We start from the raw sequence: 124,133 nt of genomic DNA, 5'->3' as shown, positions 1-124,133 counted from the left end.
TTGCTTATTGAATGAAATTCAGTCTCAGCCCACAACATTCAAATGTTTTCCACAAGTTAACTTCAACCCACTTTGCCAGGATTATTTCACCTTCTTCCCTATTCACACCCACACTTCAGCCAAACTGGACTGATTATCCCCTGAACATGCTCCCATACACTCCCACCCCTGCGTCTTTGCTTTTTATTTTTATTTATGACTTCTTCCCTGTCTCCCATCACTACCTACTGAAATTCAAGTCCCTCTGAAAAAATGGACTCTCCCACGAATCCTTTCCTGATCCCTCAGCAACCCTCCAACAGGATGTGCAGCTCTCTCTTCCCTGGGAACCATGACGGAGTTTATTTTCTGTCTCGCTTCTGGCGTGAATTCTAGCTAGAACCTCGGTGGCAGCCCTTGCTGGGGTTCAGGCATACTCGCAGTCTGGTAAATTGAGGGAACGGTGGTAGGGCTAAGGGCCTCTGAGGAGATAAATCCTCCGGAGGGGAGGAAATAACAAAGCATGATACAGCTGACTCAAGCACAAAGCCCAAGTCCGCAGTAGGAAGGTGTAAACTGGAGTCCAAGACAATGGCTGTTATCTGAATCGGCCCAGCCCCGCCTCCCTGGATGTCTGCCTGTGTCCTATCCAGGTACCTGTTTGCATCCAAGAAGGATTTTCATGGCAGCAGGAGGAATGAGATCCTGACCGGCTCTCCCTCACACAGCCCGCTGAGGCTCAAAGGCATAAACAATGTCTAAAGGCCTGAGGTGGTCCCAAACGAGGTCAGATTGCTGTGAAGGAACAAGGAGGGTGCTCCCAGAGTAGGCTTTCCGTGAAAGGAGAATATGGATGGGTGATCAGAGTCTAGGTCACTGGAAGGGGTCTGGTTCAGGACATGCAGGCATCCTGGATATCTTGTACATGAGCCTCCAAAGGAAGGAGCTACATGTAAGCCACTAGAGAGTTAGACTCCTCCAGGGCCCAGGCAGTTTTCCTTTAGGACACTTCAGACCTGAGTCTGACGGAGTAGAGATGGCTCCCTGAGGAACCATCTTGATGAGGATGGATCAAGTCAGCACTCTGTGCTGGAACCAGTCCAATCTGGTGGTCAGGTTGGGGCCATCTCTGTTTGATGAGGGTAGTGGTTAGGACCAAGGACTCTGGAACCAGCTACCTGGGTTCAGCAGCTTCCTCATACATAAATGAGGAGAACTTAATCAGTCAATTGAGAGCAGCAAGTGGGACTACCTTGATGTTAACAGCTGTGAAGTCCATTTCAGGAGGCAAGATTAGGTCGCCAATAACCCAGTGGACTAGATCAAACAAATAAAGTGGAGGACCGATTCATGCATATGTGGAAGCAACCCTAGAGATTCTTGGGTCTATTGAAGGATGAGAACCATTAGAATTCTTGTCAGAAAAAAATGGGTATGTATGGGGGGATCTGAATTGCCACTGTAATCTGGATATTGAAAGATGAAACTTTTTTTAAATTAAGGTATCATTGACTTACAACATTATGTTAGTTTCAGGTATACATCATCATGATTCGCTATTTGTATATATCATGAAATGATCACCACAATAAATCTAGTTAATATCCATCATTATGCAGAGTTTAAATTTTTTTTCTTATGATGAGAACTTTTAAGATTTAAGGGGATCTTATTTTTAATTTGCAGGCTTATCATACCCTGTCGTGCTGGCAGCACCTCGCAGATCAGTGGTGATCACTGGAGAGGGACTGCAGTGTTCGGTGGAGCAGTGGAGAAGACTAGGAAGCCTGGTAGAGTGATGCAGAGACTGCAGGGCAGAAGTTGGGGCATCCAGTGGGGCAGCCACCGTGCCTGTGTTCATGAGCACAAGGAAGATGCTATGAAAGACTATGAAGGGTTAAACCATTGCCACCACTCTTAGCACAGCCTAAGTCCCAAACTACAGGTAAGACCCCCACCCCCATCCTCAGGGGCTGCCAGAAATGCTTGGGGTGGAGAACTTTGCAAGAAGCTACAACCGAGAAATTCAGGCTTCTTGGTTGTATCCTTACCTGCTCTCTCTCATTAAGTTATTTGAGGACAAGTGCTGAGTTCTACTCATCTCTGTATCTCCCGAAAGCCTGAGCCCTAGTCCTGGCAAAACGCTGCAGGGCAGAGTCTGGTGTCTGGTGGAGCAGCGCAGTGCCAGCAAGAGCACACGGGTTCCCAGCACAGGCGAGTCTCCTCCGCCTCACCCTCCCCAGTGCTGGAAATGTCTTGCTCATCTCCACCCGCCAACAGCATCGAGCCTGGGACTTACTCCTTTTTTCCCTCATTTTTCAGCTTTCTTAAGGTATCATTTACATACCATGAATTCACCCATTTTCAGTGTCCAGTTTGGTTTGAATACATTTCTACAATCCCGCAAACATCATCACATCACATCATTATGCAACACTCCCATTATCCCCACATTTTTCTTTGTGCTCCTTAGCAGTCATCCTTGCCCCAACCTCCAGACCCAGGCGACCACTGATATGTCTTCCATCATTATAGTTTTGCCTTTTCTAGAAATTTCATATTAAGGAATCATACAGATTATCCGGCGTCTTTCATTGCCTGTGCTTGAGATTCACCCATGTTGTAGCACATATCAGTAGTTTGTTCTTATCTGGGATCAGTGGCCAATTTGAACTCATGAAAGTTTAGTGCTAATATGGAGGAAAACCAACTCTCCCAAGTTATTTCAATCCTACAGTGAAGGTGAAAGGGGAACAATGAAAATGCATTTAGTATGCAATTTCCAGTTTGCAACAGTCACCATTTTTACCTGGGACAAATCCCACTACAGATAATAGATCATGAGTTTTACGTTGCTAACTAAATAGCCACAAAATGGTAATATTCATGTCTCATAAAAAAGTAAAATTGATAACTGGGTTTAAAAAATAAGATTGTTCTTTTTCAGTGGTGACTAGTGTTCCACTGTATGGAGAAGCCACATTTTGTTTACCCAGTTGCTAACTGATGGACATCTAGGTTGTTCCTAGTTTGTTTGTATGAATAATGCTTTCAGGTACATTTGCACACAAGTCTTTGTGGGGACATATGCTTTCATTTACCTTGGATAGAGACCTAGGAGTGGAATTGTGGGGCCCTATGGTAACTGTATGGCCTTTATCGATTTGAAGCACCTTAGCAGGGATTAAGCTTGTAGGAAGCTGAAAGTAAGCCCTGTGGAAATGGGACACATGATTAGGAGTTTGTGAGAGAATTCTAGCAAAAGGGAGATTACTGAGTAGAGGGGCAGAAATGCACTAAGAGATAAAATAATCTACTTCATAATTTGTACTGCAATATTCATCAAGCCTAAACATTTTATCAAATGCAAAACTGCCTCAATTTATTCTAATTGTAGAACTTCACATTGACTGCAGCATACAATATTAGGCACGTGTGGGTGGACAAGTACAATGATCAGGCATAGAAAGGCACCTAAAAATCTGAACAGCTGACATGGATGTCCACTTTTAGGGAGCCATTGACAAGAATTTGCTTTAACAAGAAATTCCACTTCAAAATTCAGTTGCAATTTCTACTCTTTGGAGAGGCTACCATTGCATTATTTGTATTGTTTTTCTACCTGGTCTCTGCAGAGGCCATTCTGAATAGTAGTCTCCTCTTGAAATATGAAACTCTACCAATAAAGTTTTGGAGCAAGAAATTATGAGGGAGAACAGGGAAGTCTGTGATGACAGGAATCACTATTACATAGATCCAAATACACCCACAAGTCAAATTTGTCCTCTGAAAATTGATCTAACCCAGTTAATTAATAACAAAGAAATCCATCCTTACCCAACACAAGAGCATAAAAAAAAAGAACCTCCGTTGTTGAAGACTTATAGATGGAGAATTCTGGTTATTCATTTTTCAGTTCTCAAATATGCAGACAGAATTTGTGCTTGAGTCATAGGCAAAAAGTTTAACCATTTCATCTCCCTCTCATTGGAAAGATCACCCCCAAGCACCCTGAGTGATTTGAGCATAGGTACCCGATGGTTCAGTAGACGTGGTTTACCAGAGACTGAGACACATAGGGAGGATTTTAGAAATGTCCATCGCATTACAGAACTCCTTTTTCTTTAATGAATATTCACAGGAATATTTCTTTGACCTCAACATCAGGAAAGCCATGCATCTCCTGAACAACTGGATTATTTTTATTTTTATCCTATGTACGTGGTTCTCAGAGTGTGGTCCCCGGTCAGCAGCATCAGTATCACCTGGGAACCTGTTAGAAATGCAAATACTCAGGCCCTTCCCCAGACCTATCAAATTAGAAACTCTGGAAGTGAGACCCAGCAATCTGTGTTTTGATAAACCTTCCTGGCAATTCTGATGCAAGCCAAAATTTGAGAACCACTGTCCTGTTCAACTGTTGGCTGAGAACCTTGGAGCCAAATTTGCAGCCTCTCTCTAGCAACCGTTTTCTAATCCCTCTCCCACCACCTTAGGGGCAGAGAAGAGTTCTTCAGCACCCTTAGCGTCCCAGTTTCACAAAGATTTTAAAAAGATTTTGCCAACACTAACTGAATTGGACTGAAACCAGGAAACCCAACTTCAGAAAATTGGTAATTTATTTGTTCAATGTCTAACCCAAAAGGCTACATTAAGGTTGTATTACAATTGCTTAATCTGTAACCAAGTAGTTGGTTTTAAAACCCTGGATGATAATATTGGCCAATTATGCACCAAAACCAAACAAGAAGTGATTTTATCATTTTGTATAGGCTAAATGCCCTGCAACTTTAACTACAAATGATTAACTAGACATGGGTGTATTTTGTGGGTGAATTATAGGGTAAAAGAAGTAGATATAACAGCAGATACATTTAAATTACCTATCATGATTTGCTTGTTAGCCTGGAAATCTCTTGTTTTTTAGTTAATAAGACATACACAAAACCTTAGTCCACGATGCCAAATGAGCAAATACGGCTCATTGTCAGGAACGGAGTGTTTTTCAGCTCTTGACGCTAATTTTTAACCTTTCAGAGTCCAGGAAGAACCTGTTTCTTAGCTCTGCTACGGAAAGCTTGTGTGACCTTGCATGAGATAAGGTTCCCCACTCTGAACCTCATTTCTGTCTCTGAAGAAAATAGAGGATTTGATTTCCTCATCTCTAAGGTCACTTTCAACTCTGATCCACTGGGATTCTAGAATCCTAGAGGTCCCAAAACACCAGAAGCACCCTGGACATGACTGCTCTCTCCTGACTTCTGACCAGAAGGCAGAGGAAGCGGGAAAGGCACACTGGTAGCCGCAGCCTGAGGCAAGCATACCTGAGATCTTCGGAATTCGAATAATTTTAGAAATCACGTGCTTACCAAACAGTGCTGTGTGGCCATCAGCTGAGGTGTGAATTGGGAGGTACTGTTTGGTCTTCACTAAATGCTATGCTGGAATCCCAAAGAGATTTTATCATTAGCTCTGTGAGAACAAGATATGAACGGTATAGAGCCATTTTCCATAGAGCCGGTCTTAAAAGAGCCAGCCCAGTGCATAAAATTACTTAACGGTATATACTTAAAAGCTAAGGGATTTGGGTTTCTCCAAACATTCCCCCTCCTCATTCCCATCAAAAACAATTATTTAACTGGGTAATTCAACCTCTGGAGATCATTTCATAAAGGGTGGTGGATAGGTGTGGTTTGGGTTGCTCCAATTAACCAGGTAATTGATTGAATTCATCCAATTCACTTTCCCTGGAGAATTTATTGCGCCTGTTATTTCTGTCGGTGTGAAGAGCCGTCTTTGTTTGCACCTCCCGTTTATTGGCCAGATACTTTGCTGCTTCTCATTCCACTTCCCAGACTAATTCTAACATGGATATGCTTACATGCACCTTACTACAAAAAGTTTCTCCTCACTGAGACGTTATCCTTCAAATGCGACCATTTCAGAGACTATTTCTTAGCAGGTTATGTTATCAAATGCTTTTCAACTGCTGGCCTCCCACTCCCAAACAACCCCCTACCCGACACATAGACATCAAAATCACATACTTACATGTTCTGTAATCAGGGGCATTTCTTGCTGGTACTAAGGTAATTGCCTTAATTTTCTGCTTCCTTCAGTTGATGTAAACATTATCTACCTGCGCATCACCTTTGGAGTAACCTGTGGGATTTTCTCATTTGAAAAGAATGATTTTCATTCTTCCAAGTCCTTTGGGGTCAGGATCTTGAGCTGTGTTCTGCATGATTTTGTTTTGGAACAAGGCAGGTTCGCCTTAACCATTTCTAAAGAGAGAAACCCTCAACAGCATTTTTTAAAATATATGGCATTAAAACAGACACTTAAACAATAAAAAAGTGTTTTATTAGGACATTCAGAGACAAAGCAACTGGTGGTTTGCCTGGGTTTTTCACCTTGTAAAGATTGCTTTGATATTGTGAAGCACAGCCCTGGTAATATGCAAGGTTGAGAATTACCATGTATCAGGGCTAGGTGATGAGCCCAGGTCACCTAAATTATTCCTCCTTAGAACTAACGTCAGTCCTGTCAAAATGTGAATGATTTCTTACTTCGGCAGCCATCTGATATTAAACCTTGAGGACCGGATTCAAGTTTGTGTTTCAGGGGACACACATACTTATTTGCCATGTAAAAGAGAATGCATTAGACCATCTTCTGATTGCAGAGAAATGGGCGCATTCTGGGAGAAAATTGACAAAAATCTATAGGAATCTTCGTGCTTGGATATGGAAACAGAGTGATTCTAATAAACAATAAGCATGATTTAATGACACCTAGGTAGTCATAGGATTCCCCAACAAAGAAGAACAAGCAACTGCAGAGCATTTCCCAAACCCCCCTCCTTCTGTCATGGAAACACCAATAAAACTCCTCCACCTCCCACTCTTCAAGTGCCAGATCAGTAAGCATTTAGCCAAGCATGCTGGGAGACACAGCACAACTGAAGGAAAGGAGTATCCGGATGTCTTGAATTTGCTTGCCATTCTGCTCTGTTCTCCTGCCATCTCATTACTAGACGTAGGCATTAGACGTGACAATCAACCACATTTGAACTGAACAGAAGAAATATTAAAGGCATAGGCTTCAGAAGAAATGTCTCAAAGGCAGTCACCTAATCAGACTTCAATTTCAACCACAAATGACACAGAATCATCAAGCTCTCTCGTTCCTAATCATACCACAAATAAAGGAAGGACCGGAGACAACTCTCCAGGAATAGAAGCATTGTGTGCCATCTATATCACTTATGCTGTGATCATTTCAGTGGGCATCCTTGGAAATGCTATTCTCATCAAAGTCTTTTTCAAGACCAAATCCATGCAGACAGTTCCAAATATTTTCATCACCAGCCTGGCTTTTGGAGATCTTTTACTTCTGCTAACATGTGTGCCAGTGGATGCAACACACTACCTTGCAGAAGGGTGGCTGTTCGGAAGAATTGGCTGTAAGGTGCTCTCTTTCATCCGGCTCACTTCTGTTGGTGTATCAGTGTTCACGTTAACAATTCTCAGCGCTGACAGGTGGGTTTCTTTTCTCACTTATATTTGCCAGGATGTGAAATTAGACAAAAAGAAAGGAAAGCTTGTACTTAGCATTAACGGGCTACTGTGCTGCTTTTCTCACACTCTGTAACCTGTATGTAAGATTGGAAAATGGGGGGGTGGGCATTTTAAATAAAAGTTGGTGTAAAAATCCTGTGTTAGCATCGGAGGACAGATTGTAATTGCGTGCTTTAGGGATCATTTATTCTCTTTGAAGTGTAATTGTTTGAAAGAATACTGAACGGTGTCTCCCCCCCCCCCCAGTTTACTAAGTAAGAGAAATTGTTCCAGGTGTAAAAGAAAAACAATCCATGCTTTATACATCAGTGCAGCCTAGTGGTGCAATATTGTCAACATTAAAACATCCGCATAGGTGTGAAATTGACCACATATGCATTACTGTCTACCGGAAGAATGGTAAAAAGATACGTGCATCTAATGTATTTGAAATGCATCAAATTAATTAACGGCAGCAAAACAGGGAGGCTTTCGGCTTCCCGGTAACTCAGCATACCGTCATCACTTAACTGTATTTGTTTTCTCTATAGACATTCAATGACATTCTCGTTTCCAGAGACATACATTAATCCCGGTTGACTTTTAGAGCTCTATGGATGGAGCGTGTGAGAACTGCTGGCAGTCAGGGTGTTCAGGCTCTGTTAGGATATTTTCAGTCTAAGTAGTGTGTTTTTCTGTGTTCCTATTGTAGAATGATAACCGTGAAAGCATGGGAAAAAAAAATTGAGGCTGCAAATGTTAAAAGTGATGCTTTAAAAAGCCTGCAAGAAGCCTGTAAATAATCAATGCCTGGCAGTACCAGGAGGAATAGCTTCTTCAGATTCTAGAATCTGAGAGGAGGAAAAGCTTTCTCTGAGTCTTTTATGGGATTTTGCTTTGACCGGTTTTATATTCTCTTTGAGGGCAGATTTGCTTAAAGGCTATAGATTCTGAGGTGGATTTGTCAGAATAAGGAGACATCTTTGCACAGGTACAGGGTTTCCAATTTCACCCTTGCCTTGCCCTGAATCTACCTGCAGATCAGCTTGGGCAAGAAATTAGCACTTATGAACAGGGAAGAAATTAACCCTCTCCTCTTTCCTGCATAAACTTAGGGAATTCTTTTCTCAAAAAATTGATGACTGCTCACTCCCGAAGAAAGGAGAATTAGGTTTAATATGTCACTTATACTAAAAGGAAGTCTTTTAGAACACTTAAGGTAATACACAGGTAATGAATTACTCTCAGTCACACACAAAATCATGCTGGAAAATATTTATTTGCCCTACATAGAGGATCTAGAAGAAAAATTATTTTAAAAATGCAAATCTGGACAATCTCGTTATAGTGAATAAAAGACGAGGTGATTAGCATCAATAGAGGATACCAGGAGCTATTATGTGTATTTGAAATCATAATCCTTTCCAGTTGGTTAGTGTTGACTTGGTTATATACACATATGGATAGGAGGTAGAACTGGATGACCACTAAGGTCACCTCTAACCCTACGAGTCTGTAATTTTGATATTGATTTCGACCTTCACTATGATTCTGTGTTTCTAGATACAAGGCAGTAGTGAAGCCCCTGGAGCGTCAGCCCTCCAATGCCATCCTGAAGACCTGTGCCAAAGCCGGCTGCATCTGGATCATGTCTATGATAATTGCTCTACCAGAGGCTATATTTTCAAACGTTTATACCTTTCATGATCCCAACAAAAATGTGACAATTGAAGCATGTACCTCTTATCCTGTTTCTGAGAGGCTCCTGCAAGAGATACATTCTCTGCTGTGCTTCTTAGTGTTCTACATTATTCCACTCTCGATTATCTCTGTCTATTATTCCTTGATTGCTAGGACTCTCTACAAAAGTACCTTGAACATACCTACTGAGCAACAAAGCCAAGCCCGCAAGCAGGTATGTATTAATCAGGACTCATACATGAATTTAGAAGTGAAATGCCTGCTTTTGCACCTGTGAGCAATAGAGGCAATAGCACTATGGTATTTTTGTTATGGTCATGGGCTCTGGAGTCTGTCAGACCCAGGATTTAATTCCATACTAGCTGAGCAATCCTGTGCAAGATACTTAACCTCTCTGAGCCTCAATTTCCTCATGTGGAAAACGACGATGAGGACTGGATGAAATATATGAAATGCTTAGCATAGTTCCAGCTGCACTGTAAACATTCAGTAAATGGTAGGACGACTATCATTAGAAAGGGGGCAGCTGAAGTTTAGGATCAGTCAAAATCACCCCCTGGAATAGTGAGGAACATTGCACAAGGTGAGACTCTAAAGTGAAGCATCTTTTGTTTTAGACGGTTACAGCGTGAGAGAAAAACACAGGATGGTAGGACTGGCAAGAAGCCAGAACATTATTCAATGCAAACCACTTGCACACAGATGAGCAAGCTGGGGTCTGGAGGGGCAAAGTGCCAGTGGTGAGAGAATGCAGTGACTCCCAGAAGCTTAAGACCACTGCAAGACCCAGATGTGCTCTCTTCTCGTAAATATGAACAGAATAAAAAGAATATTAGCAAAACATTGTTCCACTTGATTAAAAAAAAACCCAACACGATTTCTATCTTTCTTGGTTGGGAGGAGATAATTCCATTTACCTCTTGACCAGTACATGGAGAATTCAGTGCCTTTTCTGTTATGTTTTAATTTTTATTTTTTATTGAAGTGTAGTCAATTTACAATGTTAGTTTCAGGTGTACAGCAAAGCGACTCAGATATATTTATCTGAGTATACATATATATATATATATATACATATATATATGTATTTCAGATTCTTTTCCATTACAGCTCATTACAAAAAAGTGAATATAGTTCCCTGTGCTACACAGTAGGTCCTTCTTGTTCAGTGCCGTTTTTTTTTTTTTTTGAGCTAGTCCATTCGTTTGGTTCAACAGGGGTGCTCAGGAGGCTAAAATTGCATGTTAATGCCCACATGAAGTTATCTTTGCTCTATCTGTGACCACAGGCAGTATCTTCACTTAATCTGGTTCATTTCTCTTATTAAGAGGTGTAAGTTGGATATTTTCACACATAAAGGATGGCACATTGTTTTTTTTTTTCTTTTACTACATACTTAGAATTCTTATACATTAAAAACAATCTTGGGTACCAATTTGGCAACTTTCAGGAACTCCAGAAGACAATTCTAACCTAGTCAGCCTCTGCTGATGCAGTGAAAGCAATTTTGTATAGCATCTATTTCTTAATTAAAATAAATTTTCAATAATTCCACAACACTCCCTGAGAAAACTGGAGACAGCCTAGAGTATCTTAAAACCGGGAATGGGAGTCTGAATTAGAGCTAACGAGACCAAGATCATGGGTTACCATGTCAATTAACTTGCTGTATTCTATAACCACAGGCTGCCTTCCTGGACGTGCCAGCCAGTAATCTCACAGACATGTTCATAGGCACACCAGTGTGTTAACTGTAAATTTCTATGTAAATCTAGAGAATGGCTTTTAAAAATCAATGCCAGCTAAATATTTTTGTTTGTGTTTGTGTTTGTTTGTTTTGTTTGCTTGTTTGTTTTGGGGGGGGTTGTTGTTTTTGCCATTTTTCTTCCCCCTACAGATTGAATCCCGGAGGCGAATTGCCAGAACGGTGTTGGTGCTGGTGGCTCTGTTTGCTCTCTGCTGGTTGCCAAATCACCTCCTGTATCTCTACCGCTCATTCACTTCTCAAACCTACGTGGACCCCTCTGCCATTCATCTTATTGTCACCATTCTCTCTCGGGTTCTGGCTTTCAGCAATTCTTGTGTAAACCCCTTTGCTCTTTACTGGCTGAGCAAAACCTTCCAGCAGCATTTTAAAGCTCAGTTATTCTGTTGCAAGGCAGGGCTGCCTGACCCTCCTGCTGCTGACACCCCTCTTGACAACCTGGCTGTGACGGGAAGGGTCCCGGGTGCCGCGAGCACTCAGGTGTCTGAAATTAGTGTGACCTTGTTCGCTGGGTGTCGTGTGAAGAAGGAAGAGAACAGAGTCTAGCTTTTCAATTAAAAATGGTATTTTTCCTCCCAGCGTGTGTATTCGACTCTGAGCTATGTGTGGGTATATGGTGTTGAGAGTTTTGCTGTTTATGAACTGTGCTGAAATCTGAGGAGGGGAGGATCCTTACAAGTAAAAGACAAACCATGATTTTCTTCGGTGTACAAACATGAATGTTATTGGGCTTTCTAAATAAAATGAAGCCCCACTAGGTATAGAAAGACACATCTGTATACATCAGTGGGTCCTAAGGGAGGTGGAAGAGGAAGGAAGGTGAAATAAACAAGATGACACTTAAAAATCTAATTTGTTTCCATCACATCTATGACGCTTCTAATTTCTCATATACTCCTGTGATTTGCATAAAACTGTGTGTTTATTATGTGGTGTAAATCTAGAGATTATACTTTGCATATGAAAGGGGATCAAAGAGAAGTAGAACACCTCTTTTCTGTTAATCTCTATTCCATTCATTAGAACTAAAGCTGTCCAGTTGCAAAGAAAATGTTTTGGGGTTAGCGAGTATAAAGTACTGAGTAAGGATCTGGGGCAGGGTGCTTGCCTTACTAGGTCAGCGCTTACTGACTTAATATAGTTCTACTTGTAACTACTGCTGATTGATAACTGGGCAAAGTTATCTTTCACAAATATTGGGAAGAACTTGCCTTCTTCACAGGCAGAGTAAGTGGCCACGATGGTGTCATTTGAGGGTTCCAAAGAAGGACCCCTTTCAAAAAATCTGCAGGAGCCTGCCATTGTCTGAAATGCTTCCTTTAAAGAAATGCCTTTCTTTCTGGTGAGCAGTGCCCTCTTTCTAAAAGATGTAGAAGTACCACGTGAAATCCCTAACACCTAGGTGTGCAGTTGTTATCTGATCTTCTTCCTGCTTGACTTCCTTAAGCCCGATGTGTGCCTAAGTCCTGTAAGAGTATGACCTAATTAATTTCTGCCCTTACGAATCAGGTAGAAGGTTCTGATTTTCTATCCTCTGCTCCTACTTGCTAACACTATAAACTTGTTAACAATTGTTCTTGCAAACAACTGTTGTCAATAGACGTGTCAGATTTAGATCTGTGGTTTCAGACAATGTTTTCTTGGGGCAAATTAAAGCATATGTTTGGCACTATTGATAGTTAAATCTGTACTTTCTAAAACTTCATTTGGGGGTGTGCTTTTGGTAGCTTTGAGCTCTCTTTAAATGCCTTGTGTAATTGTGAACTTTTGCTTAAAATGTGGCTTGAAAAGGGAATATATATTAACACTAGACTTTACATTTCTGTAAAATTGGTTTACTTAAAGTGGGGGGGTGTTAGTATTGTATTAGTATTGTTTTGATTGGACATTGTAATAAGTGGGGAAAAACAAATAAATATGAAATAAAATTTTAAGTGACTGTGTAACTTTATATTCTAAAAATAATACTTCTGACAGAATATCACTGAGAATCCATTTTTAACTCCAAGTTTATTTTCAAGTCCCAAAGCTCCAAAATATTTTACTATTTTCCTCACTCTGGGTAAAAATTACTTCTTTACTCTGCTAAGCATAACATTTTAGAAATAACTTGATAAAAGGACCAGATTACAAAAACTAAGAGAGCTTAGCAGTTGATAAAACTAGAACTCAAAGAACTTTGATTTTCATTCTCAGTAATCCCTAGGTGACTTAGGGATCGGATATAAAATCATTCCCTAAATGGCTTCATAGGGCATCAGCCTCCCATCCAGAGCTGAGGAATGGGTATTAAAATTCATGGCTCTGCTTTGTTTTATTTTGGGAAGGGGATGGTCTCCTTTTTTAACAGATTATCCACGTGAGAGCTAACCTTACAAACAGGCCCAAATACCCACAATTTCTCCAACACTGCCTATTGCAGTGTCAGAAATGGTACTATGGAATATTTCATTTCTTTGGAAAGGGACCTAAATGGGGAGGGGGTTGGTGAGGGAGCGCTGGGACACATGAAAAACAAATTTCACATACTTCTCAATTTTGCTCAGGGTCTGCCCTGACCCAAGACTTAGAATAATGGAGCATAATAATATAATATGCTACAAAGCAGGAAAACAAAGTCACCAACTGAGGTAAGTCTTTGTCATTGACGTTGAAAGTATTACAAAACATTCAACACCGGCATACCTCTGGAAAATAGCAAATTTGGGTTTAAAGAATTTCTGCAGTTATAACCATCCTAAGTCAGGGATCCATCAGTCATTTTTCAAAATAAGTTATTTTTATTTCTACTAAGTCTTGAGATTGCAGGAAGTGGGGACAGGAAAGTTCCCAGAGTGAGCTTGAATGGCCACTGAAAAAAAAAATCTAGTTTTGTATAGTTCAGTAATTTTCCAAATGGTTCCTAGGCCAGGTAGATGACTTCTCTGGCCAGGCAGTCTCTGCTTTTGTAGGTTAATGTATTTTTATCCACCAAGAAGGCCATGGCCTATTAGGCCAGGAGTACAGCACAGATCACCCTTCACAGAGGTCAAAGAGAGAAGAATGTACTTGATACTCAGGGAGAAGCTGGCTGTCTGGATTCTGTCTTCCTGGGTCCAGCAGACCCTCACACAGCCCATTTACATTCCAGTCCTGGAGTTTCAGGAACTACTCCCTATCTTTATAACAAAGGACACCTCCTCCCCCATTTTTGCTTGTTACCTTGAGTGTTTCTGTGACTTGCAAAAAAGCTTGAAAAGATACAGCTTATTAAGACAGAAATACTTCCAGATTACCTCAGTTACTAGGAATTTAATTCTAGGAATCAACAAGAAAATAAGAACAGGAACCAGGCCTCAGAAAGACAGCATTGTTTTAAAAAAGCAAACAACTGTCAGGTCCAAGGCCAAATAGGATGCCACTGCAGGTACAAGCATGCTTAGCTCCCAATTCCACTACTCCACTATTACGGTGACTCCATGACCCCGCCGCACTGCCTGGGCTTCTCCTCTCACCCCTGGAGGACTTCACCACAGAAGGCCTCTGTTCTGCTTCCTACCTTCCCTACGTGGGCCTCCCGGCTCCTGTGCTGCTCTGACCATGTCCCTGTCTGTTCCACACTCATCCCTCTTTCTGGGAGAGGCTTATTGGTTCAGTGAGTCAAATTCAGTCCAGAATGCGAAGCTACACTGCCAGGTCACCTCACAGGCCTCTGGGTAGCCTTTGGCTGAGTCACGTGGGACCTAAGTATAAGGAAAGTTTTTGGCCACCTGCTCAGAGGAGCCTGTGGATACAGCAGGCGCTCAGTATCACGTGCAGCTGCGTAGCATATTATCACCTATGCTTTGAACTCACTCAGGAATGAAATGGGAGCCCAATAACACACTGCTGAAAACAGCTGTATACTATTTTTAGATCCAGGAAGAACTACTTAGCAATGCTTAACTGACCTTAATAAAATTCTTGTTATCTATATTATAAAAACGCACTCAAGTTCTAAATGTATGCATGTTTTTCCTAACAGACAGACCAAAAAACGGCGGTAGTCGGGCAGTAAAAGTGGTGTGTGTACCGAATGTTAAAAGTTTCAGGTTTGGAGCTTGAGCACGTCCGCATTACAGAGAACAAGGGGCAGGCAACTGCTGCCCTTCCTTCCCAGAGTCATCTCCAGCCTGAGGAAGGTATCGGAGAGACAAAGGAGGGAGCACAGGCTTGGGAAAGAAGGTTGGTCCTTCCACCCATCATTCGTTCATTCATTCATTCACTCACCACATACGCACTAACACCAGACCCCGTATTAGGAGCTCAGGTTACCAAGATGAACTAGAGCCATCGCCGCTCCCAGGGACTTGTAACGAAACCAGAAAAAGACTCGTTTCCCACGCGGAGGAGGGACCTCGGGGCGGAGGAGGTGCGCCTTCCTCTCTCCGCAGGCCCGTCCCGCCCGCCCCGTCCACTCCCCCAAGATGGCGGCCGCCTCGGTGCCCGGCCCGGCGCCGGCCGAGTGGGAACCTTCCCGCGCCTGCGGGCGCCCGGGCCCGGCGGGGACGCCGCGGAGCCCAGCGTCCCCGAGGTGCCGCGCGCTCCTCGCCCCGCGCCCGGGCGGCCCGGGCGGGCATCACCGCGCGGCAGCAAGGCGGCCCCCGGAGCCCCGCCCCCGGGGCCCCACGCCGCCGGCTCGCGTCGGCGCCTGTTGACGCCACTGGGGGCGGGTCGGCGCGACCCGCGACGTCGCGACGCGCCGACAATGGCGGCTGCGTCAGCCTGAGCGGGCCTCCGTTTTCAAGTGATTTCCTGACGTTCCCGCCGGAGCCGTAGTCGCCGCAGACCCGGTCGGTGGCGTGGGCCGCGGCGGCGCGCGTGCGCGCTCTCGCCGCGCCCTGGATCGAGCATCCGCGGCGAGGCCCGGCGGGGCGAGCCAGGTGGGCGGCGGCGCACGCGCGTGCGCGCAGCAGCAGGGAGGGCGGGAGGAGCGGGGAGCGGCGCGGCCGGCGAGCGGCCCCGACTTCCCGGGGGCTGCTGGGGCGCCGCGGGGAGGCGGGCCGGGGGGCGGCGGGGCGCGGGCTGAGCGTGGCCGACCTCCTTTTCTCTGTTCCCCTCCAGAGTCACATCGGCCTGTTCGCTCGCCCGGACCCTGTCCCTGGGCTAAGTCGGCAAGATGAGCGGCAACAACTTGGATGCGAACGACGAGTTTGATGAGCAGTTGCGAATGCAAGAATTGTACGGAGACACCAAGGACGGCGACACCCAGAAAGATCCCGGCGGAGAAACTGATTCTTTCGGGCAGCAGTCGGCTGACACCCCGTACGAGTGGGACCTGGACAAGAAGGCTTGGTTCCCCAAGGTAAGAGTCGTACGGGCGGCACTGCAGAGCGGGCCCGCCCGGCCAGCCTCGCGGGGCGCTTTCATGTTTTCTTTGCTGAGGTCCTGGGTTAGAGCCCCTCTGGATAGTGACGCTTCTTTTTGTTGTCTCTGTGGCAGAACCGACGTGTAAAGGAACGTAAAACTTTAGGGGTATGTCTTAAATGTAATTTAATTCTTAAGTCTTTTCTATGCCTTATTAATTTTATCTGTGAAGGTCATAGTTGGTTATTGCATTGGTGACTGCTTTTTATTACAAAGAGGAAAAACACCGAGAGCAAATTTAGTAGCTGTTGATCTCAGGTAGCCAACCTCACTTATCCCAGGAATTCAGATGTTTTATGTGCAAAACGCAACTTCTTGATTTGAAAAAAAGTCGCTGTTGCTAAATCTTTACTTACTGAACTTTGTATTTCTTTTTACCTTCCTATTAAATTTTGTTCCTAGACATGTAGGTTTGAACCATATCACCACAAGAATACAAGTAGAGGTGCACTGAATATTGGATGAAAAAGATCTGTGCATATTTGCTTAGAGTACTTCGTAATTGTTGAGTATTTTATTTCAGCTTGGAAGTAAAAAGACTAATGTTAAACTTAGTTCTGTAAACTTTTTGGTAAAAGTACCCTGTTAATCAAAGTCTTCTATGGGTGGAAAAAAGGATACTAATCGCAGGCTAATCAACTTGCAAGCCAGGAATACAAACCATGTCTCTTGTGTAATTTGAGTGTTATTTTAAAAAATTACTTATTTTAACTTTCTTCTTTCCCGTTTCGTATTTGTGTATATGTTCCAATCACTCCGAATTGTTGAACTTACTACTTCTCTTCAGTACTGGTAGTGCCAGGTGGAGTGCAGGCTTGGTTTCTTCAGCCTTCTGAGCGCTTTGACAGTGATCTGATAATGGATTAATTTGTGACTCTATCTTTTTATGTTGTGGAAGCCCGTACCTCTTCAAACTTTGAGTTTTAAATTTTCCTCATTCCCGTGTGTACCTGACATTGATTGGTATGAAGATATAACTACATTTCTTTCATTGTGCAATTGTGCTTTTTTTCCCTAAGAGCCAGGAGGATAGATGTGGGTTGGATTTGTTCTGACATTAAATGACAATGTGATTTAATCAGCGATGGAGTTAAAATACCATTTAATTTTACAGTTGTTAGTAGCCCCATTCTTTATACACCAAATTAGAGTTCCACCCTGTGTATTCTGCTTACAGATATTAAATATTTAGCCTACATATACTCTTGCTCATCTATATAGTAACAGAAAATTTGATTCTGTTAGATTATTAGTTGACTATTGGTTTTTATTCTGTTTCATGGTTATCTAGTACTTCCTTGTTAAATTTACTTGTAGCTTTAGTTAAGTAGACTGCAGATACAGTAACTTATAAATGAAACAACTAGAAAAGGTGCCAACATCACTCAAAATGCCTTTAACAGTATCTCAGACTTTTGTGTTGATAATCCAAGTACCCGTGTCTTAATTTTTTGTCATTTTATGCGCAGTTTCCTGCATAAGGTGACCGTTCTTTCGTTTACACTTTAATTACTATTATCCACAGAAACACTTGTATGTTAGGTTGTATAACTGAATATGCTGTTATTTAACACAGTGTAAACTTTTTACGGGAGGAAATCATTTTTGAATTTCTGTATGTGTGTGTACTAAATTTCTTGTTTAGATCACTGAAGATTTCATTGCTACATATCAGGCCAATTACGGCTTTTCTAACGATGGTGCATCTAGCTCTACTGCAAGTGTCCAAGATGTCAGTGCTAGGACTGCGGAGGAACCTCCACAAAGAAAAACCCCCGAACCCAGTGATCCCAAAAAGAGGGGAGAAAAGAGAAAGGCTGAATCAGGCAAGTGGATTCAGCTTGGAAAACATGAGTGTAAAAATTGAAAATGTGTGTGTGTGTGTGTATAGTTACTTTTTGGAGAATTTTAAAATAGATTTGACAGAATCATAAGCTGGGTTTTTAAAATTATTATTATTATTTGGGTTCATATGTTGGCTCTCGCCCTGACCTGTGGGTATCGGGTGGGCTGTTTCAATTCAATGCTCAGTTTCTTCCTTCGCATAATAGAGCTACTATTAATAGATAATCTAAAGTTCTTTCTGTAGGTTTTTTCTTTTTTACTTTTTGAGTTTAATTAAATTGAACTCAAGTTAATTTTGCTTCAGCTTGGCCAGGTCTAACACAGTAGATTGGAGTCAGAAGCCACTTATGCCAAGGCCTAAAGTCAGTGCAAAGATGAGGGTTTTTAGGGTAGTATCAGATTCATAAAGAACCAAGATAAACTACCCATCTTTTTTCAGATAGGGCCCTGAAATGAATTATCTGTCCAAAGATCCAAATACTTTGAAAGCTGCACAGCGATTGGAGTTAGTTTATCTTGTTTTGAGGTTAAGAAAAAGTTTCCGGATGTTTTGAGAAACTGCCACATTGTCAGGATTTCCTAAGGGGACTCTTACCTTTTCTTGCATGTGTTTTATTATTTTATTTTGATTTTTAGGGTGGTTTCATGTTGAAGAAGATAGAAATACAAATGTTTATGTGTCTGGTATGTATACCTTTTTAACCAAATTTAGAGTAGAAAATATTTGATACTGAGATTTTTCACAAAGTGATTTTTAGTTTTCAGTTTCTCTAAATTCTATTTTTTGTCATTGTGTCATTATTTGTTCAGCCATTTACATGAATGAAGAATATGTTTTTTACAAAACTAGGAAAACTTAAGTGTGTGTAACTGCATGCCATCATTTCTGTCTGCTTTAGGTAACTCATAGCAGTTTGCCCCTTCAGATTCATTGATACAAGGCCTAAGCAAAGCATGATTTTAATGTATATTTGAATACATTAAAACATGAAATTTCCTCAGGTCTATAAATGTGAGATTTTTACATACTTTTAGAAAATCAAAATTGCACTCATCTAAGTTACAGAATTCTAATTGGTTGAATTCTTAAGTAGCCCTCACCATTATTGTAGATGTGTTTATAACTTTTTGAAATTTTTCTTAATGTCACAGGTTTGCCTCCAGACATTACAGTGGATGAATTTATACAGCTCATGTCCAAGTTTGGCATTATAATGAGAGATCCTCAAACAGAAGAATTTAAGGTCAAACTTTACAAAGATAATCAAGGAAATCTTAAAGGAGATGGGCTTTGCTGTTATTTGAAGGTCAGTTATGTGGTCAAATAAGTTTCTCCTATCTCCATTTTTAACTCAGGAACCAGGGCTATAATTTTGTATAGGTGGTAACCGGGAGTGAGAGCTATTCAAAGCAGGATGTGAAGAAAACGGAAATTTCAGATCGTACCTGTGTGTATCACATTCACTTGCTCTTCTAAGAAAATATGTTATGAGGTCAAGGTGTTTTGTAAGTCTTAGGTCCAAAGTGCTTCTTTTGTCTTAAAAGAATCCTTGCCGCAAAGATCTCTTTAGGAGTATATGCATATAGTCAGTGCAAAACACGTTTTAAAAATCCACAAAGAAGAGAAAGCCGGTAACATTCTATTTGCCTGTTGGAATGATTTAGACCAGGGTTTGGCAAACTCAGCCCACTGGCTGCCTTTATGAATAAAGTTTTATTGTAACACGGCCACATTCATTCATTTACGCATTTGTCTATACCTCCTTTCATGTTTTAACAGCAGAGTTGAGTGGTTGCAACACAGACCACGTGGCCGACACAGCCTAAAATGTTTATTCACTGGCCCTTTACAAAAGAAGTTTTCTGACCTCTGAATTAGACCATAAAGGAGGTGATAGCTTATGCTTACTGCTTTGAAATATATTTTGAATAGGAGAGAAGAGAGAGTAGTGTTAACAGAAATTTGCAGAACTGTATGTGTTCATGGTGCCATAAATTACATGGGGAATAAATTGCATGGGGAAAGTTCATTGTCAAAGGCAGCCATCCTTTTTGGAACACTTGTCTCCTTAGGAGCATGTGTTATGCATTATTGCAGGGTACAAGAGAAATGGACCTAATGATGGCATGTACATGTGTCATGGACCCTGAAAATAATTACAAAGTTAAGTCAAAGTGATAAAACAACAGTACCAGCATCGTGAGTGTGTTGCGAGCATACAACACTTCAGTGAAATCAGAAGAGAGTAGGACTAAGCTGGCAGCTTTGAGGGAGAGAGGTTTTTGACCTGTTCTTGAACACGATGGGGTCATACATAAGTATGCCCATTATAGGAAGGTATTTATGTAATTTTCAAATGCAGGGAGATTGAGAGTTTTATAAGTTCTTCAAGGATTACTAACAATCTGTGAACAGATTCTTGGGGGATTTGATTGGATTTTAAAATTTTTAAAGAAGAAAATGGGGTTTTGACAAACTTGATATGTAAAATTTATGACCCATAAAAATGCAAGATTGGCAACCCAGTAAATGGAGTTCCAGAAGAATATAGTTAATTGGTCCAGGATCCATATTTGATTGCATGGCTGAGTTCAGTTCTTTTGAGTTCTCCTCAGATTTTCAGATCTTTGAATCTGTAGAGCTGACAGTTGTCCCCTCTGTTCAGGACCCAGAATCTGCAAAAGTGTTTAGTGTTCAAGCTGTCAGATAATCATCTTCTTCTCAGTATATCACAGACCTACATTTTAATTGGTGAACAAAAAAATTAAAGACTAGCTATGCTATTCCCAGTTCCTTGAGTCATCTAGTTTTTTAAGTAGGAATCTTAGAATTTTAAAACTGGAATGCACCTTAAAAATCATGCAAGTCCATTTGCCTCATTGTATAGATGAGAACTTAGAGACCCCAAGAAGAAAACTACTATTCCAATGATGGTATAACTTTGAACACCTACTGTATGCCAGTCACTACCCTTTATGTGTCTTATTTAATTTTGTCAAGAACTCTGCAAAGATGACATTTCCATTCCCATTTTACAGATTAAGAAATTGGGGCTCAATGATCTTGAATAACTTGCCTAAGTTCACGTAACTGGTTGCGGACAGCTGTGTCTTAAATGCAGGTCTCCTGATACGCATTCTAGAGTTCTTTATCCTAGTGTAGGTGGTTATATTTAAATCTTTATTTTCTGTATAGTCATCATTCATCTAAAGAACTTACGAGTTTTAATTTGGTGTGTAACTTACTGACTGACTGTCTTGTTTTCCCTTTATAAAGAGGGAATCTGTGGATCTCGCATTAAAACTTTTGGATGAAGATGAAATTAGAGGCTACAAATTACATGTAGAGGTGGCCAAGTTTCAACTGAAGGGGGAATATGACGCCTCGAAAAAGAAGAAGAAGTGCAAAGACTACAAGAAAAAGCTGTCTATGCAACAAAAGTGTGTGTTGTTTTCTTTTTGAAAGATTTCACGTAAAAATCCTAGAGTATATTTTTGGTAATAACCACCTAGTTTTGTTCCAAATATGCCTACAAAATATTTTTAAATGATTTCGTTAGATGGTCAGAAACCTTCAGTAACCTGTATAATAGGCAATAGTCTGTATAATTTGGCAGTGGCAATGTTTTCATTTTCTGGGATGTTTATTTTTAATATAATGGGGGCTTAAATGAAATAAGAAAGCCATCTCTGTGGAAAATGTTGAGCATGAGACTAAGTAAGATGGTTTAGGTTTATATACCAGAGCTGTTAGTTCATTCTTGATGTGGATTTGAATAAGCTACACCAGGAACTAAATTTTTTCCTACAGGTTTGTTAGTAGGAGTTAGAAATGAGAAACAACAGGTTTTATCACTTTATCATGTACTTGTGGTTGTGTATAGTATATACATGATATCACCATGTTTCTGTTAATCCATTTACTTAATATATTTTTTGGAATATGTTGCTTTTAAGGAAGTAGCCAAAGTGATAAGTACCTTTATCAGAGAGAATTCTAATAGCACTCCTAACAGTATGCTTGAACTAACGATAAAATGATCATGAAAGCATTTAGTTGTGATGCCTATAGTTTTTAGAAAAACAGTTAAAATAGATACCTGAAAATTTTATAAACGAAATCAGTAAAATTTAAGATTGTGACAGAGTGAGTAGTTTTACAAATTTCGATGCAGTTTGTTTTTTATAATCATAAAACACCCAAAAACCAGTACAATTTGAACATTTTCTTGGCCTCAAAGTATATTTTCCTAGATAGTCATAGGTACTAAATAATTAGCAATTTTTCTGGAGTCTCATTGGAATGTTTATAACCAGATAGCAGTTCTGAAAAAATATATATTCTGGGGATTTCAGATCCATCTTTCACCTACACACTATTTTTATTTCAGAAAGTTCTAATGGAACTGTGACTAAAATACACATTATTGTTCCGGAATCAGATTCTCAAAAAATACTCAATAAGGGGCATGGGGGTATAGCTCAGTGGTAGAGTGTGTGCTTAGCATGCATGAGGCCCTGAGTTCAATCCCCAGTACCTCCACTAAAAAATAAATAAATAAATCTAATTACCTCCCCCCAACAGCAAATAAATAAATAAAAAAGACAAAATTTTTAAAAATACTCGATAAAGGATCGTATTAACAGCTCATTTTTCTCTCTCTCCAACAAGTCGGAAACAAAATTCACAGCTTCTTATTCCTGCTTTGTGACATTAGGCAGTTGGATTGGAGACCTGAGAGGAGAGCTGGCCCGTCCCGAATGCGCCACGAGCGAGTTGTCATCATCAAAAATATGTTTCATCCTATGGATTTTGAGGTAGGAGGCAGTGTTCTTACTGAGAGAAGGATGGATATGCTGTCTTTCAAGAGAGCCCAAAGCTTGCCTCACCCCATCTTCCTCGTGTCACATCCTGCACGTTCATGTCGTTGTCAGGGTAGGAAAATGGAGCCAAGAATCAATCGAAAGTTTCAGGTTTTCCCGTGTTTAGCCCAGTGTTCTTTTAATTGTCTCCTAGGGAAGCCTGTTTAATACCCATACTCTGTACCCAAATGGCAGCTACTTGGTATGGGAAGTGATTAAAAATATAATCTTTATTTTTTTAAACATTTTTTTATTGAGTTATAGTCAGTTTACAATGTTGTGTCAATTTCCAGTGTCAATTTTTCAGTTATACATGAACATACATATATTCATTGTCACATTCTTTTTTGCTGTGAGCTACCACAAGATCTTGTATATATTTCCCTGTGCTATACAGTATCATCTTGTTTATCTATTCTACATATGCCTGTGAGTATCTACAAATTATGAACTCCCAGTCTGTCCCTTCCCACCCCCCTCCCCCTTGGCAACCACAAGTTTGTATTCTATGTCTATGAGTCTGTTTCTGTTTTCTATTTATGTTCTTTTTTTTTTTTTTAAAGATTCTTTAAAAGATTTATGGGAGTTGCTTACAGATTTTGAGTGCGGTGCAACAGTACAGGCTGATTTTGGTGAGGAGGACCAAATTCACACTTGGAAATGAAAGCTTCACTTCAGTAACTAAAAGTTTGATCCTGAAAAATTCTTAGGTTAATCAAGTACAGCCCCTGACATTTAGGTGGTGGAGGTGGTTTTTCAGGACCTAATTTTTACAAAACTCTTTAGTGGCTATCAAGAGGACTTTATAATACTCGGCGTCCATGTAAGATTCCAGGAACAGCAAGTAAAAAAGTGTATAAAGGAGGAAGAGCTACTAGAGAGGTTTAAGGAATATTAATTGCCCTCCGGGTACCTTGTGTTGCGTCCTGCTTCTTGTCCTCATCTTCGTGTTTTGGTGTAGACGGATGGGCTCGTTCATGGAAGAACAACTCTTTATTCTCTACCTGGGTTCTGAAATTAATGAGAACAAGTTACGCATAAGAAAAAAACATTCATAATGAAAAATTTAGCCCACTCTTGTTCCTTTTGTGCATGTAAACAGTCAGAATGGCAATATCATTTTAGCCCTGTAGAGAGAGCCCCAAAATGGTCTGTTGAGCTCCATCCCTGCAAATAGTGATGTGATAAGGTTTACCAGACACCTTTGGAGTCTGTATCTTGAGATCATTGGGAAGATACAGTGGTCTGTTTATAATGTTTGATGTCTGTTCTGACTAGAATCCTGAAGAATCTTGAAATAGAATAGAGCTGCTGTATTTAGGCTTACGGCGTTAATGAAGTATGTTTAAAAAACACACATGTACAGATGCACACTAGCTACTTTTTGAAATGCTGTCCCTGCCGGCTGGGGCTGTGAAAGGCATGCATAGATGGATCATGGTATCTAGTCTAGTAGGTACAGCTCCAGAATTTCCTACAATTTATCCACAGTTTATTTCCCTGGTAAAGAATTAGGTTTTTTTTTTTAATTAGTTGACCCATTAATTTCTGTCACTTGAGGTCCTTGATTCACAGCATTCCATACTCCTAACACTTGAATGTGAATATAAATGCAAACTTAATTCAAAGTATCTGGGACCTCTGCAATTTGAAGTCTATTGTGTAATAATTTTTTACATGTTTCTGCCTCCTACCTTGCTCATTGAGATACATAATTTAAGTCTAATTATCACCCTGGGCAGACTTAAGTTTTCCTAGCTTAACAAATACTCTTTCCTACAAAAAGCCACATTTATTCTTCCTTGACTCCTACAAATTCCTTCCAGTGGATATTTGCAAGGATAGATTTTCACACTTGTAAATTCTTAACTTTTTTTTTTTTTAGAAAAACCCTTACTGGTTGAATATAAACTTTAGAGTTATAGAGCCTTTATATTACCCAGTTTTATGTTATTGATAGCATTTATTATTATCTGCTGTGACATTCCCAGGGCTTAGAATTGTACTTGGCACACATGGCACACAGTGGGCCCTCAATATATATTAATAGGCCCTCAACATTCTCATTAATATGAAGAAAAAGTGAAAAAATGATTGAATGAAACCCTTTTTGCTCACAAGGCAGAGTCTTTTCATTCACTCAGGGAATAAAACATTTTCTCTTAACGTCTTTGCAAATGAAGGAACGTTTTCAGATGGTTATGGCACAAAGGCCGGGAGGGCAGTGATGGGCCTCAGAGTTCACAGGCAGAGAAGCCCTTGGCGCTGTCCTTGTTTGCCCATCTGCCTGGTCTCGTGTGGTCTGACCAGCTTGAGGGGAACCTGTCAGCCACCTTGGGTTTTTGTTAGCGTCTCTGTGGGTCTGGACCTGAGAAGTGTATCAGTATAGACCTGTCTACACAGTATAGACAGTCTACCAGTAGTAGACTGTCCAGTGTGCTAGACTTTAGCCACATGTGGTTATTTAAATTAATTAAAATGAAATAAAATAAAAATTCAGTTCCTCAGTTGTACTAGCCACATGTGGCTACTAGCTACTATGCTGGATAATGGAGTTGTTCATTTCTGTCCCCACAGGAGGTTCTATTGGACAACACTGGTATTACATATATATTATATTATATAATTTTTGTTAGAGGTGTTCAACTGGAAAACTGCTTTCATTAGACTTTTTGGGGGAGTGTTTGATTTGACTTAAGATTCCATATGAATCTAAAGAGCAGACATCAACAAAAACAATTGTCAGGTCACCAAGGGTGTCAGAAATCAGAATTCAGGGCGTGGAATACAGGCATACCTTGTTTTACTGCACTTTGCAGACACTGCATTTTTTTTTTCTAACGAATTGAAGGTTTGTGGCAACCCTGCATGGAGTAAGTCTGTTGGTGCCATTTTTCCAACAGCATTTGCTCACTTCGTTTCTGTGTGTCGTATTTTGGTCATTCTCTCAGTTCAAACTTTTTCATTATTATTCTATGTGTTCTGGTGATCTGTGATCAGTGATCTTTGATGTTAGTACTATGACTTACTAAAGGCTCAGATGATGGTTAGTATTTTTTAGCAATAAAGTATTTTTTAATTAAGACATGTACATTGTTTTTTAGACATAATGCTAGTGCACACTTAGTAGACTACAGTATAGTATAAATATAACTTTTATATGCACTTGAAACCCCCCAAAAATTGTGAGACGTGCTTTATTGTGGTATTTCCTTTATTGCCCTGCAGTTAAAAAGAACCTGCAGTATCTCCAAAGTATGCCTGTATATTTTCATCTCAAACAGTTCACCAATGTTAGAATCAAAATTCCTAAAAATACTCTTTGGTATTAGGGTGAATGAAGACTGATACTTTAAATGTAACTTTAGGGGGTATTCAGTATTTAATTCAAAGCCTTACTTAAAAATTCATGCCTGGAAAATTTGAACCCTAAGAGATGAAGAACCAAAACTCGGATGCAAAGGGAGCTTTCTCGTTGTGTATACCAGCGCTGTCCAGTAGGAGTATCATGTGAGCCACAGGTGTAATTTAAATTTTTCTAGTAGTAACAATACAAATACAACATGAAACTGGGGAAATTAATTTTAATCATGATTTTTATTTAACCCAGTATATCTGAAATATTATAATTTCAATATTAGTATAAAAATGTTAAAAAGCTATGCTACATTTTTTTTTCCTTTTGGTACTAAATTTTCAAAATCTGGTATTCATTTCACACCTGCAGCACACCTCAGTGTGGAGTAGCCGCATTTCAAGTGCTTGGCAGCCACTTGTGGTTCGTATCCACTCTCTTGGATGGTGTAGGTTTAGCTTGGAAAGGAATGAGGAATATGGCTTATTCCTAGGAAAGGAAAACACCACCCTGGAAAAAAATTGACTGCGGAAGGTTTCAGCGTATCAGTCTGAGTTCAGTCTAAGGCTGTTGCTTGCAAAGTGTTGTTCTTAAAAAAATTTTCATGCTTTAGGTTAAAAATATTTCTAAGAGGAGGGGATTATTATCTTTAAACCTCATGATACTATATAGCAGTGAAGATATATTAGTTTTTCAAGCTGGTAAAAATGAAAACAGGGGTCTGGGAAGACTCCGCTGAAGTTTGACACCCTGGTAGGAAGGGTACATAGATTTTGATAAAGAAGGTAGTGCTCCCCGCCCCCTATGATGGAATCATGCTTAAATTTTTCAAATATTTTGAAACAGTTTTTGTTTTTAATATAATCCTGATTTCTCTTGGTAAACAAAATGGAGGTATTAGGAACAGTTTATCAGACTCTGAAAAAGCTTTTATTGACTGTTCATCGTGTGTAAAAGACTGTGCCGTATCCTGTGAGGTATTCAAAATTCAGTCAAACAAGATTCCTCCCTGCGCAAAGCACACCATCTGATAGGAGTTAACCACAGACACATCCCTAAAGCCGTCGCGTGACTTTGCCAGATGACTTTTGTGCTCCATTCCCCATTCCTCTCAGGTCTGAGAATTCTCTATAAAACAAATTGGCATATTCTCCAAAGTTAGATTTTTAAGTGGGAGAAATCCAGCGTCCTGCCACTATAGCTGTAGAAGCCTCAGGTTTATATGATTTTATATTTGTGACTTTAAATGTGATTTCAGTAACTGTCTGCCAGTTGATTATTTTTGCTTTTTGTTAGAACTTTAGAAAGGATAAGCCACTTGTCATTTTTTGCTGTTCCTCTTTAGTTGGCAAGGAAAATAAAAACCTATGAGATAGATGAATTGAAATGTTTCCTAAAAAGTGTAAAAAGTATAAGTCTGCTTCAGCAGAAATTCATAGATCGAATATCCTTGTTTATATTTGTATGTAGTTGAAATTCAAGTTGATAATGTGACTTTTTATGAGCCTTTTTCATGCACTGGGACTTGGAGAAAGGTTTGTTAGTTCCCACAGGGAACCTTAAATCCTTTTGTTGCTGGGGCGGGGGTGGGTGGGTGAGAGCCCACCGGAACTCGAGACCACGAGAAGCAGCAGTGCTTGAGTATTGTTCATAGACTCATAGTTGCGAGAAGGCAGTAGCTAAGAACGTGTTTTACTGTGTGCTTAACAACAGCTTATTTGTGTGGTCCTGTTGCAGTGTGGTAGGAGACAAGATGAACAGGAACCCTTATAAGGGGGGTTACCCTGAGAATTAAAGTCGAGTCTTGGAAGCACAAAGAATAACCTTAGAACACTTAGTCAATGAAAGGGATATATCTCTCCCCATTGCAACGTTTCTGTAAATAGGAATCTATACAAAACACAAAGCAAAGGTTTCTTATCGAGACAGTCATGGTGATGCCCGTGCAGAACATAGGAATCAGCGATCTCTGAGTTAATACTGTCACAGGACTTCTCTTGTCCCTACAGCTGCTGTTACTTGGGATTTCCACTGCCATTTGCCTTCCCTCTCTTTTGCCCCAGCACACTCCTCCTCCCGCCTACGGCACTTGTCCATCCCCCTGTCCTACAGCAGGGCAGACCCGTGGTGATGGCAGCAGCCATGGTAGTCTAACTCCATTTGATTTTGATTTTTTTCATTTTGCAGACTGCAGACAAACATAACTAACCTTAAGCAAAACCTTTTCTTATCTGTTGGTTTGTCAAAGAAATTTGATTCTCAGGATTTGGACTTAAAGAAGGGGGCAAACCCGTTATAATCATGTGTGTGTTTGCAGGATGATCCACTGGTGCTGAATGAGATCAGAGAAGACCTTCGAGTAGAGTGTTCAAAGTTTGGACAAATTAGGAAGCTCCTTCTCTTTGATGTAAGTTTATGACTCAGACAATGTTTCCTAAAGCAATTTGCTTCCATTTTAGTAAGTTATTGCCAGATGTCAGTATGCCCCCAGATTTCGGGTTAATGTTTTTATATAGTAGGCCTGCTATCTAGTGGTAGTTATCTGTTAGCAGTATTAGATAGGATATTTAGATGAACATGGATTACAGGTCAAGGTTTTGATAGACTTGGTGTGCCTTGGTTATTTTCTTTTATCATCACTCTGGAGTATATGATCAGGTGAAAGAAAGCACAGAAAACATATATGAGACCTTACAGTTCCGTATTTGCCCACGTTTCCCCCTCTTTGTGAGTTACTTCTCCCTCCATATTTGGAGAAGAACAATCAAGAAAAATATTCTCCCGCATGTTCCCCTCCTCACCTTCTGCTTACATCCAAAACTGACACACAATAATTGAGTCACCATTTATTGATCATAGACTACAATCAACACTTTACCTGTTATCCCATTTAATCCTCATAATCCTTGGACATTGGAAGGTGCTGTTTGACCCATTTTCTTTATTTACCCATTTTACAGATGGGGAAGTTTAGAGATTGAGCGCCTTGCCCAAGGTCATTCAGCTAGTCAGTGGCAGAGCCAGACTTCAGTCCCAGGGCTCTTCAGCTTCAGAGTCCACATTCGTAGCAACCATACAGTTTTGCTTCTCATTAGACAGTGTTATCTGCAAAAACATTTCAAAGTATATCATGCTTGGTTTTTGCTAGACAAGGTTCAGCTAAAGAAGCAGCTAGGTGTGTGTCACTGGCTGGCGTAAAAGGGAAGAAAGACTTCATACGTAAAGTCTTTAGCTCAAATGATCAGGAAGAACACTACTTACCTACTTCGTCAAATGTATATGTTTTATCCTAAACCTTCTCATTCATCTTTTCTTTATCTTTCTAGAGACACCCTGATGGTGTGGCATCTGTGTCCTTTAGGGATCCGGAGGAAGCTGATTACTGTATTCAAACCCTCGATGGAAGGTGGTTTGGTGGCCGTCAAATCACTGCCGAAGCCTGGGATGGGACTACAGATTATCAGGTGAGTTCTGCAGCTGTCAAGGGTGCATGAATTGTTCCATTACCGAGAAATACTGATCTAGCAGGTTTTCACGTAAGTGTTGGGTTCCGTTTAATCTGTTTACTGTAAACCAGTACTTCTTTTAAGTACTACATTACATTCAGAGCACAGAAAGAGAAGTGTTTCATTCTTTCGGTTTATAGCCCTGAAATCTTGAAGTTTGCTCAGAATAAGCAATAAGAACACGTTAAACCAAAGCGTTTCTCTTCTTTCCTGCGTCGTAAAATACAGGCAGTTCAAAGATTAACTTTTTAATTGATGAGGCTTTCCTGCAGTACTGTGGTGTTGGGCATTTATTTAAATGATCCTAAGGTCAGCTCTAGTAAATCAGGATGGAAAGTTTTGAAAACTGAAGATAGAGAATTGCTTCAATTTCCTAAAAGAGATGCCTTAGAAAATCAGAGTACTTTTGATGTTACAAATGCTCAGAGCCACTGTTACTCTTTTTGCCCAAAACATATTGTAATGGCAGTTTTCTTATGCACACAGGTGGAGGAGACCACGAGAGAAAGGGAGGAAAGGCTGAGAGGATGGGAGGCTTTCCTCAATGCTCCCGAGGCCAACAGAGGCCTTCAGCGTTCAAATTCCGTCTGCGCTCCAGAAAAGGCAGGACCTTCTAGAGTCAGGCATTTTTCAGAGCACCCTGGCACATCATCTAAAACGAATGTTCAAGAAGGCGCAACCGAAATGGCATTTGAAGAACCTATAGATGAAAAGAAATTTGAAAAAACGGAAGATGGGGGAGAATTTGAAGAAGCTGCTTCTGAAAAAGATGCAAAAGAAAGTGGCCCTGAAAAAGAGGCTGAAGAAGGCTGCCCCCAAAAAGAATCTGAAGAGAGCTGCCTCGCAAGAGAGTCTGAGGAAGGCTGTCTCAAAAGAGAGCATGAAGAAGACACCCCTGAGCAAGAGTCTGGAGAAGGCAGCCCCGAGGAAGGGTGCGAAGGGGATAGTCCTGAAAAGGAGTCAAAGGAAAATGGCCCTGAAAGAGAGGCCAGAAAGAAGAGACTCAAAACGGATCGTGAGGAGAATGGCCTGGAAGAAGAAGGCCCCAGCAAGGGGTCTGATGGGGAGGCCAGCCCCCAAAAGGCAGCCGAAGACGACGACTCAGAACAGGAGTCTGAAGACCACTCGGAAAAGCAGTTTGAAGATGGCTCTGAAAAAGAGTTAGAAGAAAACGGCCTGGAGAAGGGCTGTGCCGAGGAGGGCTCTGACAAGGAGTCTAATGAAAACGTTCTTGAAAAAGAGTCAGAAGAAAATGACTCTGAAAAATCAGAATTCGAAGATGACAGCTCGGGAAAAGTGTTTGATGAAGAAGGCTCTGAGAAAGAGTTTGACGGCGAGTCAGATGAGAAGGAAGAAGAGGAAGAGGCATATGAGAAAGTATTTGATGATGAGTCGGAGGAAAAAGAGGACGAAGAAGATGCAGATGAGAAGGGGCTCGAAGATGCTGATGAAAAGGATGAAGAAGATGATGCAGATGAAAAGGTGTTTGAAGATTCCGACGGAAAAGAGGACGAGGAAGAAGTAAATGTGAAGGAAGATGAAGACATAGATGAAAAGGTGTTCGAAGATGAAGATTCCAACGAGAAGTTGTTTGACGAAGAAGATTCCAGTGACAAATTATTTGAGGATTCTGATGAGAGAGGGACCACGGGTGGTTTAGGGAAAGTTAAGGAAGAAGGGCCCCCGTCCACAGGCAGCAGCTTTGTCCTCAGTAGTGATGATGATGATGACGATATTTAATCCCTTAAACTTGCTTTGTTAGGGAGATTCCTCCATCTACATTTTGCCTCTGCTGCAGGGTAATTACTAGTAGTGTTACATGAACGTGTGCGGTGCATAGTGATAGGATGCCATCAGATTAATGCAGTGAATTTTTTCATTGTTACTGTACTTAATGATTTTAAGTGTATGTTCATTGGCTGTTCAGTTAAAACTTCATAGCGTAATACAAGCAAACTGGATACTTGTCCTTTGTCAGATTTATTAAATGCATGCAGAATAATATTTTTTAAAGTATTCTAATTGAAGTTTGTGATATTCAAAAATAAAAAATAAGTTGTTAATATGCAGAAGCTGAATATTGGACTTGAGTTAAATTGCATTTTTAAATTCTTGCTATTGCTCTATTCATACTAAAGTTTGATTTTTCCAGGGACTTGAAAAATCCGTTAGGAGTCTCCTTGCTTCCAGCTTTTGTTACCACAGATGTCCCCATTTCCCTCTCTAACCAGAACATGCTACTAAAACTTAGAAAGCAAAGAATACTTTGGAGTTTTCCCTGCCCAGTCCTTGCCAGTTACTTTTCTCTTTTCTACCCTATTCCCACAAAAATTGGCTCTTAAATGTGCACAAGTGAACTTCCCGAGGTCCACAGCTTCCATTAAGGAAAATCTAGAGGAAGTCAGAATTCTACTGTGTACTGTTTGGGCTCCTCTGACGTTGATTACAGTTACAGGATTTTTCCCCAGGAAAGTGTGTGCACACACTACACAACCTTTTGTGTCTGCAGTTTGGGGGAGGTTCGTGGATTCCCTGTAGTTTAAGAACTTTTGTCACTCATATTTTAGGTTTTTTTGTTTTTGATTTTGTTCTAGGATCATGGTACCTAGTACTATGCTAAGTTGTGTAGTCCTGATAAGAATTTGGATCTTTCTTGATTGCGCTTTCCAAATTAAGTATTGATGACTTGACTTCTGATGTAGCATTAAGAAGTTCTTCTCATAAATTTAGAAGAATTAAAATAAACTGCATTGGTGCTTTTTCATTATACCGTCTGTCAGTGTAATCATTACCCTCTTTAGACAGAAAAGAGTTCTTGCACTTGAAGCCAGCTAAGAATTTTTTAGTTGATGTCTGGGATCTATGAAAAACCTTCAGGATTTTCACCAAGGAGAAATCTGTAAATGAGGTGAAGAAAGTTAAATATAGAAAAATTGCAAACCAAAATAGTGTTTGTTCCCTTTAAGGGTAAGCCAGAAGCATTTAAACACTATATTTATTGTGTGTGTGTGTTTGTGTGTGTTTTTAACAATTTATTGTAATTCGTTGGAGAATTGGTTTTCTAAAACGAAAGGAAAAGGATGCTTTATATTCCACTCACGATGATTGGAACAGATAACTACAACATAAATTAACTCTAAGACTGTTGTTAGAAGGAGGCTGTTTTCCTTCTAACTTCTTTTCCCCTGCTCATTAATTTGGTTGATACCAAATACTCATGCTCCTTTCGTATAAACACCCTGGAAACAAAAGTCACAAACAGCTGGAAGATGCTACGTGATTTATAAGGTGGTACTGATGAACAGACATGAAGAGTCATGAAGCACAGACACCTGTTTTCTAACCAGGTTTTATTGGTCCTGAAAATGGAATTTATTGTGAAACAACAATGCATCCTGTTATCAAAAGAAAATGAAGAGGTAGGGGTGGATGGTAAGCATAGCAGTGCTCAACAATTACCTGATAATTTCTAAAAGTAATGCTCCTTAAGACTGTATACTTTATATAAATATCAAGTAATGTATTCAGCCCTCAGTGCATGAACCAGAAGTTGCTTCAGGGATGCCATTGAAAGGCTTGAATGTCTGAGTATACAACTAACGTTGTATAGGAACGAACTTGAAACTCCACGTGAGAAGGTAAGGATACCACTGGTCTGGCCGATACTAATGAAATCTTTGAAATCATTACTGCTTTCTACAAAAGAAGCCTGACCGCAAAATTGCAGTAATTTGTTCCAAGGATCTGTTTTCCTTCTCAAGTAATAATAATAACTCTGGGCTCTTTCTGAAGCCCTGGGTTGCCAAATCTGGCCCATTGGGAAGCCACTACCGCTTCCTTTTTAGAGCAGAATGTATTTTCCTGATGTAAACTATTTGGTAATTCCCGGGCTTGAAGAAAAGGTGGGAGTTAGCTGAATTTTCTGAATACGTCTCCCTCAAATAATGCCAAGAAGCGCTGTTAGTTTGAACAATGCCATGGCTTGGACAACAGTAGAAGGCTTATAAATTTGCCCTCTGAATATGTGTCAATATTCTTATACATTGTTTTTTTCTAGACAGTCACTTCCATTCATTTAAAATCCATTTGCATTTGCTCAAATTATTTTTATCTCTTGCCGCACCCCATTTACCCGACTGGCTTCGTATCTCTCTAAGTGAAACACCGCCTGATGTGAGACCAAAAGATGTTAAAATTATTCCTTTCTGAAATCACAAATTAATATTGCAAATAGCCTAAATCCTTGGGCACCAATTATCAGTGGGATCGATGGCTTGAGAAAACTATTTAATAGTTTAAAGTTTATTTTTAGGTGTTCGGATCTGCCCAACAGATTGTTTTATTTTTCATTTAGAAAGAAGAGGATACTGATCTTACGGTATGTTAGGTACATTACGCTCAAACAGCATCAGCAGGTGGGCTTGTTTATATTTCTCTGTAGCGCTTCCAGGCTGGGAGATACAGATGCACCGGTCGTCCCAGGCTAGGTCAAGAAAGCTAGGACAGCAGTCACAGCAGCACGAAGGTGGCTTTTCTGCTGCCAGTATTCTACTTTTTGCACCCTCTTTGTAATGTTTCTGCTAAAATAGCAATGATAATGTTAGAAGATTAAAGCTCTGAGAATAAAGCAGTTTTTGATTTGCCATGCCCAGCTTTTTCAGAGATTGGCCTTGAATAATAATGATGATAAACCTGCAACATCTTAATGTAAACGTTTCCAGACTCAACTAGATGTCTAAAGTTTGAAATCGTGGTATCATTAGCTCTTTTTTTTTCTTTAACTATTTTTAAACTGTCTTTTAAATAACCAGATAAGGTTTGGTTTTCAGGCGATTCTTAAGAAATTGTAGATTAGGGTAATAAAAATGTGTATATCACTTCAGTGCTTTTTGCTAGGAATATATTGATTACCATATTAAGATGCTAGTAGCGTTAGGCTATTGGTTTGGTGTATTTACACTCAACTATACATCTATTTAATTTGGTTCAGTCCATTAGCAAGTATAGAATGGGCTGGTGTGTATCCAATAGATATATGCTAGATGTGATGGGGCATAAGGGACAGTGAGGATAAAGTCAGTATTAGGTCTGGACGCTGAAATGGCAGCCATAATCTATGTTGAGATAAGACAGCCAAAAAAAAATGAGGCACTGATCCAGCAGTACCATTTCTACAGCCTTAGCACAGTGCTGGCACATAATAGGGGCTCAAATAAATATTTGTTGAATGAATTTATTCTATGGATACACTCGCACACTCCCATTCATTCATTTGAAGAGGTTTTTTGGCTTTACCACTACCTCATCAACATTCTTTGTGATTTCAGTACCGAAGTAATGATTCTGTTCTCCAGTCCTCCCACCTCAGCAGCCCAATTGTCCAAACCTCAAAGCAAAGAATCATCTTTGATTTCTCTCTCCTTCACCTCACCTTCCAAGCCATGTTGGCTCTAATTCCAAATACACACAACTTTTGAATATTTCTCCCCATGTCCACTTCTACCACATTTACTGCCCACCGTGCCCTGATAGCTTTCTATTAAAATGCTCCGGTAGCACTTGGAATAAAGTTCAAACTCGTTCCTGTGGCCTGCCCAGAAAGCGCTGGTCGACCTTGCCCTGCCTGCCCCTCCAGACTGCTCACAGAACGCTCCCAAGCGGCCCACTCTTCCGCCACGCTGCCTTCATCTTGGTTTCTCATTATGATCCCAGGAGGGACCCTGCACTTGCCTCAGCCTGGGATGCTCTTTCCCTGGCTAATCTAGGTCTCTTCTCATCCTTCACGCTGCTTAAGGATCACTTGCTTAGAAATCCTGAGCATCCGTAACCCAGCCCTCCTCTCTCCGTTGATGCTATTACTGCTGGACCCTTTTCACAGCAACATATTATGTTTCTTTGTTTAGTTGCCTTCCCCACCCCCTCCTCCTGCCGCAACCCTGGCCGCAGGCAAGCTCTGTAATCGCTGCGCTTTCTCCTGCTCTCTGCTGTCTCTCCAGTGCCTGGAAGAGGATTTTTTCAGGTATGGGGATCATCATCATGAATGTGTTGTGTTCTGTGAGAACCTCCATGTTTTCAGAAGGAAGTGAAGTCGGCCAAGGGAAGGGGAGTAGTAACAGTTGTCTGTGATGTAAAACCAAGGAGATAAGATTTTGAAAACACTAGGTTCGTGGATACACTTAGTCTCAATTTGGGAACATACTAATTTTTATTATTACACTTTTATTCTTTTTCTTTATCTTCATGAAGAGCTGGATTTGAATGATAGCAAAGGGCATTGGTAAAATATGTTAAGCCTTCTGACAGTTAATCCCTAGGACCTCGGGGTTGGGGGGAGCTTATGGAACCCTCATTTCTGAAAATCTCACTGGATAGAAAATGTCTTTCCTAAATGAATAACGGGAAATTTCCACTCTTTGGCTTCCCTATACGCTTCTTCCCTGTCATTTTATTCTCTCCACCTGCTCTGCAGACAATCAAACTTTACCAAAATGCCATGTCTTTACAAAAACTAATGTAGGGCTCTCCAGTCTGACTACACACATTATCATTAACCAATAGAAATATCTCCGTCTTTGATGACAATGAAGAAATGAAAGCCAGATTCAAATGCAGAGGTCAGCATCACTGCAGGAAAGTAGGGATTTGGGCCAGTTGACAAGAAGACTATATTTTATTTGTATATTTACCAATATCTCTGTTACAAACTCACTGTCTTGTCTTCATTTCCAGTCCCACTGAAACTGAAATAACCCAGAATGATGACAGGGATAATGATGAAGTCAACGAGCCTCTTCAAATAAATGAGTGGGAGAGTTCAAGTACATCCATGGAATACGAGGACAGGCTTTCACATCTTAGAACTATTTACATCTAAGTCCCAGGGAATTAGGAATTTGCTTATAAAACTTTCAGAAGTCCTAGTTAGTCTGTTCACTCACTCAGTGAATACAGACGATGACCGAAACATTGTTTTAGGTCTGGGAATACAGGAATGAACAAGGGGGAATTGGAGGGAAGACAGCACACATAGTTTTAAGTTTTAAATTCAGATAGTAGATGCTGGGAACAAATCAAATCAAGATGACGTGCTAGAGCCAATTTGGTGGGGGGAGAAAATTCTTTAGGGTGGGGAGGAGGGAAGGTCCCTGAGGAGATGACATTAAAGCCAGTACCTGAATGATGAGAAAGAACCTGCTAGACGAGGTGCTGGGGGCAGATGGTTCCAGACAGAGGGAGCAGCAAATGAAAAGGCTCTGAGGCATGGTTTGAGAGCCATGGAAAGGGCCTGGGTTTTTTTTGGAATGTAACAGGAAGCCATTAGAGAGTCAATTTTTAAACAGAGTGTTGAGGCAATCTGATTTCTATAGAGAACAAACCAGAAAGACGGGAGTGGAAAGGAGCCTATTTCGGTAGGCCAGGCCAGCAGAGATGGTGGTTTGGACTAGGGTAGCTGTGGAAGTGGTGAGGGGTGATCAAATTCAGGGCATATTTTGGAGGGACATCTATCATGAGGGGTGAGGATGTTAAGACGTTTGGATTTGATAAGTACAGATATTTCTGTTATAATGATGCCTCTGAAAAACTTCACCTTCTGCAAAAGTATGTGCTAAAAATTCTAAGGTTTATGGGAAATGCAGAGTTAGGGCAAACCACTCAAAACCCAAGGAACATTGCATCCGGTGCGTTAAGAAAGCAATACCAATTCCAAAGACAGTAAGAGCTGAGTCACGTCTCCATGGCATTTGTGCCCAGTATCCCAGCCAGTTAATCCTTTACAGTCTTAAACCTTGAGTCAGCTTCCTCCCCCAAGATGGGAGCCCTTGAGGGCATTCACTTCTAATAAAGACCACCCTCACTGATATTAAATAAATGATTCAGGACATAGCTTTTTTTAAATTTTCATCATTTTAACAGGGGTGAAATGCCTTTGCAGCCTCTTCATCTGTACGCACGGCCTGGACAGATAGCTTACGTTAGAAAAGACCATAGCCATTACTGAAAGCACTACACTAGCCACACTAGTACTAAAGGAAGGTCTGTCTGAAGATTTCCTCTTTGCTTAGGGTCTCCGTCTATCGCTAAGGCCTTTTTAATGGTGAGGAAGTTTGCCACAGATCACTTCAAAATGTTCACATGCTAGAAAAACGGCACGTTAACCAGCACAATTTCTGTGTTATCCCAACCACAGTCCCCTATTACTTATTAAGTAATTTCCAACAAAGAAAGACACACTGTCGCAGAGATTCTACAAAAGAAAGCCTTTGGAGCTTTTTAAGCAGGAGTGACATGATCCGATTTCTGCTTCAGAAACATCACACTGACTGCTGAGAGGAGGACCAACAATAGAGGAAAAGGGCAACCCTAAGAGGCTGTGTCAGTATTTGGGGGGGTGGGGGGAGGCGATGGTGGATCCCATTAGGCAAATAGCAGAGATGGTGAGAAATGATTGCATTCATTCTGGATAGAGTTTGCAGGGAGAGGTGATAGCATCTGCTGATAGAGTGGATGTGGGGTTTGAGAGCAAGAGAAGAATCAAGAATGACTTTCTAGAATTTTGTCCCAAGCAACTGAGTGACTGGTGGTGCTGTTAAGGTATAGAAAGGAAGACTGGAGAAGGAACAGGTTTTGAGGAGGGGCAGAACTGAAGGCTTCTGTCTCGGCCATGTTAAGTTTGCGACGTCTGTATGACATCCATGGGGAGATGGCAAACAGGCAATTTAATGGATGATTCTACAGCTGAGGGATGAAGTCAGAGCTGGAGATTGCAATTTAATGACATCAGCATAGAGGCGGTATTCAAACTAGGGGACTGGACAAGGAGCCTTCAGGAGAGACGGTGAAGAGATAAAAGTAGAGGACCAGACACATCCTCGAGGCACAAGAGCATTTGGAGGTGAGACAGAGGAGGAGGGATCAGAAAAAGATTGAGTTGTCAGTGATACAGGAGGAAAAAGAGGAGAGTCTGGGTTTCTGGATGCCACGGGGTGAAAGTATTTCAGGAAGGGAGGAGTGATCAGCTGTGCCGCATGCCATTAGGAGGTGAAAAAGAGGGCAGAGATCATTGCATTTGGTAAATTGGAAGTGGTCGGTGATCTTTGTTTAGAGCCATTTCAGCAGAGTGCTGGAGATGAAACGCAAATGCAAGGGCTTTAGAAGAGAATGGGAGGTGAGAATATGGAGACAGAAACCACAGGTAACTATTTTGAGACTTTCGTTATGAAGGAGAGCAGAGAATGGGGCAGACTCTGGAGGAGAACGTGAGGTTTAGGTGAAGGGTTTTTTTCTTTTAAATTTTCACTTATTCCCTCTCCAGTGTTCTTCTTTTCTTTATGTAGATCTGAGTTTCTGACCTATACCATCTTCCTTCTCTCAATAGAACTTCTTTTAGCATTTCTGATAAGGCAGATCTTCTGGCAGCAATTCCTTCAAATTTTTGTTTGTCTAAAAGTGTCTATTTCTCTTTCACTTTTGAAGAATAATTTCACTGGCTACCGAATTCTAGGTTGGTAGACTTTTTCTCTCACGACTAAATATTTCACTCTACTCTCTTCTTGTTTGCATGGTTTCTAAGAAATCAGATATCATTCTTATCTTTGCTCCTCTTGTAGGTAAGGTGTTTTTTTCCCTCTGGCTTCTTTCAGAATTTTTTCTTTATCTCAGATTTTCTGTAGTTTGAAACTGATTTAGCTAGGTATAGTTTTGTTGGCATTTATTCTGCTTGGTGTTGTCTGAGCTTTCTGGATCTGTGGGTTGCTGTCTGACATTATTTGAGGAAATTCTCAAGTCATTATTGTTTCAAATGTTTCTTTTGTTCCTTTCTTTCTTCTTCTGATATTCCCATTTCATGTATGTTACACCTTTTGTGGTTGTCCCACAGTCCTCGGATGTCCTGTTGGGGTTTTGTTTTTTTTTTTTTTTCTCTTCAGTCTTTGTTCTATTTGCTTTTCAGCTTTGGAGGTTTCTACTGAGATATCCTCAAGCTCAGAGATTCTTTCCTCAGCTGTGTCCAAGGTACTAATAAACTTATCAAAGGCATTTTTCATTTCTGTTACAGTGCTTTTGATCTAGCATTTCTTTTTGGTTCTTTCGTAGAATTTCCATCTCCTTCCTTACCTAGGCCATCTGTTCTTGCACGCTGTTTACTTTATCCATTAGAGCCCTTAGCATCTTTGTCAAAGCTGTTTTAAGTTCCTGGTCTGTTAATTCCAACATCCCTGCCATAGCTGGTGCTGATGCTTGCTCTGTCTCTTCAAATTGTGTATTTTACCTTTTAGTATGCTGGTAATATTTTTTCTTGAAATCTGGTACCAGGTGAAAAGAACGCTGATAAATAGGACTTTAGTGGTATGGTGGTAAGGTGTAGGAGGAGGGGAGGCATTCTACAGTCCTAGGATTAGGTTTCGGTCTTTTGCTGGGCCTATACCTCTGGACTGTGAACCTCACAAGTGTTTCTCAGTATTTTTCTCCCGCTTAAGTGGGACAGGATGGCTAGAGGGGGCTGGAGCTGAGTATTTCCCTTCCCTCAGGTCAGTTAGGCTCCCATAAAAGCCCCAGTAGGTTAGGCTCTGGTTAACTAGTTTCTCTTGAGGGCAGACCTTGTTAAGAAAAACAGGGTGCTCTGGTGTGTTTCAAAACGGTTCCTTTTCCCTTCCCCCTTTTGGAAGCAGGAGGAGATTTTTCTTGGATATTTACTGTGAGAACCTGCTTGCACTCCTAGAGGTAAAACTCACAAAATGTGGAGACTCACTAATGATGGGTCCCCCTGGAGGATTTTATCTCTCAGACTTGTCCAGACTGAGCCTCCAGCAAATCGGCGATGATAGTTCAGATTTTCCTGTCCCAGCACTTTCCTCAGTGGTTTCTGTTCCATCCAGGAAATTGTGATTCTTTGCATTCCCCTGTCAGTCTCTTTCATTTGGGTGCAGTGGTTGGCCCTGTGACCTCACTTCTCTTATGAATCTAAGAAGAGTTGTTGCTTTTCACTTATTGTTAGGATGAAGTGGTGACTTCCAAGCTTCTTAAATGCCAGACCAAAACCAAAAGTCTTTTTAAAGAAGTGTGTGTGTGTGTGTATCTATCTCACATTTTTGCTGATAGGATGCTGCAGAGAAATGCATGTACAAGGGAGGAGAGGGTAATTGCATGTTGAAACTCTTGAGTAGGCTGTTTCAATGGGAGAAATGCAAACAAGTTGCCTTTGGCTGGGCTACTTAATTGCTCAATGCAAGTTGTAGGGCAGCGAACATCATGTTTAGCCTTGCACTATGACCAGCAGTTAACCACGTCTCACTCCACCAGGCTAAAGCCCAGTTTGTACTTTTACTCACTTGAAGGACTGGACTAGCTTTTAAGTAGAATATGTAGAACTATCAGCTTAAAAGTTGCCTATTGAGCGGCAGTGGAGACCAGGTACAGCAGAGGTGAGCAGCAGCACTGGAGCATGGGTGAACACACACTAGGAACTCCCAGAAATAGTTAGAGGGGAATGGAGCACACCTGGGAAGGGTTTGGGGGTCCTACAAATGGAGGTGATCAAGGGAGCTAATATCATTTGGGCAGTGATGGAAATGTGACTTCATTTGTACCGGGAGACTGATGAGGCTCTGGTCAAGTGCCCTTAAGTCAGTGCTTCTTAAACGTTAGCATGCAAAACCTGAAAAACTAGTTAAAACACTGGGCCTCACCCCCAGAGATTGTGATTCAGTAGGTCTGGGGTAGAGCCTGAGACTCTGCATTTCTAACAAGCTCCCAGGTGCTGCTGGTGCTGCCGGTCCTGATAGAAGTTTGGCCTGAAAGAGTGGGGCCCCAAAGAAGCACAGAGCCTGTCTCCTTGGTGGTGGGGTGGAGGTGGGGATCTGGAAAAGCTTCATAGGAAAAATATGTGGGCTGCAAAGATGCATTTGTCGGGCATGCCAAGAATAGGAGAAGAGGGAGGGCATTTCTTGTGGTGGTGACAGTGGAAATGAAATTGATCATGCAGTGATTGACATTGATTGTTAACACAACTGTAATGAACAAACACATCTGCTGTGCTGCCAACCGTTGCAAGGAAACACTGCTTTTAGGTAATGCAGTCTTAGTGGATGTGTTAGTTTGACTAAATGAATATGATAGGAAAAGATTTGAATGACAATTGGCTATTTCTTTACAGTGAATTGAGATTATGGGAATCCTAATTCATTTATAAAGGAGGAAAGGAGGCAGGACACGAGTGAGTTTCATTTCCTACCATAATCTATAATAAATTCTTAATAAATACTTTAGATGAATAGCCACTATTCTCCTTCCTCCCAGAAAACCTTTGCTTATTAAATAGCTGTAGGCTTACCCCTCCGATAAAGAGAGAATATCACTGTACCTCTCTATAGATTGACATTCTTTACATGGGTTTAGTTTTGCTTTGCTTTTAAATTGAGCAGAGACCAACAGTGTTATCAGTCTCTCTGGAGGTTTGCACAGATGAACGGTGTCCATGGTGAAACATGATAGTTGACTTGTGGTTATCTTGTTATAAATCAGAACTTGGGTTTTGTTTAATGCAGTTGATTTTTAAGGATCTTTTCATTTTTTTTAAAATAGATGAATAGATGTCATAAAGTAGGATTGCTGCATCATTAATCATGTATATATTTTAAATTCTGATCGGTTCTGCCAAATTGCACTCCAGCAATGTTGAACTCACACCACCGCTCCCTACAACAGTGTGAAAGTGTTCTGTTTCTCCACAGTAATAACTGTTATTGATTTTGTTAATGTTTGTCAATCTGATAGTTGAAAATGATCTCATTTTAACTTGTATTTCCCTAAAAACTAGGGAAGTGAAGCATCTGTTTAAATCTCTCTTCACTCGACATTTCTTCTTCTTGGATTTGCTTGTTTATATTGCTTGTCAAATTTTCAATTGACTCGTTTGACTTTCTGAAAGACTTGTGGAAGTTCTTTTCCTATTCTAGATAGTAGCCATTTGTGATAAGTACTGCAAGAAGTTTCTCTCAGTCTGCCCTTGGTCTTGTAGTTTAATAGTTTAATTTTTATGTTTATATCTTTAACTCTCATTGTATTTACTTCTGCATAAAACATGAGAAACAGATTGGAGTGGGGAGAATTAAGAGCTCGATTGCAGGCATATGAAGTTGGAGGTGCCTTTTAGAGGAGAGGTCTGGGCTGGAGATGTAAAATTGTGAGTCATTGTTACAAAGAAGATATTGATGATTTGGGGTTGTGATCATCAAACGAGAGATTATAGAATCAGAGGAGAGAGCCCAGAGATAATCCCTGAGGATGCTGGAAGAATAGAAGAAAGTGATCAACCCTGCTAAATGCCTCTAAGAGGTCAAGTAGGACAAGGACAGAGAGATATCATTGAATTTAGTAACGCTGAAGTGATTGGTGACCTTGACAAGAGCAGAAATGTTGGAGTAGTGACACCCACCGTGGACTGGATTTAAGAGGGAAAGGAAAGATGAGAAGTAGAGACAGTGACCAACCAAGGACCTCAAGTTCAAGAAGTGTTGCTGCGAAGGGGAACAAAGGGATGGAAATGGAGGTGGGTGGGGTGTTAAAAACAGGAGACACGTGGGCATATCTGAGTAAAGATGGAAATGATCCAGTAGAGATGAAGAAATTGCAATGGGAGAGAAAGGGGATAACTGAGGTTTAAGATATGCCTCAAAGTTATCAAGATGTTGAATGTCGCCATGATCCAAAAAGGTTCCTCATCCCTTTTGAGATCAGTATCATCTCCGTCTCTGTCTCCAAGCAACCATTAGTCTGCTTTGGGCCATTCTAGCTTGGATTTATCTTTTCTTTACTGTACCAATAGGATCCTACAAGATGTATTCTTTTGTGCCTATTTATCTGTTCATGAGATTTCATTTCATTGAACAAATAACCTACCATTGGTATATCTATTCACCCGCAAATAGACATTTGAGTCTTTCTCCTTTTTGACTATTATGAAAGATACTATGAACATATGCGTATAAAAGTTTGTGTGGAAATATGTTTTTATTTCTCTTGAGTAAATCCTTAGAAGTGAAATAGTTGAGTTGTGTGGTAAGTGTATATTTAACTTAATGAGAAACTGCCAAACTGTTTTCCAGAGAGGTTGCACAATTTTACAAGAAATGCAGAGGAGTTCCACTTGTTTCACGTCCTCACCAAAATTTGGTGTTGCCGGTCTTTTTAATTGTAGCCATTCTATTGGATAAGCAACTGTGGTATCTCATTATTATTTTAATTTGGCTGATGACATTGAACATCTTTTCCTGTTTCTCGGTACCCCGTATATATTTTGTTTTGTGAAATGTCTGATCAGATCGTTTGCCCATTTAAAAAATTGAGTTACTTACATCTTTACTATTATATGTAGAATTTCTTCATAAATTCTGGTCACAAGTCCTTTGTCATTTATCTGTTTTGCAGATATTTTTCCCAGTCTGTGGCTTGCCTTTTTATTTTCTTCATGCTGTTTTCTGAAGTTTTTATTTTTGATGTAGCTCAATTATAAATTCTTTCTTTTATGATTTTTGTGTTCTGTGTCTTATGTAAGAAATCCTTGCCTACCCCCATGTCATGAAGATTTTCTCCTGTGTTTCTTTGCAGATATTTGTATAGGTTAGCTGAGAATGAAGTATTGAAATCTTCAACTCTAATTGTGAATTTCTCTACTTCTCCTTTTACATCAGATTTTGCTTCATTTATGTTAAATCTCTTTAATTGGGTGTACACACTGCTAGGATTGTTATGTCTGCTTGACAAACTGATTCTGTTGTCATTATGAAACCATTTTTATTCCTAATAATATTCTTTATTCTATAACCTTCTTTGCTCACTATTGATACTGTCACTCTAGCTTTCATTAGTCTTTTCATTATATATATATATATATATATATATTCACCCTTTTACTTTTACTTATCTATGTAATTATAGTTTAAGTGAATTTCTGGACAGTGTATATTTAGGTCTTGCTTTTTCAGCCATTATGACAATCTACCACTTAATTGTAGAGATTCAATCATTTATATTCACTGTAATGATCAATAAAATTGTACTGATATTTTAAAAAAAGATGCACCTCAATGTTAATTCGTATCCAAATGAATAGCCAATCGTCCTGACCCCATCGATCAATTTGTCCATCTGTTCCCTATTGATTTGAAACCTTTCAAAATATGAAATGCTCCTTTGTACTCCATAGTCTGCCCCACTGATCTTCCATGACTTGGGCTTCCAAGCTACTAGGACCATTTTCAAGTTATGCCCATTGCAATGGACCTGTTTCATGTCAGCAGTGGTTTTCCATTTGTAACTGTTTTTTTCTCTGACGACTAAATTAGGAGGCTAATTTTGTTCTACGGATGCAATCTCTTGGGCATTGCTCAAGATGCGAGTTAGAATTTGTAAAATATTTTCCAAATTAACTTTTCCCTCAGGAGTCAGTTGTTTTCTGGTTCATCCTAGTGTTTCTTTCTCATGCTGTTGGTTTTCCTTAAGCATCGGGGGATGGGCCATTCATGTGAATGAAGGACTCGATGGCTACGGCTACGTTTTGTTTTCTTTCCTTTTTTTTAATTGACGTATAGTCAGTTGCAATGTGTCAATTTCTGGTGTACAACATAATGTCCCAGTCATACATATGCATATGTATATTCATTTTCATATTCTTTTTCATTAAAGATTATTACAAGATATTGAATATAGTTCCCTGTGCTATACAGAAAAAAAAATTGTTTTTTTCTTTTAAATCTCAATGGCTACATTTTGGAACACTGGTTTGGAGGCCCCAGCAATTGCAAAGGTCACTCTTCACTTGACAGGTGGGTGAATGGTTAGGATTGGCCAACAGGAGGATTCCCATTTATGAAGCATGGAGAGGGCACAGGTGGCAATCAGAGGTTGGGAAAGTGTCTTATTGGATGAGTCGTGCTTTGGAGGATCCAACTGCTGTGCCAAGATGCCATTTGTCTCCATAGCCTTATGGTGGCCCTCAAATTACCTGGACAATCTCCACCTCTCTTTCCAACCACAAAGTCAACGCTGGGCTCCCTCTCTGTACACACGAAGGACTTTATTTAGAAAGCTGCTCTCACTGGCTGGCTCTGGCCAGGGACAGCAGTACAGCGAGACACGCGCACAGAGCTGGAGAATGGTCCCACTGCTTTGGCAGACCTATAACTAACTTCTCCACTTTCTGTTCTGTGACTCAGGCTAGCCCCCAGCCCCTGCGAGTTCTGAGCTTTTCTGTGGCTCTGTTGGGAAGGTTCATAATCATTTCTCCAATATCCTTCTCCTAGTCCTGTGTTAGTGGGGTGTGGATTCCACACTATAATCTCCAGAAATTTCATACTATTTCTGAAAGGTCACATACAGTGGAGTCAGACTGCCCGGCTTGGACAAGTGCTTCACCTCTCTGTGGCTCTGGTTACTCGTTTAAAATTGGATAATAATAGTGCCTACCTTGTAGAATTAAGTGGTTTAATGCATGTAAATTGTTCAGTGCAGTAGCTGGTTCACTGAAAGCCCTGAATAACCATTAGCTGTTCTATTTCTCTGGTCTGAAAGTGCTTTTTCTGGCTTTCTAGTACTGCTCTGGATTTTCTTCTTATTCATACATGTCTCTGGGCATTTTAGTGGGATTTGAGGGGGAAGATGAGATTAAATACATTGGCTACGTCCATCAGCTTGAACTGGAAGTGAGCACTGCATTTGAAAACAATAAAAATAGACATTCCAGGTTGTTAATTTTCTAACATTTTGAATTTCACATTCTCTTGATTTACTTAGAAGAAGCAGAGCTGTAGGAAACCTTAGAGATCATCTAAAAGACAACTCCCCCTTTAAAACTGGGCAAAGAAATGAGAAATAACTTGCCCAAGGCTGTGAATCTATTTAGGGGAAGATCCTATACAAAAGTCAAGATCTCTTGCCTCTGAGTCCAGTTCTCCTACCACTGAAAATAAGTAAATGAGCATCTACCGCTGGTGCCGAGGTCACACACTATGTATGTCTGTGACCATTCTGGACCTCTTTCCTCCCCTTACAACAGAACAGTCCCTCCTTGTATTTAAAGCCCATTCTGCTACTAGACTTTAATCCCATCCTCTCCTGTTTTCTCTGATATTTTAGATTGTTAACAATACCTTCTTTCTGTAGTGTATTCATTCTCTTGCTCTGAACTGGATCCTTTCCATTGGCCTTTAATCATATGGAAATCTATCCCTTCAAGAAAAAGGAACAACAAAGTCATTCAACCCCTCATCCTCCCACTCCCAGCTTCGGCTGCGTCTTTCCACTCTCTTTCACCTCCAAACTCCTGCAAAGTTTTCTTCACATTGTCTGAACTTTCCTCTTCTCCCATCCCACTGGAGTCTGCCTCTGGCCTCATCACTCCAGCAAACAGCTCTCACTAAAGCCACTTATGACTTCCAGGCTACTAAATCCAACAGAAACTTTTTGGGCATCAGATCCTCCCACATCCCAGTAGCATTTGACCCAGGTGATGGATTTGACCGCCTTGAAACATGCCCTTCTTTGGGCTGTAGGATCCTGAGCCTCTCCTGATGTTTACTGATCCTGCCTACTTGGCCGTTCCCTCTCAGTAATGTTTGCTGGCTCATGGCTTCCACCAGGCCAGTAAGTGTTGTGGTTACACAAGCAGGTCTTGGTTGTTCTATTCCTTATTTTTAAAGTGGCTCAGTTCTTCTTTGTGTCTCACTCTCTGCTCTTCCTGGGTGAGTTACAGCCCAAGGCTCCAGTGGGCATCTATATAAGATCAGCCTCCCAATTTATACCTCCGACTCAAACCTCTCTCCCTCCTGGTTACTGTCATTCCTCCTTAGCTCAAAGATGCCTCGGAATCAACGCGTTCAAACAGAAACCTTTATTTTCTCTCCTAAAAAAGACACGCTTACAATGTTCCATAGTGACAGGCACACTAATCAGTCAAGTTATGCAACCCCCAAACCTAGGAGTTATCCTGGGTACCCCGCATTCCCTAGAGCCAATTCAGTATCAAATTTGTCGATATATTTTCTAAATACATCTTGAATCCACCCACTTCTCTCTCTTCTCCCCTCAACCTCCAGATGCAGCTCCCATCCTCTCCCCTAGACTATGGGAACCGCCCTCTAACTGCTCAATTCACGTCCACGTGCTCCCTCCATCCTGTGTCTACACTGCAGTCAGACCGATGTTTTCCAAACGCCTATCTGATTAGGTCACTTCCCACCCGCTCCTCTTCCCCACTCTCCTCAGCACGTATCTCCGGAAAACCATTTAACAGCTCATTATTATTCTTAGGAAGAAGACAAAAATTCCTCAGTATGGCCCGCAAAGCCCTACTTGCTCTGGCCACGCTAACCTTTCCAGCTCACCGTGTACACTTTCTCCCTCTGTCTACATTTCTTTTTTCCTGTTGCTCGTATTTGCCAGGCCCCTCCCGCCATAAGGCTTCTGCACGTGCTGTTTGCTCTGCTTGGAACAGTCATCCCTCCCCTCTTTGTGTGGTTAACTCCTTCTCAGCCGCTCAGATCTCAGCTGGTGCGTTATTTCCACAGGGAAGGCTCCCTTGCCTTCCCTGATGAAGTCAAGGCCCCTTATCAGAGGCTCTCTTGGGACCCGATATTTATTGATGACCATTGTGGTTGTATATTTATTTGTGTGAATACTTGAATTAATTTCTCTCTTCCCCACTACTCATTCATTCATTCAGCAAATATTTGCTGAGCCTCTACTATATACCAGGCATTATTTTAGATGGGGTGACCAACTATAAATGAATAAATATGCAAAATGATGTCAAGAAGTGAAAAGTGCCTGGAAGAAATAGGAAGCAGGGTAATAGGATGGAGAGTGTGAGAGGCTGCTGATCTGAATAGGATGGTTAAGGAGGGCTTCTTGGAGGAAAGAACTGAACAGAGGTTTAAATGATGGGGAGAGCAAGTCTGGAGGGTATCTGGGGAATGAATATCACAGGGAGAGAAAATGTCAAGGATGAAGATGAGAGGGTGTTTAACCTGTTTGAGGACCAGGCAGGAAGTCAGTGGGGCTGGAGTGGAGCTACAGGGACAGTGGTGACAGAGCAGGACAGGGAGCAAGGCCGGGGCCGCAAGACAGATAGAAATGCCACTAGAAGCTCTTAAACAATGTCGACTGAAATAAATGCACAGCCTAAAAGTTGAGAGTTAAGTTTTATTTGGCGGACATTTCTGAAGACTTGAACTCCTTCGAGCCCAGGATGACAGCCTCCCAGATCACTCTGACGGACTGCTCTGAAGAGGCAGGGGAGGAGCTAGGATATATAGGAGGAGCTTTACAACAAAGACCAGGTAGTTGGAACATTAAAAGATTACTTGTTAACTGAAGAAAACCAGGCATCTCAAGTTAAAGAATTTAGTGCTTTTCTATGTATGGGAGGAAGCAAACATTTGGGCTCATTGAATTCATTCTTTTGACAAGCACCTAGCTATCTAGGGCCATATCTTGTCCTTTCTTATTCTGAGTCCCCTCAGAGTGCACCATTAAGAGTGGCTGCAGAGGCTGGGCTGCAGGCTTGTCTTCACTCGGGGGGGTGGCGGCAGCCGCTGATGACTTGATGGCTTCAGCATTCTTTACTGATACAGTTTGCAGTATTTTTTGTTCACAACAAGGACTGACAGGATTCTGTGCATGTTCTCAAATGCTCGCTGTGGCTGTCCTGGGGTGAAGGATTAGAAAGGGGGAAGAGTGGAAGCACTGAGTCAGTTAGAAGGCTCTGACAGTGGTTCTGGGGAGAAATGATGGGGATTTGGATGTGGGTGAGCAAGGGGGCAGTGAGTGTCAAGAAAAGTAGGATTGGAATGCGTTTGGAAGTTATTTGCGTCTCAAGATTTGTTGATGGTTTCCTCCCACCTCTCCAACGGATTTCCTTCTCACTTAGAGGAAAAGCCCCCAGTCTAAGCATGGCCCCGGCTCTCCTCACTCCCGGCTCCCCGGCCATGCCCGCCCCCTCGTCCTTCTGTGAATGGCCAGCCCAGCATGATGCCACCTTTTGTATTAGATGTTCCCCCAGAGAGCTGGAGAGCAGGTTTTCCCTTCAGGGTTCTGCTCAAATGTCACCTTATCAGAAAATTGTTTCGTGACCGCCCTGTATAAATGAGACACTTCCTATTCCCTTTCCCTGCTTCATTTTCCTAATGAATTTCTCTGTGGTACTTATTGCCATGTGACAAGTACATGTAATGTACACATGTCATATGTCATGTATGTATTTATTCTATGACAGCAAGGATTTGATCTGTTTTGTTCACTATGGAGCAGAACTCCCAGAAGAGCGCCTGGTACCTAGTCATTGGTGTTTAAATATCTGTTAAATTGGTATGGTTGAAATAGAGAATGGAAGGAGCAAACGGCTCCAGGGCTTGGGGTCTGAATGATGGTGCCACTTACTGAAGACATATTTAAGATTTTTCTTGTTTCTTTTCTTCCTTTCTTTTTTTTTTTTAAATGGAGGTGCTGGGGATTGAACACAGGACCTTGTGCATGCGTGCATGCACTCTACCACTGAGTTATTCCACCCCACCTCTTACCCCCTTGAAGATTTTTCAAAATGAGGATTGGGACTCCTTGGCGCCAAACCACCAGCTGGAGTCCCTGAACTGCTTCATCTATTGCAGGTTCAAAGAAGTCCTCAATCCCTCTGGGGCCCATGGAAGTTGCAAAAAGTCCAGAATCCTAGGGGGCTGGGCTCCCCTTCTCTTCCCACAGGGAGAGAGGAAGACATGAGTGACAAGCCAAACTGATTTTCTCAGTTCCCGGGACTGAAATTCACATCCGTTTGATCCCAGCCCCACGACTGACGACTGACGCTTTGGATGTTACTACTCTGTGTGTGGTTTCCGGGCAAACAATCGGCCGCCCACTTTGAGACAATATCTCTAAGTGCTTTTTTTTAATGCAAAAAGAAAGAAATAAAAAAGAACTACCTACTTTCCTCATTCCTGCAGGTGCCCAACCCGATTGACTTGTTGGAGTACATTTTCTGCATTCTTAATAGATAGCTAGCAGGAAATGCCTTGTATATGCTCAGCTAGAGGGGTAGAAAGTTGCGAGGGGAGGGCACAAAATCGCCAGGCCCTGCTTGGGCCCGCACTGCTCTAAAGTGGGCCAGGCAGCTCCAGCCATCAAAACGCAACTTTGCCCAGCCATAGCATCTTGTTCTGTCTCAGCCGATGGTCGAGAATTAAGGTAAGAGAGTTGGGGACTCTGGGGGAGGCAGAAGGGATGGAAATTCAACTGGGAAGGAATTGGGGCGGTGGAGGGGGTTAGTAGGGGGCATCACATGCTTTGCTCAATGAGATACAATATTGTCCCTTTGGGGTTTTTGTTCCAAGTGATCATTGTGACAACCTCTCTGACTCCCCACGCTACCCTCAGGGTGCTGGGTACCATTTCGCAGAAGGATGGTAAACGTGTCCAGGTGGGCAGACTGGTAGAGTTGAGGCCGAACCACTGGTATTGGATTCCGTGTTAAGATATTTGTGCAGAAGACTGGGCAGCATTTTGAGGTCTGCTTGATGTCTTTACATTTTATGCGTTGGAGAAATTACAAGCTAGAATGTCCTTTTGTCATTATGCTGTTCGAACCTCACAGCTGGGCAAAGCTTGGCCCTGAGGTTTTATCTGCAAGTGGCTTTTCCTACAGAGCCGGGCGCCGGTACAGAAACACCTTCTCTAGGAAAACCCCCCGCCTTCCTTCCGCCTCGTTGATCTCCCCCCAGTTCCAGCTTTGCAGCACCCCGTTCTAAGCTGGACCCAACCCGCCAATTCACCCCTGAATAAAGAGCCCCCTCACAGAGGGCTCAGGTGGGGAAGAAACTGCTCCGGTTTCTGTAGTGGTGCAGTGGGATGCATTTCTGCAAAGGATGAAACCGGCTAACAGTTCTTAGACTTGGAATCACCCCGTAACACAGATCCTCTTTCTTCACTGAGGTCTGAGGACAGCAGGGAGAGCTGCTTGTGAGCTGAGTCCGGAGACGTAACCCATGGCTTTCTGTTGAGTCTGTGTCTGTGTGTTTGGCGAGCAGTAGAGGAAGGACTTGGGGTTTATTCTGGATCCGCAGTTGTGTAATGTCTGAGGCCCCTGACGTGAGGGGCTGAGACATGGCTCTGACTTTATCTCTGTGCTTTCCTGGCTGCGGCCGGTGGGCCTATGGGCTCCGTGATCTCTGCCTTATGGGGTGAGGAACGTGCTTCATGTGTCCCAAGGGTCTGGCCGGCCACTTCTCATGGCTCCAGGGAGACAGCAAGGATAGACTGCAGGCTGTGTTAAGCCTGAGCCTAGAGCAGTGGCCACCGGGAAGAGAGTAAGAGGGCAAAGCCCACAGAGGTGCTAAGCAGCGCTTGCAGGTGACAGCTTCCAGGAGAAGCCGGAGAGAGCACGCGGACGGCCTGCCTGCACTCCCTTGTCTAGGGTCCTGGCCAGAGTCCATGGAAGGGAAGGGACCTTAGTCTTTAGATAGAAAGGGATGCTGACAAAAGGATATTGAAGCCAAGGGACCTGGGTTCAAACCCCGGCTCTGCCACCCCCGAGCTGTGTGGCCTGGGCACTTGATTTCCCTTCTCTAAGCCTGAATTTGCTCGTCTCTACAATGGGGATACTAAGACCTACTTTGAGGGCGGTAAAGAGTGGAGAAAATATATGTAGAACTTCTGGCACAGAATAGGTAATTCTGTAAACTGCAGCTTTAGAAAAACTGCCGCCTCCACATTTTATAATTACTTTATAATTCATAACACCGTCACTTTGTTTCTTTATTTTGGTTTTTAAAAAATATATTTGACATAAAACATTATGTAGCTTTCAGGTGTACGACATGTTAATTGGATACATTTATATAGCATAATGTGGATGCCATTGCAGCGATAATTAACACCTCCACCAAGATGCATAGTTATCTTTGGTTTTTAGAGATTGAAACAATTAAGTTCTCATTTCTTAGCAAGTTTGATGATTATAATATAAATTTGTTGTCTGTATTCACTGCACTGTTCATTACATCTCTAGGGCTTGTTCACTACTTGTTGCACATTTGTTCTCTTGCTCTTTTTTTTTTTTAAATGGAGGTACTGGGGATTGAACTCAGGACCTCATTCATGCCTGCTAAGCACGCGCTGTACCACTGAGCTATACCCACACCCCACATTTGTTCTCTTAAACATTTGTCTTGTCCCCCCACCCACTCCGGGAACCACCATTTTATTCTCTATTTTTACCAGTGTGGTTCTTGAAAATTCCACGTGTCAGTGAGATCCTACAGTACTTTGACTTATCCCATAACATGCTCAAGGATTGTTCCTTTGCTTTATTTCTACAAGTCCAAGTACCTGAATAGATCATGTGTTTTTCCACTGAGAAATAATTTACCTTCAGTGAAATGCACAGATCTTAAGTATACAATTGGATGAGTTCTGACGAATGTATACACCCATATGTAACCTTCACCTTCGTCAGGATGTTAAGACATTTCCAGCATCCCTGAGAATTCCTGCATGCCCCTCCCCAAGCTCCACCCCACAGGCAACCGCTGCTCAGACTTTTATCACCATAGATTTTTTGTGTGTCTGTTTCATGTAAGAGGAATCATATAATATGTGGTCTGGCTTTTTTCACTCAGCTTAATGTTTTTGTGATTCATTCATGTTGCTGGGTGGATTAGTAGCCTGTTGCTCTTTATTGCTGAAGAACATTCCATTGTATGAAAATGTCACAGCTAGTTTATTTATTCTCCTGGTGATGGACATTTGTGTTTCCACTTTTTGGCTATTATAAATAAAGCCGCTATGAACTCTCACGTAGGAGTCTTTGTGCAGACATATGTTTTCGTTTCTCTTGGTTCTGTGTACCTAGAAGTGGGATTGCTGGCTCATATGGTAAGCACACGTTTAACTTTATAAGAAACTGCCAAACAGTTTTTCAAAGTGGTTGTTGCCATGTTTTTTGAAATAAGGGGACAGTGGATTCATTTTTCAGGTGGTGCCTAGTGATGCTTAGTGTAGCTGTTACCCCAAGGGAAACAGATTGACGTGCTTAATCAAAAACTCCTGCCAACAACAGAATCCAGCTGTGACTGGGGCTAAAAGGATTCTGAAAGGAGAACTTCGACATATGGGTCCCCTGCTCACTGCCAGATTCCCTCCTTATGTCTCCATCATAGTCTAATTGACACTTCCAGTAGACCCCTAAAAGAATAAGCTGTAGAATTCATCTCCCCCAACCTCTTCATTTTACCCTAGCGGAATCTGAAGCCCAGAGAGGCCATGTGATTCCCCCAAAGGCACACAGCCAGCCAAGGAAACACCCAGATCCTCTGACTCCTAATCGGTGGGATTTCTTTGATGGTGCATTCTCTGCATGAAATGGCATTCTGTCATTCAGCCACTGTTTACTTACTATTAGGTGCTGGGAATAAAGAAATGAATAAGAAATGGCCCCCATCCTCAGGGATCTCAGAGACTAGAAAGGGAAACGGAATGAATAGATTTACACCAGAGCACAGGGCAAGCCAGATTGGATGGCCACAGGTAACGAAACATCCAGACTGGTTACTTCCTTAGTAAAGGAAGGCCACAGCCTGTCTCCAGTGCCGACTGTGTGCCACGTCCCAGCCGGGGGCAAAAGGACAGCCTTTGCTTGTGAATACAATCCAATGATGGAGGCCAAGTTTAAGGCAGCAAATGCCTGTTGGGCATTTGCTCAATATTGAGCTAGATCGCAGGCACTTTTCTAGGCACAGAGGAAGCGTGGTGAACAGAGCTAACAATCTGACCATCTTTCAGGTGCTTTTCCCTAAAGTTGCCACAAAATATTAGTGTGAAAAGTGTTATCTACATTTGGTTCAGAATATATCTGTCTGGAGACCTTAGGACTGGTATTGTTTGTAATTGCCGGTTTCTAAGATGGGGTAGGGTGGGTTCAGGACCCCAACGTATGGCGTTAGGGGGAGTGGGAGGATTTCGATGTGTTTGATGCTCTTGCATGGAAGTGGCCGGGGTGAAAGGCAGTGCTTATTAGGGAACCAGAAATTGTCAATACCCACTGGATTGCTTAGCCAAGCTCTATGGGGCACTTGTGCCCTTGTCCGGGGGCGGGTGTCTACACAGAGTTCTGGGCAGAGGGTGTGGGGTGGAGGGTAGGGGCAAACACTTCCTCAGAGAGCAGGTGACTCCACTCCTTGGCCTCAGTGTCTTTTTTTTTTTTTTTTTCACTTCCTGATGCTCCTCTAATCATGTTCTCAGACAATTTTTCTCATTTGTAAAGCAGGCCCCTTCAGCACTTCGTAGAGCTCTGTCTTATTTCCTGAACACTGCTCGGGACCTGGGTGGCTCCCTGGGCCCCAAGCAGAGAGCTTGTACCTTAGGAGCAAACTGCTTGCCCTCAAGGATGCCGCTCACCCAAGCCATAACCAAACCGCTTGGGAAAAGAGTGCCAGTGACATTTTGCATTTGATCCGCAGCTGCCTCTGGTGCCACGATGGAAGAAGTGAGGAAGACCGCCATCCAGATGCAGAGTCCTGTAAAGACTGAATGGAATTCCCGCTGTGTCCTTTTCACCTATTTCCAAGGGGACATTAGCAGCGTCGTGGATGAACACTTCTCCAGAGCTCTGAGCAATGTCAAGAGCCCCCGGGGCCTGAGCCCTTCGAGCCAGAGTGAAGACGTGATCTTGAGGAATGGTGAGCACGTGGGAGGGAGGGGCTGGAATTCCCTATCCAGCTGTCCCCGAAAGACCAGTTCTGATACCCTCGATGCTCTTAGACGTGTGTGTATTTGCTGAAGGCACGTCACACTGTCTAGTGAGAAGCCACACCATTTTCTCAGAGGTTTACTGTGTGACAATGGACATTGTTCAGTCAAATTGGTTTACCTCTTTCATTATGTCCTTGATTGTGTTAAATGCTGGGTTCATTACTCTGTCCAATAAGAGCACCACAACTGCTCACTATTAACACCATTATCACTATTACTGCTATTATTATTATTATTACTACTACTGCTGCTGCTGCTGCTACAATTACTTATTGGCCTGACAGGGCAGGAGCACCCAATGACCCGTAAGAGCACACCTGTCCCCTATAGGTACACCCAGCCTCCTCTCAGTGAGTAGTGGGGGATCTGGGGAGCAGGGGTGGGGCCAGAGGCAGAAGTCTCTCTTCTCGCTGCATCCTTCTCCCCATCTCCCCTCTTGTAACAGCATCAGGGGCATCTATTACACACACTATTGGGTAATTGTTTTAAAAAAAAAGCATTCTTTGATTTCAAAGCAATTATTTCAAGAGAGCTATGTCAAAAGCTGCTCATCAAAATATCCAGGTCTGGAGACAGCAAGGACTGTGATATGACTTTCCTGGCCCCTAGACGTTATAGACATTGCCTCCATGGGTCCCCTTCCTCCATAAAAATACAGACCAGGACATTCTGTGACGATACTGGTATAAAAACAAATATAATCCAGGCTGGATTCACTTTTATAGATTCAGTCATGCTGTTATATTTATTTTTTCTTGTCACCTTTTTGAAATGTACAAATAGACTAGGGTCTAGTCAATTTAAAGAGCTCTTTCTGACGGTTGCCAAGCTCCTGTGCTGAGTACCTTGCTCCCATTGGAAGAGGGACGTGCCTCCAGGTGGAGCCTCTGCCTCTGGGTGAAGAGCTCACCTGTTTTCAGACGCCATCACCCTGGCTCGCCAGACTCTTTGGATCTGGACGGGGAGTTGGTGTATTATCTCATATAACTTTTCAGAATTTACTTGTCTCCTAGAAATAACTTTTCCATCAGGTGATGCACTTTTCTCAGAGACTCTTGGGAGTTGCGGAAACGTGTGGAAGTGGGTATAGTCACCGTAGGTACTAAAGGAAACACCCGGCATAAGGGGCTGGGTGCAGAGTAGGGAGGTGCTGTTGAAGAGTGTGCTGAGTACTTCAGGGCAGAAGGCAGGAATCTGGGGAACTGACATGTGTTAAGAGCCAATACATGTGATATGTGGGACTCAGAGGATCTAACTGGCTCCTCGGGAGGGTCAAAACCCCGGGTTCTTCATGCAGAGGCAAGTCCTCCGCCCACTCTGAGTGAGTTCGAAACCCACTGGCTTGGATTCATCAGTCACTCCCTTGTCAGCACCAGCAGCTCATACTCCCTCAGGCCCTGCATCCTGCTTGCCTGCTGAACCCAACCTGAGATCAAACCAGCTCTTGGCTTATTGTCCCATTGCTCAGCTTCGTTTTGAAGCAAGACTCAAACCTGGTGTCCTTGCACACACTCTGCCCTCTCCTCTCCTGCTCTCCTGCATTCAGTCCACTCAGCTGTTTGTCCTCATCGCTGCTGGAAACCTCTCTTCTCCAGGCCAGCCAGGGACCTCTACTTTCCAAATCAAATGGTCCTTCTCTGTCCTCATCTCATCTGACCTCCTGACACTATCTGCAGCCGCTGGCTCCCTCCTCTTGGAAATACCTCCTTCACTTAGATTCCTTAAGATCGCACACACTGTCCCAGTTTCCCTCCTGGTTTCTTCCCTGCCACTCCTTCTCAGTCTCTTTGGCTAGATATCCCCTTCTCTTCAACTCTTCAATTCCTTAAACACCTGAGGGCCCCAGGACTCCAGTCTCAGACAACTTCTCTCTCTACACGTGGTCCCTATGGGATCTTTTCCAGTCTCTTGGTCTTAAATACCACCTATGTGCTGATCGATCCCAAATGTGTCTCCAGCCGGGACCGGGTTTCAGACCTGTCTAGGTAGCTGCCTACTCGATACCTTCACTTCACATATCTAATAGGAATCTTAAACAAAACAGGTCTCAAGCAGAGCTGTTAATCTCCCCTCACCCTGCTCCATCCCTAGTCTCTCCATCTCAGTAATAGGCAGCTGCTTCCTTTGATTGGAGTCACATTTAACTCCTCTCCATCTCATACCCCACATCCAATCCTTTGAACAATTCTATAAGTTCTACCTTCAGAATATATCCAAGCTCTGATCATTTCTCTTGTCCACTGCCCTCTCCTTGGTCTGAGAGGCCATCATCTCCCCACTGGGTTTTTGCAGTTGCCTCCTCATTGGTCTCCCTGCTTCTGCCCCTGCTCCCCTTCAGTCTGTTCTCAAGGTAGCAGTCGGAATAATATCATTAAAATGAAAGTCATCAGATGATATCACTTTCCTGTTAAACTCTCCAGTAGCTTTGTATCTCACTTGGAATCAATGCAAAGTCTTGGATGGAGCCCTGCCTCATCTGGGCCCCTGGTATCTTTCTCATCTCAAATCCTACCACTTCCCACCTCACTCATTCCAGTCTAGCCTCCTTGTTAGTTGGAGAACATGCCAAGTACGATCCTGCCTCAGGCCCTTTGCACTTCCTCTCCCTGCTTCCTGAAATGCTCTTTCCCCAGATAAGCATGACTTCCTCTTCATTCAAGTATCCATCTGAATGTCATCTCTTCAGACATTTCTTCAGAACATTATTTCTTCTCAGCATTTGTCACCACGGGGCATGTTCTATATTTATGTGTTTCCTTCTCATTTCCTGCCCCCTGGACTCTGAATTCTGTAGCAGCAGACTCAGTCTGTTAACTGCTGGTTTCCAAGGACACAGCCCAATGTCCGACACATGAAGGGTGCTCAAGAAATATTGCTTGAATGGATGAAATTGTGATTTGGATCACGAGGTCTTGCTGTCCATCACTGAGGGAGTCATGGTAGAGAAAGAGCATCATTCGCTGTATGGATTTAGAGTCAGGCAGCCTGGGGCCCACCAGCTCCCGTCATTGATAAACCATGTGGTCTCAGGGCACATCACTCATCTCCCGGGGGCCCCGTTTCCTCAGCTGTAAAACTGGGTATTATTCAACTATCCAGGAATCAGTGCGATGACACATGTCAAGTGGCACATGGCAAATGCCATGTGGGTGGTGGCTATTTGGTGGTGCTGGTAGGAAAGCTTGACATGTGTTTCTTGAATGGCTAGCATGGAGACAGGGCCTGCCTTCCAGCCCTCAGGTTCTGCACACATGAAAGTAACACTGTGAATATACTACACGTCAATAAAAAGTAAGAATTAAAAAGAAAACTAAACAACAACAACAAAAGACCTCAGGCTCACAAAGCATTGGGCCCCTTTTATCAGCCTCCAAGTGGTCCAGAGACGTCTCCTTGCTCAGTGGCCGCTGCCCTGTTTCTTAGGACTTCTGACTTCGCTCTGTGTTCTGGGAAGCCCCTGCCCACCGACGGGACGCGGACGTGGCCTTGTTTCTTGCCCAAGCCAGTCTTCCCCGGCCAGGCGGAGAGGTGGCTGGCTTTCTTCTCCACCTGCCTTCGTGGTTGTTGCATTTTCTCTGTGAGAGTCTCACAGATCCCTTGACTGTGAAGCTGTTGTTCCCCTCGCAGAGTGTGGTGTATGTTTGTCCAGCTGATGGAACAAGTGAAAGAGAGAGCTTGTCTTCCTCAAGGCCTCTCTTATCACAGTTAGGGGTCAAGTTTCTCCTGTGCTCTGCTGCCTCTGGGGAGGGTCCCCTGAGAGAAGACGGGCCCCCAGGGGTTCTCACCGGAGGTGTTAAATGAGAAACACGCAGCTTCGAAAATGGTGGGAAATCCATAAAGTGGCCCTTCATTACTGGCCATTCGTGCCCTCTCAACCCCTGCAGGCTGGCCCCAGGCCGCCTGGCCCTAGCTAGGCCCCAGCGAAGCCACGCCGAGAACAGGCTGCCATTCATGGGCTCCCATCACCCACTGGCCCCCATTCTGAGGGAGCTGTGTCAGGCCAGATACGCCAAGTCCAAACACGGAGACCCGTGTGGCTAGGAAATGCCATCGAATTTCCTGGCTGCTTCTCCCAAATCAGTTATTTTTTTTTTATTTACTTCTGTATAATTTATACTGGCCTTACTTGTAGAAAAGAAAACACAAGCTGAAAGTATCTTTGAATTATCTGCCTGTTAAAAGGACATTGGGGATTTCAGAGCAGGTAACCTGAGAAGCTTCATTTGTTAGCATTTCTAGGGGAGGCAATGGGCAGGGCATGGTGCTGGTGTACAACCCACCCCATAGTGTTCCTGTCCCAGCCGCGAGGCCAGCCCCAGGCCTGGCGACATCTCTCAAGGGCTGCTGAGAGAAGGTGACGGTGTAGACCTGAGCCCTCGGTCTTTTATAGCCCGTCTTACAGGGCCCCACCTCCTTCTCTCCCCTCCTCAATAAGCCAGTGGAGGTGGGGAAGAAATGCTGGGTTTCTTTCTTTATTATTTAAAAAAATTTTTTAAATTGAAGTGTAGTTGATTTGCAATGTTCTATTAGTTTCAGATGTATAGCAGTGAGTCAGTTTTACATATACGTTTATATATCTATTCTTTTTCAGATTCTTTTCCATTATAGGTTATTGCAAGGTATTGAATACAGTTCTCTGTGCTGTACAGTAGGACCTTGTGCATCTATTTTATATGTAGTAGTTTATATCTGCTTATCCCAAACTCCTAATTTATCCCTCCCACCCTTTTCCCCCTTTGGTAACCGTAAGTTTGTTTTCTATGTCTGTGAGTCCATTTTTGTGTCATTTTTTAGATTCCACATATAAGTGATACATTTATCTTTCTCTGTCTGACTTACTTCACTTAGTGTAATAATTTCTGGGTCCACCCACATTGCTGCAAATGGAATTATTTCCTTTTTATGGCTGAGTAGTATTCCATTGTGTATATACACCATATCTTTATCCATTCATCTGTTGGTGGATGGTGCTTCCATGTCTTAGGTTTCTTTTTATTGTGACTATCTAGATGAGATATAGTCATGCGAGTTGTTTAGGGTCCTTGTGAACCCTGACAACATCACATCTTCCTTTCTAACAAGGGAGAGGACTCTACATTAACATATGGTGAGCCCCACCGGGGGCCAGACACTGTGCTATAATTACTGCATTCACTTCAGTCCTCAAAATCTGCGATGAGTAAAGGTCAAAGCTGGGTAAACAGAATCTATGATATTAGGAGACAGGGAACTGGGTACATTTGGGGGGAGTTTATTGACTGGAGGGGGACCAGGGTGGGGGTTAGATCCTGGAGTGGCCGTCATACTCTGTTCCTTGATCTGGTGCTCATCACCCAGTTCGGGAGAATCCCCCAGCTGCACACTTAGACCTGTGCGTGTGTGTTGCGCTTCACAAACTGCTTTAGAGTGGGTGTGAATATCTTCATTTTAGAAAGAGGAAACTGTAGCCCAGAGAGGGTTAGTGATGGGATGGGTCACACAGGCCAGTGATTGATAGAGACTGAAACCCAGGTCAGTCAGACTCCAGAGTTGGTGTCCTGACTGCCTTTGTGGACCCTGACAACATCCCAGCCAGAGGGTGAATGGTGACATTTATTGAGTGCTTCCTGTGTGCCGGGCCCTTTGCTGGGGGCTGTCACATGAGTTACCTCATTGGCTCCTGATACCATCCTACTGGTTAACTCTCACCATGCCGAAACTGAGGCTCAGAGAGGCAAATGACTTGTCCAAGATCCCACAGCTCTTAAGGGGCAGCTGTTCACAACCAGAGCATTTGAATCTCGATACAGAACTCTTAGCCACTTTCAGAACACAAGCACATGTTCTGTATTTCCTCTCCACTTCCAGTTGGGAAAGGGAACCCAGGTAGTCGGCAAAGACAAGGTACTCCATGCAGGTGACTGATGGAGGCGAGGGGGACTGTATTGCATAAGCTGCCCCTCTGTGTCCCATGATTTTTCAATCTCTGCTAATACCAAGAATCTCCTCTTTGTTTCTGGAGTGAATGAATCAGAGACCAGTAGCAGCAGCCAAGACAGCAGAGAGGGGGCAGTCGGTGCGTGCAGATCAGGCAGGCCAAAGCTGGGACCTTTGTGGTGCAAGATAGGGGCATGCATTCAGACGGCTCTTGGTTTCAGCTTCATCAGAAAGCAGGATTTGTATTAAAGGTGGAGACAGAGAGGACAGAGAGAATTTTTGGACATTTGGGTTGTTGCCAATCTTTCCCTCTGTTGTAAATGTCCCACTGACTATCCTTGTCGCTCAGCCTTGGCACACATCATTGATGATAGCCTTAAAATAAATCGTTGTAAGTGGACTGGCTGGATCAAAGCATACTCTCAAATTCTAGGGTTTCAGTCTATAAACGACAGATTGTTCCCAGAAGTGTTATGCCGCTCTGCCATCCCTCCAGCCCGGCTGGATTCTTATAAAATAATGGGGAGGCAAAGCTGGTGAAGCACCAGGCTGCTATGAGATCATGCCTGCTGAATGCTAAACAGAGAGCCCGGCCCAGAGTAAGCGCTCACTAAACAAAAGCTCTTCCAGGTATGCAGTCGTTCCGCCCACCTCAGACGGGTGATTTCTGGGAATGGACACACCAAGCAAAGCCTTCTGCAATCTCTCCTTTATAGCCACCGTCTATTCCGTCCGCCACATCAGCCCTGAGTCTCTGCTGCCACTGCCTCCCATGCTCTTGGGCTGTTTTTCTCTCCCCTCCCCTCTGTGGCACTCGGTGACTCAGGGCAGGGAGGCCTCTCAGGCCTCGGACGTGACCATCTTGCTTTTTCCTGATTGATTACGTGGAGTGTCGCAAACCAGGAAAGAAACCTGTGTGAGCCTACGCCGGGTTTCTAAACCCAAATGATAGTTAATAACAGTAATGACAGCAACGGTTATCACCAACTGAGTGCCCATCAGGTCCCGGGCACAGTGCCATGCCCTTGTCGTGGATTGTCCCATTTGGCCTCACCACAGCCCCGACAGGCTCCAGGGTGGAAGGGCACGTGCTCGGTGTCACCCTACTAGGGAGCGGCAGAGCTGGGACTGGACTCCCAGCCTGCCTGACTTCAAAGCCTCTTACCCACCCTGCGTGCTCTCCTCCATGCAGAAGGATTTGGGGAGAGGGGTGTGCATGTTTGTGTGTGCATGTGTGTTTGTGCACGTGCCTGTGTTGTGCACCTTCGTGACAATCATGTTTAGTCGGGGCCCGCTCTGTGCCAGGCACAGTGCAAGTCTCTGAGGATGTGATGGTGAATAAAGGAGAAGTGACCTCAGTCCTCTCAAAGCCTAGTGGCCAGTAGGGCTGACCAACAGTGAGGGAAGGCAGGCGGGTGGGAAGCACGGGATATGATTACTGCTGAGAAGGAAGTGAGCGGGGCAGGGTCAGAGACAGGAGCTAACAAACTTCAGATGGACAGTTCAGGGAGAGCCTCTCTAACGGGGTGACATTTGAATCTGTGTCCAGAAACTAGTCTGAAACAGGGAGGCAGGGCCAACATGCAAGGATAGAGTGGAGAGGAGGGTCCTCTGGGGTGGAAGCAGACTCTTCGATGCCTGGAGGTGCTTTCTAGAAGGTTTGGGGGCTCGAAGAAATGTCTGTAGGTGGGCATGGAGGCAGTCTCTGGGTTTCTCTGCTTTGGAGACAGGGGGATAGCCTGCAGGGGCAGGGTGGGAAATGGGGTGGGGGGCTCTTGCTGTCTGAACAGGACCTGGTCTTAGGACCAGGGACCTCAGGAACTCTAGAGGCATGGATGGGACTAAGAGGCACAGTCTAGATGCCCAGAGGTGGGGTATGTGGGATGGAAGCCTTGTGTGTTCCTACTTGAAAGAAAAATCCAGCCGGGGGGGAGGGGGAGGGGCAAAATAAGGAAAAGGGATTACGAGGTATAAGCTACTAGGTACAAAATAAGTGCGTTACAAGGATGTAATGTACAGCACAGGGAATATAGTCAATATTTTATGATCACTTTGTATGGAGTATGCCATCTCTAAAAATAATGAGTCACTATGTTGTACACCTGAAACTAAAATAATACTGTGAGTCAACTAAACTTCAATTGGAAAAAAAGACTAAAGCCAGCTCCACTTTAAGACATCAAAAGATATGGGTTGGTTAACATTTCATTAACACTGCCTGGTATTGACTCACATCTGAAGGAAAGAAAAAAAGAGTAAGAAAAATCCAGTCTTCCCTAGGTGTCCCGGAAGTGTTCCTTGCCGGCTCTCCGTTCGTTTGTGTAGGCTGGGGCTTGAAAAGGCAGCAGTTTTCCCTGGGGCTCCCTCTCATCTCCAGAGGTAACTCAGAGGGGGAGCTTGAGTAAGGAGGTGTCACCAGGGCCACTTCTAGCTGCAGCAGTCTTAAGCCTGTCCAGGCTACCGTTCAAGGCACCTTCACTGGTTCCCAGGGTTGGTGGGCGTAAATGCTGGAGCAGTTTGCCCACCCAAATCCACAATCTCCACGCCATGGGACACCCACACCCCAGCCTGCTCTGGAAAGGTGGCTGTCCCAGGCCACTCAAGACCTACTATTGGGTTGCTGTGAATTCAGGACTGGGACACTCTGTCCCTCCCCATCTACTCCCATCCAGACTGCTCTGGCACACTTAGTGGCCCAATGGGACCTAGGACAGTAGCACAGCACCCACTCCCCTTAACATCTCTGGCAGAGAATCCTGAAAGGGAAGCAGTTAAAAAAATATGCAAAACACGCAGGGGTGCCCTGCCTTCCACATTTCAAGCGTTCAAAACCTAGGTCCGATGTGTGAGATCTGTAAGGCCAGTTTAGATGGAAACTGCCCAGTTGTCAGAGGCTACTCATTGTTTCCGATTTGTGCTTAGGGCATGCAGTACCCTCATTCAATATGAAGCACGGACAGTGATTAGACTAAGTCAGCTTAATCACTCTATTTGTGCGACACAGAGCCCGGAACTGCTACCAGCCCGCAGATAACAGTTTTCAAAAATAGCATTCATCCCCAGGAGCAAATCTTGATAGATGTTTCCTTGCCCTTGGCTTCACGAAGAGGCCAACCGTTGTCCGTTGTTGGTTGTGGACAATGTGAAGATTTGAGCAGCACATCTGTGCCGTGTCTTCGGGCTTCTCTTGGTCTTATCATCTGTATCACATGAAAAGCTCTGGTGGTGGGTGGGGGCTCTCCAGTATCACTGGGCAGACCTCGGCAGGCAAATGGAACACTGGGGAGAGCTGGGAGGCGCGCATGAGGGGAAGGGGACCAGACAGCCTCTCCAGCCCTCCAATCTTCCCTTGTCTCCACACCCGCTTCCCTCTTCATTACCTTGGATAGATGAATGGCTCCAGGCTTTAGGCACCATCTGCCAGAGCTCTCCCCCCTCCTCCCCTCTTGCCTGAGTGGGTGTTAATAAGGGGGAAAACATCCATCCACGTCATGAGCTGCCCTAGACTCTCTGACAACTCCAATTCAGCTGCTGTTATAGGCACAATTTGAATAGTGTCTGTGAAACCAAAGGAGACTCATCACCACCAGCTAGTCCACAAGAACTCTGAAGGAAGAAACTGAGTCACCACTTGGCACTGAGCATTTTGCTTTTGCAGGAAGAGATCCCAGCAACCACTTCCCTCGCTACTGATGATCACTCCAGCTCAGATCCTTCCTTGGCTCATCTACTCTGCTAACTTGGTCCAGCGTCTTAACAGCCCCATACCCCAGACCCCTCTTGAAAATGGAGTTTCAACGCCTAGACTTGTGTGGCGCTGGCGGGTGTTCAACCCTTTATAAAATTCTGTGGAGTCCTCCTATTCAGTGTATTCCAAACACCAGCTATAAAATAAAGCCAAACAATGGCAACAAACACAATGGCAACAAACAAATCACCTTTAATCAAGTAATTCTACTTCTGAAAAATTTCCTCAAGGGGCTAGTTGGATGAGAGTACAAAGATGTATATATGGAGACGTGCGTCCATCCCAATGTTGCTAATATAATTGAAAAAATGGGAATAACTCAGCTGCCCAAGTACCATGTTTGCTGGTCATGTTCCTGCCTTATGATGGGATACTGCCCAGACATTTAAAATCCTGGTGTTGGCTCATTTCATTGCTTTGGAGGATATTTGGGGATATTTAATAACACAAAAGCAAACTTAAAAATGATGTGGGATGTGAAAACAATGCATACGTGAACAGAAACAAATCCTAGAAAGAAGTACACCTGCAGGTCGATAATGGTAGTCTCTGGATATTACACTTAGAGCAATTTTTTTTTACCTTTTCTACATTTTTTCACATTAAAAAAATAGCATGTATTACCTAGAAGTAAATTAAGCTAATTCCATTTTGAAAACAGTGCATAAACCTGTCTTCTTAATCTCTTCATCCACAGACAGTGACATGCCTCCAAATCAATGGCGTTTCTCTTCTCAACGGACAAAGCCACAGCCGGAAGTATCTTTTGCAAATGGTGCCGCCACCTGCAGCTTGAATGGCTGTGGCCCCATGGCTATGGATGTGTACCCACCGTCCCTGACCGGGAGCCCCTCCGTTCAGCCTGGCGAGCCGCGGCCCTTCTCCTCCCTACCCAGCCCCAGCTTCCCAGAGCCTGGCTACCCTCCCGCCTTTTCCGCTGGGCACCTGGCTCCAGAGCCCCAGCCTGATGGGAAATATGAGCCCCTCCTGAGTGTCCTCCAGCAGGAGAGACGCCACGCGCATCCTCAGGAATCTGCCTCATGGGAAGATTGCAACTCTGCCCCGGCAGCCGGAAGCACGGGATTGCTCTTCCACCTGCCTCCCAGCTCAGCTCACTGTAAGGAGATGCCTCCGAAGACGTGGAGGGTTGCCTCTGATTGGTTGTGGTTGAGAATGAGTGGGCTGGTGATCGGGTGCCCAGACTAACTGCTGCCACTCCAGACACTGGGCTTCTAGGGACTGAACATCCTACTTAAGTGTTCCATATATCTTCATTAGGCTTCGTCAGTGTTCACCGTTTAATGACTAAAGGGTTACATAGACATCTGGCCAGATGTGCTCAGCCGAGAGCATTCACCCTGGTCTGCTGACTTGGACTGGCCCTAGAAAAATGACGGATGCTGCCTCAGATCTTAGGGTCCTGCCTTCACCTAGCTGTGAGTCACCAAATAATCCATCCATCTATAAAACAGAACTCTGTGATATCCCTACCGGCTCAAAACTCTGGCCTTCCAACAGGTTGGCAACTGGCAATAATGCCAGACTCCTGGGCAAAAACACGGGCAATCTACACCAGCCGTCTGTCTGCTCCACACATCAGAACTCAAAGCCGTTGTGGAGGCGCCCCCCTTGCTGCTTGGGGGCGGTGCCGGTGCCTGGCTGTCTGGGGCTCCTGCTCCGGACCCCCACCCCTCCCCCAAACAAGAACATCTTAAGGCTCATTCACTATTTCATTTACTCACTCACCCGACAGATATTTAATTAGTGCCTCCTAGATGCAAAATGCCCATCGAAAAACAAGACTCCCTTCTTTGTAAGAGGATGGGGAAGAATTGGCCTGAGGTGTACTTTCACCCAAACAGCAAGCCACTCTGCTACAAGATAAATATTGGTAATAATAGATATTTTCTAGTTTCCTGGGGCCAAGTCTCCACCCTCTGGCATTCTGCACCTAGAGGAATTTACTTTTACGGCTCCCTGGTCCATATATGTCTGTGGTTCTAGTGTTCCTTGCCCGAAAAGAAATTGCTAGAAGCTAGCTACCTTTACTTTTTAAAAAAAATTTTCTGAGGGGGAGGTAATTAGGTTTATTATTATTATTATTATTATTATTATTATTATTATTATTATTATTATTATTATTTTTGATGAAGGTGCTGGGGATTGAACCCAGGACCTCATGCATGCTAAGCACGCACTCTGCGACTGAGCTCTACCCTCCCCTGCCTTTACTTCTGAACTAAGTATATATATATTACACTAAGGGCCTGTTCAGAATAGCCAACCTAAATCAGGTGCTGTGTTCCATCCTAATGTTGAAACCAAATTTTCCATTAAAATACCACTCCATCATTCCCCAAGTTTGAATAGGAATGGACTTAAAAAGAGTAAATCATAAAAACGGCCCGCTTGGGAAACCTATGAAGATTCCTACCCCTCCACTCTTTTTCAAAACTCTGCTTCTCCTGGATTCGGAGGGAAAATGAGGCCAACTGTGTATAGATGCTCGTGCACACACACGGCAACGCCCTGTCTCGACAGCTGGTTAGAACACAGATGGCTCAAATCATCACCTCCCAAACATAACAAGAGTGTGCAGTTGAAATCTAGTTCAACAAATATTTAGTGAGCATCTAGTCTATGCCAGGCACATCCTGGCCCACCTGTAATGCAGGCATTATCCTATTCCTGAAAGCTCTAGACACAGACTCAAACAAAGGCTGATCGCTAAAGTCTCAAACACTACAAACTCTTCACAATGTCCTCCAAGTCCTGAAATCCATTGTATTAATTGGCGGTCGATGGTCCAGGGTCTGTTAAGGAAGTCAGTGACCCTTGATCAGAAACACTGCCTGGAAGATGAGAACAAAACCTACAGGGCCTTAAAAACAAGCTTCTCTGTTTTTGTAGCATCTGGTAAAAGAAAATATGTTGAGTGTCTATAAACTGAGGGGCAGGCGATTTGGGGTGCCAGGGGTGTTATGGGGCACTTTCTAGCTCAGCCCCAGATTTCATTTCCAATCATATTTTCTTCTTTTCTAGTTAAGAAAATCTACTTCCCCCCAGATGGTGGACCTGCCAGCGCCAGCCTTGCAGTTGAAAGTAAGGATGTGCTTCTGTCTTTGATACTTCTGTATCCTGAGAACAAACTGGTAGCATAAAAACCAGGATCTCCAGGCAGTGAAATGATCCTCAGTCCTATCATTTAGTTTTTTCACCCATAGAATTTGTTTCATTTTAGTCTCAAAGAGAAGAACCACTTCATATCTTGTAAAATGTTTTGTGCATTTTCTTATTTTGCTATAAAAGCAACTCTATTGAGTTCTTTTCTCTGAACTGGATTAAGCGAGGTAACCAAGGTGACGCAGGAAAATGAACAAATTGATGGGGATTAGCTTGCTCTTTGCCAGATGTTCAGTTTTCAGCCTAGAACACGGGCTGAAACAACCCGGGACTCTGCAGTCAGAAGGCAATGCCACCTGACACCAAAGGCTGGGACTCTGGGCCCCGAGTTCAATTTGAAAGTAGTGTCAGTGGGAACGGCCAAATGAGGACAATCTAGCGGGGGTAACACGACGGTCTTCATGGCCTGGGTTCAAATCTGACTTCATTACTTAGTAACTTTAGGGACTTGGTCGCGTTTCTTCACCTTTGCAGACTTCTGTGGCCTCATTTATAAAATGAGGATTAAAATAGTGCTCATCTCATCTGATTTCTGAGAGGATTAAATGAGATAATATATGTAAATGCTTAGAATTTACACTAATGGAAATTAGCCCCCATAAGCCCGGCCACACAGTAAGGCAGCAAAATGCGCCCTTTTGGAGGGCACCCCGGTGCCTGCAGCTGTGTGTTTGAGAGGCACCGAAGAAAGGGCCGCCACCATGGCCCTGGGTCTCAGGCACTTTACAGTCTAGTGTGGAGTGGGAGTGAGGGCAGTATACAGGCCTCAGTAGAATGTCGGCTCCTTGAGGGCTGAGACTTTGAAGGGTGTCCCGCCCGTCCCCAGCACCTGCAGCGCTGCCTGGCACAGAGGTTGGTCCATGTGTGTTGAATGCATGAGTGAGCGGATGCTGGAAACAATAAAAGAACATTAAGAAAGGAAATGGTACAAATCTGTCTGCCAATACAGTACAAATTATTTTGTTTGAAGCTGTTGGGTAAGACCAAGAAACCAACAAACAAGCCACAAGTCACCCTCGGTGAGGAACTGGCCGTGCCCAAGTGAGGAGATGGATTCAGGGCTAGTTCGGGAGCCTTACTTAGTATGGCTGCGTCAGGTTTCATAGAAGTCTCTGCCTGAAGGTATGAGCTCTGCTAGCCTTCCAAGTCATGAAATCAGGATTATAAAGTCTAAGTACTTGTTAAGAGTTTATACATTTTAAAATTGTAAGCCTTAAAATTACTAAAAACTGGATGCTTTAAATTGTTCATAGACCCAAAATAACAGCAACAACATGTACGGGTGGCAGCTCTGCGCCGGGTACCGCCCACTGCATCCTGCGCAGTCCCCACGCTGACCTTGTGATACGTGCACGAGGACATCCTAGGTGCTGTACACAAGAAGCATCCCGAAAATCTGGAATGAATGAATGAATGAGTGAGTTCCCCCATTTTATAGATGAGGAGACCGAGTCTGGAACAGATGAAAGCACTTGCCTGAAGATCACACAGCAGCAACTGGCAGAGGTATTACTATGGACTCTGCTCTCACGGTGTCAGACAATCCTCAAAATTGGAAATTCTACTGAATGTAAATCGTCCAAAACAATTCCAACTTAAATCAAGTGGACAACAGTGAAGACTAGCAACTAGTATGGTCGTCTCACTGTCTATGGGTTCATGACTCTCTGTGGCCAGGACACTGCCCTGGAATAAGGGGAGAGGCCGCAGAAGGCTTGGAAAGCATGCAAAGGAGCACTATCACCTTGAGAAAGGGGCGACGGGGTGAGCTTTCCATGCGGAGACTGGTTGACAGGAGGTGGGGAATGGGTAGGCTATCCTGCAGAGGGAGGCTGCAGGGCATGGGGACTGGGAAGGGGGTGCCTCCTAGGGCCCCCCCACAAAGCCTATGCCCTTAAGCACACCTCCAGTCTCCCGGTCTTGCCTAATGCCAAGAACCACAGGGGGAGCCTGGGAAACGCACAGATTCTGCGCCTCACTTCCCAGCTGGGTGGATTTGGCATGGGACCCAGTCAAATCTATCTGTTTGATTCTTCATATATTTTGTATTAACCTGATTTTGAAGTGAACTGGATGAACCTTTCGATAAGGATTTTGGTAGTTCTGAAAGATCTCCTCTGTGAGGCCCCAGATAAATAATTTGTCAAAGGCAGGAAGGCAGAGTCTCTGTCTGGCCCCCTCGTGCCGGCTGGCGCACGCCTGTGAGGCAGAGACCACGCGGAGCAGAAGAGCAATCTGCTGGAAGGGCAGTTGGAGCATCCTTTCTGGACATGAGTCCCCAAAACTGGTGCCAAAATTTTTAGTGAATTTGATTTCTTTTAATCTGTAGAAATAGACACTGATTCATTGTACATTACTTCAATATCTACAGATATTAATCACATTGATATTGCTGTTTGCCAGACATGGTGCTCTTTTATTTATCTGTATCTAATAGTGTATACAACTGTCTTGGCCCCTGCTCTCATAGAGTTAATAGTCTAGTGGGGAAGGTTGACACCACCAAAAAAAATAAAAAAGGAAAAAGCAAAAATCTTTGCAAATTATAAGTATGAAGGAAACATACCAGGTGTTGAAATAAAGATGGGGGCCTACTTTGGATCAACTGGTCAAAGGAGGCTTCTGTGAGGAAGTGATGTGTAAGCAGGGACCCGAAGAAAGTGAGGGAGCCAGCTTTGGAAGAGCTGGGGGGAAGATGGAGGTGGTGGGGGAAGCCAAGAGAGGTTGGTGTTACAGAAGCTAAAAGATGAGAATGTTTCCAAACAGGAAGTGATCAATGGTGGCAAAGGCTTCCAAGAGATCAAATAAAAGAAGGATAGAGAAATTTCTATTGGATGTAGCATCAGAGATTTGGATAACCTTGTTAAGGGCAGTTTTCTGTATATCATTTGGCCAGAAGCCAGATCAGAGAGTGTAGGTAACTTGCCTGAGGTCACACAGCAAGGAGTGGTGAGGTCAGGATTCAAACCTGGGCTCCTCGGACCCCAAGCCAGCTTCTTCCTCATGGTGCTTATCCTATTTTTCAGAAAGCCAATCTCCAGAGAGAAGAAAAGGTCTGTTCTTCTACTGAGCTTCGTTTTGGAAGAAGAGAGTCCCTTTCTTCAAACCTGCTTACAGATTCCAACTGTGAATCCACAGGGTCTAGAGACATCGCCGTCCTTTTCTCTTTCTGCCACTATAAGAGCAGAGTTTGTTCTCCTGGAAGTTCTGTACTTCTCTTCCTTGGCACCCGGGCCCCGCGGCAGGGTTTTTTTTAACTTGCTAAGTGAATCCGTAGCATCTAAGATGGTTAAAAGAGCTATTCAGCGGAGGTGGGAGGGAGCATAAGAACCCGGCTGTGTGCCCCTCCCACCCCCCCAAACCCCCACGCACACTGCCCTCCTACCTAGAAATCGGTCCCCTCGCTAACCTCCACCAGCAGAGGCTTTCACATCAAGACTGACCACGTGGTATCTGATGGGGTTGTCCCACACTTCTGACTAAACAGATACCAGGACCAACCTGAGGCTTTCTAGCCTTGACCAGATTCTGGCATCTTCACTCTTGCCTCTGCCAAAAGCAAAATGGAAGTGGGGTGGGCAGGATCCATTGAGAGTAGCTCAAGGCTGGGTACTCTGCATCCTTCCAGCCTGGAAGGAAGCTGCCAAAGTCTCAGGCTGGCCCTGATGAATGAGATACTTTCACTTGGCAGATTTCATTCCTCAGTTCCAAAAGTGATTCCAAGTGGAATGACTGAGAAATCTGAGAACTAATTTATTGCAAATTAGTAAGCAAACTGCCGCATCCCAAGCATGGGCCTAGAGTAAGTTCTGTACCCAGAGGATCTCTTAGATGAGATGCCCTTGCTTCGAGGAGGAAGACCCTGGCACCTGCAGGGGTCTGCCTGTTTTCCATAAACAACAGAACCTTCCCTGTAACGCTTCCACTGTTAGTGACATCTGGGCAATAGTAATTTGTCAGCACAGAACTGTTGGGGCCACCCGTGTGGATACCCACAGCATCTTAAATCGGAGGTGGAAGGCAAGGCTTGGATCCAAGTCGTGGCAGTAGGTCCTCCCTGCAGATTATTCCAGATAAAAGCACAGATTTTTCCAACTCACTCATCTCTCCAATCCGGTAGACAGCCTGGTGTCCAGTGTGAGCTGGGTACTTGCCCCTGACAAGCCCAGAAGCCCCTGCCACCAGCACTTCCCACGCACACCCCCCTTGCTCCCGGGTACCAGCTCAGAGGGTGAATAATAAAACGACATTTTTGGATTATGTTATTAATTCTAAGTTCTTTCACATCCACCATCTCATGCAAACTTCCCAGCAGCCCCAGGATTGACATCACTCTTTTCACGTCATATATGTGGATACTGAGGCTTAGACTTGGCCATTCACCTGCCCAAGGTCACAAGCAGAGCCAGCGCGGAAGCCCAGGCCTCTGGCCTCCTCAGGGGTCTTTTCTCTCCACCTTGATATTTATCAAGGCTTAACATCAGGATGGCTCTCAGATACTTTGTCCTCCCATCTGCTGTGTGAATAGAGACCACAGCCCTTGCAGGAGTGAACTGGCGATCTTGGCAATAACACAGTCATCCTGTCTCAAGTTTTCCCAGTGTGTTATATATGTTTCTGAGATTTAGCAAAAGACAAAAAATTAGCCAGTACATTTTCTGTCAAAGTTATTTACCTTCAAAAGCCATGGTCTTTTTTTAGGTGATGGTTGGAAAAACTCAGGGTGGAGGCTGATTCCAGGACATCTGATGCATAATTATCTAAGTGTGTGTTTATCATGGCTGTAGAAAGACTCACTTGTGGTCGACAGTAACGTGTACCATCCGAACGGAACTCTTAAATGATTCCAAGAGGGCCGGTATTCCGGTATTTTATGTAGCTCAGGTAATCTGATAATATTTCCCTGCAAATCCCTCGGCCCAGAAGCTCTCTCGAGTGAAGCTGGAAGCAGTAATCATGTTCCCACGTTAGTAAAGAAGGAAGAGAAGTCCTCCTGCCCCTGAGAGGCCCCTGCTCCTGTGACAGGTAAATCACTGCCCAGATCAACTGCTTAATCTCAGACTTAGGTTTCTATCTTTCTAGATCCATCCTTTTTTCCTTTCCCACCTCACGTCCCAAAAGCTAACCTGAAGAGCATTACTTTGACTCCCTTTGGCATTTTACTCTTGTTAATGGCAAACACACACAAGACGCGTGCCACACTTCACACACAAACGTGGGGGTAGCTGCCTCCCTGTCTGTGGGGCATCACCTACATTCCTAGTGGGTAAACTTGTGAGATGCTAGTGGAGGGGAGGTGGAATTAGATCCATCAAGGTTTAAAACTGGGGAATTGGGCCCAATAGGGCTAGAGCCTGTAAACCTCATTCACATTTTTCTCACAGGTTTGAGAAGTTGACAAGTGGCCTGATGGACTGACTCACCAGCTACCCCCCTCCCCGCTCCCCCAACACACCCGTTCCTGAACTTCACAATCTGGAAGAATGGGAATTGTTTCCAAGGAGTTAGAAACTCACATAACTTGAATGATGCCTGGGCTAAAAAAGCAATAAAAGCTGACAATTTCCTTTTTTTCTGGTAGCAAAGACTATCTTGCAAGAATTCCAAATAAGGATGTCATTTGCAAAGCCAACTGAGACTTGTGCTCAAGCACTTTTCCATTCTAAAAATCAGTATCACGTGGACACTGAAAACAAAGTCATCCCTCTAGAAATAAAGCTAAGTAGTTATCGTTGTAAATTATCTTTCTCCTCGTATAAACAATAATCTCTGCCCTTTCCATAACTTTCTCTAGCTTGTTATCATTAATTGAAAACGATTTTATAAGCCATTTGTATTTTCAAAATGTGAAGGAGTAATGCAGTGGTCCATTTCAATTCCTTTAACATGTAAGATTTTAAAACAGTTATGTCATGAGTTTTTATAGATTAGTGGTGATTACAGAAATGAACTGGACTATAGGATTTTCATAAGGATTAGTTTTGTCACTATTTCTTAGCAATATAATATAAGCCACAAAGATCTTTTCAAAGGGAAGATTGGTTATTTTTTTCCTTCGTCTTAATGATTCTGCATGATTCAAAGCAAACTGAATCTTAATTTACAGCAGTTACAGTTACTTTTTAGGTGAAGACTGACCCTGTACTAATCTTTCCAAAATGGTCAGCTTTTTTTTTATTGATGTATAGTTGATTTACAATGTTGTGCTAGTTTCTGGTGTACAGCATAGTGATTCAGTTATACATACATATATATTCTTTTTCATATTTTTTATTATAGGTTATTACAACGTATTGAATATAGTTTCCTGTGCTGTACAGTAGGACCTTGTTTATCTATTCTTTATATAGCAGTTAGTATCTACAAGTCCTGAACTCCTAATTTATCCCTCCCCCTCCCTTCCCCCCCTGGTAACTGTAAGTTTGTTTTCTATGTCTGTGAGTCTATTTCTGTTTTGTAAACAAGTTCATTTGTATCTTTTTAGATTCCACAGATAAGCGACATCATACCGTATTTTTCTTTCTCTGACTTAATTCACTTAGTATGATAATCTCTAGGTCTATCCATGTTGCTGCAAATGGCATTTTATTTTTAACGGCTGAGTATTGTTCCATTGTATATCCACTGGACATCTTTATCCAGTCATATGTTGATGGACATTTAGGTTGCTTCCATGTCTTGGCTGTTGTAAGTAGTGCTGCTATGAACACTGGGATGCATCTATCTTGTTGAATTAGAATTTTCTTTGGATATATGCCCAGGAGGGAGATTACTGGGTGAGCAATCTTTTCACGCTACTGCACGCTGGGACGGAGTATTAGGACACTTGGGTTCTAGTCCTGGCTCTGCCATTAGCTAGTCGTATCATCTTGAATGAGTCACCTCGCCCCAGATCTCATTTTCTTTATGTGTTAAATGAGATGATCCCTAAGGACACTTCCAGCTCAGACCGCCCATATGTTGAAATAAATGCAGTAGTTATGACAAGACCTATCAACAGTTGCCATTGTGGAGCTCAAAGGAAGGACAGGGTCTGGACAACTGAAGACCAGAAGGAAGAACTGCCGTTAGCTGAGTGCCTCCTCCTATTCGCACCTTAGGATCCGCTTCAGCCTTGCTGTTTGTGGGCAGCCCCCAGCCAATGACTGAGCATTACTGGGGTCCTAGTTTCTGGCCATTTCTGCCCAACATGGGACTCCTCTCTTGGGCAGTATTTGTTCCAGAATTCTTGCTGAATTGGCTGAGACTTTGTCTGATCTGCATCCCCGTCTGAGTCTCCCCTGCTCAATTCAGCTTCTTCCTCCTTTTATCGTTCACAGATGTTACCCACCAAGCCCTCAGACACCTCGTGCACCTTTGACTCTTTCTCAGAGCCTGCTTTCTGGAGGACCCAGCTGACCCAGCTGGAGGACCCAGGCTGTATTTTAAGAGCAAAGACACAGAAATCTCAAGACTCGTTGAGTAGATGATGCTTAGACTAGTCTGGCTGGAGGGGAGCATTCAGGTTGGTAAGCAGTTGGAAATCAAGCTGGAAAGGTAGCTTGGGGTCAGGTTAGTCAAGCTGATTGAGACTGTCACGTGGAGATGGATTTAAGGTTGATGCCAGACTGCAGCCCCAGGTCAGCCCCATCTTCAATCACCTACCTGGACTAGCCTCCAGGCCAGCAAATAACTGGCTATATAACAGGAGATGGTTACTTCTGCAAACCGATGTGGTCTATGTCAGTGACTCTCAGAAGCCCCACTGGATGCATGTTACGACCTGGGGAGCACGATGAAAAGAAATACTTATTGGTTCTGCCTCAGACTTACTCCTCTACCCTTCACCCACCCCCACCCATTAGTCTTGCATGTAAGCAAGTGTATCAGTTTCTAATTGCTGCTGTAACGAATCACTACAAATTTAGTGGCTTAAGACAACACAGATTAATTCGCTTACATTTCTGGAAATCATCAGTCCTTCTACATGGGCCTCGCTGGGCTGAAATCAAGGTGTCTGCGGGGTGGCATTCCTTCTGGAGGCTTTAAGGAAGGACCTGTCTCCTTACCCTTTCCAGCTCATGGTGTCCTGCCTTTGTCTTCAAGCCACCAACCGAGGATATAAACATTTCTTCCCAAGGCTGTCATATCTGAGGCCTTCTGTTAAGCAAATCTACATGACAGAATTGGCAGTTTTTCTTTTAAATGTAGTAACTACTCACAAAAATATGCATACCCCTTGACCCAGCAACTTCACCTCTAGGAATATGTCCCATGAAAGTAGTTTGACAAATGCATAAACACTGAAGTGCACAGATGTTTAATCCTGCATTGTTTATAATGGTGAAAAATCGGGAACAACATAAATCCCTAATAGTAAGGCGCTCATTAAACACATTATGTTCCATCCATCCAATATAACATAATATATAGCCATTAAAACGATGCTGTAGATCTATATTTATTCATGAAAATGCATATTGTTAAGTACAAAAAGCTATCCATACACACACTGTACACACACATGTACTTTAAGCTTTTTGTAAAATATACATATATAATTCAAATAGATGTAATTGTTTATTACAATTTCATTAGTCGTAGCAAAAAAAGCTAGGAGTGATCCCAGTATCTGTCAAAAACTGGCTAAATGATAATACAGCTGTATTATTGAACACTCTGGAGTATGTACAGTTAGGTCTATTTATAGACACTGATATGAAAAGACATTTAAGATATATCATTCGTTGAGAAAGGCAAGTCACAAAGTAGCCAGTTTAGTATTATCCTCTTCCTGTTTTTTGAAAAAGGAGATGTTAGTGTGTGGGGGTAGAGTTGTCATTTTGCAAAATGCTGCAAAACTCCAGGAGGTACAATGCACATTTTATCACATTTTATAGTCTATGTGACTAAGACTCTCCCTGCAACACAGGAGTGTGCATGTATATATGTATACACACTGTATGTATGCAGTCTATGTGCATTTGTACATGCAGAGGAAATGCACAGGTAATTACTGGGAGAATCTCAGACAGTCTGTTAATGGCAATTTCCTTTGGGGAGTGGGGCAGGGGAGAGTGTGTGTGTGTGTATTTGTGTGTGGTGATGTTGATCAGGGAAATTGTACTTTTCATGTTATACCTTTTCGTGTTGTTTGACCGTTTCACAAGCATGGGTTGCTTTCATGTGAAAGTATTTTTAATATCTGTCTTATGCAGAAAATTTTTAGGAAAATGAACAGTGATTATCTCTGAATGGTGTGACAATTGTGAAGCAGCAAAATATGTTCTGCTCTTTCAAAGCTTCCTTGATAACCCAGACCAATTTTTTTTTCAGGTCTTGTTCCTTTTGTAAGATTGGAAGAGAATCATTCACTCCTGCAGGCAGACAGAGCCTCAAGAGATTACCAAGGCCAGGCCCCAGCCTTCTGATGGAAAAATTATTTAAGTGATCCAGGACAAGTTATTGCTTATCAGGAAAATGCTAATAATCTCCCTTGAGAAATATTAATTACCTGTATTCAATGATTGTTTTCTTTCTCGATTAGTTACAACCCTGTAGAAATAAAAATGAATTTTAAAAAACATTTGTCTGTTATGAAGTTCCTTTTACATGCATTGTCACATTTTGAACCTTCCAGTGACCCTGTGCAATTGACCAATGAGGAACCCAAGGCTAAGGTAGCGGTATCGGCATCGTCAACATGGGGAGGAAGGAGGGAACAAATGTTTCATGAGCATCTACCATGTGCTAGTTACAGTACGTAACTTACCTAATTTCACCTTCACAATATATAGGTGTTGTTATTCCCACCTTGCAGATAAGGACACCAGGGCTGTGAGGTTTTTTTTTTTAAATTATATTGTTGTCCTCTTTTTTGTAATCCATAAAATTGTCACTAATGATGTAAAAACAGATGCAAAGAGAAGATCTATGTGCTAGAGGGGAAAATAAAAAAGAACAATGAAATAAGTAAAAATAAATCATCTACTATGACAACTAGAGACTTTCAGTCATTTCCCTAAAGGCCACTGTCAGTCCGTTTGAGTTGCTATAACAAATTACCATAGACTGGGTGGCTTAAGCAGCAGAAATTGATTTCTCGCACTTCTGGAGGCTGGGAAGTCCAAGATCAGGGCACAGGCAGGTTCACTATCTGGTGAGAGCCCACTTCCTGGTTCACGGACAGTCATCTTTTGGGCCTGATGGACAGTCATCCTGAGGGCCCTTTCTGGGGTCTTTTTTATAAGGGCAGCAATCTCATTCATGAGGGCTTCACCCTCGTGACCGTAATCACCTCCCAAAGGCTCCACCTTCAAATACCATCACCTGGAGGTTAGGTCAAAATATATAAATTTGGGGGGACATAAAACTTCAGCCTATAACAGCCACATTGCTTGAAACTTTGCAAAGCCAGAATTCCAAACCAGCTCTCCCCTTTTTAAGGAAAATGTTCTGTCTATTAGCCCACTGGGATCTCTTTGCAACTTTTCCCTGGTGAGCCTTAAATCCTCTTGACTTAATCCTTCAATTCAAAAAGAATTCATTTCAACTTTTTATTTTTACAGAAAACAGAATCCTGAATCTCAAGGTCTCAAAACTTCTCCTCTCAGCCCTCGTGGGGAAGGATAGGAGCAAACAGAAACTCAGCTCTGAGATTTTTCTTAACAAAAGATAAAAACATCACTACTTCAGAATCATTCTTTTGTTCCCATGCAGGGGGCAAGGAAAGGTAGAGAGCAGTTTTTGTCACAATTATTCCTTTATAGTAAAAACACTGACCCATAAGGGATTGGCTATGAGTGACCCCTTGATAAAATGTCTTAGAGCAGGGAGGAGGAATGGGGAGTTATTTAATGGGTACAGTGTTTCAGTTTTACAAGATGAAAAGCTCTGGAGACCTGCTGTATGAGGATGTTATGAATCTGCTTACCATCCCTGAGCCGTACACTTAGAAATAGTTAGGGTGGTAAATTTCATGTTACGTGCTTTTTACCAGATGTGAACTTAAAAAACAAAATCTCTTAGAAAGTGCTGGAAACTTTTAAACAACATCCCAGAAGGAAAAAAGAGGCAACAGCAGAGGATTTCATTGGAAATACTCTGAATATATTCTTTGGGAAGTTGGAAAGTGAAATATGTGGAAGTAACATCTGGAAAAAAATAGCCTTACCTTCTCATTTTCTGTTAGTTGGCCTCCAGCTTGCTAATGACAGAAAAGACAAACAGCCACATTTTCAAGATTTGCCAACCCTTTCGCTGGGATTTTGTGTCCCCAAGTCTAATGGCAATGGTGATATGTTCAGCCTAACTGGCTTAACCTCAGTAACTTCTAGAATTATTGAAATTATGATAGAAGCATTTCCAATTCTAGGTCAGAAGAAATTGGTACCTTGAGAGTGTATTGTCTTTTTTATTGAAAAGAGAAACACTTTGGAGGACCAAAAGTAGCAGCAGGATTCCATTTATATATAGTTTTTTAAAAAGCAGGTAGAACAAATCTAGGGTGTAAAATGTCAAGATTTGAAATGGAATAAAACTAGAATTTAAGAATGGAAGCCAAATCAAAAAAGACAAATATCCGTGTTAACATGTCTGCTCACTGGATAAAGAAGCTGTGGTATATTTATGCAATGGAATACTACTCACCCATAAAAAGGGAATAATACCATTTGCTGCAACATGGGTGGGCCTGGAAAATGTCATTCTAAATGAAGTAAGCCAGAAAGAGAAAGGAAAATACCATATGATATCACTTATATGTGGAATCTAAAAGAAAAAGACAAACAAACTTATTTACAAAACAGAAAGAGACTCACAGACATAGAAAACAAACTTGTGGTTACCGGTGGGGAAGGGGATGGGAAGGGATAAATTGGGAGTTCAAGATTTGCAGATACTAACTACTATATATAAAATAAATAAACAACAAGTTCCTACTGTATAGCACAGAGAACTATAGTCAACATCTTGTAGTAACTTATGATGAAGAAGAATATGAGGATGAACGTATGTATATTCCTATGTAACTGAAGCACTGTGCTGTACACCAGACACTGACACAACATTGTAAACTGACTATACTTCAATAAAATATATATATATATACAAAAAACATGTCCGCTCACGCCACTGACGCTGAGTTTGATTTCGTCCTCAAAAGGTGAAGGTCAGTCAAGACTCCCTTAGTTAATACCATGACATATAACTGTGCAGGAGGTCCCGGAAATTCAGGCGCACACTCCTGCTCATGAACTCACAAGTTTTATGATGTAAAAAGAACAAGTAATCAACAGATGCTTTTACCAGGCAGAAACCCAACCAATGAATTTTTCAGACATAGTTATCGTTACCTGTTACCCAAAGCTGATGGAGTTGATAATTCTAATAAACCAAAAAGCCACACTACCGCCCACTTTGTAAAGGAAAGAGCTGGCTTTCAGGAGGGGAGTACCCATGGCTGGGTCCTCCTTGTATTTTCTCGTGCCCAGCACGGGGCCTGGCACAAGGACCTCGTTCAGTAAATGTTTCTTCAAAAAAATAAATGGATGAAAATAGCTCTGTGCCACTAACCAATTGCTATCACTCTTGGCCAACAAAGAGAACAAATGAACAAATGATTGCAGATCCTTCCAGGACCCACACCCTCACCCTCACTCAGGTCTGGGTTAGTTGCCCTCCTCTGAGCTCCCACAGCTCCCCGGGCATCCCCATCACAGCCGTGTTTATCCCGACTGACCACTCCCTCGCCTGTCTTTCCCATTAGACTGTAAGCTGGGTCTGCCCTGATCATCATTGCACCCCCAGCGCCATGTTTCTGAGTGACTGGATGCATGGAATATTAATTGTAGTCTATGTTCCAGAAGTACAGGGTCAAGGTTAAGGAATGGTGGATTCACCCCTCTTTCTCCAGGCCTCCTTGCTCAGCCAACTGTGTGACCTTAGGCAAATAACTTGGCTTCCTGGGAGCCAGCCCAGTTAGAGCAGGGAGCTCAGGGATAGACCTCCAAGGGGCCCAGGGCATTCCGTTACATTGGGGCTTGGGGAGAGCTCGGGCTGGTGGGAATCGTCGACTGCCCTTCCAGGACGAAGTTGTCAGAGGAGGCTTAGTTCAAGCCTCAAACAGACTGAGTTTAAGGTCCATCTCTAGCACTTTCTGACCAACTTTGGCCAACTACCTCATCCCTCTGACCTCCTAACTTTGTCAGGGTTTGTTTTGGGCACTTTATCATGGCCTTTGACTATTCTCAAGGTGCATTCATAATTTTGTGTGTGTGTGTGTGTGTGTGTGTGTGTGTGTGTGTTAGCATTCTTACAAGATTTGAGTAATATTAAGGGCTGTGATTTACTGAGCACTTAACGTGTACAGGCTCTGGGCTAAGTGCTTTAGATGCATCATCTCATTGAATCTTCGTAATAACCCTTCGAGGCATGAATTAACGTTGCTATTTTACAGATAAGGAAATGAAAGCTCCGAGCGGTATCCTAAGTGGCCAAGCCAGGGCAGCTGGTAATCTGCAGAGCTGGGATTCAAGCCTGGTTTTGTCTGCCTCCAAAGCCCATACTCTTAACCCCTTCACTCAACTGCTGTCGAGTAATTAAGGGATATTGAAATGGAACCCTGTAAAAACCAGGGAATAAAGTAAATAAATAGAAAGCTTTGGCCTTTTCTTGAAAGGCCATTAGTTCCAGCAGCCTTTTGGTGTCAAATGGAAAACATAATGAGCTCGGTTCATCAATTAGTAGAAGCAGGCCACTTCACCAGTATGCGGGGCCCTTCTCCCCACTGCTAGCTAAAACAATTACCATCCATTCACCCACTTGAAATGACTCCCAAACTGGACTTTCATCGGGCTCTCTAATAAGTACAGACCATCAAAATAATTATGTTGATGGCAGCTCTCCCTAAGCCTGGAGAGCCTGGACCTTTGAATGCACTGTTAACAACAACAACAAAAAGGCAGAAGTCTCCAGTTCTCAATTTCCTCAAGCCAGGAACTCTGTCCAAATTTGATAAGACCTTTTTTTTTTTTTTTTTAGAACGCATTGAACTCTGTGGAAAGGAAGCGGGAAGCCGTCCCGACCTGGAGAGTTGCAGACCTCATGGATCTTGTGGCTTAGCGAACATTGGTAATGGTCTTGGTGATTAAAACCGCTCCTGTTGCCCTAGTTTCAGGGAAATTTGCAAACTGCTAAGGTTTAAGTTAACATTTTAGCCAAACTGAGCGCAACGTCCACCCCTTTGGAGAGAGGCCAAATGCTGTGCAAGGTCAGAGATGCACGGAGACCTGGCGGGTACCGGAGCTGATGTGGAGACCGTCTTGGCTTAGGGGGGGAACGGGTCTCTGCTGCCCTCTGCTGGCCGAAAACTGGTGCTGCAGCCGCCTGGAAAGGGACCCGCTCAAAGTGCTGCGGCTCTATTGCGGCTCCCACTATTTACACCACAGACCAGTACCGTGTACCGGGTGCCTCTCGGTGCCAGGTACGGAGCCAGGTCCTGCGGAGACAGAGACGACAAGTCCCGGACAGATTCCCAAATGGAGAGTTACGATAAAGTGCGGTTCGTGTTGCTAGGGAGCATGAACCAGGATCCCCGAGTTCCCCCCAGCAGCAGTGCAGAGCTCCTACTGTGTCAACTGCCAAGTCAGGTCTGGGAAAATAATAATTCCACCTACTTGCATCTGCGTAGAGCTTTCTCGTTTTAAGCATTCAGTTAGCACACGTCTTATTTGATCATCACAACTCACTGGCGAGGTACGCAGAGCGAGTATTAACATCCCCATGATATAGATCAGGGAACCGAGGCTCAGATTAGGTGCGTGAGTGGCCAAATGTAGCACAGCTAGCTGTTAGGTTACAGAGCTTGGACTTGACGGGCCGACTTCGAATCCACTCCGTTTCCTCCTGCGCCACGCTGCTCCGGGCTGCTTCCTGAGAAGTGGGTAGATCTTGGTTAAGGCCAGGTGCTCCCAGGGTCCTAGCTCCACAGCGCCAGGCAAATCACTTTACTTCTCTTTGCCTTGCTTCCCCCATCTTTGAAATGGGAAGAATAATAGTACTTATAAGATTATTTCAAGGGCCAAATGAGTAAAGGTTTATGCCAGTCATATAATTAGCCCTTAATACGTGTCAGCTCTTAATATCACCGTCAACACGTGAGGCAACTTGGGGCACGTGTGACGAGTCCTTTCTCATGGCTCGTTTTTCAGTCTTCCGGGGTCCATACCGCTTCCTCTTGTCTCGAAGAGGATCTGCAGGAATAATGGGGCTGCAGAAGGTGGAGAAACGAATTCTACCCTGGGGGGGGGGGGGTAACCTCTGCCTTTCTAGGGGCAGGGGGAAAACTGGAGCAGGGACCAGGACTTATAAAAGAGGATTTTAAAATGTACTTGTTAAAAACAACCTCATTGTCAGGTGATGTGTCAACATTGCTCTGGACGCACCAGTGAGTCATCCGCACCACCCACGTCCATGACCAGCCTTATGGGGGAGGTATAGCTCAGTGGTAGAGCGCATGCTCAGCATTCACAAGGTCCTAGGTTCGATCCCCAGCACCTCCATTAAAAAAAATAAATAAAATCAAAAAGTAACCAAACTTAGGGCTTATAATTAGCAGTTTAATTAAATTATATTTTAAGAGACAAAGATGTTTGATATATAAATTTAAATTTTTATAGAAGTATAGTTGGTTTACAATATTATATTAGTTTCAGGTGTACAACAGAGCGATTCAAAATTTTTATTCATTATACTCCATTTAAAATTATTATAAAATATTGGCTATATTTCCTGTGCTGTACAATATATCCTTGTAGTTTATTGGTTTACATTTTAATAATTAGAAATGGCTCTTGTTAACAGGACATTTATCAAAGAAAGCCCTTATAACATGTACCCACATATGCAGTTGGAGAATTTGATCTGGCTGTAAATACAGACACTCCTCGTTTTATTGTGCTTCACTTTATTGTGCTTTGCAGATATTGGGGTCTTTTAAAAATTGAAGGTTTGTGGAAACCCTGCATGGAGCAAGTCTATCGGCATAATTTTTCCAACAACATTTGCTCACTTCATGTCTCGGTGTCACATTTTGCTAACCCTCCCAATATTTCAAACTTCTTCACTATTATTCTGTGTGTCCTGGTGATCTGTGATCAGTGATTTTGATGTTACTGCTATGACTTGCTGAAGGATCAGATGATGGTTAGCATTTTTTAGCAGTAAGTTATTTTTAGATGAAGGTATATATACTGTTTTTTGTTTTTTTCAGACATAATGCTGTTACACACTTAACAGACTACAGTACAGTGTAAACATAACTTTTATATGTACTGGGAAACCAAAAATAAGTTCATGTGACTCACTTTATTGAGATATTTGCTTAATTGCCATGGTCAGGAACCGAACCCACAAGACATCCGAAGTGTGCCTGTAAATGCATTTTGTAGCAAAAGGGAAAACAAAAGAATTAAAAAATATTCCTGTTGAAAAAATTCTCTTGTTAAAGAGAACTTTTTAATTATAGACAATTGATCACTGCACAAAATTCATCTTACCCATACGTGCAAGACAGAGTCAGCATGGGCTGGAACTAGGAACATGGGCAAAGGCTTAATTTTATAATAGTATTTAAATTGGATCTTCTATCTCAAGGCTTTGGGATCTCATGACAATCCCTCCTCCCATTTGGCTGCTTCTCCTCAAATTTCCCTGAGGCTCTTTTTTTGGCTCCTTCCTGAGTTCTTCTTTCTCTACCCTCCCCTAAACGAGAGTGTTTTCCACAGATCTTTCCTTGGCCTGCAGCCCCCACACATTACACCCTCTTCCTAAGTGACTGCATCCTTTCCCATAACGTCCGTGACCACTGAGGGCAAGGGTGACTACTCCAAAATCTCCATCTCCCACCAAGACCTCTCCTGGGAACTCGAGACTCGTCATCGCCCTGTCTTTTGGACATCAGTCCCCAGAGCTCCCACAGGCACCAGTGCATCTGAAATGTGTTCTGTCACCTGTTTTCTCTGCATCTTTTCATGACACTCCTATCCATTAGCATCACTCCCCATGCCCCCTCCTCCAACTAATCTGGATCATACAGTAATCTATGTTTAAGCATTCTGAGGAACTGCTAAACTATTTTCCCAAAATGAATATGCCATTTTACAAGCCCACCAGCGATGTACGACAGTCAGATTTCTTTGGGAGTCCTTCTTGATTCCTCCCTCTCCTTTAAGTTCATTCAACTAAACACCTTACCCCCCAGCTACACTGATCTGCGCATGGTCCCCTCCTCCAGAAACATGCTTTTGATTCCTTATCTCCTCTGCCTAGAACGTCCTTCCCAGCTCTCTTTGCCTAGGGAGCACCGACTCCTTCTTTCAGATTCATGATGTAGGAACTCTTCCTCCTTCCGGTGGGGTGGACTCCTCGAGCCCTGATGGAGTTGTCTTCCCTGAAAGACTAGGACCCCCCCCCCACCCTCACCCCCATCACCCGCTTAGCTGGTTCATTCGTCTCTTGCCAACATCTGAAATTCGTCACGTACTCCGTGATGACTTGCTGAGTGAATGAACGTCTTCAAATGTGTTGTAACTCAATATTTATTCTGTGCCATCTTAACAATCAGACCGTGAAGGCAACAAGGACTTCAGCCATGGAGGAATGGGCTGGTGTACCCAGTCCCACCACACCAGCTCACTGCTGCCCTAGCCAGGAGAATCTTAGGCACCTCGAAACTTGATCCTCAATCAGATGGGTGGCTCTTGACGAGAACACGCTGAACATGAAACTAACTCAGACTTACCGGGAAACTGATGCCTTAACAGATCCTTCCCCTAAAACTCCAAAACCCCTGCTGAAGAGGAGAGTTGCCACTGACTGCGCCTGAATAAAGAACACTGGCGTGGGCAGACTGACGCTCCCTCCCTCTCTGAGACTGTTCCAGGGCGCCAGCCCATCTCTGGGGCTCCCATGCCTCCACACTCTGTCTCAACCTCGAATCCCAGATCACCCTGTCTGCTCTGACCAGTCTCTACCTGCCTGCCTGGCTCTCCGACCTTGGCTCCACCTTAATCACTTGGTAGCAACTGATTGGCCAACCATACCAAGTGCCAAGTGCATGCGCTCTCAGGAGCCCATCTCTCTGATGAGGGCATCAGCTTTGCCAGCCCACTGTCTGCTTATCAGCAGGCCCCAGCCTTGGCCCCTTGATCAGGTGTTCACTTTACATATATTGCAATCTGATAACGAGATGTGAACACTGACATTAACTGCCTATGCTGCGTGCAACTATGAGAGAAGGTACCATTTAAAGAAACAGACTATACACACGTTAGAACACTTTATTATTTTAGCTATGCTTTATTACTGTTGGATTCATAGTTCTCAATCGTGGCTGCCCATTGAAATCACCTAGGGACTTAAAAACTAGTGATACCTATAAGTAAGTAAATCATTTATATGTGGAATCTTCAAAAAAATGATACAGATGAACTTATTGACAAACCCGAAATAAACTCACAGACAGAAAACAAACTATGGCTACCAAGGGGGAAATTATGAGCTTGGGATTAACAGGTACACGCTGCTATATATAAAATAGATAAACAACAAGGTCCTACTGTAGAGCACAGGGAACTACATTCAATCAGTATCTTGTAATAATCTATAATGGAAAAGAATCTGAAAAAGAATATATACATGTGTATGTATAACTGAATCACTATGCTGTACAGCAGAAACTAGCACAACACTGTAAATCAACTAGACTTCTATTTTAAAAAATAGAGAGAATTCAAAGCTCTCCCTCAAAAAAACAAAATACCAATACCTTTCAGTAAATCAATCGATCAATCAACAGTTACTTAATTTTAATTAATTAATACTGCTTCCTGGGTCTCCCTCCCAGAGATTCTGGTTTAATTCATTTGGAGGGCAGCCTGGACATCAAGAAGTTTTAAAGCAGGGGGGCGTAGGGTGGGAAGGGATAGACTGGGATTTCAAAATTGTAGAATAGACAAACAAGATTATACTGTATAGCACAGGGAAATATACACAAAATGTTATGGTAGCTCACAGAGAAAAAAATGTGACAATGAGTGTGTACATGTCCATGTATGACTGAAAAATTGTGCTGAACACTGGATTTGACACAACATAGTAAAATGATTATAAATCAATAAAAAATGTTAAAAAAAAAAAAAAGAAGTTTTAAAGCTCTCCAGGTGATTCTAATATGCAGGAACATTGAGACCAATTGCCTTAGGTTGACTTCCTGGACCGCAAATACACTTCCCTTGACCTGGTTCTGGACAGTCGACACTGATGATTTTGTATCACTTGGTCTTAGAATGACTTTAGCTCCCCCCGCCAGTGGTGTCCAAACTGAAAGCCCAAAGTGAGAGAAACCCACGCTACAGAGTGACTCGCTGGGGTTTGGTGCCAAATCTTACAACGCCCACTTTCCAATCCGGGGTGACTAAATTATGAAGTAGCACCACCCCCGCCCCCTCCTTTGTAGTTCCCCACAGCGCCAGCTCTCACCTCTTTTATAATTAGTAGTTGATTAGCATGAAAAAGATCTTCCTTCCTGAATGAGGCCTCGCAATTCTGTTTTTCAACTTCTGACCCAAATTGCAGGACAACTTCGGGTTTTTGTTTGTTTGTTTGCTTGCTTTGGCTTTTCCGTCACCAAATTCTTGAAACTCATTTTGAACCGAGCAGCTTGGAAGCAGAGATAGGCTGGACGTGCACGCAAATGCCAGAGCGCCTATCTAAGCTGTGTTTCCACCAACGGTAGAAAAACTCCTTTTTGTTTTTGCAGGGAAAGATAAAGGATCAACAGGCCATGGGGGGAACCAAGGCTCAAGTTTCACTTAGAGGAAACCAGAGTCCATTTTCCACGCTACATTGAGAGTTTATATTCCAAGGTCAGGATTCTCCACAGCAGGGCTGTCTTGTTTCCCAGGGAGAGTGTGTGTTCTCATATTGGGTTCTAGGGTGCACATGATGGATGGTTATGAAACACGTCCCCACCAGTTTATTATTACTGGCCAAGACAGAGGTACCACCGCAGCTCTCTCCCTGAGAAGGTTCCTCCCCCAAAGCTTCCCACTTCCTTTGCAAAATTTACCTATTTCACTCATCAGCAAGAACATGAAAATGTCTTTTTCACTTCTCTATGAGCATCTCCCCGACTCAGCAACTTGATGCACCTCTGTCACTTTGATTTATTCAAATAATGCAAAATGTCAACCCCTTGAAGAGCTGTAAGGCCCGTGGGTAGTGTCATCCACTGCCCTGAAAAGCCAACGGATTTCAACTCTCTGAACGGATGTCAGAGGCGGGCAAAGCTGAGCCCTTGGGATCTCTTTTTGCCATGCTTCGCCATGGAGTGATTCAAGGTGACTTGGGCACATTATCGAGGAAGCCACATCTCCTGCCAGTTTGAATGGCACCATCTTGGCAAAAAGGGAAAGAGTCACTGAGAGAGTTTTCCCCCCAACTGCGATTTCTTCAAGAGCCACGACATCATTCTGACACTTGTTGGTCCCGATCGCGGTCTGATCTTACTGGGTTGCCAACAGGCCCAGCAGGCTGATGATTTAAGCGAGGGCGCCACCGGTTGAGGGCTTTTTGTGCGGTGTCATTAATTAGTCTGGGAGGATGGCCTCACATGGTGCTCAGCACAGAGGTAGGAGGTGCCTGTCGCGTGTTAGGTATCAGTTGATTATCAAAAGTTCTTTTCCAGAGGGTCCCAACGGCGCCTGAAAGGTAGGCTTACTATGACTGGGATTTGGCCTCAGACGCGCTGTGGCTGTTCCTGTGGTTCTGTCCTGCGGGTGTCTGGCCTGCTGCTCTGGGGTGGTCAACACTTGTAGAAGAAACCTCAGGGAAATGTCTAAATTCTCCTCTGGGGTTGGAATTCAGTGAACTCTAATGGGTCTTGGAATAATTGGTTGAATTCTGAGGTTTGGAAAGGCAAGAATTCTCTCTTGCTGTATGCGATTTGGTGTGAATTTGGCTTTAAGATCAGGCTGGTGCTCTTTTGCTTGCTTCCTTAGGAAGAAAATCGGTGCTAACCCCTGGAGGAAAGGATGAGGACTTGGCAGGGCCTTGTCTAGTTTCTCGGCGCCGGGCAGGGTCGGGGGAGCGGGTGACACATTAGCTCAGTGGGTAGAAAGTTGGTCATGAGGTGTTACATATAACAGAGGTCTGACCTTGTTCTTAGCGGAGGCCGGATGCCTTCCTCTAGAGTATTTGCCAAGTAACCTTTGTGGGGGGGGCAAAACTTGCCGCCCCAAAATGTCTCTTTGGCATGTGGATTATTTGAAACTGAAAATAATCAAGGCCCAAAGACTCAGGAAGAAACTTTAACCTTCCCTCTAACTGCCTCAAAGAATTTACACAGAGGACCCGTTCCCGGAATAGAGCTATCCCCAGAGATACCTGCAAAGAATATGGGCAGGTGTGGTGGGAGGAACCCAGCAGGGCCGAGAGGTTAGAGTCTGCTCTGTGTCTTATTGTGTCTGCAGGGTCCAGCAAGCATGTGTTTACCAAATATTTGCTTTTGCATCTCCATGTGAATTACCTACCACCCCCGCACCCCACGTGAAGCCCCAAACCACTCCCCCCAGCATCCTCTTTTGTCTTTCACTGAAGATGGTATTTAAGGGAGGGCTTCATCCATGTTGTGACTTGCTCGGCTCTCCGGGGGCTCTCCCATGTATACGTGATCTTAAACTTTACCTTGATTTTTCTCCTGTGAATCTGTCTCGTGTCAACCAGCCAGAAGAACCTAAAAGGGCAGAGGAAAACTTCTTCCTCCCCAACACTTCCGTGGTTAAACACACCGAGTGCTCTCTTAAGTTCTTTCAGAGGGAGGACAAAAGGATGGATTCACCCGGCTGCCTCCAGTGAACATGGGTGGGTGTCTCCTCTGTGCCGGGGACAGGAGGTGCAGGGAGGACAAGACGGTCCCAGACTCAGTCCTCAAGGAGCTGACAGTCTAGTGAGGGAGACAGGGCATGCTGTGCTGGAGCCAGGTCTAGCTGGCTCGAGAGAGTGGATAAATGTTCAGAAATTTTGCAAACCAATTGTTCAATACACCATTATTAAAAATTAAATTATATAAACTTACAATTAAATACAATCTAGTGAAAACAAACAATCCATACCCAAAGCTTCTCACTTCCTAATCCTTTTTCTGCCTTTTGTTATTATCTGTGCTCTTGAGATCCTCCACGCCCGCTGTATCTGTAGAGTAGAAATACGGTACAATGCTGCGCCTTTCTTCCTGGGTCAGTGTTGAGCGCCCTTACCCCGGAAGCTTGAAATTGGCCATGATAGAAGTGTTTACACCATGGAAATCAGCGATCACCATCAACTAGGAATTTTATTCTCAGAAAACTAATTATTAAACATTTACCCGCCCACCACTGGACACAGAGTACCAAATACATGGGTTCAATAAATCCAGGAGGCCACGTGGCTATAGGATTTCAGCCTAAGGTGGGGAAGTACGGGGAAATATTAAGGAAGGCTTCACACAAAAGCCTTGAAGGATAATTAGGAGCGAAGGCCCAGAAGCAAGTAAGGGCCAAATTGTTTGACTGGAAAAGATGCATTCCTTGCTTTCAGAGGGTCACAGTCTAGTGGGAGAGACAAATGAGGACACAGCCTAAAGGAGATGTACGGTCAAGTGCTCTGCTGCGGCCACTTTGGAAGCACAGAGGAGGATACCCTCTTGGTGGGGGTGAAGGAAGGCTTCCTGGAGGAGGTGATGTGGCATCTTCAGCTGAGATCAAAAGATCGTTAGAAGCAGCCATGTCTCTTGGAAACTGAGGTAGAAAAACAGTGTCTTTTTTTTTTTTTTTAGTGTTCTGAACTTAGTTTATTAGCAAAACAATGTCTTATGTATTAAAATATGTTCCCAACATATTCTGCATAAGAGTAAAGAGTAATAATTATTTTTAAAAGGAATTCTCGAGAAGGGCCTCAGTCTTTTTCGAGCTTGTGTAATTCTTGCTATGTTGTCTTGTGGGCATGAGGGAGCCACAGTTTCTAAGACAGCCTCCAATTCAGTAGAGGGCTTTGCTTTACAACAGGTCTGACCAAGGGCTTCTAAGTTCTGCCTGAACACTGTAGGGGTTGGGGCAGGGGGTGGGGGAGGGAACTGGGTGCTTCTGTTAAATTCTGAAGTAAATGGGACCAAATCCCTCATCTAAGGGGGTAGTTACTAAGCCCTATATTCAAAAAAGTCTAATCTTTGCTAAGCCCCTGGGTTTCCCAAGCAAAGCTTAAATGAAACCACACCCCTCTCTTCTCCATAATACACACTCATATAAACACCACAGCCTAACTTTTTCAGGAACAATTGGCTTCAGGAGAAGGAAGGCTTACACTCCGGCATATGCGTGAGCAGCAGGAACCTTGAACAGCAAGAGGGTTTCTAACTATAGAGAAAGAAACGATGTTGTCTCGCTTTGGTAATAACACCTGGGGAAAATACCTACTTTCTCTTTGCATTTGGTGCCTTAAAAAAAAAAAAACCTAAAGGTCAGATGAGCAACCTAAAAATGAAACTAGAATGAGGTGAGGACAGAAGGGGTAGTGTACCATTTTACTCCCTGGCTGAGAAGAGGAAGGAGATCTAGTTCCCCAAGCCCCGGGAGAGCGCTGGAGGCTCTTCGTGTTACAAACACAATGAATCCCTTGGCAAATAAACTCTTGGAAAGAAACCTGAGCTAAGCTTTCTCAAAGACTTTGAGCTTTCATTTGTTCTTTTGCATTCTATTCAAGTTCCTTATTTGTAAGGCACAGAAGTTCATAAAGCTAGTTCACATAAAGGATGATGAGGAAACTGAATTCACTCAGAAATATTTACTGAGCAGCCAGTATGTGCCAGGTTCCGAGCTCGGAGTCTCAGAAGCAGTGACCAAATTGGACACAGGCCCTGCCCTCTTACACTGTATAGTCTGGCAGAAAAAGAAAAAACACTGCACTCCCAATTACACGGTTTGTGATCTAAGTGTGATGCGTGCTCTGAGGGAAAGGAATGACAGACTGTGAACTCTGTCTGGGAGAAAGAATGTTTCCTCTACCCTTCTAGGTTCCTCTGGCTTGTCTGAAAATTAAATGGACATGAGACAGATTCAAGGGAGAAGATCAAACAAAAGTTTAAGAACTTGTAGACATGGGAGAGACCCAGGAGAGCTAAGTCCCCAAATGCACAAAACTCTCACCTTAAATACCAACGTCAGCTAAAGACAAAAGAGGATGTTGGGGGCAGCGGTTTGAGACTTCAAGGGTGGAGGCAGTTAGGCAATTGACATGGAGATGGAAAAGCATCTATTTGGTAAATACATGTTTGCTGGGCCCTGCAGACACGATGGGACACAGAGAGGAATTCTAATAGACAGGCTTTGCTGGGTTCCTCCCTGTCTACACACCTAGTTCATACTACAGTTATCTATGGTGATATCTCCCTTTCTGGAACAGGTCCCCGATCTATATTCTTTAGGCAACTAGATGGTAGGTCAAAGTTTCTTCCTGAGTCTTTTGGGCCTTGACTGTTTGCAGCTTGAAATAATCCGCACAAGAGGCATTTGGGGCTGGCAAATGTTTGCTCCTCTAGAGATCCCATAGGGCCCGCACCTAATGGGGCTGGAGTGAAGATCATAGAACGCTTCCCTAAAGAAGTGCTATTGAAACCACTCAGGGGTATGCCCAGAGCTGGGGCGAGGGAGGCCTATCAGGTACCTTTGTTTTTCTTCGTAATTCCCTTAGCAGGCAACATGTTCCAAAATCTTCATGAAAATTGAAAAAGTAAAACTCAGAGACAATGTAGAAGAATAATCCTCCGAATCTATTTTATCTTTGCAGGAGCCTTCAACTGAAATGCTCAGTTGTTTTACCTGAACAGATGTTCCGGGGTCTTTCATTCACCCAGGGGTCTGTTTCTTGGCTGCTCTGAATAGAATGCTGTTTAGCCTGACATTTCAAATGTGTGAGCCTACAAACAGCGCCACTGACGAAGTGGCATCATGCAAGATTCCCAAATGTGTGAGCCTACAGCGCTGTACCCAGAAGGCAGCCCAGACAGGAACTTTCATTGGTAAATGCATCGCCTTCGTCCTGGGAATGGCATGACTAAAAGGTTGTGGGAGCGCTGATTTTTTTAACATGACATGATTGAATGTTAAAGTTTTAATTTCCTGTCTTCACAAAACAACTGTCTCAGTCTGTTTGAGATGCTTTAACAAATCACCAAAGACTTGGGGGCTTAAACAACAGAAATTGATTTCTCGGTGTTCCAGAGGCTGGGAAGTCCAGAATGAAGGCACCAGCAGATGCTGTGTCTAGTGACAGCCTGATTCCTGGTTCATAGACAGCGTCTTCTCACTGGGTCCTCACACGATGGAAGGGGCGAGGGAGCTCTCTGGGGTCTCTTTTATAAGGGCACTAATCCCATTCATGAGGGCCCCACCTTCACGACCTCATCACCACCCCAAAGCCCTATGTCCACATACCATTACATTGGGGATTAGGATTTCAACATATGAATTGGGGGGAGACATAAACATTCAGTCTACTGCAGCAATGATCTATTTTAATAGTGCTGTAGAACTAGTTATACTGTTGGCTTGTGTTTCATGCTTTACATAACACAGGTAATCTGTGCCATGTGCTTTTGACAGTACTATTGTGTTTGTACAGTTACTTCCGCTGAGACGCAAGGCAGGCCACTGCAAAATATGTTGCAATGGCTTATTGATTATTTTGTTCTTTTTTGAAAAATTGAAGTATAGTTGATTTACAATGTTAGTTTCTGGTGTATGACAGAGTCGTTCAGTTATGCATATTCTTCATACTCTTTTTCATTATAGGTTATTACAAGGTATTGACTATAATTCCCTATGGTACCCAGTAGGACCTTTCTGTTTGCATATTGATTATTTTGAACAAAATTACTTAAGGAATGGTCAGTGCAGGAGGGACGTGCTAATCCTCCTCTCTGTCTCCCCGAAAGCAGGAAATAAACCTCCTGTGAAATGTGCACTTCCTGCATCTGGAGGTAGAAGGGCTCCCTTCTCACCAGAGCTGGGGAATTTGGGCCAAGAAGCCGGCACAAACAAACCTTATTACTTCTGTCGCTGCCTATCCCAAGCCCAAACTCTGTTTAGATTCTTCACTAATTGAGCACCCAAACCTACGTTTCTTTGTCCTGTCGATTCCTCACGAATGTCTAAAAAGTATAAAAGCTGCCTGCTTTGCCCACTTCTTAGGTCCCATTTCTTTGAGACCTCCATGCACACGAATTAAAATTTATTTCTTTTTCTCCTGTTAATTTGTCCTGTGTCAATTTTATTGTTAGTCCAGCTGCAAGATTTCAAGATGGGGGGGCGTTTCCTGTCTGAGAAGTTGGAGAAAAGGCACTTGTATCGACTCCCGCCTACTACCGCCCCGGTCAGACCTTGCCTCTGACTACGAGCAACCACCTAAAGGTGACAATACGCCCAGCAGACACAGAGCCTCTGGACCAGATCCCATTTTTACCTTTCCTACAACCCTCTCTCTGTCACCCCTGGGATAATTACTGGCTAGAGGAAGGGGCCTCTTCTCTTCCCACAGACATTTCTTTCTTGGAGACTGACGGCTCCACGGGTGTAGATGGAGTTGTCTGGCCTAAGAAAGCAAACTGACCTAAGATTGTTCAAAACTCAGCACTTGCATGCTTTATATATGGAGTCTCTCACTTTGGTCTACAAATTTTTTTAATCATGTTTTATGCTGAGATAATTATAAATTCACAGGAGCTTGCAAAGAAATACACAGGAAAGGCCTGAGCAACCTGTGGGTTTTACCAGTAGCAAGTTCTTGACTTTGATACTGCGCTGTGGAGCGCGTAAGATGTTCACTTTGGTAGAAGCTAGGGGAAGGCTGCTTGTGTAGTTTCCTTAGTGGTTGCTATAGCTACTACCACACACATACATAAATTATCACCTACAGAAATGATCACCTACTAATGTTGCTGATATTTTACTACTTTGTTGACATTTTACTACTACTGTTGACATCTTACTGCTTTGAATGAATTATTGAAACCTTAATTCTATTTAGGACTCTTTAATCTCCCTACTCTTCAAATATAATTGTCATAATTATTTCCCCTACATGCATTGAGCTCCATATCAGATAGTGTTATATCATTTGCTTCAGTCATAACATAATTAAAGAAACACAGGAAGTGAAGGATAGTCTATAATGTTTACTTCTATTTCTACCCATTCCATATTTTTCTTTCAGAAGGTTGGTATCTTCTGGTATTTCCTTTCTCTTTGGAGAGTTTTACTGAACTACTCTTTCAAGAACGTTTTTCTAGTGGTAAATTCTTAGTTCTCCTTAATCTGAGAATGTCTTCATTTCCCCTTTGTCCTGAAGGATAGTTTCTCTGGATACAAAATTTGTGATTGAGAGGTATTTTCCGCACTTGGAAAATGTGGTGTTATTTCCTTTTGGCCCCTATGATGTCATGTGAGAAACCTACTATGATTCAAATCGGTGGTCCCTTATAGGGTTACCTATAATCCTTTGGTTCTCTCTGGCTGCTTTTAAGACTTTGTCTTTGGTTTATAGAAGTTCCGTGATGCTGTGTCTTTGTCATGGTATGGATTTTTTGGTGGGGGGTTATCCTAACTGAGATTGGCTCAGCTTCTTGAATCTGTAGGTTTATGCCTTTTGTCCATTAGGGGGAATTTTCATTCATTATTACTTAAAATTTTTTCAGTCCCACACTTTCTTCTCTTTTGGGGACTCATACTTTTTTTTATTAGTTTCATGAGAATTTGTAATACATTATTGAAGCATTTTAATGACATCTGGTTTAAAAGCCTTGTCAGATAATTCCAACACGTGATTCATTTCAGTATTGGTGTCAATTGATTGTTTTTGTCTCATTCAGATTGTAGTTTTCCTGGGTTTTGATACGATAGGTGATTTTTAAATTGTATGTATATTTTAATTGTTATGTTAGGAGACTCTTTTTTTAACATTTTTTATTGATTTATAACCATTTTACAATGTTGTGTCAAATTCCAGTGTTCAGCACAATTTTTCAGTTATTCATGGACATATACACACTCATTGTCACATTTTTTTTCTCTGTGAGTTATCATAACATTTTGTGTATATTTCCCTGTGCTATACAGTGTAGTCTATTCTACAATTTTGAAATCCCAGTCTATCCCTTCCCACCCTCCACCCCCCTGGTAACCACAAGTCTGTATTCTCTGTCTGTGAGTCTATTTCTGTCCTTTATTTATGCTTTGTTTTTGTTTGTTTGTTTGTTTTTGTTTTTGTTTTTTAGATTCCACATATGAGCGATCTCATATGGTATTTTTCTTTCTCTTTCTGGCTTACTTCACTTAGAATGACATTCTCCAGGAGCATCCATGTTGCTGCAAATGGCATTATGTTGTCGGTTTTTATGGCTGAGTAGTATTCCATTGTATAAATATACCACTTCTTCTTTATCCAGTCACCTGTTGATGGACATTTAGACTGTTTCCATGTCTTGGCTATTGTAAATAGTGCTGCTATGACCATTGGGGTGCAGGTGTCATCCTGAAGTAGATTTCCTTCTGGATACAAGCCCAGGAGTGGGATTCCTGGGTCATATGGTAAGTCTACTCCTAGTCTTTTGAGGAATCTCTACACTGTTTTCCATAGTGGCTGCACCAAACTGCATTCCCACCAGCAGTGTAGGAGGGTTCCCCTTTCTCCACAGCCTCTCCAGCATTTGTCATTTGTGGATTTTTGAATGACGGCCATTCTGACTGGTGTGAGGTGATACCTCATTGTAGTTTTGATTTGCATTTCTCTGATAATTAGTGATATTGAGCATTTTTTCATGTGCTTTTTGATCATTTGTATGTCTTCCTTGGAGAATTGCTTGTTTAGGTCTTCTGCCCATTTTTGGATTGGGTTGTTCATTTTTTTCTTATTGAGTCGTATGAGCTGCTTATATATTCTGGAGATCAAGCCTTTGTCGGTTTCACTTGCAAAAATTTTCTCCCATTCCGTAGGTTTTCTTCTTGTCTTACTTCTGGTTTCCTTTGCTGTGCAGAAGCTTGTAAGTTTCATTAGGTCCCATTTGTTTATACTTGCTTTTATTTCTTCTAGGAGAAAATTTTTTAAATGTATGTCAGATGTTTTGCCTATGTTTTCCTCTAGGAGGTTTATTGTATCTTGTCTTATGTTTAAGTCTTTAATCCATTTTGAGTTGATTTTTGTATATGGTGTAAGGGAGTGTTCTAGCTTCATTGTTTTACATGCTGCTGTCCAGTTTTCCCAACACCATTTGCTGAAGAGACTGTCTTTATTCCAATGTATATTCTTGCCTCCTTTGTCAAAGATGAGTTGACCAAAAGTTTGTGGGTTCATTTCTGGGCTCTCTATTCTGTTCCATTGGTCTATATGTCTGTTTTGGTACCAATACCATGCTGTCTTGATGACTGTAGCTCTATAGTATGTCTGAAGTCTGGGAGAGTTATTCCTCCAGCCTCTTTCTTTCTCTTCAGTAATGCTTTGGCAATTCTAGGTCTTTGATGGTTCCATATGAATTTTATTATGATTTTTTCTAGTTCTATGAAATATGTCCTGGGTAATTGGATAGGGATTGCATTAAATCTGTAGATTGCCTTGGGCAGTGTGACCATTTTAACAATATTGATTCTTCCAATCCAAGAGCATGGAATATCTTTCCATTTTTTAAAGTCTTCTTTAATTTCCTTCATCAATGGTTTATAGTTTTCTGTGTATAATTCTTTCACCTCCTTGGTTAGATTTATTCCCAGATATTTTATTACTTTGGGTGCTATTTTAAAGGGGATTGTTTCTTTACTTTCTTCTTCTGTTGATTTATCGTTAGTGTAAAGAAATGCAACTGATTTTTGAACGTTAATTTTGTAACCTGCTACCTTGCTGAATTCTTCAATCAGCTCTAGTAGCTTTTGTGTGGACCTTTTAGGGTTTTCTACATATAGTAACATGTCATCAGCATATAATGACACTTTTACCTCTTCTTTTCCAATTTGGATCCCTTTTATTTCTTTCTCTTGCCTGACTGCTGTGGCTAGGACTTCCAGGACTATGTTGAATAGGAGTGGTGATAGTGGGCATCCTTGTCTTGTCCCAGATTTTAGTGGGAAGCTTTTGAGATTTTCACCATTGAGTACTATGCTGGCTGTAGGTTTGTCATATATAGCTTTTATTATGTTGAGATATGTTCCCTCTATACCCACTTTGGCGAGAGTTTTTATCATAAATGGGTGTTGAATTTTATCAAATGCTTTTTCTGCATCGATTGAGATGATCATGTGGTTTTTGTCCTTTCTCTTGTTGATGTGATGTATTACACTGATTGATTTGCGTATGTTGAACCAGCCTTGTGTCCCTGGGATGAACCCCACTTGGTCATGATGTATAATCTTTTTTATGTGTTGTTGGATTCTATTTGCTGAAATTTTGGTGAGGATTTTGGCGTCTATGTTCATCAGTGATATTGGCCTATAATTCTCTTTTTTGTAGTGTCTTTGCCTGGTTTTGGTATCAGGGTGATGGTGGCTTCATAGAATGAGTTTGGGAGTATTCCCTCCTTTTCAATCGTCTGGAAGAGTTTGAGAAGGACTGGTATGAGTTCTTCTTTGTATGTTTGGTAGAATTCCCCAGTGAAGCCGTCCGGTCATGGACTTTTATTTGTAGGGAGGTTTTTAATTGCTATTTCTATTTCCTTTCTAGTGATCGGATTGTTCAAGTGTTCAGATTCTTCTTGATTCAGTTTTGGTGGACAGTATGTTTCCAGAAACTTGTCCATCTCCTCTAGGTTATCCAGTTTGGTTCCATATAGTTTTTCATAATATTCTCGTATGATATTCTGTATTTCTATTTTGTTTGTTGTAATTTCTCCATTTTCCTTTCTTATTTTGCTAATTTGTGCTCTCTCTTTTTTCTTCTTTGTGAGTTTGGCCAGAGGTTTGTCGATTTTATTTACTTTTTCAAAAAACCAGCTTTTGGTTTGGTTGATTTTTTCTATGGTCTTGTTAATCTCTATTGTATTTAATTCCTCTCTGATCTTTATTATTTCCTTCCTTCTGCTGCTTTTTGGGGCTTTTTGTTCTTCTTTTTCTAATTCATTCAGGTGGTGGGTTAAATTGTTTATTTGAGATTGTTCTTCTTTTTTGAGGAAGGCCTGTATCACTATAAACTTCCCTCTTAGCACTGCCTTTGCTGTGTCCCATAGGTTTTGAGTGGTTGTGCTTTCATTATCATTTGTCTCAAGGTATTTTTTAATTTCAGCTTTGATTTCCTCATTGATCCATTGTTTTTTCAATAACATATTGTTTAATCTCCATGCTTTCCTTTTTTTCTCCTTTGTTTCTCTGCTGTTGATTTCCAGTTTCATGGCATTGTGGTCAGTAAAGATGCTTGAGATAATTTCTATCTTCTTAAAATTGTTGAGGTTTCTTTTGTGCCCAAGTACATGATCGATCCTGGAAAATGTTCCATGTGCACTTGAAAAGAATGTATATCCTATTTTTGGGGGGTGTAATGCTCTGAAAATATCCACCAAATCTAGTTTTTCTATTGTAGTATTTAATTTCTCTGTTGCCTTGTTTATTTTCTGTCTGGAAGATCTGTCTAGTGATGATGTTAATGCAGTGTTAAAATCTCCAACTATGATTGTATTCCCATCAATATCCCCCTTTATCTCTGTTAGTAATTCTTGTATGTACTTAGGTGCTCCTATATTGGGTGCATATATATTAACGAGTGTAATATCCTCATCTTGTATCACTCCTTTAATCATTATAAAATGTCCTTCTTTATCTTTCTTTATGGCCTTTGTTTTAAAGTCTATTTTGTCTGAAATCAGTACTGCAACACCTGCTTTTTTGGCTTTTCCATTTGCATGGAATATCCTTTTCCATCCTTTCACTCTCAATCTATATGTGTCCTTCTCCCTAAAGTGGGTCTCTTGTATGCAGCATATTGAAGGTTCTTGCTTTATTATCCAGTCTGCCACTCTGTGTCTTTTGACTGGAGCATTTAGTCCATTAACATTTACAGTAATTAATGATAGATGTGTGTTTATTGCCATTTTGAACTTATCTTTGCAGTTGAATTGGTATATCCTCTTTGTTCCTTTCTTCTTCCTTTTGTGGTTTGGTAATTTTCCTTTGTATTATCATGGATTTTATTTAATTTTTGTGACTCCTTTGTAAATTTTTGGCTTTGGTTACCCTTTTTTGTAAATCTGTCAACCCATTACTATAACTGTTTTTATTAAACTGATAGTAACATGATCTCAAACCCATCCTACTGTTAAAAAAATTTAAAAAAGAAAGAAAAAAATATTCTATATTTCCCTGCCTCCCTCTCCCACTCTCAGTGATTTGTATGTCTTCTTTTATAATTTCATGTTTACTTTATTTGTAATTCATGAGTTATCACCTTTCCAGTTGTGTGTTTCTCATTTCTGTAGCATCCTTCTGCTTTTCTATTTAGAATAGCCCTTTCAATATTTCTTTTAGCATGGGTTTAGTGTTGCTAAACTCCTGCAGCTTTTTTTTTGTCTGTGAAACTCTTTATTTCTCCTTCTATCCTCAAGGATAGCCTTGCTGGGTAAAGGATCCTAGGCTGCATCTTTTTTTTCATTCAGGGCTTTGAATATATCTTGCCACTCCCTTCTGGCCTGTAGTGTTTGCGTAGAGAAATCAGCTGAGAGCCTTATGGGGGTTCCCTTGTAACTTACTATTTGCTTTTCTCTTGCTGCCTTTAGAATCATTTCTTTATCCTTGACTCTGGCCATCTTGATTATGATATGTCTTGGTGTGGGTCTATTTGGGTTCTTCCTGTTTGGGACCCTCTGAGCTTCCTGTACTTGGATATCTGATTCCTTCTTTAAGTTTGGGAAGTTTTCAGTCATGATTTCTTCAAAAACCTTTTCAATCCCCTTTGATCTTTCTTCTCCTTCTGGGACCCCTATTATGCGAAGATTGGGATGCTTTATATTATCCCATAGGTCCCTTATGCTATTTTCATTATTTTTTATTTGCTTCTCTTGTAGTTCTTCTGAATGGGTGCTTTCTATTGCCCTGTCTTCTAGATCACTAATTCGTTCTTCTGCATTATCTAGTCGGCTTTGCACAGCTATTAGATCATTCCTCATCTCTGTCAATGAGTTTACCCATTCTACTTGGCTCTTCTTTATAGCTTCAATTTCATTTTTGACATATTTTATATCTCTAAACACTCTCTTTTAATTCCTTCAGCAATTCGATCACTCCTTTTTTGAAATCTTGATCTAGTAGGCTATCGATGTCTATTTCGTTGATCTTTCTTTCAGGGGATTTCTCTTGTTCTTTTACTTGGGAAAGGTTTTTCTGCTTCTTCATCTTGCTCATACCTCTTTGGCACTGTGGTTTATGGAGTATCAATTGTTCATTTTGGTCCTTAAGGATTTTATCTATCTGATGCCTATTTAGGAATAGAACTTAGGAAAAAAAGAAAAAAAAATAAGAGACAGAGAGAAAGAATTTTAAAAGAAGGGAGAAAGAGGGTTTGAAAACAGTGTATAATGAATAATAGAAGAGTGAGTTGAAGCAGAGTATTAATCGGGTTGAGACGTCCTTTTAAAACCTTTACAAAAAAAGGGGGGGGGGAGATGAATAGATGTATTTGAAACCTGTGTCTAATCAATAGCAGGACATCAAAACCCAAGAGAAATAGAAATGAATTAAGAAGTAAAGATTAAGGGAGTAATAGAAAATAGAACAGGTAAAAACAGATTTAAAAAAAAGGGGGGGGGTTGTCGGTGTTCTCCTGGAGTCTGTGTGCTTTTAATGTGAAGTCTTTCTGTCTTCGTCCTGTTTTGGAAGCTCAGCTTGCTGTTTTCAGAGGCCCTCCGTTGGCGCCCTCTTCTGTGCTGCTCCCAGCACCTGTCGGCAAGCAGATCGCGCCTCCTCCTAACACTGGGTCAGGTGCAGCTCTCTGCTGTGGGCGGGCGGGTCGCTGCCCCTCCGGATGCCGCAGTCAGATGTTGCAGACTGGCCGGGTAGGAGAACGGGTCGTGCCCCCTCCCAGCACCTCGGTCAGGGGCTGTGTTCCTGCCCGAAAGGCAGGGGGGCCGCTCTCGCTCTACCTGCGCCGCCGCCGGTAGCTCCGCTCTCTGTGCGGCTGCGCGCTCCGCCCTGGTCGGCGCTCCGCAGGTGGTTTCGGGGAAGATCGAGGGACAGCTCTGTCCCTGCTCCGAGCCAAAACCCAGCTCCTTGTTTGTCTTTGTGGAGCAAGTTCTCTGAGGGACCAGGATGGAAGGATCCTATCTGCCCCGGGCTGCAGGCCAGTCTCAGTCTGGCCTTTGAGGCTGCTAAGCCCTTCGGTGCGGATGCAGGTTTCGCCCCCGCCCGCGCCTGAGTGCTCAGCGCGGAGGATATGGCGGCTGTGCCTGAGCCCCGCCTCTCTTCCCCCGAAAACTTTCCGCGGGTTTTCAGAGATGGGGGTGTGCACCCTTCCCCCGAGAGCACATCAACCTTGCTGTTTTATGGAGGACCCAGGTTGTTCTGCCCTGTGCACCCACAGCCACAGCGCGCAGCCCCTTGCGTTCCCCCGATGCTGCCTCCGTGCAGCCGCCCCCGTCCTCCACCCGGCTTGTGCAGCCTGGCCCTGCCCGCCGCTGCCGGCCCGCGTCTCAGGCTGGGTGTCGGAGGGACGCTCTGTGCCCATTTAACTTAGTTCTGTTAGTCAAGGGCTGCTCTGTACAGATCCGAGCCTCGGAGGCTCCCCCTCCGTCCCGCTGGCCTCTCAGTCGGAGAGGGGAGACCCAGCGAGCGAGCGCCAGTCCTCCTTTGCCGCTCCCTCCCCGCGGGACCCGTCCCGCGCTGCTTTGCCTTTTGTTCTTTCTTTTTTCCTTTTCTCCTACCAGATTTTTGGCGTCTTTATCTTTTGAAGAGGGCGATGTTCTGTCGGAGTTCCGCAGGTGCTCTGGTTGGCTGAGTGGGTCTGTAGATGTGGGTCTTGGTGTATTTGTGGGAGAGGGTGACCTGCGAGCATCCTTCTACTCCGCCATCTTCTCCTTCCCGTCAGGAGACTCTTGAATTTATTTAAACGTTCTATTTTAGCATGTAGTTGCCCTTCTTAGTTTAGTGTGTGGGTTCTGGCCTACATGTGTGGACTTTAGTTCCAATGAAACTTAGTTTTCTGAGCCCTTAGAAGCCATCACCCTGTGGGCATCTGCTCTGGGTTGAAGCCATTTCTAAAGATTTTAGAAACCCCTAAAGGAACCTGATTGTAATGTTGCAAGCTTCCATGAAGTCCCGTGGGTTTCTATTCACTTGAATTTTCCAAGACCATAGAGACATAGCTCAAAACCTACTGTTCTGCTACTCTAGCTACCACTATTTTGACAAATTATGTTGACTAAGGAAAATGTTCTCATAATGATTAATGTTGACATTTTTATCCTTCCTACCTAAAATTGGTCTATGCTGCAAATTATACCTCCTTAATAAGCATGCATATACCTTTGCCTTAATAATAGATTTTCTTACAGAGTTTGCCTTGAAACAGTTTTCTTCCTGTCAACTTCATGAAATGATGGTAGTTTATCTGGAATATTTATTGTAAATAAATATATTTTATCTTCCTTCAAGAATTTTAGAGGATAATCTTTCTGATTAACTCTAAGAATTTTATAGGATAATTTCTCTGATGAACTAAGAGAAGTAATATTGTAGAACTTTTCCATAACATTTTCATTTTTAGAAAGTACTTTCCTCTCCATCATAAACAAAGTGGTGGGTGCAATTTTAGATAGAGTAGTCAAGGAATGCCAAAAAAAGGTAATGTCTGAACTGAGATGATACAATGAGAATCTAATTATACAAACATCTGGGAGACTAGCCTCCAAGGCAAAGGAAACAGAAGTGCAAAAGCTCTGAGATGGGAAGATGATAAGTGTATTTGAGAAACAACAAGGAAAGAAGTGTGGCTGTAGCAGCATGAGCAAGGAGACAAGTAATCATGGATGAGATTGGAGAGAATGACAGGAGTCAATCCTGTAGGGCCCTAGAGATCCTAGTCAGGACTTTAGATTTTATTCTAAAGTATTCTACTTACGTATTAAGGCTTTGGAGGACTTTCAAAAGGATTTTGAATGACTCAATCAGATTTACATTTTAGAATGATCACTCTAGCTGTGATGTAGAGAATAAATTGGAATGGGGCCAAGAATATAATCAGGGAGAGCAAAGAGGATGCTATTACAGTGGTCCAAGCAAAGGATGACTATTTTCTCTGGACCGTGCTTAAAGTGGGGGTGGGGGTATGATGGTGGAGGTAATGAGAGGTGCCCAGATTTCAATATACTTTTAAGATATATATAGCCCATTGGAATTTTTGAGGGTTTGGATGTAAGAGATGAAGAAAAAGTGAAAAATCAATAATCATTCCTATGCTTTTGCTTGAGCAACTGTTGAACAATGGTGTCATTTACTAAGATGGGAAAAACTGAGAAGATCAGGTTTATAAGGATGGAGTAGATGGTAGAAAATCAAGTGATCTGCTTTGACCATGTTAAATTTGAGATGTCTTTTAGTTATCTAAGGGAAGTGGTTAAGCAGGAGGTAGGATATATAAATGTAGAGCTCAGAGAAGAGGTATGGACTGAGGGTAAAAACTTGGGAGTCATCAGCACACATAGATAATATATAAAGCCATGGGATTGGATGAAATCATCTAGAGAGTGTAGACAGATGAGAAAGCCCAAAGGTCAAACACTAGAACACTCCAACATTTAAAGGGGGCGATAAAAGGGAGCAAAGCAGCAACGAAACTGAAAAAAAGCAACCAGTTGGGTAGGAGAGTATGGTGCCACTGAAGTCAGGAGAAGAAATTATTTCAAGAAAGGAGTGTTCCACCATGTTAAATGCTGGCGATCTTTGGTGTTCCTTGGCTTGTAGATGCATTACCTTGACCTCTGCCTTCATGTTCACATGGCATTCTCCCTGTGTCTCAATTTCCTCCTTTTATAAGGACACCTGTCATGTTGGATTAGGACCCCCAACAATGACTTCATTTTAACTTTTACCTTAAAGACTTTGTTTCCAAACAAAGTCACATTCTCAGGCAGTGGGAGTTAGGACTTCCATGCATCTTTTTTTGTTGGGGGAGATGGGCATACAATTCAATACATAACACTGCACCACGTCCAGCGCCTAACACAGTGCTTGGCGCCTAATATTTAATTCCCTCAGTGGAATACTGAATAAATGAATGAATGCAGCCCTGGATGAGCTTTAGAACATCTGCAAAATGATAAGAAATGTTGTGGTGTGTGTGTATGTGTGTCCTTGCTTTTCTCTGGGGAGAGGCCTCTCCACCTTTCATCAGTAATCTGTGAGCCCAGAAGGGCTAAGACCCGCTAGCTTATAGGGAAGGCATTTGCTATATAATACGGGGCCCTTCATCATATGACCCCACCCTGCTCTGCAGCCTGATCTCTTGGTTTTTTTTTTAATTGAAGTCTAGTCAGTTTACAATGCTGCGTCTATTTCTAGTGCACAGCATCATGTTTCAGTCATACATGTACAAACATATATTCATTTTCAGATTCTTTTTCACCATAAGTTACTACAAGATATTGAATATAGTTCCCTGTGCTATACAGTATGAACTTGTTTATCTATTTTATATATAGCAGTGTCTGCAAATCTTGAACTCCCAATTTATCCCTTCCCACCTCTTTTCCCCCAGTAACCATAAGTTTGTTTTCTATGTCTGTGAGTCTGTTTCTGTTTTGTGAATAAGTTTATTTGTGTCATTTTTTTCAGATTCCACATATGAGTGATATCATATGGTATTTTTTCTTTCTCTTTCTGGCTTACTTCACTTCATATGACGATCTCCAGGTCCGTCCACGTTGCAGCAAATGTGCAGCCTGACCTCTTACACCTCAAACACCATGTCTCTAGTCACCCCTGGGGTTTCCTTCATAGATCGTGCTGTTGTTCACCTCTGAGCCTTTGCACATGCTGGTTATCACCTCTGCCTCATCCAGGAGCCATGATTGTTCGTCTGGCAGATCCCTACTCATCTTGTCAAAAATCAGCTACAGGGCTAGCTCCTCCAGGAGAGCTTCCCTGACCTCTCTGGAGAGAGGTCAGCATTTCTACTGCTGGGATCCCCTGCTCACACCTTCCCTAAAGCACCTACATGGACAGAGATGTCTGTTTCCTCCCCTGGACACTGAGATCCTGGAGGACAGGTGCTGGTTCTTCCTCATGTCTGAATCCCTACACTAAGCTGGGTGTCAGCCACAGAACATGCCTTCAAGAGTGAATTAAAAAAAAAAAAAAAAAAAGAATGACTGCCCAGGGGTAGTTAGATTCCGACATAAAGAATAACCTTCTCATTCCAACAATAAAATATGCTGCTTAGTGATCTAAATAGTGCTCAGCCTCTAGACGTGGCGTGACCGCTCATGGTGGATAATGATCTAGAAAGAGGGTATGCACGGATGAGAGGTTAGGCTACATCTGGCCTCCAAGCCCTCTTCCACATCTGAGAGTCTCTGATTCCATGAAAGCATGGCCTTCCTCTTTCTTTTACTTCTGACTGGAATGGGGCTTCTGGACTGCAGGGCACATCCCCTTCGAACTGGCTGAGTAGGCCAGGGTTAGAAAAGGTACTTTCCAGAAGTTCACTATCCCAGGCAGACTCACAGTGCCGGGCTTTGCCTTCTCAGCACCCCTGACTTCCCATCTGAAAACTGACTAATACTTGCTAATTGTACGTTCTGAGATCCTTTGATGAAAATGCCATAGTATGTAAGTATCGAGTATTGTTATGAATAATAAAAATGGATGAAGTTTCTGTTGCTCACTCCTTGAGAGACATTAGAGAAAATGGATGTCTCTTGCTAAATCACAGGTCATATCTGCGTTGTAGAAAAGAGACTGGTAAAACACGTTCAACCCCTCAGTCCTTGGCATTCAATGTGGCAATGTATCTGCTTTTCTAAGACTCATCTTAGTCCATTTGGCTGCTACAGCAAATTCCTGTAGAGTGGGTGGCTTATGAACAACAGAAATGTATCTTGTAGACTTCTGGAGGCTAGGAAGTCCAAGAGCATGGCACCAACAAATTTGGTGTCTGGTGAGAGCCCACTTCCTGGTTTGTAGATGGCATCTTCTCGCTGCATCCTCACATGGCTAAAGGGGTGAGGGAGCTCTCTGTGGTCTCTTTTATAAGGGCACTAACCCCATTCACGAGGGCTCCAACCTCATGACCTTAATCACGTCCTAAAGGCCCTACCTCCTAATACCATCACATTGAGGTTTAAGATTTCAACATATGAATTTTGATGGGGACACAAACATTCAGTCTGTGGCATCTCCTGACTACAAAAATGCCATAGAATCTTCTGGTGTTATTGTGGGCTTGGCTTACAATTCACAAGATTCAAAGATAATGAAGCCCCACACAGTGGCTAGTGTTTTGTCTATCTAGAGCAGCACACCACCCTCCTGGAAAATGCTCTTTTCTCCACCCCAACCATGCTCTTGAAGGATGACTACTATGTTCTTGCAAAACTCTGTTGCCTGGACACAGTGACTGATGTAGACATAGGCACCTGGTCCAAGCCAGGCCAATCAAAATCCTTCCTGGGACTTGTAATACTTGACATTAGGAAGAGCCAGTCAAAATTCCTCTCTGACAACAACTCTTGGGGGGTATGAGTACGGATCTAGCCAGCTGCCATGTATCCAGCTGTTTGAAAGAAAGTAAGCCAAGAGAATGAGGTTGACACTCAGAGAGACAGAGATGGGGGTCTGAAAAAGACAGGGAGGGGGAATGGAGCGAGATAGAGAATCCTGTCTGTTATCTGAGCCTTTTGTTCCAGTTGTCCCTGCCTCTCCTATGGCTAGGTGGTATTAACTAATGTCTCCCTTTTTGGCACAAGCAAAATTCTAGCTGGGTTTAAGTCTCTGGCAGCCTCAAGAATCCTGACAAATACACACATGGAACATGCTATTAGCTCTAGAAATGAGTGAAGAGCCTGATAGTCTTCAAGTACTTTCAGCTCAAGCTTTTTTTTTTTTCCCAAGCCACTTTATTGAGGTATGGTTGACATACAAAAAGCTGTATATTAACTATCATCATGTACAACTCTATGAGTTTGGAGATAAGGATACACCGTGAAACTATCATCATGATCTTTGCCATAAACATAGCCGCCACATCCAAAGTTTCCTCCCACCCCCTTTACTATTATTATTATTTTGTGATAACATTTAAACATGAGATTTAGTCTCTTAGCAAAATTTTCAGTATACGCTAGAGTATTGTTAACTATAGGCACTATGCCATAGAGTAGATCTCCAGGACTTACTCATCTTATAACTGAAACTTAATACCCTTTGACTAATAGTTCCTCCTTTTCCCGTTCCCCCATCCCCTGCCAACCACCATTCTGTTCTCTGCTTCTACGAGTTTGACTATTTCAGGTTCCTCATAGAGGTGAGATCATATAGTATTTGTCCTTCAATGACTACTCTAGTCCACTTAGCATAATGTCCTCCATGTTCATGAGACAGGATATTTTCCATCAAAGGGACTTTTCCCAAGAACATTCACTTTTCCTCCTGTGATAATGACCCGGGGAGTAAAAGGAAAGAGAATGCGCTGAAAGAGAATGCAAGTCCAAGATCTCATGTTCAAACCTTCATTGTACAGATGAGGAAATGGAGCTCCAGAGAGGGGAAGGGACAATGTCCCAAAGTCACATAGTAAGGTAGCAACATGGCCAGAACTAGACTCCATTTTCCCTGGTTTCTTCTAAATCTTTAGTTTTCTCTGAGGCCCCGATCTGAAATAATATAAATGAAATTACAATGCATCGTTTTAAACACCAAACATTATTTTCTTCATGAAATACACATCAACTCCTACCTCCAATCATTCTATCCCTTCAAGTTCATGAATATGTAAAATGTCAAGAATTTCAAGGTATATATCATGCTGGCCATGACACTTAAGATTTTAGTTCTACAATAACCTGTAATGGAAAAGAATCTGCACAGGGAACTATATTCAATATCTTATACCTATAATGATAAACAATATGAAAAAGAGTATATATGTATAACTGAATCATTTTGCTATACACCCAAAACTTTGTAAATCAACTATATTTCAATTAAAAGAAAAGATAAGTAGAATGAAAAAGAAAATTAAAAAAAGATTTTAGTTCTATAAACTATTTTGATTCATATCCATTTATCAACTTCAGCATGAAGGTCTAATGCATTGGGTCTCTAGTCTTTTTTTTCCCTCTTGAAAATCTACCGCTATAGGTGGCCTTTAAAAAATGATGTGACCAGCTTTCATTTTGACAGTTGTATCCTCAAGACTTTCACCAACTGATGAAATTGCCATGGATGTGAAATTGTCCCACAGTCATTGTGAAAATATAGCACAAATCTTGGAAATCATGATGAGATTCACGTCATTGTCAGGCTCTTAAATATTTCTTCAGAAGGAATGTGTGCAAGTATCATTATCAATCAGTTAACCAATCAATCAACTATTGAGTGCCCAGTAGGTGCCTAGCACTGTTTGGTTGTTTGGGAAACAAAAGAAATGTAAGGCCCCTGAGACACTTAGAATGCATTACTCTGGATATAGTTTCCATTTTAAAGATGCAGCAGCTTCCTTATGGCGGTTACTCTTGTTCCAATAGGAAATTCCAGGAAAGGGCTTAGGCTTTGAAATCAGGCTGTGTTGGAACCGAATGCCCATTACTGATTGTACAAACCTGGACAAATTACAGCCCACCACTGCCCCTCACGCTCTTCATCTACAAAGTTATTATAATAGACATTATATTTATCCAAATACTATTAATTACTAAATAGTATCTGTTTTTATAATTTATATCAATTCATAATCAATATTAATGTTATTAATTAATGTTAATATTATTAATCAATATTTCTAATAATTAATGCTACCATTGCCAAGACCAATGTCAAGGACCATACCCCCTAGGTTTTCTTTTAGAAGTTTTATGGTTTCAGGTATTACATTCAAGTCCTTAATCCATTTTGAGTTGATTTTTGTGTATGGTGTAAGATAGGGGTCCAGCTTCATTCTTTTGCATGTAGCCATCCAGTTTTTTCAACACCATTTATTGAAGAGATTATGCTTTCCCCAATGTATATTCTTAACTCTGTTGTCAAAAATTGACCATACATGCATTGGTTTATTTCTGGCCTGTCTATTCTGTTCCATTTATCTATATGTCTGTTTTTATGTCAATACCATATGGTTTTGATTACTACAGCTTTGTAATATAGTTTGAAATAAGGAAGTATAATGTCTGCACCTTTCTTCTTTTTTCTCAAAATTGCTTTAGGTATCTGGGTGTTTTTGTGGTTCCATATAAAGTATAGGATTGCTTTACCTATTTCTGTGAAAAATGCCCCTGGGATTTTGACAGGGATTACATTGAATCTATGGACTGCTTTGGATAGTATGGACATTTTAGCAATATTATTTTTTTTAACCTATAAACATGGACTGTCTACCCATTTATTTGTGTCTTCTTTAATTTCTTTTACCAATGTCTTATAGTTTTCAGTATACAGATCTTTCACCTCCTTGGTTAAATTTATTCTTAAGTATTTTATTCATTTTGATGCTGTTGTAAATGGGATTGTTTTCTTAATTTCTCTTTCCAACAGTTTGTTGTTGATGTATAGAAATGCAGTTGATTTATGTATATTGATTTTGTATCCTGCAGTTTTACTGAATTTGTTTATTGGTTCTAACAGTCTCTTGAAGTTTTTAGATTTTTCTGAATATAATATCATGTTTTCTGCAAACAGAGTCAATTTTACTTCTTGTTTTCTAATTTGCATGCCTTTTTTTTTTCTCTTGCCTAATTGCTCTGGCTAGGACTGCCAGTACTATGTTGAATGAAAGTGGCAAGAGTGGGCATCCTTGTCTTGTTCCTGATCTTAGAGGAAAAGCTTTCCATTTTTACTGCTGATTATGTTAGCTGTGGGCTTCTTGTACATGGCATTTATTATGTTGAGTTACATTCTATCTAATTTGTTGAAAGGAGGGTGAATTTTGTCAAATGCTTTTTCTGCATCTATTGAGATGATCATATGATTTTTAGCCTTCATTTTGTTAATGTGGTGTATCACATTGATTGACTTGTGTACATTGAACCATACTTGCATTCCAGTAATAAGCCCATTGATCATGGTGCATGATTCTTTTAATGTACTGTTAAGTTTGGTTTGCTAATATTTTGTTGAGAATTTTCTTTCTTCATCAGGGATATTGGCCTGTAATTTCTTTTTCTTGTAGTGTCCTTTACTGGCTTTGGTATAAAGGTAATGCTGGATGAAATAATATTAGCAGTCCAAATTAATATTTTCCAAATTGTCTCATAATACTTTTTCTAACTTTTTCACTCTGCTATCTAGTCAAGAATCATGCACTGCATTTAACTGTCTTGTCTCTTTTGTCTCCTATAAAACAGTCCTCCACCCACTTTCTCCCTTACCTTTTGAATTCCACATTTTGGGAAGAACTAACTGCTCTATGGCTTGAGTTCTTGTTGCATTTACCCCTCTCATTCTATTATTTTTCTCTTTTTGTAGTGTTTGCAAAAATAACTCTCCAATTTCTGCTATGATTCTCAATTGAACCTGCTACTATAAGGCTTTTTGCTCACACATTCCATACTCATATCAAGGTCATCAATGACCTCCATGGCCCCTCATGACATCTACATTCCCCAGTGGCATCCATGTTTCCAAATCCAGTGGTCAATTTTATAAAAACTTCGCTCTGTGCATCTATATTCCTCTTGAGTTCTCTGAATATCTTGACCATCATTACTTTAAACTCTTTCTCAGATAAATTGCCTATCTCCTCATCACTTATTTCTTCTGGAATTTTACCTTGTGCCTTTTCCTGGGAGATATTCCTTTGCCGCCTCATATCCTCTATCTTTCTATGTGTTTGTGGATTCCGTCCATAGGCTTTGGGATTATTGTTTTCTTATTTCTATTATCTGCCCCTGGTGGATGAGGCTGGACTAGAGGCTTATGCAGGTTTCCCGGCAGGAGGAGCCAGTGCCTGCCCCCTGCTGGGTGAACTTGGTCCTGGACCTCTGGTGGGTAGGGCTATGTCTAGAGGCCTTTGTGGCTCAGGAAGTCTGATGATGGGTGGGGCTGTGTGCCCACCCTGTATGTTGTTTGACCTGAGGCTTCCCTACAGGCTGTTGGGTGGGGCTAGGTCTTGGTGCTAATGATCCAATCAAGATGTCAGCCTCCAGGAAAGCTCTTGTAGATTAACACTCCTGGAATGTCTGCCACCAGCTTTTATGTACCCTGAGTGAGCTGCAGCCATCCCCTGCGTCCCCAGGAGACCCTCCAAATCCAGCAGGCAGGTCTGGCCCAGGTTCCTATGAAATCACTGCCTCTGCCCTTGGACCTGGTGCACGTGAATTTCCATGTACGTTTCTCAAGCAAATGGAGTCTCTGTTTCCCCCAGTCCTGTGGGGCTCCCAGCACCAAGCCCTGCTGGCCTTCAAAACCAGATGTCCTGGGGTCTCCCTCTCTTCCCAATGCCGGGACCTGAGCTGGGGAGCCTGATGTGGGGCTTAGGGCTCTCACTCCTATGAGAGGGCCTCTGCGACTTATCAAATCTTCAGCTTGTGGGTCCCCCACCTGAGGGATATGGGGCCCAATTATATCATGAGCATGCCCCTCCTACCATCCTGCTGTGGTTCCCTCTTAATGTTTCCAGCTGCAGATCTTTTTTGCTAGATTCCAGTCTTTTTCCGGTGGTTGCTTAGCATTCGGTTGTGGTTTCATTGTAGTCACGAGGAGAGGCAAGCTCGTGGTCTTACCACTCTGCCATCTTGACTGGAAATCCCAAATCTAATGGTCAATTTTCAAGCCTGTTCTTCCTTGACCCATCAAGGGCATTTGGCACAGTAGATTACTCTACCACCTCAATACACTTTCTTCCCTTAGCTTCCAAATCAGCATCCTTCCTTGGTTTTTTCCTACTTCACTGGCCATGCCTTAGTCTCCTCAGCTGGCTTCTCCTCATCTTTCTCACCTTTAAACATGGGCATGCATACCGGGCATTCTGCAGCTTATGCACCCTGTCTTCTTTTCTCCACATCATCATCTAGCATTTTACAGATTCATTGTAAACTTGTTTACTGCTTATCTTTCTTCACTAAAATGTAAGCTCCAAAAAGGAAGAGATTTTGTTTTTTTCACAGCTCCAAGGCCAGTGTCCAGCTTGGCACATAAGAGTCCCTAAAGAAACATTTATTTGGAATGAATCATATATGTATGTAAATGCATAGAAGATCTGGGTGGATACACTGAGCTGGTCATTGTGGTACCTCTAAGCAGGGGGGTTGATGGAAGGGAGCTTTCACTTTTGATTTCATATGCTTCTCTAGTGTTTGAATTTTTATAGCCAATATGTATTACCTTTGTAATTAGAAAAAGATAAACAATAAGGATTTGAAAAAGAAAAAGAGCTTCAAAGAGCCAAAAAGCTGCTTAGGAGAATAGGTTGGGCAGCAGGTGGCACAATTGTTTCAACTTTTGCTTTTCCTTGCCAGGCTGGCCTGCTCCTGGCAGAATGCCAAGAAAAGTCCTGTTACAATAGGGGGAAAAAAGGCTGCAATTACCGTACAGTATAATGTGACCAGTGGCTATATCTTGGTACGAGGTTACTGCAGATTTTTAAAGAAATCTTCTTTACGTTTTTGTGCATGTTTTGATTTTTTCCATATGGACATATTGTACTCTTAGAAGAGCATTTCATTTTTTTAAAGAAAAATTTTAAAGGATGTCAAGTCCTGCCTCCCCAAGCAGGAGGCTGCCCCAGGCCCAGATTTTTGACAGCTTCTACTGCATTGAATCCGCCCATAAGAACCCCAAGGAAATGCCTTTGCTAACTTCCGGACCATAAGCCAGGCACAACTTACCAATGTCAGTAGTTTGTAGAGTCACCTCTGCTTCAGTTTACTAAGAATTTCCCAAGATTTTCCTGAGGAGTTTGGAGTTATTGCTTTAAAGCCTTAGTAGGTTTGCAACCACAGTCTGTGTGCATCTCTCTAGATATATATTTAAAGAAGAAAAATCTAGGAAAATGTTTTCAGCAGACACTTTTCCCTTACCCTTGTCCCCAAGCTTTTCTCTGCTTTATAACAGCTGCTGTCACCAGAGGCGGTTCTAAGCAGAATGGTTTTATTCTTGCCAACGTCCACTAGCGGCTGCATGAAAACTGCAGCTCTACGTGGCTCAGGCAGGAGGCAGAAGGGTCAGGCAGTGCTCAGGGTGCCAGCTGAGTGTGACCATCACTTGAGTCACTCAGCCTCTGGGATCTACATGCATATCTCACTTCAGGTTAAATTTTTGCCATTAGTGCCCCACTCCCTGTACATCTACCACACACAGACATACACACATGTGGGCACACACGCAAATGCACATCCACGGAGCTCTGGACAGGAAGCACGTGAGGTACCTTGGCCCCTCTGTATTTCACTCTGTTACCAGGCAGCTCTTCTATCTCCCCAGCCAAGCTGCCGGATCACCCCAGTGCTGCCCGGCCAAAGTCCATCGTCCTATTGAACTTCTGCTGCCCCAGCGCCCCTCCATCCCCACTTCCCTCTCTTGACTCTCTACCCGTTCTTCGTTCTGTGTGTATTTCAGTCAGAGCTCCTTGGGATGCAGGGAACGGAGACCCACTCAAGCTGGTTCAACAACAAAGTGTGTGAGGGAGCAGGAGGGTAGAGCACAAGTTATTGTAAGGAGACCAAGGTCTCGCGGCACTCTCAAGGGAGCTGCCACAGCGGGACCTGGAACAGGAAGCCAGGCAGCTACAATTCCTGGCTCTTCCTCCAAAGGCCCATGTTCTCTCTTTTGGTGTCTCTGCTCCTCTGTGCACATCCATTCCATTCTTCTCTTTCTCTTGACTGGATTCCTCCTAACTCTGGCTCATAGATGGTCCCTCACATTTGGCCCAGCTTCAAGTCTGTCTTATAGCCTTTGAGTCCCATCTTCGATGATGGCTCAGATGCTCAGCTCCCCATCACCATATTCCCAAGAGGGGAATCTGATTGCTGAAATTCATCTCCGTCAGCCAGGCCACAAGAGTCCTACACAGGGCACTAGCCTGCCTAAGAAGGGGCCGTCATTGTTCAAACGCCCACCAATCCTGATGCAGTCAGACAAGATGAGTAAGGGCGGGAGTCTCATGGACATTTAGGGTAAGAGGAGTGATGGGCAGGGCAGATTCCCTGTGGCTGGTATCTCTACTTCATCAGTTCTGGAAACTGCTCTGATGCAAACCCAGACCAAAGGGCTCTGTCTCTCTAGAAGGACTTGCAAATCCTGCATGATACTCACGTGCTCTGTCTATTTTCAAAGACTCTTAGACTTATCAGCTCCTAAGGTCCACCAGGCCTACTAATTCCTGTCCTAGCCCCTGTCACTGTTCCCCCACTGCCTCTATTTAAGTTGAAACAAAATGTGGTATATTCATCCATGCAATGGTATATAATCCAGTCAGACAAAGAACTGAAGTACTGCCACATGCTACAACACGGAGGAACCTTGAACACATCATGCCAAGGAAAAGTCCAATCATAAAAGACCACATACTGTATGATTCCATTCATATGAAAGTCCAGAATAGAGCCATCCATAGAAATAAAAAGATTAGTGGTTGCCCAGGGCCAGGAGTGGGGGTAGCGAGGGGGGAGTGACAGCTAAAGAGTATGGAGTTTCTTTTTGAGGTCCTGAAATTACTAAAATTCTAAAATTAACTGTGGTGATGGTTGCACATATCTGTAAATATACTACAATTCACAAATCTCTCAAAAACTCAAAGTGGCAGAATTGCAAAAAGCCTTTTTCTCAGACTAGTGAGAAATCATTCAAGTGAAGGAAGTCTATTAGACATCTAACTTCCAATTACCTTTGCCTCGTCATGAGATGAGTCATGAAGTACGCAGAGATACAGATCCCGGCAAAAGAGAGTCAAGCGCGGCAGTGAAATTCCATCCCAGAGCATGCGGTCCTCTCACATGAGTTTCAAGCCTGAAAGCATAAGGGGGGACGTGCGTGGATGATGGCATTAGACTCTGCCAAGGAGTCGTTAGAGACTAACAGAGCAATTGCTTTTGCTTGTGGGAAGTGTCACATTTAGATGTGGGACTGGGCGTGGCCAGGAGTTCAGAACTTATTTTGGAAAGTGGGAAGTGGCCCAGCTTGTTTGACTGACCCAGGAGTGAGAGGTAAACAGAGCTGTGCTGTTTCTAAAACTAATAGCATCAAAGAAACATAGGGAAAAGACCAGTGCAGCCGCGAAGGGAAGAACCAGCCACAGGGCAAGCTTTTCCAAGGCTGACTTTTCTAGAAACTAATTTATATCATTCAGCTCTCCTTTTAAAAGTTCAGAGTCTCTGTCAGAAGTTTTCAAATGTTTTTAACCATTAAATATTTTGCAATTTCCAACCGATTGCTAGCACACCAACATGGACTTATGGATGGCAAACAGCAGAAAACATAACGTGGTTTTCACAATTAGTCGGTGCTTAAAAAAATTTACCAAAATATGCTTTATATGATGATTTAGCCTTTATTACAAAATTTTTAAATAGAGAAATTAAATCACTTTAATTGACACTAAAAAGTACAACATATAAGATAAAGCAATATTTATTTACATTTTTGTATAAAATATGATATATACCGCAAGACATTTAAAAATAAGAATGGGGGTGGGGATAGCTCAGTGGTAGAGTTTGTGCTTGGCATGCATGAGGTCCTGGGTTCAATCCCCAGAACCTCTGTTAAGGGAAAAATATAACTAAATAAATTTTTAAAAATGAGAACAGTGAGGTATTCTTTGAAAAAAAAATCCCCATGACACCCACTTGATATTAGGAACAAAGTTTCATGATGCCAGTGTCAGGTATACTATTAATATTAATAATAATAACAGAATATTAAGTTTATTATTGAACTTGCTTTTTCTTGTCTGGTCATGTGAAAATCCTGTTTTACAAAGATCTGCGTAGCAAAAAGGAAGATCACAAACTGGCAGCATTTGGAAACTCTTAGAGCAGACTGCTCCAAAACTCATGAATTATTTGGTAGTCTACAGCTGTTTTCCTTTAATTTTTAGCAAAGGGGTTGGAATGGGCCAGCCTCACTTTGAAGTATTCTGGTTTCTTGCAGGTATAGTTTGAAGACACAAATCTCTGCTTCTGGTGGATGAAATAGACACATCCAACAGATCAGATGTAATAAATAATAATATCACAAAAATATGTAACCAGAAAGACAGCCACTGCCCGTTCCCTCACCTCTCTGCCCCTGAGATGTTGTGATCACAGAGGAATTAGTAAATCCTCAGCCAACTTCCCTTTTCAGAGATTGTGGGAGGCAGCCTGGCCATGGAATTTGACCTAGCCTCCAAAATAAAGCAAAAAACTTTCCATGTCAAAGCTTCTGCCAGCTGTTGGAGTAGGTGGCTCTGTGATAGGTTTACCTTTCTGCCTCTGGAGTCCCCACCCCACTCACCCAGGGCACAATCTGAAAGCAGGAGGAGAAAGAAAACACTGGCACTTGCTTTGTTTGACAATAGAGCTTGGCAGGGCCAGCTGGGCAGGTTTCGTGCACCTGTGGAAAATATTTCTTTTCCTCCCTTTGAATTAGACAGGCCAGTCCTTGAGAATGAATACATACCCATGTTGGTCCCCGGAGGATCAGATCATCTCCTCAGGGTAAAGGCTTCTGAACCCGTCTACCTAGGTTCTCATTTACCATTTACTATCTGTGTGACTTTGAGCTTCAAATATGTCATCCGTGAAATGTTGATAAAAATCACCCCTACGTGATGGAGTCATTGTGAGAATGAAATTGCCACAGCTCATTGAGTCTGAGACGTCATCAATTGTAGGATACACCATTATTTTTTGTTCTGTTTTGTTTTGATTTTTTGTATGTTGATTTTATATTTATTTTTCATTGAGATAGAATTAACACATAGCATCATAATACATAATAATTCAGGTGTACAACTTAATGCTTTGAGATACATATGTGTATATATATACATATGTATATAGTGAAATGATTACCACAATAGGTTTACACATAGTTACAGATTTCACAATTATTCTATGTACTCCTAAAAAAAAAAGAAAGAAAGAAAGAACGAGTTATCCCTTAAGCTCTATACACCACTGATTTTGAGACATCTTGGTGTCAGAAATGTGAAATGTGCACATTTCCTTATTGATGAAGTACCGTAGTAACTAGTGATACAGTGCTTAGAGCAGCACTTGGCCTACAGGAAGTGCTCCGAGTTTGCTATTACGGAGTGGAATTTCCCTTAATGAAGGGAGTAATTCCTGCCTTGAAAATGGAGGCCTTATTGAGAAAGGAAGCCTACAGCCTTCAATAGGGGAGGGCAAGGCGAGGAACCCAGACGTGTCCACAAAGGACCCTTGTGTAGGGGTCAATTCTTTCATGCTTTTCTGTTGCACAACACAAAGGCAGAAGCCACTTGTACTGTACAGTTTTGCATCCTTTCTCTCTCATTGTAATCTCTCTAGTTACCCTTATCCCCAACCCACTCTTCAGGTCTGGTCCTCCCACAGAACTCGATGTGTCGGAGCTGCTGGGGACTAGGAAGGGAGGAGGGCTGCTCCACTTTTAGTTTGGAGCTGAGGCCCACCGGCAAGGGCCGCTGTCCAGGAGCCTCTTGTGGTGACCAGCTCAGCAGTGAGCAGTGAGCTAACTGGGAGAATCTCTGAGAGCAGCCGGGAGGATGCAAACCCAGAGAGGTGGCTGCCCGGGGGGACATCTGACTGAAGGGTAAATCTGAGGGGAGAAACCTTCCTCGGACTTTAGCAAAAAAGTGAGCCTTGGGGTGGCAGAGGTAGCTAATGCTTAGAACACTTAGATGATGAAATTATAAGACAACTTACACAATCCATTCCAGCAGTCACTGAATCAGATCAACATTTTAGTTCCTCATTTTTAATAAGCACATTTTCACGTTTCATTATTTCTGCAGTCAGAATGCATGATGATGATGACGGTGGGGTGAGATGCTGATGATGCTGATGATGCTGATGATAGCAGACACTTATGTACAGCTTAACTGAGGAATCTGAGGCACAAAAAGCTTAAGTAAATAGTCCAAGATGTCACACAGGCACACCTACTAAGTAGCAGAGTCATAACCCTCACCATGACACTGTCAAAACCATGGGATTTATGGTCTTTCCCCAAAGCTATTTCTAAACCCATGGTGCCTCTTAAGATACCCAATAGTATCTTAGAATCGAGGAAATCCAAGTGGTGGTTAAATGGTATCTACATTCCAATTCCAGTCCCACCTTCAATGAATGGAGACCGTTTTTCTCTTTCATTTGACTTCCTGGTGTGCTCGGATGAGGGGCCATCCCCTCAGTGTTCAGTGAAGGGGTGGTTCTTATGCAGTGATGACTAGCATCTTTAGCTATTGCCAGCCTTCAGTCAGCCCAGACTTCGTAGATTCATCTAGTACTTTAGAAAGGGCTCCTGCGAAGGTTGCCATGCACCTGGGGAATCGCTGCTACCACAAATCAGGCACAATTTCATCCCGGATGGGAATGGGTAACATTTGCTAAGTTAAACTCGAAAACAACTTTTCCAGATTTGTTTCATGTCGTTCAACTTTGTTGAATGTGTCAAACTTGACTTAGATCTGTGAAAAGCCCCAAAGGACTCTGTTAGGAAAAAGAAACACTCAAGCAAACAAAAAACAGACACTGTCATCTTGAAGCAATGGATGACCACATGCCAAGAAATAAACTCAAAGTTAATGATTCAAGGGCTGAAGTAACACCAAATTAAGGACTGGAGGGGATTTCTGGAGTGAGCCCTCTGGTAATCAGACAAATCCCCTTCTCCCAAGCTTATTTCCTCCTGTTCTCTCGATGGAAAAGAAGACAAGATTTTAATCCTCCCCTAAGTAAAAACCCTTTTTATGGGCAGCTATCATGGAATCAGTGAACTTTAAGAAGGGGTTTGAGAAGAAAAGCGTAGTCAAGAAGGGGGAGAAAGCTGTGCCAGGTGACCCTAGTGGTAAGAGATCTCTGCAGACGAAAGGGAAATAGAATGCGATTTTGTGCTGTTGCTGCGTTTTTATGGAGACGTCTTGAAACTGACCTGCGGATTACGGTAAATAAGTTCACGATTGGCACCTAGCTCCCAGAGACTATCTCATCCCATTTTGCTACAAATGCCAGTTAGGATGTCCCTCTCTAGTTTCTGTTTTCATTTTGACCTGCTCCTCTGGAATTGTACGTGGACCTTTGGTTTAAACATTTCAGATTCTCCCCCTCAGCATGTGTCTCTAGGGGCAAGACCTAAACCGTACCCAACCATCATACCTTTGCCCCTAGTAGGAAACTCATAACCCTGTCATTATGAGCACATTGCTTCAACCAGCTAACAGGCACAATCATGCCAACAAAGGCATCGACACAACTGCTCTCCCTAAGAGCCTCAGGCTGGATTCCTTGCTATATATAAAAACCGAACTCTAGGATCTCATCCTAGTATTCAGCAAAATTTTACCATGGCTCAGTGTTTCTGAAAATTAAATTAGTCACCTCTGAAAAAGGAGAGTGTCTGCTGGGCCATCTCTGGGCATGGTGCCCACCCAACTCATAGTTTCCAGATAATACTATGGTGCTCAGAATACCATGGGCTTCAGAAGTTCACAGCCCTGATTCTCTGAGGAAGAGGCAGGTATGAAAAACACTTGGGGGAAATGTGTGGGTGGGTAACAAATAATTATAAGCCAGCTGGTAGACATTTGGTGAACTATTATTCTAGGTGGGTTGAATCCTTGGAGGCGAAGTCACCACCTTCGATCTTTTCTGAAACTAGTTGAGGAGGAGATAAATAATACATGAAATGAGCATCACAGGTAGAGTTTAAGAAAAACACACCAGAGCAGCCAGAAACACTGGAAGTAACACTTGGGTAACACTTGTGTCAGACCTTGAGAAAACAAGAATAGCATAAAGATTAAGAGACAGGCAGGGGAAGCCGGCCGCCTAGATTTAGATCCTGCCATGCCAGCCAGAGCTCAACAAGTTCATTAACCTCCCTGAGTCTCAGTTTCCCAATCTGTAAAATGGGGTTAGTTACAGGTTAGCTACCTTATGGAATGATTGTAAAATGAAATGTGTTATTATATAGAAAATGATTCCAACACAGTTAAGCATATGCTGAGTGCTGTGTATCATTGTTTCTGAGTTCTCAATGTTTCTAGAATGTTCGGCCGACTTGAGCCGTTATGCCAGTTTAGCAAGCAGCCATTATGAACAAAGCAATTCAAAGGCGGAGGAGAGGTGAGCAGCTTTGGGTAAAACTTCCAAATTCAGGTCACTGATTACCGCCCGCAAAGTCTTCTTCGTCTACACACCCACATTTTGGGGGCAGGGGAGAGTGGGGAGTGTTTCCGCCTGGAAATTAAAGATTGAAATGGCTTATTTCGGGAAAAGCAAAAATAAACAATATGGAGATACAATTGGGGCCGTCCCCACCTACTTCCCAGGCAGCTTCATAGGAAGGTGGCACCGGCCCTCTGAGCCGTGCGGGGTCATCTGGGCCCGGTTCTGTCACACACCTACTCTTTTCTATTCCACCGGGTAACAAAGAACCAAGTCACCATTCTTTGGTTACCGATCACTTTGATGAGTGCAATTCTTCATTTCCTAGTAACCGTTTCCTTCCTCATTACTAAGCCCTACCACCCCAAGGCCCCTGAGCTCTTCCACTCTGACTCAGAACCAGAAGCCCGCATGGCAAGCCCGACGCCATGAATCAGAGCTTTTCCAGTGTTTGTTGATAGGAAGGGAAGAATGCAGGTATGGCAACCGCGATCACAATATCTACGGCTTTGGAAACCTCTCAAACCAATTTCTAGTCACTTGTCATCTCAAGATTGTTCCTGAGGGGTAAAGCACCTTGATGTGAAGGCGGAAACGATGACACAGAGGGCTCCCTCTCTACCCCACCTCGTCCTATGCTCCACTCACTCCCCTGGCCCGCGTGTGTTACCTCCCTCCGGATGGGAAGGAAAAGATTGGACGCCAGATTCACATGAAGGTGTTAGGAGTCCTGAGTATGACCCCTTAGGGTAGCATTCACCGTTTGAAGGAAATTCCAGCTAAGCTAAGAGATCCCTAGGGGTGGACACCCAGGCCCTCATAACCTCTAGTCCCCAAACACCAGAATGAGATGAGCTCGTTTGGATGAGACCTTTCTCAATTATCCCAACTAAATCATTTCTCCCACCCTGCTCACTCTCTAACCAATTACTCCTTTCCGTTGTCTTCCTCTCGTTACTGTCGAAAATTGTCTTGATAATTGATCTATTGATTTGATTACTTTCTATCCTCTCAAGAATGTAACATACACGAGGATGAGAGCTTGGTCTGGTTTGCCCCCTCCTATATCCTTTAGGGCCCAGAGCAGTGTCTGCCACCCAACGGGTGCTCAGTAAACATTTGTGAAATGAATGAGAGAATAATGAAGTGAAATGATTTTTTAAAAAGTTCTCCTGAAAATAAATTGCTCACCTCCCCATGGCCTTTGATAATTCAGACCCCATAAACGTTTTCTAGCCCAAACCAGACTACCCTCTGTCTTGCCTGTGCACTAACTAGCAGAGGGCTGCGACGGTGACAAGGAACACCTGTTGTATTGTCGCCGTCATCACTCAAGGGACTCTTGGCGAGAGTTAAGGTGGAGTACCTGCTACCAGAGGGCAGAGCGCTCTCCTGGCTATGTACACACCAGCTTGGGGCCGGAAAGGAACACTTCACTTCTAACGTAATTGAAATGCTGAAGAGGAGTTTGAAAGATGAAGATAACAGCTCTCCACACGACAACCCCACAGCTCTGAAAGTTCAAAGGTTTCCACTTTGTTAGATGTACATCTTCTAATGATCCCCCGCTCTCTATGGCCTTTGCCTACAACAACCCTCACAACAGCAGTGCGGTGTGTAGGTGGCGAGTATTATTAGGCCCATGTGCAGGTGGAGAAAGTGAGGCACAGCCCAGGCGGGGTGAGGTGACTCAACAACCCGGCTGATGCTGTGTTCCGAGTCGCCACTCACTGAGCGCCTGCTCTGTACAAGGCGTGATGCTCCAGCCATGTCAACCAACAGCCCGTGTTATTGCACCCGCTCAGATAGGCCCGGGCTTGCCTGGCTCAGAGCTGGAAGAGGCTTTTCTGACAGCCTAGAAGCCTAGCACACGGCCACAGATGAACAGTACTGGGAAGACCAGAGCCCCTGAGATGACAGCCAGTGCTTAAGAGTGGTGGGTTCCTGTGTAGAATGAAAGGAACCTTCTGATTGGTTCATGACCACCAGGCT

At 42.7% G+C, this 124,133-nt stretch overlaps 3 protein-coding genes across 3 annotated transcripts; all 3 read left to right on the top strand.

Moving 5' to 3' along the window:
- The first annotated feature begins 6,913 nt into the window (after positions 1-6,913).
- Positions 6,914-11,800, top strand: BRS3 (bombesin receptor subtype 3). The gene is made up of 3 exons (XM_010997500.3): positions 6,914-7,520; positions 9,102-9,453; positions 11,137-11,800. The coding sequence occupies exons 1-3, from the start codon at positions 7,093-7,095 to the stop codon at positions 11,548-11,550; spliced, it is 1,194 nt and encodes a 397-aa protein (XP_010995802.1). The 5' UTR covers positions 6,914-7,092; the 3' UTR covers positions 11,551-11,800.
- Positions 11,801-15,701: 3,901 nt separating this feature from the next.
- On the top strand, positions 15,702-32,725 carry HTATSF1 (HIV-1 Tat specific factor 1). The gene is made up of 10 exons (XM_031445911.2): positions 15,702-15,905; positions 16,087-16,327; positions 18,035-18,215; positions 18,871-18,918; positions 19,387-19,541; positions 21,512-21,675; positions 22,953-23,052; positions 28,770-28,859; positions 29,779-29,916; positions 30,445-32,725. Exons 2-10 carry the CDS (start codon positions 16,142-16,144, stop codon positions 31,696-31,698), a joined length of 2,316 nt encoding a protein of 771 aa, XP_031301771.1. The 5' UTR covers positions 15,702-15,905; positions 16,087-16,141; the 3' UTR covers positions 31,699-32,725.
- An 18,319-nt stretch (positions 32,726-51,044) lies between these two features.
- Positions 51,045-71,891, top strand: VGLL1 (vestigial like family member 1). The gene is made up of 5 exons (XM_031446580.2): positions 51,045-51,186; positions 55,455-55,673; positions 66,108-66,527; positions 68,453-68,512; positions 71,620-71,891. Exons 2-5 carry the CDS (start codon positions 55,472-55,474, stop codon positions 71,661-71,663), a joined length of 726 nt encoding a protein of 241 aa, XP_031302440.2. The 5' UTR covers positions 51,045-51,186; positions 55,455-55,471; the 3' UTR covers positions 71,664-71,891.
- The last annotated feature ends 52,242 nt before the right edge of the window (positions 71,892-124,133 follow it).

This window comes from Camelus dromedarius, chromosome X (assembly GCF_036321535.1).
Source record: "Camelus dromedarius isolate mCamDro1 chromosome X, mCamDro1.pat, whole genome shotgun sequence".
Classification (NCBI taxonomy): Eukaryota; Metazoa; Chordata; class Mammalia; order Artiodactyla; family Camelidae; genus Camelus; species Camelus dromedarius.
The sequence above is the reverse complement of the archived record's forward strand: the minus strand, read 5'-3'. Positions and strand labels throughout refer to the sequence as shown.

Bases quoted from the DNA above. Each gene is read 5' to 3' on its own strand.
- HTATSF1 (XM_031445911.2), top strand. From the start codon at position 16,142: ATGAGCGGCAACAACTTGGATGCGAACGACGAGTTTGATGAGCAGTTG. The intron at 18,216-18,870 runs GCAAGTGGATTC...TTTGATTTTTAG, and splicing joins AAAGAGAAAGGCTGAATCAG to GGTGGTTTCATGTTGAAGAA. The intron at 19,542-21,511 runs GTCAGTTATGTG...CCCTTTATAAAG, and splicing joins GGCTTTGCTGTTATTTGAAG to AGGGAATCTGTGGATCTCGC.
- BRS3 (XM_010997500.3), top strand. From the start codon at position 7,093: ATGTCTCAAAGGCAGTCACCTAATCAGACTTCAATTTCAACCACAAAT. The intron at 7,521-9,101 runs GTGGGTTTCTTT...CTGTGTTTCTAG, and splicing joins ACAATTCTCAGCGCTGACAG to ATACAAGGCAGTAGTGAAGC. The intron at 9,454-11,136 runs GTATGTATTAAT...TTCCCCCTACAG, and splicing joins AAAGCCAAGCCCGCAAGCAG to ATTGAATCCCGGAGGCGAAT.
- VGLL1 (XM_031446580.2), top strand. From the start codon at position 55,472: ATGGAAGAAGTGAGGAAGACCGCCATCCAGATGCAGAGTCCTGTAAAG. The intron at 66,528-68,452 runs GTAAGGAGATGC...CTTCTTTTCTAG, and splicing joins GCCTCCCAGCTCAGCTCACT to TTAAGAAAATCTACTTCCCC. The intron at 68,513-71,619 runs GTAAGGATGTGC...CCTATTTTTCAG, and splicing joins CGCCAGCCTTGCAGTTGAAA to AAAGCCAATCTCCAGAGAGA.